This window comes from Stegostoma tigrinum, chromosome X (assembly GCF_030684315.1).
Source record: "Stegostoma tigrinum isolate sSteTig4 chromosome X, sSteTig4.hap1, whole genome shotgun sequence".
NCBI lineage: Eukaryota > Metazoa > Chordata > Chondrichthyes > Orectolobiformes > Stegostomatidae > Stegostoma > Stegostoma tigrinum.
In genome coordinates, this window is record NC_081404.1 from 10737809 (window position 1) to 10859704 (window position 121896).

Here is a 121896-nt window from a genome sequence, read left to right on the forward strand (position 1 = left end):
CGTTTTTCAAGGGCTGCAACTTCCCCCCCACCTCAGTGTTTGAGAACGCCCTCGACCATGTCTCCTGCATTTCCCACAACTCTTCCCTCGCACCCCCTCCCCGGGATAACAACCAAAACACAATCCCCCTCGTCCTCACGTACCACCCCACTAACCTCCAGATCCAACACATCATCCTCCGACACTTTCGCCATCTGCAATCCGACCCCACTACCGAAAACATTTTTCCCTCTGCACCCTTGTCTGCTTTCCGGACGGACCACTCTCTCTGTGACTCCCTTATCCGTTCCACACTCCCCTCCAGCCCCACCACAACTGGCACCTTTCCCTGCAACTGCAGGAAGTGCTTCACCTGCCCCTACATCTCTCCCCTCACCCCAACCCAGGCCCCAAGAAGGCTTTCCAAATCAAGCAGATTTTCACTTGCACATCTGTTAATGTGGTATGCTGCATCCATTGTACCCGTTGTGGCCTCCTCTACATCAGGGAAACCAAGAGGAGGCTTGGGGACTGCTTTGCAGAACACCTACCTCGGTTCGCAATAAACAACTGCACCTCCCAGTCGCGAACCATTTCAACTCCGCCTCCCATTCTCAGACGACATGTCCATCCTGGGCCTCCTGCAGTACCACAACGATGCTACCCAAAGGTTGCAGGAACAGCAACTCATATTTTGCTTGTGAACCCTGCAGCCCAATGGTATCAATGTGGACTTCACAAGCTTCAAAATCTCCCCTCCCCCTACCGCATCCCAAAGCCAGCCCAGCTCATCCCTGCCTCCCTAACCTGTCCTTCCTCCCACCTATCCCCTCCTCCTACCTCAAGCCCCACCCCCAACTCCTACCTACTAACCTCATCCTGCCCCCTTGACCTGTCTGTCCTCCCTGGACTGACCTATCTCCTCTCTAGCTCCCCACCTACACTCACCTTTACTGGCTCCATCCCCACCTCTTTGACTTGTCTGTCTCCTCTCCACCTATCTTCTATCTGCCTCTACCTCTCTCCCTATTTATTTCAGAACTCCCTTCCTCTCACCATTGCTGAAGAAGGGTCTAGGCCTGAAATGTCAGCTTTCCTGCTCCTCTGGTACTGCTTGGCCTGCTGTGTTCATCCAGCTCTATACCTTGTTATCTCAGATTCTCCAGCATTTGCAGTTCCTACTATCTCTATATCCTTTTATAGGCTCCTTGTGTCCTCTTCACAACTCACCTTCCTACCTATCTTTGTGTCATCAACAGACTTAGCTTGCCATACCTTCAATCCCCTAGTCCAAATCATTTGCATAAATTGTAAAGAGTTGAGGCCTCAGCACAAACCTGTGGTACACCATATGGTACATCCAGCCAGCCTGAAAAAGACCCACTTATTCCCACTCTCTACTTTCTGATGGCCAGCCAATCTTCTGTCCAAGCCAATATGTTACCCCCATATCATGAACTTTTATTTTCCACAATAACTGTAGCACTTTATCAAATGCCTTCAGAAAATCTAAACACATCTATTTGTTCCCCTCTATCTATAACACAAGTTACTTCTTCAAAGAACACTGATAAATTAATTAAACATGATTTTCTTTTGACAAAGCTATGTTGGCTCTGCCCGATTACTTTGAAATTATCCAAGTATCCATTATAATATCTTTAATAGTAGCTTCTAACATTTTCCCAATGGCAGATGTTAAGCTAACTGTCCTGTAGTCTCCTGCTTTCTGCTTCTCACCCTTTTTGAATAATATAAAGGAACCTTCCCTAAATCGAATGAGGTTAGGAAAATTAAAATTCCTCTAGCTACTTCTTTTAACATCCTGGAATGAAATCGATCAGAACCCGGGGACTTGTCAACTCACAGTTTCAACAATTTACTCAGTGCTATTTCCCTGGAATTGTCATTTTCTTGCGTTCCTTCCACCCTTTCAATTCATGTTTTACAGCTATTTCTGGGATGCTACTTATATTCTGTCTAATGAAGGCAGGTGCAAAATATCTGTTGAATTCATCTGCCATCTCTTCATCTTCCATTACTAATTCCCCAGATACATTTTCTATAGGACTGGAGACCTGTGATCAGTGGTGTGCTGCATGGTTCACTGCTGGGTCCACTGTTTTTTGTCACTTATATAAATGATTTGGATGTAAATATAGGAGGAATGCTTACTAAGTTTGCAGATGACAACAAAATTGTTGGTGTAGTGGACAGTGAAGAAAGTTATCTCAAAGTACAAAGGGACAATGCTCAGATGGGCAGTTGGGCCAAAGAGTGGCAGATGAAGTTTAATTTAGGTAAATGTGAGGTGTTGCATTTCATAAGGCAAATCAGGGCAGGACTTATACACTAATGGTAGGGTCCTGGCAAGTGTTGCTGAACAGAAGCGCAGGTTCATAATTCCTTGAAGGTGGAGTCACAGGTAGACAGGATAGTGAAGGCATTTGGTATATTTGCCTTTATTGGTCAGTGCATTGAGTAGAGTTGGGAGGTCATGTTGCAACTGTACAGGATGTTGGTTAGACCACTTTTGGAATACCGCGTTCAATTCTGGTCTTCCTGTTATAGCAAAAATGTTGTGAAACTTGAAAGGGTTCAGAAAAGTTTTACAAAGATGCTGCCAGATTTGGAGGGCTTGAGCTATAGGGAGAGCCTGAATAGGCTGGGGCTATTTCCCCTGGAGTGACGGAAGTTGAAGGGTGACCTTACACAGGTTTATAAAATCAAGAGTGGCATGGATAAGGTGAATTGCTAAAGTCTTTTTCCCAGGGTAGTGGAGTCCAAAACTAGAGGGCATAGGTTTAGGGTTAGGGCGGAAGATTTAAAAAAAACCCAAGGGGCAACTTTTTCACACAGAAGGTGGTGTCTGTATGGAACGAGCTGCCAGAGGATATGGTAGAGGCTGGTACAATTACAGCATTTAAAAGCATCTGGACGGGTACATGAATAGGAAGGGTTTAGAGGGATATGGGCCAAAAACTGGCAAATGGGACTAGATTAATTGAGGAAATGTGGTCGGCACAGATGTGTTGGACTGAAGGGTCTGTTTCCGTGCTGTACAATTGTATGACTCTAAGACCAACACTTACTCAGCTAACTCTTCTTTATCAATATTTTAAGAAATTTTTCTTGTCTGTTCTTATGTATTAGCTAACATTCTCGCATACACTAACTTTACCCTCATTAATCTTGTAGTAATTCTTTGTTTTTTAAAATATTCTGTCTAATTTTCTGACCTGCCACATATCTCTGCAGTATTGTAAGTCTTTTCTTTGAAGGGATGTGCTTCATGAAAGGGAATTCATGCCTGACAAATTTATAAACATTCTTTATGAAGATAACAAACAGGATAGATAAAGGAAAACTAGTAGACGTAACACATTTGAAAACCAAAATGTATTGGATAAGGTACTGCACATAAGGCAACTTATAAGTGTCTATGGTGTTGGGGGTAGTATATTAGCATAGATACAGGATTGGCTAACTAATAAAAGACAGAGAGGTGGGATAAGGGGGGAATTTTCAGGATGGCAACCTGTAACTAAGGAAGCGCCACAATGTTAAGTGCTGGGGCCACGATTATTTACAATATATATTTATTACTTAAATGGTGAAAGTAACTATACTATCACCAAGTTTGTGGATGATGCAAAAATAGGTGGGGAACCAGTCATGAGATTGACACAGAGTCTACGAAGGGTTAGAGACAGGTTGAGTAGGCAAAAGCTCGACAGATGGAATATAACATGAGAAAATGTGAGGTTATACACTTTGGCACAAAGAATAGAAGAATTGTATATTATTTAAATAAATACTGCAGAAAGATGCAGCACAGATAGATTTGGAGCACTTCATGCATTAATCTAAAAAGCTAGTATCTAAGTTCAGTGGGCTGCTGCCAAGCCACGCTTGGTGGTGAACATTGAAACCCCATACTCAGAGCATGTTTTGTGTCGTTTCCATCCTCAGCGCTTCTTCTAAGTATTGTTCAACATGAAGGCTGCCGCGGTTGGGTCACTTGGGAAGCTTTTCGAGGCTGAGATAGACAGATTTTTCATCAATAAGGGTATCGAAGATTATGAGAATAGTGTAGGAACGTGGAATTGAAGATTATCATATCAGCCATATTTTATAGCCTTTTCATCTTCTTGAAGATAATTAGGGATTGGCAATAAATGCTGGCCTGGCCAGACTGCGATTAAAAAAAAATTGCAACCATCAGAGTAGTGATTAGTTAGAGAATGCAACAATTATATATTGCGTTGAGATCACGCACACACATTTCTCATTGAATCTATATAGCCAATGAATAAGGAGACTTTAATTTCATGGTCTGAGATAGATTTGAAATAAGGTCCTAGAGATGAAAGAGCATTATCAAATCTACTGCACAACTCCAGTAATAAGATCAAACGATTTTGGTTATGTCATAAACTTTGACAAACTGCCCCGGTGAACTTTCAGGTAAGTTGATTCATTAGAAACACAGGTAATTTATTGGTGCTGGATAGTGTTGAAAAGTAGCATGAATGATGGTAGTGGAAAAAGAAATAGTCAGTAACACATGAAAACACTTCTGGATATAAAAACAAATTTAAATAAGGAAACACTTTGACACAAATGCTCGAGTGGTTCACGAATATCAGCAGAACCTTGGGACCAAATCACTGCCTTTAATGCATAAACAGATGTTGAATAATTTATTAATTTTCAAATTATATAGCTTGAAGACCCTGTTGATGTTTTTGTGTGCTTGTATAGCGAAATATTGAACAGTGCGGATACGGGCAGAGTGACTATGGTGTGAGGACAATAAACAGCACTGTGACATGAGACTTGAATGTCTCTAGCACCACATCCGAACAGTAGTACTGTAAATTAGAATTCTTACAGGCATCGGATAACTGACAAATTAACTAAACGCTACATCATATAAAAACAAAAAACTTAACAAATGTTATATATGATACACGTACCGTTTTTTTTGCTCAGTAAGGGTTAAATGTACAAGATCACTTAGTGAGACTGTTAACAGAGACCATAATACAGCAGAACCACTATTCACGGAAAATCTACAAAATGTTTAATTCATTGAAAAGCAAATAACTAAACCCCATTTCTAAAAATCAGAGTTGCTGAACTAAGACTGCTTAGGTTTTTTTAAAAATTGAGATAGATCAAGGGACATGTCAGCAGAGTGGAGCTGATGTCCAGGATCAGCCATGAACATACTGAATGACGGGCCAGGCTCAACGGGCCATATGGTCCACTCCTGCTCCTATATCTTACAATATCATGTTGTTTACAAGTCAGTCAAACTGGATATGACACTGTGCTATATGCATACTTGACTCAGTCATTTGGATTCTGTCCCATGTATACTTTTCAGAGGACTTCCCTCTTTCAAGGATGTTGCCCCCTTGATGAGGTACAGTTCATCAGGAATAAAAACGGACATGCCACAAACAGAAAAGGCCAGTCAGTATTTTATGCTGTTAAAAATATGCTTATGATGTTAAAGATATGTACTTCCAGCAAAATGACGAGTATCAAGGTAAAGGTGAGGGCTTTATTTTGTTATGCAGAGTGTAACAGAGTTGTGCAATAAGTTAACAAGGAAGTCAATCAAAGCAATGCCTTGTATAGGCTCAATCTGTAGCTTTGGCATCAAAAATAGAGCAGTGGGTGTTCATTTCATCTAGCAAGCTCAAGGGAAAAATTTATCTGACAGCAAAAGGGGAGACATTCAGAAAGGAAAAACATAATTTGCATTTACATAATGCTCTCTTAATAAGAATTGGTATGATGAGAGACATTCTCCCTGGGTCCTGTGAGAAATAACAAGGTATCTTATTATCATATTGGAAGAACACAATGAGAAAGCAATTAAGCTAATTTTTGGAGCTCTACAGAAATAAGATTGTTAATAACAGGAGGTTACTCTGTGTAATATCGAAAGATAGAATGGAATAATGCAAAAATTTGAAGAAGACGTCCAACCTGAGTCATAGAATAGAATCCCTACCGTGTGGAAACAGGCCCTTCGGCCCAACAAGTCCACACCGACCCTTGGAGGATCCCACTCAGACCCATCCCTAAGCTACACAACCTTGAACACTACAGGCAATTTAGCATGGCCAATCTGCCTAGTCTGCACATCTTTTCTCTGTGGGAGGAAATCGGGTACCCAGAGAAAACCCACACAGATACAGGGAGAATGTGCAAACTCCACACAGACAGTCACCTGAGGGTGGAATCAAACCCAGGTCTCTGGCTCTGTGAAGCAGCAGTGCTAACCACTGAGCCACTGTGCCAAGTCTTGAACAGTCAATTCACCTAACGTTCAAAGTCTTATAGGGAAGTGAGGTCCAGATTTCTATCTGCTTGAAGAGTGCTTCCTGATATCATTCCTGTATGAACTGGCTCTAATTTTAAGATTATGGTCTCCTGAGGAAACCTTTTCAAACCTAAGGAAACAGATTTTCTTTATCTACCCATCTGAATCCTTTTATCAATCTTGCATGCTCAAGGAGAAAACAAAGCAAGGTTTTACAATCCATCTTCAAACTTAAACCTTGGTATCATTCTGGAGAATCTGTGCTGCAAGCCTACGAAGTCCAATCAATGGAATTCCCAATGAATTGAGGTGCCCAGAACTGATTCAATACTCCAGATGAGGATCTACTCATTTACAAACACTGCTGATGGGAACCCTTTTATCTATGGAAGGGAGTGTAAATTGACCAATACTCAGTGCAGGGGAAATGCGTTTTAATAACCGGTGGCGGTTCAGCATTTATGGCCCATACTGACTTTGCCAATTTGGAAAATGCAGCTTAGTCTGTGCTTAACCGCAGCAGATGGCGCTGCACCTCAGCACTACATAGCGATCTTTAATAATCAGGGCATATCTTCAATAAGTGCGTTTATTTAAAACAAAACCTCAAAAAAAGCATTAAAAACGTCATCTTTAACGTTTATCTGATCCTTACTACAGATTTTTGCAAAACAATTAAGTGAACATTCTGGAACTTTCCAAATCCTTTGGGCGACTCGTGGCGTTAGTTGGCTCTGTACTGAAGACTCTCCATGTTACTGATTAATATCTTACAAATGTTAATACAAACTAAAGAAACTAGTCAGTGAAATCATTCAAGGTTGAGTTACATTCAGTTCACTCCGGCTCCACTAATTTTTGTTTCGGCATCTTTTAATCCACTCGGTCCCGCTCAGTTGCCGAATTTGCTTCCGGAGGCACTCGTGTTTTTCCGTCGGTTTGCCGTCTACCCAGCCGGAAGTGACGTGTTGGGAGTGAGCGGCGGAGCCGAGTAGTTGAGAGTTTTGTTGCGAGTCTCAGCCTGAGAAGTGTTTCTGTGGTCGTTTTTCTTGAAGGAGGTTCACCTCTTTAGAGTCCTTATTAAAATAACTCTTTAATACTGCTTATTTAGCCTAAAGTATTCGAAAATCACCAGGTGGGGAAGACGTGGGAGGGAGAATTGCGAGGCGAGTTTCACAGGAAAGATCGGGTTGATTAGCTTCTCTGAGATTGCAAGACCCGTCCTATTGAGATCAGACTGACCACCTGGCTGTCTTAGTTCAGCAGAGTCGGGGGGTGGGGTGTGGAAGGAATTGAGAGAAAGAAAGGACAGAGGATCTATTAATGTTTGTTATTTGATCGCTCCGGTTTGAAAAATAGAAACAAGCAACTGCAGACAAAGGAGGGAAGCCTGGTCACTGACTGTAAGCTTTATTTGTTGCGTTGGGAGGGAATTCTGAGACAAAAAAACCCAAAGTGCTGACTGATCACTGGGCCCCTCTGTAGAATCATCCCCACAAAGAAAGGCTTGCGACCCCGCCCCCCCAATCTCCAGTCAAATACGACGTTTTCTGTAATTAGATTAATAAATCCAGATTTTTCTTTAAAAGGTTGTTGCGTCTCTGACTTCGTGAAATTTGAAGTCTTAGCAAAGAAACGGAAGACGGGGGAGCGATCACTTATTCTGTTAGATTTCTGATAGTCTGCAATATGCAGAACAAAAATAATCTGATTTATTGTTATTAATTTGTACAGATTGCAGGACATCCCAAGAACACTGCTGAGAGGTGAGGATCTTTAACGCGAACTACATCTACTTGGAGGAGTGACGACGTTGATTACCGAGTCCCGTTTATCAAGTCGAACTCAGTAGCTACCCACCCAAAACTTTTTTTTACAAAAAGAAAACGGGCATGGCTAAAAAGCAAAATCAAAAGGGTGAGTAAAGATCAATAACATACGTGCATTTATTGCGTATTATTTTGTTCTTCTGCGACCTGAGTGCCCCAATCTGAACGTATCTTCAATTTGCAATAGGTTTGTCTCTTGATTTTGAAGATTATTTTGTAATTTTTTTTCAAACAGCCTATTTACCGTCACGGGGTTTAGTATGATGCAAAGGGCTTCTTTGCAATAGGATTAAGGGGTGAATTCTATAAACTGATCCTGCAATTTTCTAAGCTTGGAAGGGAAAGAAGAGTACAATGACAATGCATTATGAACAGTGGATAGTGAGTGTGAAATTTGAAATCACTTGGGAGCTGGAACATTGAGTTAGAATTCATTATAATTCTAATAATCCAAAAATAAGCTACAATAATGTTTGTGGTGAAAATAGACTTTTCTGTCCTGTTGTTCAGTGTGTAGCACTCCAGGCGTCTGGATTCAATTCCCACTCCAGTGTTTATGCGTAAAATGCTTTCATGCCAGTGCAGGGTGAGGGAGTGCTATAACATCAGAGATTACTTTTTTTGCTTGCAAAGGTGTCCTGGCTCTCATGTCTGTACCAAAGCTTAGGTCTTTCCTTGGTAAATTATTACGGAGTTGACACATGACCTGGCTTCCATCTTGTACCTTTGCATCGACTTCCAAACAAATTGTCTGCCTTGGAAATGGTCGTAGCACCGCTGCTTCACAGCACCAGGGATCTGGGTACAATTCCCGCCTCGGGCGACTGTGTGGAGTTTGCACATTCTCCCTGTGTCTGTGTGGGTTTCTCCCGGGTGCACCGATTTCCTCCCACAGGCCAAAGATGCGCAGGTTAGGTGGACTCGCCATGCTAAATTGCCCATAGTGTGCAGGGATGTGTAGGTTAGGTGGATTAGCCGTGAGAAATGCAGGGTTACAGGGATAGGATGGGGGGTTGGTGAGTCTGGCTAGGATGCTTTCTGGAGAGTTGGTGTGGACATCTTGGGCCAAATGGCCTGTTTCCACACTTGTAGGGATTCTATAAATTGTATAAAACCAAGCCATCTCTTTCAAGGAAGTGAAGAACAGCTATTGTCCTCTAAGGTGTAGGCACACTGTGATCCCAAGTGAGATCTGGTATTGACATGCAATGCCCCCCCACCTGTATAGTATCAAGGTAGTATTCGCTCATAGACAGCCCAATGGAGAGGAATGCCCAATAACATAAGCATCCAGGACTTTGGCTAATGCAGAGCGTCAATATGCCCAGATAGAGAAGGAAAGAATGGAGTCAGGAAGTTCCACTGAAACCTTTAAAGGATGTAAATTTGTAATAATGGATCACAAACCCTTACTAGGTCTACTTAAAGAGGACAAGGCAATGCTGCCAGTAGCTTCAGGCTGAATTCAGCAGTGGGCTCATATTAAATTTGTATAGTTACAAGCCAGAACTCCATCCAGGCAGCCAAGTAGCAAATGCGGGTGCATCGAGCCACCTCCTGCTGGCAGGTACACCACTGGCAGTACCATCACTGGAAGAGTCCATAATGGTTTCAAATTTTTTTGAGCACCTGTCCAGTCACATCTGGAGTCGGTCACATGTCGACAATGCCGGTCCTTTCATGGGCTCAATATTCTTAGTCATTGTGCATGCCCATGCAAAGCAGTCGGACAAAGCAGTGCGTAGAGTTCATTCATCAAGCACTGGAATAACATTAGAAAAATTCTGTGCATAATTTGCAATACATGGACACCCAGCAGTGTTGGCCACAGATAACTGGCCAGAGTCTCGGTCGATGTAAGGTCAGGACCAGTGATGTGTAAAGTTCGAGTAGGAGTGTCACTCCTGAACCAGTGTGTGTACTGTATGAAAGCTGCGAGCTTGCGAACTGTGCAGGAGCAAAATGTGCCCTGCTACTCCGAACAGTCAGAAAGGCTGTCAGAACCTGTTGGATCTCCCTCAGTCAAGCATTGGAGACACCTCTGAATCTGAGATGGACAGGACGGGTCTTGTTGCACCAATGCGTTTGCCACCTAAAGAAGAGTGAATTTCTCCCGCAACACACTGGACACGAGATGAGCTCCTGTCCGTTACACACCGTCTGTATCTCACATAAGGTTGGAGAAACCTGATATGGTGCTAAAACGCCACAGGACACTCTCCAAGGGAAAGGACCAGCCTACGTCCTTGGACTCAGTGGGACAGATGTTGTGGTTGTAACGAAGTCAGCCAGGTAGACCTTGTGGATTGAGTTCACTGGGGCTGATAATCTGATCCAATCAGGGAACCCTAGATTAAAAAAAGAGAACACTGTGATAGATGGAGACACTCTGAGGTGGACCAGTGTCAGTGACTTGGTGATGGGATACCGGTCTGTGGAGTTATTTCAGTTTGAACCAAAGCTGTAATGAGGTCAGGAATTGAATGGCCCTGGTGGAACCTAAACTGAATGTCGCTGAGCAAGTGCTGCTCGATAGCACTGTTGATGACATTTACCGTCACTTTACTGATGATTGAGAGTAGACTGATGGGGCGGTAATTGGCCAGGTTGGTTTGTCCTGCTTTTGTATATCTGGGCGATTTTCCACTTTGTCAGTTAGATGCCAGTGTTATAATTGTATTGGAAGAGCTTGGCTAGGGGAGCAGCAAGTTCTATAACTCAAACCTTCAGTACCATTGCCAGAATGTTGTCAGGACCCATAGCCTTTGTGGTATCCAGTACCTCCAACTATTTCTTGATATCATGTGGAGTGAATCGAATTAACTGAAGACTGGTATCCGTATTGCTGGGGACAACTGGAGGAGGTTGCAATGGATCATCCAAGCAACTCTTGTCGCTGAAGATTGTGCAAATACTTCAACTTCATCTTTTCCTCCGATATGTTGGGTTCTTTGGCAAGTATTAATCAGAAATAGTCAGCATGGATTTGTCAGGGGGAGATTGTGCCTGGTAAAACAAAGAATTGTGTTTGCTGGACATTTGAAACAAACAAACAACAGAAATTTCTGGGGAGATTCACCAGGTTTGGCAGCAACTGTGGAGAGAAAACAGAGTTTAGTTTCCTTTCCATGGGTGTTACTGGATCTGCTCAGTTTCTCCAGCAATTTGTTTTTTTTTTGTTTGTTTGAGTTTTTCAAGGTGGGGGTGACCAGATGTGTGGCTGAGGGTATTGCAGTGGATGTGGTCTAAATTGATTCCAAAGTTGGCTGATGATTGAAGGTTATTTTTAATGACGGGAATGCATGCCCAGTAGTGTACTGCAGGGTTCAGTCCTGGGTCCCTTGCTGTTTGTTGTATGCTCATGATCTAGATGTGAATGCAGAAGGCTTGTTGAGAAAGTTTGCATTTGGTGTTAAATAGCGAAAAGGAAAGCCTTAGACTACAACACAATTTGTAGTACTGCAAGGATCTGTCCTAAGGTCTCTATTGTGATATAACTAATGACTTTAAGGAGAGAGCAGAGTGTAATGTATCCAAATTTGCTGCTGATGTAAAAATAGGTGGGAGGGCACGTTATGGTGGCAACTTAAGGAATCTGCAAGGCGATATAGATGGGTTGGGTGAGTGGGCAAAACTTGACAGATGGAGTTTGATGTTAGAAAGTCAGAGATCGTGCACTTCGATAGAAAGAATCAAAAGATAATCTGTTACTTAGATGGAGAGCGACTCCAAATAATGTGCAATGCAGAGGGATCTGGGTGTTCTTGTCCATGAAGCACAAGGTAGCATGTAGATGCAGTATGTTATTAGGATTTTGGCATTTATTGCTGGGAAGTTGGAGATTAAAATCTGGGAAATCATGTTACAACTCTACTGGGTTTTGGTGAGGCAGCCCTTGTACTGTGTGCAGTATTGATCCGCATATTTAAGAAGGGATATGTTGACATTGGAGATTATTCAAAAGACATTGGCTAGGCTGATTCCGGGGATGAGCAGGTGACGTATTAACAGCTAAGCGGATTAGGCTTTTTTCATGAGAGTTTAGAAGAATGAGGGATGATTTTGTGGACGTTTACAAGTTTGAGGGGTTTGACAGGATAGAAGTTAACAAGATGTTTCCACAAGTGGGGGAAAATCTTGAACTGGGAACATAGTTACAGAATAAGACAGCGCTCAGTTTTAAATGAGATGCAGTGGAATTTCTTCTCCCTGAGGGTAGTGAATGTCTCGAATTCTCTACCCCAGAGTGTTGTGGAGGCGAGATCACTGAAAGAATTCGAAGAGGAGGTAGGTAGATTTTTTTTATATCAAGTTGACAGAAATGCTGAACTGGCATAAAAGAGAAGTTGAGGCCTAAGGCAGACCAATCATGACCTTGTTGAATGGTGGGGCAGGCTTGAGGAGTTAAATGGCCTATTCTTTCTATTTCCTGTCTTTTATAGATGGACAGAACAATGGTAAATGGAGTTGAATTATTGTAAAGCATGAGTTGATGCATTTTGGCAAGACTGAATGGTAGGACCCTAAGAAGTACAGAGGATCAGAGATACCTAACTATGCATGTCTACAGATACCGAAGGCAATAGGACAGGTGGATAGTGTTGTTAAGAAGGCATATAGGATACTTGCCTATGTTAGTCGAAGTGCTGAATACAATGACAGAGAGGTTATGATCGAGATTTATAAAATGTTAGGCCGCAGCTGGAAAACTGTGCATTCTGGTTGCCGCATCGTAGAAGGAAGTGATTGCACTGGAGAAGGTGCAGAAGAGATTCACTTGGATGTTGATTTGACAAGAGCATTTCAACTATGAAGAGAGACTAGATGCCTTTAAAATTATAAAGGGCATGAATATGGTAGATAAGGTGTAACGTTTCCTCTTTGTAGAGATATCACTAACCCAAGGCATAGATTTAAGATAAAGGGCAGGAGATTCGAGAATTTTTTTGTCGTTGTCTGAATGGGTGGCAGAGGCAGGAGCCATCACAGCATTTGAGAAGTGTTTAGATAAACACTTGAAGTACCATGGTGTACAAAGCTTAGGGACCAAATGATAGAACATGGGACAAGAGTAGATAGGTGCTTGATGATTAGTGTGTATGATGAGCCAAAAGGTGTCTTTCCATGTTGTAACAATTTATGACTATGTATTTTGTCTATAAGTCACTTTGACGTGTCTGGTGACCACAAACAGTGCTGTCAAAATGCAAATCTTTAGTCTGTTTCTTTGCATCATTTCTGTTGTGAAAATGAAGGAAATACCAGTTCTAATTCTGAATAAAGAAAGTAGTTTATCCAAAAATGAAATGTATGGAAAAGAATAATCAATGTGATTAGAGTCAAAATAATAGAAGAAGATTAAACTCAACACCGTGAAGTCAATGAATTTAGGTGGCAACTCAAAATGAGCTAGAAAGGAACCTTCGCTCCAAAAAAGTGGCAAACAGTAATGACTAGCAAAATATTTAAACAGGCGATCGTAAGTGTGCAAATCATGTACGTTTGAAGTAGAGGGAATAATATATCCTGAAGGATTATTTGACCAGATTTAAAAAGAGTGATTTAGAGTTCACGGGGTAATAAAAATGAAAAAACAATTAGACTATGTCAGGAAATTGCAAACAGAGATTAGAAAAGGTAATGAATTAAAGAAAGTTAGCAAGTAAAAGGCTTTTATAAAACAATGGCCAATATAAGCAGTCGGACTGCTAACTGTTAAATGAGGCAATGACAGAGACACTATAGAGTGATGTTGTTAACACCTCTGGAGCAGGTAGATTAAGGTTCTTGTGAAGGTAGAATTTGAACTGAGGCCGGCATGCTACCACTGCACTGTTAGAGCCCCTCCACTATGGACTTTTTACATCAGTTAGCTTTTGAAGTCAGAGGTCATCAACTTAGCATTCAGCAAAAAATGGCATGATATCAATGTGTGAAACCTACATTCCAAGTGAGTTTTTTTTAATCTTATCTCAAAATGGTAGGTAAGTTAATCTTAAATTATTGGTAAACCAGAAGCCATCCTGATTGCCATTGAAGGAACCATTGTAGTGCAACACTTTTTTCAAAATAAAAAGCTGTCCTTCCTCTCAAGATTCCTGGAACCCTAGTTCACTATTTCACCACGTAAGCATGTGCCACCAGTATCCTTCTCCACAGAGTGAGGCCCATTACAATGGGAGTTGTTGAATTAACTTACAGCAAAAAAGGTGAGTTGGTGGATGTGTGACATGTACAGATTGTTGATTATTATGATGAGGGACTGAGGTATCAGAAAAGTGCTTCCTCCAATCCTTGCGAGGTGGGCAGGAGGCAGTTGAGTATATTCAGCAAAACCCAGACGTTCCTGAAGAAGGAAAGGCTTGAATCGAAAATGAAGTGCTGCTGCAGTTGCTGTGTTGTATCATTCATACCAGTAATTTCATAGATACTTGGAGCTGTATCCAGGTGAAGTTGAAGACCCTGTTCTCTAATAGTTTAGTGGCCCTTCAAAACTAGCATCCACACTATTGAAACTGTGATATAAACCTATGTTAGCCACAATCACCCTGTCGTCAGCAGGTGATTTCAGTGACTTCTGGTTGATGTCAGCGAAGCACGTGACACTGACCTAAAATGTATGTTCCTGAGAGAATTATAGATATTTTAAAAACTATTTTTTAGTTTTTCTCCTCCACTCCAAATAGAAATGGAGATGAAGAGATTGTACTGTTCCATCACTTGTTCCTCTTCCATTTTCATTTTAATAGTTAATTTTCTTAACAAAATTTTAAAAATGAATGTATCTCTTGCGGCATAGCTCATGGAGGATCAGCGATAATGTTGCAGCGTACAGGGAATAATCCACATTGCCACTGAAAAGATGCAAAAAAATCTTTAACATAAGACACTGAAAGTAATACTTTGATTTCTAATTTGCTTGCGTAACTGATATTTCACACATGGCAAAAACATGAACCAAATGCATGATATTTGTGATCATACTTACGGTATTTTTTACTGATTTATTTACCTGTTCGCTATTCATGTATTGTTTTGTATTGTGCGTGTGTATTGCTGTGAATTGTTTTGTACCCTGGGCCACTCTCGTGGACATTATTCTGTCTTCCAAAGTCAGGTTATTTGGTGACAACGTGATGTATTCCAATAGATAGGCGAGCATTCTATTAAACATCTGGGTCTTTATCTTGTTATTGGACAAGTAAAAGAATACTCCCAAGGAAATGCTGTCCATTTACAGCAATGTTTGGTGATGCCGTCCCAGAGGACCATAATTTGCTCTCTCATCAGAGAGATGAGTGGTGATGAATTTAATTTGAGGCTTACCTTGCTTCAGGCAAGGGGTGGGGTTGAGACGGCAGGGCCTTTATGATGACAAATGCAGGAATTAAACCTTTGTCAGTGGTGTCACTCTGCATTGCAAACCAGTCATCCAGCCAATTGAGCCAAACAATACTCTGTACTCTAGAATTTTAGTGTAAAATGTTCCAGAAATGTAGAAAATAGGACAAGTTGACCATTCAGTCCATCAAGTCTGTTCTGCCACTGAACATGGCTGATCCTCTGCCTCAGCGCCATATTCCTGCTTTCTCCTTGCACCCCTTGACACATTTGGATTCTAGAAATCCATCTATCTCTTTCTTAAATGTATTCAGTGACTTGCCCTCAACAAATTCTGTGTAGAAAATTCCACAGATGCACTGTCCTCTGAGTTAAGACATTTCTCCTCATCTGAGTCTAAAGTAGCCTGTCAAGTATCCTGACATCGTGACCCCTTGTTCTGAATCCCTCCCACCCCCGCAACCAGGGGTAACCTTATCTCTGTACCCAGCCTGTCCAGCCCTGCCAGAATTTTATGCATTTCAGTGAAATCCCCCTTCAACCCCAGTTAATATCTGCCCAGTCAACTCAATCTCTCCTCATACTACAAACCTGCCATCTGAGAAATTAATCTGGTGAACCTTTGCTGTTCTGTGTGGAAAGTGTATCTTTCCTTCGGTGAGGAGACCGTACTGCACACAGTACACTTGCTGTGGTCTCACTAAGGTCCTCTACAGCGGCACAAAGACTTGCTTGCTCCTGTATTCAAAACCTTCTTGCAATGAAGGCCAACATATAATTTGCATTCCTAATTTCTTGCTGCACCTGCATGCTTGCTTTCAGTGACTATTCAAGGGCATCCAGGTTCCTTGTACATCAAGTCTTCCCCAATCTATCATCATTTAAATAACACTACTATTGTTTTTCTTTCCCACTAAAGTGGACAACCTCACAATTATCCACATTTACCATGTATTTCCCTACTCTCTCTTAAATTGTCTGAATCACCCTGAAGCCTCTTTACATCCGTCTTACAACTCTCACTCCCACCTTGTTTTGTGTTGTCTGAAGAAGGGTCCCGACTCCAAACGTCAGCTTTCCTGCTCATTTGTTGCTACCTGGCCTGCTGACTTCCTCCAGCTCCACACTATGTTGTGTCTAATGCCAATACATTGCCCATTAGATAAGGGGACCAAAACTCTTCACAGTATTCTAGGTTTAGTCTAACCAAAGCTTTGTATAGTTTTAGTGAGACCTCCCGATTTCTGTGTTCCACTTGTTTCAATATTTGCATGGCAAGCATTTTGCAATTAAATATCACAGCAAATCTATATGAAGCTGACTGTCCACTGATAAACACAAGTTTAAAAACTACTTCATAACTTTATTTGTCAAAAGCTGCAGCCTGTTAGAATAGCAATTTTGCTGTGTAATAATTTTAAAAATGCCCATAAATTGTATAAAACAAAAGAAATGCAATTTTGGTGATTTTTCCAAGGAGTAAATTGTATCCATTTCAATTGTTTCTTGAACTGTGCACTTGATCAACGTATTTTAACTTCTAGATTTTCTGAAAAAATTCTTGCCTTCTATCTTTAGGCAGTATGATTCAAGTCTTGTAAAACATATGGTAAGTTATTATGGTTAATAACCCTAAATTAGACTGTATTTAACGTGAATTGTAAATTATTGTTGCTGTTGATGATAGTTTGGAACAGAATTGCTCTGTGCTAATCGCCTTCTTGTTTTAAAAAAAAAGTTGCAACATGGTGATAATGGGAACTGCAGATGCTGGAGAATCCAAGATAATAAAACGTGAGGCTGGATGAACACAGCCGGCCCAGCACCATCTCAGGAGCACAAAAGCTGATGCTTTGGGCCTAGACCCTTCATCAGAGAGGGGGATGGGGTGAGGGTTCTGGAATAAATAGGGAGAGAGGGGGAGGCGGACCGAAGATGGAGAGAAAAGAAAATAGGTGGAGAGGAGAGTATAGGTGGGGAGGGGATAGGTCAGTCCAGGGAAGACGGACAGGTCAAGGAGGTGGGATGAGGTTAGTAGGTAGGAGATGGAGGTGTGGCTTGGGGTGGGAGGAAGAACAGGTTAGGGAGGCAGAGAAGGTTGCAGGAACAGCAACTCATATTCCGCCTGGGAACCCTGCAGCCTAATGGTATCAATGTGGACTTCACCAGTTTCAAAATCTCCCCTTCCCCCACCGCATCCCAAAACCAGCCTAGTTTGTCCCCTCCCCCCACTGCACCACGCAACCAGCCCAGCTCTTCCCCTCTACCCACTGCATCCCAAAACCAGTCCAACCTGTCTCTGCCTCCCTAACCTGTTCTTCCTCTCACCCATCCCTTCCTCCCACCCCAAGCCGCACCTCCATCTCCTACCTACTAACCTCATCCCACCTCCTTGACCTGTCCGTCTTCCCCGGACTGACCTATCCCCTCCCTACCTCCCCACCTATACTCTCCTCTCCACCTACCTTCTTTTCTCTCCATCTTCGGTCCGCCTCCCCCTCTCTCCCTATTTATTCCAGAACCCTCACCCCATCCCCCTCTCTGATGAAGGGTCTAGGCCCGAAACGTCAGCTTTTGTGCTCCTGAGATGCTGCTGGGCCTGCTGTATTCATCCAGCCTCACATTTTATTACCTTAGTTGCAACATGGTGTTGGGGCAAGTTAGTTTAAATATTCGAGCTCCTGAAAATATCAAATGTCAGCTGTTGTGGCATTTATTTTAAAAGCACCAATTTTTAGGGATTGTGCAGCCTCTCATAGTAAAACCTTTTGAAACGTTTAGTAAACTTTTTGCAGAAAATGGCTACTGCTGCTTTTCAATTGATTGTTGGTTTCACAGATTTAATAAGTCTGTTCTGTTGGTCACGATTACGAAACAGATCCTGGACCATTCGAATTTAGAAATATTGCCAACAGTCTATTCAAGTTCAACTAACCTGTGTACCTGGTTTGAGTTTGGAAGGCAGTCAGTATATCATTTAGTGACTTAGTAAATCATTAATCAGTTTCATTTTTAAGATATTTGATTTTACTTGCCGATTAATAGAATATTGTTGTTAAAAAAAAGGGCTACTTGCGTAGATTATGAGCCAGACATACAAGAAATTATTGGCTTCGTTCACGATAGGAATTTTTTTGGATGTTCAATGTGATTTCTTTAAAAATGTAGCAAATAATTTTGGAATGCACTGCCTGAAAAGTTGATGGGAGGAGGTTTGTTAATAATATATATATCTATATATAAACAAAGGAATGCAGCTAATTTAATAGATTGTTCAAAGAGCTGGCACAGTTGCAGTTGGATGAATACCTTCTGTGCTGCATTAAAGTGCTATCTTAGATTATTTTCTCCAGTCTCTGAACTTGGGTCCATAACTATGATTTTCTCAAACAGACAAGTGTGGTGCCGTTGAGCTAAAGCTATTCAGGCTCATTTAGTGGAATTTGTTAGTGGCATATTTGGAATATTGCAACTGTTGCGACAAGTTTTACCATGACTTATGAGTATATAATCATATAGTGAGGACGAGTGCTTCATACTGCGGCCCTGTTTCTAGTTCTCAGCAGAGAAATTAAGTGAATCTACTTTTAAGGATGTCGATATGTCCTGACTTGTCAAATAAGTACTGTTTTGCCTTTTAAAGAGAAAAGGTACTTCCAGTAATACAATACCTCGTCAGAATCTTGATGTTCCAAGGTGCCGGACAGTCAATTAAGTACTTTTGAGGTGTGTCACTTGTATCATGAGGAAAACCAATTATGTTTAAGTTAGATTGAACCTAAATGGTGTGTTCTGGGTTTTTTCTTTTGTGAATTAGCTTTTTAAAATATGCTAAATGTAAACAGCTAGTTTTGTGATTACGTTGAAGATTTGCTATTTTGTCATTTGATCCCTGCCTTTCAAAGTAAAATTAGGAATCAAGAATCTTGTTGATCATGTCTGATGTTAATTTATTTTCTATTTAACAATGAATGGGCCTTATGGAAGTAACTAAATGAAAGGCTCCAGGCTCGTGGATTTTGCTTTTCATTAGAATTCCCTGAAGTCATGTTCATAAACCTATGTTTCAGTATTTTGAGAAGGTGTCATCTCATAGTTTCTGTTACAATTCTCTGTCAAAGCAGATAGCATTAAAAGAAACTTGTATGCAGTTGATCATACTCTGACCATGTAGTCAGGAAGTACTCTTCTGCTCTTGTGGCATCCGTCAGTCTCGAGAGACCATGGCTCTGCGCCTGGAGAGTTGTGATTCAGCTGCTGATGATAGCGTAGTCTCTGTTGTGGCTGTACAAGCCCACACAGGAATGACAGTCTCGGTTGCAGCGACTGCATTTGAAGACACTCTCCTCCAGTGTTGCCGTGTTGCTTTCTTTCCATCGAGCGCGCTTTTCCTCAGTGGCAACCCTCAGTTTCTTCTCTCCTCGCTCCAGCCCTCTGCATAGTTCCTGTCTCCAGCGTGAACGATCGTTTGCCGCGTCTTCCCATCTCTTGACGTCCAGGTCCATTGACTTCATGTCCCTTTTGCGGACGTCTTTGAAACAAAGGTGAGATCGTCCTCGTGCTCTCTTGCCAATAGCCAATTCCCCGTCCAGCACATTTTTTGGGATCTTCCCGTCCGGCATACGATGTACATGACCCAACCAGCGGAGGCGGCGTTGTTGAAGTACGGTGAAGAGGCTGGGTACCTGGGCACGGGTGGTGACTCGGTCGGCCCACTTGATGTCCAGAATGCGTCTCGGGGTGCGAAGGTGGAAAGCGTTGAGACGCCGCACTTGTCTGGAGTAGAGGCTCCAGGTCTTGCTGCTGTAAAGCAGTGTGCTGAGGACGCACACCCTGTAGACTGCAATCTTGGTGTTCATAGTCAGCTTTTTGTTCTCCCAGACTCTTTCGGTCAGCCTGGCAAATGTGGAGGCTGCTTGTCTGATCCTCCTGTTGACCTCAGGGCCCAGCGAGAGGCTGTCTGTGATGGTGGAGCCGAGGTATGTGAATTCGAGGACTACCTCCAGCTCGTAGTTGTTGATGGTGATGACAAGGGGGTGCTCAAAGCCTTGACCCAGCACGCTGGTCTTCTTCAGGCTGCTAGTCAGGCTGAATTCCTGGCAGGCTCTTGAGAGGTTGTCCATAAGGCACTGCAGTTGCTCTTCAGAGTGTGCAGCCAACACTGCGTCATCTGCAAACAACATGTCTCTAATGAGTACTTCACGAACCTTGGATTTTGCCCTCAGCCGGGACAGACTCAACAGCCTTCCATCTGATCTGGTGTGGAGATTGACACCATCAGTTGATGTCGTAAACGCGTGTTTCAGCATGACTGCGAAGAAGATGCCAAACAGGGTGGGGGCAAGCACACAGCCCTGCTTAACACCGCTGCAGATGTTGAAAGCCTCCAAAGAAGAGCCGTCAAATTGAACGACGCCTTTCATGTTCTGAGGAGTCTCAGAGGACGACCAATCCTGGCGAGGATTTTGAACAAGCCGTTTGAACAAGGTCGAATGCCTTCGTGAGGTCAATGAAAGTGACACAGAGTGATTGTCTTTGCGCTCGGCATTTCTCTTGTAGCTGTCGGAGGAAGAAGGTCGTGTCGACTGTGGAGCATTCTGACCTGAAACTGCACTGGGATTCGGTGTATACCCTTTCGGCAATTTTCTGTAGTCTGTTCAGGACCACGCGGACGAAGTCCTTCCCAACAATGCTCAGCAGCGAGATTCCTCTGTAGTTGTTACAGTCGCTTCTGTCCCCTTTGTTCTTCTAGAGGGTGACAGTGTGCAATCTGCCATGTCTTGCGGCACCGTTCCCCCCTCCAAGCACTGGCACAGTAGTTCCAGCAGGTGGCTAAGCAGAACTCCCTTTGCACACTTCATGACCTCTGGTGGGATGCCATCCAACCCTGGTGCCTTCCCAGTGGGTAAGCTGTTGATGGCTCTGCTCAGCTCGTTAGCAGTCGGCAATGCGTCCAGCTCCTCCATGACTGGTAGGCATTCCACAGTGTCTAATGCTTTGTCCAAGATGCTGTTTTCCCCGGAGTAGAGTGCGGAGTAATGCTCCACCCATCTCTCCATTTGCTTGCTTTTGCCTTTGATGATCTCGCCTGTCTTGCTCTGGGTTGGGCCAATGACTTTCTGGATCCCCTCATACATTCCACGTATGTTGCTGTGTCAAATGATAACTGGATGCTTTCGTATAGTTGTGACCAGTAGTCATTTGCACAGCGTCTGGCTGTCTTCTGTGCATTGTTTCTAGCTGTCCTCAGTGTTTGCAATGTTACCTGGGGAGGTTGGTGTTTGTGTTTCAACAGTGCAGCGCGCTTCGCCTCAACGGCCGTGTTGAGCTCATTCGTGTTTGCTTCGAGCCTGTCCTGTGTCTTGCTCCGCTTCTTCCCGAAGGTCTTCAACGCAGTGCTGTGGATAGTTTCCCATCTCTGCTGAGCAGCTCCTTCTGGCGGGTCTGCAAGGAGTGCGTCCTCCAGTGACTTGATGAATACTACCGCTTTGTCTGAATGTTGGGTTGTAGTAGCATTGGTACGCTGCTTGCCTGCAGGCTTGGCGTAGGGCATCTTCTTTGGTTGGAGTCTGAATTTGCAGCAAACCAGGGAGTGATCCATGTCATAGTCGACACTGTGAAAGGATTGAGTCATGAGCACGTTTTTCAGGTGGCTGCGTCCTGTGAGGATCAGTTCTAGCTGATTGGAGCGGGGATGTCACCATGAAACTTTGTGCTGAGCTTTGGCCTGGAAGTAGGTGTTGGTGACACATAGTTCATGGAGCATGCAAAGCTCCAGCAGTCGTTGCCCATTGTCATTCGTGTTGCCGATCCCAGACAGCCTGGCCAGGAGCCGTGGTCGGCACCGGCTCTGGCGTTGAAATCGCCAAGTAGCAGCAACTGTTCCTGATTCGGGATCGCCTGTATTTTCCTTGTAAAACTCATCCTTTGCATCTTGTGTGGAATAGAGGGTTGGGGCATAAGCGCTGATAAGGTTGACAGGCCCATTGAAGGTGTGCAGTCGAAGTGAGAGGATCCGGTCCGATCCATCCTTGCTGGGTTTCCGATCCATCCTTGCTGGGTTTCACTATCTTCAACAGATCGTTCTTCACAGCAAAGCCAACACCAGCTCTCTGGTCTCGTCTATGCCTTTCCCCTGCCAGAAGAAGGTGTAGTCTCTCTCACATAAGGTCCCCGATTCTGGGAGCCTTGTCTCTTGAAGCGCTGCAATGTCCACTTGAAGTCGGAGCAGTTCATTGTTAATCACTGTCTTACGGGTGTCACTGATCTCTCGAAGGCCAAACTGTGTCTAAACAATGTTGCATACTATCCTAGAAAGGAACTTTTGAAATTTTTTCAGTTAAAAATCAAATTTGATGCAAGTAAATTATCCTATTGTTTCTCGGTCTTCTATATTACTACTTTCATAATATTTATAGTAAAATTAGGCATGGGTTAAGTTGTTTTACCTTGCACTAAAATGCTCCAGAACCTGGTATTTTCTGCTTCATTGACTGGAAAAGGTGTGAGAATGCTGCGCTAATTCGGTTGTGTGTTACTCTGATGTGGAATAATTGTCCTCTACGAAGTAACTGAATACCTAATACACCTGATTACAGCATGACTTATTCATGCCTAGTCTGGTACCATCATTAGAACAGGAATGCTATTTATGAAGCCTGAATGTGGCATCTATGGTACATGTGCCATTTAAACTATAACATCAGAGGCTTTTTCTTGTTTCTGTGAGTAATCTCTTTGTCTTCATTTGACAAAATCTGCTGTGTGTGTGTGCGCGCACGATATATTTAGGGATGCACACAACATCATTGTCTATTACAGTGTTTTGAGAGAGTTCTTTTGCTGAGTTTTGGCCCTTGACAACTATGAGCAACACTGAATTCCAGTAACCTGTCCTAGATTTGATCCAGCCTAACAGTCTGATATAAGAAATTACCTTGTGCCTTAAAGTAACTCCTCTTAGTTGTGACTTGAAGCTGGGAAATTGCTTTTTGATTCTCTGTATCTTGTATCATTTATATTGAATGTCGGACATGTAGCATTAGTTTTTACAAGATAAAACCAAGTACTTACAAACTTTTTGCCACTGAGACCCCAATTCAAGGTTTGAAAATTATCATGACCCTTTCAGTGAGAAATGAGTGAGTTGGGGGTTGCTGCGAGAGCAGGAGTCTGTTAGAGTTGGGGCACAGCTGTTATGGTGGCTGTTGCTGCCTGAAATCACAGGGTCCCCAAGTTTCAGTTCGTAACGTCATGTGGGGTCCCAACCACCACTTTGGCAAACTCAGATCTAACGCTTTGAGGGGAAGGAAAAATTGAGAGGAAAAAATGATGCATTGTATACAATTTTTTTTTCTTGAAGTTACCTACACTTAATACTTGGTCCTGGCTTAAAAAAACTGAACAAAGTACCTGGCATTCCACAAACGTTCTAGGAGATGGTTTCATCCAGAGTGTTTGTTCCATTGGGTCATTGCAGTTACGATTTGAAATATAATGGTGCTTCACCTGTTGGCTTTCATGTTCATAGTTTATCGTGGAACCTTTTAGGTATGTCTCCCAAGAAAATCATTGCCTTGTTGTGCCCTCAAACTGAAGCTGCTCTGCACTTTGCCTAATAGTCAATTTGCTCATAGGTGGGTTTTAAGCTCTTGAACTTGGTTGTGTATTATTAACTAATTATAATATATAGATGTAAGCCAGTGGTTTTCAAATTAGTACCTGTTGAGAAATTTGTAAGAGTTTGCATTATTTTTGTACCTTAATATATTTTGGGTGGCTTGAAATGCAATAGTAGAAATGAGCTTCTCTTTGATCTTGATTACGCCCAATGTGCCTTAAAGTCTGCCTGTATTTTTCAGTGATGTCACCTTGCTATTTTGTTTTGAAAAGAGGGAAGGGGCTTTGGTGGTGATGTCACTGCACACATGTTGATAACTCTGTATATCTGTTATGCTCAATTCATCACCACTGTCCTGCTTGATGGTGTTGTCCTTTATTCATCCATGAGATGAGGGCATCACTGACCAGGCAGTATTTATTGCCCATCCCCAATTGCCCAGAGGGCAGTTAAGAGTCAACCACATTGCTGTGTGTCGGGAGTTGCATGAAGGCCAGGCCAGGTAAGAACTGCAGTTTCCTTCCCTAAAGGACATTAGTGAGCCAGATGGGTTTTTCCCAACAATCACCAATCGCAGTCATTGTTAGATTCTTAATTCCAGAAATTTTATTGAATTCAAATTCCACCATTTGCTGTGGTGGGATTTGACTCCAGGTCCCCAGAACATTAACTGAGTCTCTGTGATTAATAGTCCAGTGATAATACCACTAGGCCATTGCCTCCCCCTTGTGTTATATATGAACTAAAAGGATCTCAATGTACTTACTCTAAGACAGAAGGCATGCTATTTGGCTTCCAGCAAAAAAAAACCTGCTTCTCAATCCTGAAGAAGGGTCTAGACCCAAAACATCAGCCTTCCTGCTCCTCTGACGCTGCTTGGGCTGTTGTGTTCATCCAGCTCTACACCTTGTTATCTCTAACTCTCAATCCGCTGCCTTGCTCACCTGCTACAGGTTTTGATCAAAGTCAGAAATCACACAACAGCAGGTTATAGTCTAACAGGTTCATTTGAAAACATGAGCTTTCGGAGCATCACTCCTTCTTGAGGTGTTAGTGAGAGAGGTCGTATCAGACTCAGGTTTTGATAGCATTGAAATCTCATAGTTAAGCCTGTCACTACAAGATAGTTAAATTACTTGACAGACTTGCTATTCCACAATGTATTTCAGCTAGGTTGTTCACAACACTATTTCCGTGTTTGTTCTGGTGTTGATATTTCTCCAGAACTGACACGTAAGAACTAGGAGCAGGAGTGGGCCATCCGGCCCCTTGAGCCTGCCCCACCATTCAGTAAGATCATGGCTGATCTTTTTGAGACTCAACTTCACTTACCCGCCCACACACCATAACCTTTAATTCCTTTACTGTTCAAAAATTTATCTAGCCTTGCCTTCAACACCTTCAGTGAGGTAGCTTCAACCACGCCACTGAGCAGGGAATTCCACAGATTCACAACCCTTTGGGTGAAGAAGTTCTTCCTCTCCTCAGTCCTACAGCTGCTTCCCTTTATTTTGAGGCTATGCCCCCTAGTCCTAGTTTCACCTGCTAGTGGAACTCCACCTTATCTATTCCCTTCATAATATGTTTCTATAAGATCTCCCCTGATTCTTTTGAATTCCAGTGAGTACAATCCCAGCCTACTCAGTGTCTCCTCATAATCCAACCCTCTCAACTCTGGAATCAACCGAGTGTATCTCCTCTGCACCCCCTCCAGTACTAGTATATCCCTTCTCAAGTAAGGAGACCAAAACTGCACGCAGTACTCCAGGTGTGGCCTCACCAGGACCCTATACAGCTGCAGCTCCCTGTTTTTAAACTCCATCCCTCCAGCAATGGCAGACAAAATTCCATTTGCCTTTTTAATTACCTGCTGCTCCTGCAATCCTACTTTTAGCGATTCACGCACAAGGACACCTCTGCACAGCAGCGTGCTGCAATTTTTTTTTACCATTTGAAACATAGTCCATTTTGCCGTTATTCCTACCAAAATGGATGACTTCACAGTTATCAACATTGTACTCTATCTGCCAGACCTTTGCCCACTCACTTAGACTATCTGTGTCCCTCTGTAGACTTTCATTGTCTTCTGCACACTTTGCTCTACCATTGACCTTCGTGTCATCTGCAAATTTTGACACCATACTTAGTCCCCAACTCCAAATCATCTGTTATGTCAGAAAATGAATGTCAGAAAAACTGTTCTCCGTACAGAACACACACACAACCATGTAAGTAAATGTAACAAAGTATTCTGAATCGGATTAAAACAAACTGGGACTGCAATCTTATTGGATAATATTCAGTGAGGGATGGCATTGGATATTAGTCACTCATTTGCACTAAATGAATGTTTATTTTGTATCATGCACTGTTCAAAAAGCATTTTTTGAAAAAGTGATTGCAGATTGTAAAGCTTGCTAAGTACTGTTTCATTTTTCAAGATGAGATTCAACATCAGCTTCATTCATCACATTGATGTTTCCTGTCTGTGATTACTTGCTAATTAGAATTTACAAAACCACCGCATCATTTCCGACACTTCAAATGCAAACTGGCTGTGATCAAAGTCCCTAGAATTATTTTTAGCGCGGTGCCTCCCCTTCTAATCTAGGTGGATTGGTGAATTCTTTGAAATTGCATAGTCTTGAATTTGCTAAATATGACATTATGTAAATGCAGTAATGTGTTGTGACCATATCGTTGCTCCACACTTTACACTTTAAAATAACAAAGGTTGTTGAAACAAGACCCCACCCAATGCCCTCCAGCTGCAATAAGCATTACATCCTCCTGATTGAATGCAATCCCCTCTTTTGAGAAAAGAGATAAACAAATATAAGGCAAATGAATGTTATTAGATTTTCTAACAGATCAAGAATAGCAGTGACAGGATTAAAAGTTGCTAAATAAAGTTTCCAGGTGTGAATCTCAGCCCAGTGGTAGCATGCTCTGTAGATTCAAGCGCAGTACTTGCCAGAGGGAGGAAGGGGCACTGACCAGAGATGATGTGTCATGGGTGACATGTTTAACCAATGCCTTGTCTGTCCTCGCAGATGTACATGAGGCCCCATAGCACCTTTGGAACAGGTGAGTTCACTGTAGTGTCAGCGGTGTTATTTGTCCCTTAATCAGCATCACTAAAACAGATTACTTAGTCATTATCTCACTGCTGTTTACTGGACCTTGCTTTGTGCAGTTTGGTTGCCAGTATTTCATTGGTTGTAAAGTGCTTTGGGACATTGTGAGACTGTAAAATGCAGTGTATAAATACAAATTATTTTATTGTAGAGGTAGACAGTGGTTAGGGTCGAAAGCATAGCATATGGACTGGGCTAGTTTGACAATAAAGTTGTTATAGAGTCTAGCACTATTAATTTGTTTTCATTGAAAATGGTCTTTTGTAAAAAGATAAAAGAAGGTAAACAATTTTCCACTTCAGTCCAGTTCAGTGTGAATTGAGTTAGATGTGGGAGATTACCTCATTGCAGGCTAACATTGTTTATTTGAAGTATGTGCTACTAGGACTGGAAACTGTAATAAGCCCTAAACTGGGAGATGGTTACAACAGAATGGGTATTGGTGTATTATATGCTGAAACAACATTTTGCCAAACGTGTTGAAGGTCTTGGCTAAATTATAGGTGCCTGCTTCAGTTGTACATGAAACTGAAGGTTTTGAATGATCTGTGCAGTATTTTTTTTGTTGTCAGTTTTATTTGATCTTTGATATTCAAAACTCAGGAATTGCCTGTTTAATTATTCCTTCAATATTGTTTTCTTTTAAATTGTTTTGATAGAACTTGCATTTAATATTTTTGCCCATCATTTTCCACGCAGCAAAATCTGGACCACATCCAGGGATGGGCGAATAAGTGGCAAGTAAAATTCATGCTACAGGCAGTGATCATCACCAACCAGAGAGAGAGTCCAATCATTTCATTCCAGACGTTAAGCGGAACTACTTCTGCACACACATCCCAACACTGTCAACCCCCTCCCCACCCCAAAAAAAAGGCCAGGAAGGTGATAACACACTTGAGGTGCAACATATTCAGGACAAAGCACCTGGATTAGCACCTTGTCTACCATCTTAAACATTACTGTCTTACATCGCTGCTGTACAATATCTGCGCAGAGTACCATACCCAAGATGCTGTGTAGTAACTGTGAAAACTCATTTGACAGCAATTTCTAGACCTTAGACCTTTGACCTCTGTGACTTAATGAGCAGCAAACAAATGGGATCATCATCTGCAAGCTCTGCCAAGTGCCTCACCACCTTAATTTGGAACTATAAATGCAGGGTCAGATTAAAACAAGTCAGCATGGTTTTAGTAAGGGGAGGTCGTGCCTGACAAACCTGTTAGAATTCTTTGAAGATGTAACAAGTATGGGAAACCCAGTAGATGTTATCTATCTAGACTTCTAAAAGACCTTTGATACAGTGCCTCACGGGAGGCTGCTGAGCAAGGTGAGGACCCATGGTGTTCGAGGTGAGCTGCTGGCCTGGATTGAGGATTGGCTGTCTGACAGAAGGCCGAGAGTTGGGATAAAAGGCTCTTTCTCGCAATGGCAACCAGTGACGAGTGGTGTCCCGCAGGGTTCAGTGTTGGGGCCACAGCTGTTCACCTTATATATTAATGATCTGGATGAAGGGACCGGGGGCATTCTGGCAAAGTTTGCCGATGATACAAAGATAGGTGGACAGGCAGGTAGTACTGAGGAGGTGGGGAAGCTGCAGAAAGATTTAGACAGTTTAGGACAGTGGTCCGGGAAATGGCTGATGAAATTCAATGTGAGTAAATGTGAGGTTTTGCACTTTGGAAAAAATAATACAGGCATGGACTATTTTCTAAACGGTGAGAAAATTCTCAAATCAGAAGTGCAAAGGGATCTGGGAGTGTTGGTCCAGGATTCTCTAAAAGTTAACTTGCAGGTAGAGTCCGTGATTAAGAAAGCGAATGTAATGTTGTTGTTTATTTCAAGAGGGTTGGAATATAAAAGCAGTGATGCGCTTCTGAGGCTTTATAAGGTTCTAGTTAGGCCCCATTTAGAATACTGTGTCCAATTTTGGGCCCCACACCTCAGGAAGGACATACTAGCCCTGGAGCGTGTCCAGCGGAGATTCACACGGATGATCCCTGGAATGGTGGGTTTAACGTATGATGAACGGCTAAGGGTCCTGGGATTGTACTCATTAGAGTTTAGAAGGTTGAGGAGAGATCTAATAGAAACGTGCAAGATAATGTATGGTTTAGAAGGGGTGGACACTAGGAAGTTGTTTACGTTAAGTGGGGAGACTAGGACCCGTGGGCACAGCCTTAGAATTAGAGGGAGTAAATTTAAAACTGAAATGAGATGACATTTCTTCAGCCAGAGATGGTGGGCTTGTGGAATTCATTGCCGCAGAGTGCACTGGAGGCTGGGACGTTGGATGCCTTCAAGGCAGAGATCGACAAATTCTTGATCTCAAAAGGAATCAAGGGGGCTACGGGGGGAGTGCAGGGAAGTGGTGTTGAAATGCCCATCAACCATGATTTAAATGGCGGAGTGGACTTGATGGGCCGAATGGCCTTACTTCCACTCCTATGTCTTATGGTCTTCTATCAGTGTTTTCTTACCGTTCCTTGGTCAAAACTCTAGAGCTCCTATCCTTTTGCTGTAGCTCAACTAGCATCAAATGGACTGCCAGAGGGACTTTCAGTTGGAGACGAGTGATAAATGCTGGCCTAGCTAGTAACAGCACTTTGAATTAGAATTAACTGGATTAAGTAGAATATTTTTTGCAGCTTTTTCATAACACATTGTTTATGGCTTGCAGTCTATCATCTGTGGATGTCTGGCAACAGTTTCAAAATGTATGAAGTAAAAGTGTTTTTATAGATTATGTTGCGGCAGTGGGCTTTGAGTAGCTTTGGATGGTTGGAATAGAAGTGAAATATTGGTTGAATGTGCAGAGGACAAAATTGAAATTGAAGTTACTTTAAGGATGCTAGGAAGTTACTTGGATGACCTTATTTGCTACTGGTGAAGTTCTTCCTAAGTGTTTTTGTGGCGGGACTGTGTCACATGATTGTAGCACTGAAACAGAAAGGCAGATTTTTGTGTTTGATGGGCAGATATAGCACAGAACAGATAATAATAGGTGATGTAACATATTGAATTAACGTGGCTAATAGGGTTGGCCTAAAATTATTACGTATATCATTAATAACATACCATATTATACAAGTATTATAATATTATTATGATAATATAATATAAAATTATTTTGTATATCATTAATAATATAAATTTTAAATGAATGTGTTATGTGGCCCTTGTATTTTTGCAGTTGCCATTTGTAGAATTTGTGGGAAATGTTGTCGATGTTTCCAGGGATGAACATAAGTGTGCTACTGCTTGTGGTTCCCTTCAATTAACCCAGTCACTTGTTACCACAAATTAGCCTGTGTTATTTAGCATGACTGCTATGTGTTTTTATATAACAAAACCACATCTGTGTGACTGATTTATCTCTCATCTCTCATCTGTCATCAGCAGCCTGTTTTTTTTTTGAAAAGTTGATGCTTACTGTTTTGGCTTCTGTATCAAAACCAATTGAATGCGAAACCAGAGTGCATTTGTGCCAATGAAATTAGACTCTTTTTTTTAAAACCGCATCTTTGAAAGAAAAGGATCAGAAATAAATTCAGAAATTTTATCATTTGTTGGGATTTGGGGAACATGCTTTCAATCTTGAAAATTTCTCTCAGCCTTTTGTCTCCTGACAACTAAAGAGAAAACTAGTAGTTGATAAATATATTGCTGTTAGGACTCTGCCAGGAAAGATTAAATAGATGTCCAGATATACAAACCTATCTCCATCTGGCTATCGTTGAATTTAGTAAGGAGCATCATCTAGATATTCTAATCAAGCTGTTCAGAAATGTTATGACACCTGCCTGGGGCAGATGGGGCACTACCTCAAGAACCCATCAAAGATCAGCATCTATTCTTTGACACTTTGGTCTCCTTGTGGAGTTTAGTGACAATTGCTACGAATGGTATCACAAGTTTAATTATCCAAATAGGACTTTTGCAGTGAGGAATTTTTGATGTGATTAGTCCCTGACCTGAGTCGTCATCTGTAACAAAGTAGTATGTATTTTTTAGAACATTCTTTTCTTCCTGCTTTTTCTCGGTAAACACTTTAGATTGAAAGTTTTATATTTCTCCTCCCTTAGGTATTCTTTCTTGGGAATGTACAGTTCAAAACCCAACTGAGCATCTGTATCGGCAGACAGTGGGTTTGTTACTGCAGTTGCACCTACTGTCACACCATGGTGACTGTTTTTTATTGTTCTTGCTTTCAAGCGTCTATACTAGATGCATGTTAGCTTTGTGTGTAGGCCTTAAATTGCTCCAATGCTTAGCAATTGCCGTAAATATTCTGGGTTTTTGAGAGATAGTAAGTACTTCATTTTCTGAATACTGCTCAGTTGCATACTGTAACCCAAATTTTATTTCCCTTAAATCTGAGGCTGAAACTACCTAAACTTGAGGCTAAATTTGTACCTTAAGGTAACTAGTGTTTCGAGAATATTGATGATGACACCTGTTGGTGGCTTGAATTTCTGGCAAGTCTTTCTGCAGGGAAACCTTTTAAAATTCACCTTTTTTGGGGTTGTACTATTCCCAAAAAATTGTGAATATCCCATCTTAATAATGAATCAAAATGTGATATGTGTCTACATGCTCATTTTTAGCTCCTATAAATTGAAACTTTTTGCTGTGTAATTAAATATCATTGATTTTAACTCCATTAAAATAAGAATTTGTGTATTTTGGCATTTCAGTGGAACAGCAGTAAACAGGATGTTTATCCATGATTTTGTCCCACAAGAATCCGTGATTTCAGTGCTGTCATATCCAGCTTCCCATCTTGTACCCAACATAAACTTGAGTCTGAGTCAAAATTCTACTGTACCCTAACATGAAACAAGCCCTGTTTGTACATCACTTCTGCACTTACTGACCTATGTCAGTTCCCAGTTCATAATTGCCTTGATTTCAAAATTATGTCCCTTTTGTGTTCATTTAATATGGTTTTGGCTGATTAACATTACAGTGCCATTTACCCACATTATCTCCATTTATACCGTTTTATAATCAAAAAATTATCAACCTCTACTTTAAGTATGTTCAAACTGAGTTTCCACAGCCCTACGAGGTAGATAATTCCAATGGTTCATCACCCTCTGAATAAGTAAATTTTGCCTTATCTTGATTCTAAATGGCTGGGATTCCCCTCATTTTTAAATTGTGCAGACTGCTTCTCGTGTTTCCAACCAGGGGAAAAGTAGTACCTGGCATCTACACTGCCTATTCCCTTTCTAAGTATTTTGTAGATTTCAGTGAGATCACCTCTCCTTCAAGCTCCAAAGAATACATTGAATTGAATTAGTTTTATTGTCACTTGTACTCAAACGAGTACAGTGAAAAATTTACAGTCGTTGCATTACAGTGCCATCATAGGTACAAAGGTACCCAGGTTCAGATATTTAAGATGAAAATCATAGGAAACAAAAAAAATGAATAGTTCAGCATCATAGGCCATAGAAATAAATGAGAAAAATAAAGAAGTTAAAATGTTCAGAACATCAGTCTTTCTGACCCAGTCCATGCTGGCACCAAGCCCCAAGGGAGATTTTCACCACCTCGCCGCCTGTACTAGAACCAGCAACGTCGGACTCGCCCCAATTTAGGCGCCAACTCTTTGCCTCTGAACCCACACACTCCCCACAACTAAGAGTCCCTGGCTTTGCTGACCGACCAGGCTGCCACAAGTCCCACTTTGGCTGCAGATGTTGCCATCATGAAGAATCCACTGCCACCGCCATGCCGCTTTGCCCCATACAGACCCCATTTACCCAGTCTCTTTCCATGGGGCAGTGCCACCAGCCCCAGAACAGGTTTAGTAAACCTTTATTGCACTCACTCTTTAATATCCTTCCTGAGATGAGACTAAAAGTGCACACAGTACTCTAGGTGCAGTCAAACCAACTTCCTACATAATTAAAGCAAAACTTCACTATTGCTGCACTCACATCCTCTTGCAATAAAGGATAAGATTTCATTCGCTTTCCTTCTTACTGCTTCTGCACGTTAGTCTTCAGTGACTTATTGACGAGGTCACCCGAGTCCCTTCGCACAACTACACTTTCCAACGCCCCTCTCCATTTAAGAAATACTGTACACGTCATTCTTCTTACCAAGGTGGTTAGTCCCTCATTTTTATATGCAAAATATGTGATTTTTTTTGTTAAATGATATGGACGTATTGTTTTTAATGCACTGGTTTTACATTCTTAACCTATTGAGTCTTACGATCATCCCTGAAGCATAAACCATATCACTCTGTTATCTGAGCTCTCTCTGCTGTAATTAGTTTCAATTTCCATACTCCCTTACAATTTGATATCTTTGGATAAACATGCTTATCTCAACTTGTTAGCAGTGGAATGTTCAACACTAGCTTTTGAAAAAAATTGTCATCAAATCTCACGTAAAGATTGTGATCCACTTTGTTTTCCCATACAACGTTCTAGTGCAGTTGGCTGCATCAAACTGCTCAAGGACTTTCGTTATTTGTACTTTAGCAGTTTGATTATTACCCTTTGAACAGAGCTCTAAGTCCAGTATTCTCCTAATCATTGAAACAACTCCAGACACTTTCATTGATATTTCCTTTCAGCATTTAATGAAATTTTAGTAAAGCATAACATTGAAGATTTAGCTTTTCATAATATCTAGAGACAAAATGAAGCTTTTATTGAAAAGACTTGTTTATATCAAATAAACTTTTAGATGGATAATATGAGGCTCCATTTGTGGAAGATATGTTGCAAGTTATTTATGAATTGGTAAATGTTGTCTTTGGGACTATTAGTGAGCAATATGTAAACATATGCAGTATTCAGCAAATGAATACAATTTCCAGTCATTGTCATGTTTTGAAATATGAAATGAATAGGGCTTTTGGAGTTATAAATTCAGAATAATCAAATGCTCCAACCAAAAAAACTTGTAAATGGAGATTATTGTCATCTGTTGTTTTGCAATGGCCCAAATATGCAAGCAATATAATTTACACTTACATGTAGATGTCTGAATTTATCTGAGTAAGTGTGTGTCTCCAGAGTTCTCGCAGCTATGGTTTTGACAAATGCCTTAATAAAAAGAACTTGTTCCACAACCGTGGCCAGTTTTGTCTTTCAGATTAAATATTGTTGATCTGTGTACATTTCAGCGAGATACCAATACCGCTTGGAAACAAAATTAACATTTGAACATAGAATGGTGCTCAGTATAACCACAGAGTAGGGGGGAACATGTAGGAAAATGTTGGCCTTCTGATGGCTTGTCATTCAGGATAACCTTTACACTTGTTGCAACTTGTATGACATAGAGGTATGATAGCAGCTGTTAAAAAGTATCACAGTGCACTCTGAAAGAGGGAAATGGCAAACCACGGTTATAGTCCAGACACAATATGGCTTCTTATTTCTGGATATACAATAGGTAGGGGTTGGGAGAAGGGAAAGGTGGAGGCATGTTAAACCACAGAAATCTCCAGAAATGTCAGTGCTGATGAGGCAAGTAAAATATTGTCGGGGAAAAAAAATCAACTTTTTGCATGTCCCTGGCCATATTCACATGGGGTAAGGTTTATGTTTGATGACGTTCTGTATCGCAACAACCTGCGTAGTTAACTTGTCTCTATGTTATTGTATGATATGAAGAGTGGAATCATTAACAGTCGCATCAGTGATCCTCAAGTAGGGAATTACTTCAAGCATATAGCAAAAGCAGTTTGAATGAGATTAAAATAAAAATAGAAATTGCTGGAGAAACTCAACAGGTCTGACAGCATCTGTGGAAAGAAAGCAGAATTAATGTTTCAAGTCCAGTGATCCTTCTTCAAAACAATGAGATTAAACATTGTTTAGGAGAGTGTCTAGATAATTTTACTATTAAAGCTTCTTAATATTACCTGAGCTAAATTTTTAAAATACTTAGATAATTTTGTCTCTTCTTGTAAAGAGTGGGGGTTTGATCATGTTTCAAACTTGATAGATAGGGTCAGGAATGTTCTTGTATGTAGGCAAGACAAAATTGAAACCCATATGCCAGTTAGAGACATCTGCAGTAATGATGTAATACATATATTTGTAGTATACATAGATTGTGGGTTCAAGCCCTACTTCTTGAGACTTGAACATCTAATTTTGGGCATGTTGTGCTATCAGTGCAAATGGCACCTTATTATCAAGGCCCTTATCTCCTTTCAGTTCAATGCAAAATATCCTACTGCTATTTATTGAAGAGCAGAGCAATTCTCCCAGTGTCCTGGACAACAATTTAATTTTTTTCAAAGCAAATGATCACTATTTTCAACACAATAAGCATAATATTAACAATGAAAACATGAGTTCTAGTTTTCACTGTCCCCCACCCCTTTGCCTCTTTTTCATTACTACTTTTGCTGCCCTTTTTTTTTAGGGGCCCTTTTGAGATGCTCACTTGTGAGCTACCCATCAGCAAGCACAGGAGAGAAGCAATCTGTGACTAGAAGCAGTCCTTCACTCTTCCCTTCTTTACAACTTTAAGTGGTGAATCATACAATGCTCCATTTCTATGTCTTCCAGTTACCCAAACCCAAAACTAATCAGTTGCTTAATTTTCATGTTTATACTTGGATCATCTGCTACCACTGACCCCAGGTATTTGTAACCACGCCCTTTCTCCAGGTTTTTTATTTACATCTTCACTCTCATCCTCTTCTGTATTCTCCGACTGAGTCTTTGGTCCACTGATCTTAATGCTGCTGTCTTCTAGTGCTTTGCTTCAGTGTTCCAGATACTTATCATGTTCTCATTACCATGGATTTCACTATTTAGTAATAAAGCTAGCAACACACTATTCAGGGTATTTCATATCATTCAGGATAATTGACTATCAAAATTGTTGAATGTATTCTTTGGAGTGATCCCTCCTTGTATAAATTGTGTATTTATCTTTTTACTCTCTAGATAATTAGTCAATTTGTTGCCCAAAAGTTAGAAGCTTAAGGTAAGGTGGTAAAAGATTAGGATACTTCTGACTTAAGATTGGCTTCCTCAGTTAAAGATTAACAGGTTCCAGATAGTGCAAAATACTGGGCTACATTGGAAAATTTGGAAATACAGTGACTTAACAAAAGACTGTCAGTAGGTTGCTTCCATTCTGAATTATCTGGAAGTACTGTCCAATCCACATTGTTCTTTTTGAGTGACCATTGTTACTGATGATGATCAATGAAACATTGATCCTAAATATCAGGTTTCTGGCCAAAAGCAGGAGCTGACTCATTCTCACCAGCGTGAAAAACGTTTTCTGACTTTTGGCCTGCATGCGATCTTATACAAATAGGTCCAGAGTCATTTTTTCAACTGATACAGTTTTGATCTTGACCATATCATTGGAAGCAAATGCTGAGTAAAATGCCGATATATTTCACTCCATATATAGGAGGGCATTAGATATTTGCTGCAGAGTATTTTTGAAGCCTTAGTGATGCAAATGAATTGTTTCTAAACCACATGGTTTAAAATGCTTTGTTTTTTCAAAAATTTGGTAGTTTTTCAGAAGATGTAAAACAAAATCTCCTATTAATTTTCAGCTTCTCTGATTCAAGTTTTGATATAAGTCTGCAATTGAACAGAGACAAGATTGTTCTAAGAATAATAATTTGCAATCACCTAGCATTTTGACATATTCTGATGCCGAAAATCTGTGCACTCATTTCAAACTGAAATGTTGCCTATGAGGATAGTTTTGAAAAAGCAAGGCCTATATAGGAGAATTGTATAGAAGGAAACATTGCTAAGACTAGTTTATACTCTGGATTTGTTGATTAAATTCTGCCATGTGCCATGTTATAAACTGTGTTAGTCAGGGCTTCTAGATCACAATCCATTGTCATTGCCACTATGCCGCCATTTGCTTAGCATTTGTAGGTGGTATGTATGCCCTGATATTTCATAGAGCATACATACTTAGAAAGAAAATACTTAGAACAATGTGGAGTTGTAAAATGGCACTTAAAAATGCAAACAGTTTATAAGGAGGGAGTGGAGGTAGTGGCATTGTGGTAATGTAATCCAGAACCTCAAACTAATGTTCTGGGAACAAGAGTACAAATCTGGCCATGACAGATTGTAAAATTTGAATTCAATTAAAAAAATCTGGAACTTGGAAAAAAAATCTACATACAATTGTGGTTTACCAGTTTTTTGAGGGGAAGGAAATCTGCCATTTTTATCTAGTCTGCCTGCATGTGACTCCAGACTCTCAGCAATGCAGATGCTTGTCTGACTTCTGAAATGGCCTAGCAAGCCACTCGTGTACTAAACTACTATGAAATTTAAACAAAGCAATGATAGAAGATGGACCAACTGGTATCAACATAAGCACCAGAAATGATGACAACAGACGTAGTCCTGTTGACCCTGCAAAGTTCTCCTTACTAACATCTGGAGGCTAGTGTCAAAATTAAGAGCTGTTCCACAGACAAGTCAAGAAACAGCCAAAGATGGTCATACTCATGGAATCGTACCCTATGGAAACTGTCCCAGACACCACCATTTCTAGGTGTGTCCTGCCCCACTGGTACCTATGACAGAATCAATAGAAGTGCACAGTCCTTGTGGAGAAAAGCTCCCATCTTTATAATGAGGGTGCCTTCTCTGTTATGTGGCATGGCCACTCTGCTAAATGAGATGGACTTTTAATTGATCTGGAAACTCAAAATTGGGCATCCATGAGGTGCTCTTGGCCAGCAGCAGCTGAATTGTATCAGCCACCATCCTGGGATATCTACCATTAAACCAGGAGATCAGCCCTGGTTCACTGGAGAATGCAGGAGGGCTTGCCAAGAACAGCACCAAGCATATGTAAAAATGAGGTGCAAACCTAGTGAAACTACAGAACTTCTCCACCAAATAGCGGGAGCTGCGTACAAAAGGCAGGGCTAAGTGATTCCACCCCAACTGATCAGATCTCAGCTCTGCAGTCCTACCATGTCCAATTGTGAATGGTGATGGCCACTTAAAGAACTCACTGGAAAAGGTTGCTCCATAAATATCCCCATCCTCAATGATGAGGGAGTCCAGCACCTCAGTTTGGGTTATGCCAGGGCCCCACAACTCTTGACCTCATTGCAGCCTTGGTTCAGACATGGTCAGAGTCAAAGCGAGTAACTGTCCTTGACAACATGGCAGCATTTGACTGAGTGTGGTATCAAGGAGCCAATTGGAAAACTACAATGGTTAGAGTCATACCTGGCACAAAGGGAGATGGTTGCGTTTGTTGGAAGTCAGTCATCTCAGTTCCAGGACATCTTTGCAGTAGTTCCTCAGGGTAGTGCCCTAGACCCAACCATCTTCAGCTGTCTCGTCATGACCTTCCCTCCACCATAACATCAGAATTGGAGTTATTTGTTGATTGTACAGTGTTCAGCAACATTCACAGCTCTGCAGATACTGAAGCTGTTTATTTGCAGTGTCAGGCCTCGCTGGAGTAGTGTTCTGGAAACCAAGCCCTGCTATTCCCAGAGGTAGTACAAAAGTTGAAGATTTTAAGATGTATGCAGATTCCCCATTTTTGCCTGACTATTTTTAGATGCAGGTTGACAAAGTATAGACCAGGTTTCTGTACTTAAGAAATTACTACTTACTTCAAGTAGATAGACTATAGCTGTAGAGAAACAATAATGAACTGTTGACATATAAGCCTACCTTTCATGTTCCCCCCCCACCCCGTGCACCCAACACCCCCCATGTACAAATAGACACAGACCTGTAAAGAAGCCGTGGTCACTCAAAAAAAGCATTGTGAATAGGATAGTAATTCAACTGATGCATACTGGTGAGTGTTTTGGGTGGAGAGAAAGACTAAAAATACAGTTCAGTGGTCTGTGTTTCCAAACGATATGCAGTTGACTTGAAGTACTTGATATTCAAACTGCTAATGGTTGCCTGGAAAACTTCAGACAGAAAGTTAGAGCATTTATCAGGTAGAATCTCAATTGGTGATCAAAAATTAGGAAAATGCAGAGTTAACTTTCTACAATTGCCCTAGCTGTAAGCGCCCTTTAAAGGAAAAGCTTCTTGGAATCAAGTTGTCATATTCATCATTGCAAGGATATACTGATGTCCAGCTTTCGTTTTTGTTAATGGTCCTACACAGTCTGCCAACAGTGAACTGAATGGTTCTTCAAAATTGGCATCAAAACTTCTGGCTGTTATCAGACTTGTGAACGGATCTCTTGTATACTGGCGTTGATCTTTCTCTGCACCTTCTCTGTAGCTGTAAAGTTATATTCTGTTCTATTACCCTCATGTACTTTGTGTAAAGTATTATTTGTTTGGATAGTACACAAAATAATACTTTTCACTGTATCTCAGCACATGTGACAATATCAAATCAAATAAAAAAATTGAGGTTTTCCTAAACACCTGACGTGTGATGTGTTTTTACAGAACTGTGCTACATATTTATGAAGTCTTGGCCATGTAAAATCAAGTCCAGGCATGGACTAATAAGTGGCAAGTAACATTCACACCATTCAAGTGCCAGGCAGTGACCATTTCCAACAAGAGAGAATCTAACCATAGCCCATTGTACTTAATGGCATTACTATTGTTAAATTCCCTGCCATCAAAGTCCTGGTTGTTATCATTGGCCAGAATCTGAACTGGATTCGCCATAAACATACTGTGATTACAAAAGGCAGGTTAAAAGCTAGGAATTCTGTGGTAGGTAACTCTCACCCCTGACTCCCAAAGCCTGTTCACCATCTCCAATGCACAAATCAGGAGCATGATGGAACATACTTGATTTGCCTGGATGAGTGCAGCTCCAACAACACTTACTCAAGCTTGACACCACCCAGGACAAAGCCCACTTGATTGGCATTCAATCTATTAACCTCAGCATTCACCCTCTTCCTTTCACTAACGCACAGTAGTAGCAGTGTATACTGTCTCCAAGATGCAATGCAGTAATTTACCAAAGCTCCTTTGTCAGCATCTTCTAGACCTTTGAAGGACAAGGGCAGCAAACACATTGGAACGCTGTTGGCAGGATTTACTCCAAGCCCCCCACCATCCTGATTTGGAACTGTCACCATTCCTTCACTTCCAATGGATCAAAATCCTCACCATCCCTTCCTTGCAGTTGTGTAGATATCTCTATGTACCACGGACTGCAGCAATTCAAGAAAACATTTCGCCATCACCTCCAAAGTAATTGGGATCAGCAGTGAATGCTGGCCTAGCCAATGGCACCTACATCCCATTGAATGATTTTGAATTGGAAGCTTTGCATGGACTGGGATCCAATGTAGGTTAGAAAGGATAGGAATGATGTGATAGTAGGACTTAATGTAGATTATGATGTAGGCAGAATTTTGCATAAGCTAAAATTTATGAAACATACGGAATAGGAGACTTTGAAGGAGTATTTTAATATTCCGTACTCTCCCTGACACTTGTTGAATTATTCAGCTATTAGATTCTATTGGTCTCTTTAGAGTTGCCTTTATTAATCTATAATATATCTGGTCAGTAAAAACAACTGCTGTCACTTGAGATAGAGATTGGAAGCGACCTACAAATGCTGTGGGTTGTTCCTAAATTGGGGAGCACGGGATTGGATACAAAATAAAAATGCTGCAACTCTGATTTTGTTCAGTTTCTTTCTGAATCCCAGTTCCCAATTCCCTTGAAGCAATTGATTTATGTGCATACTGTCATGGGTTCCTGTCTGCCATCTTCTCCATACTACTTAAGAATGAAAGAACCTCTGAACAGGTCACTTGCTTGTTGTTTTGCCAGAGGACAGTTATAGAATGGGAATGTCATAAAATTGATATCAGTGAAATGTGCTCATGTAACTGACACCTGGAGTAATCTTATTTTTGGAAACTAAATGCCACATGCACATTTCCTTCTGCGACAAAGCCATTGACATTTCTTTTGCAACAAAGACAATTTTTATTTTCAGGTGGCATATTTGTTCTACTTTGTTCTAGTTTTCTACAGGTGTCAGTGAATTTGGCACAATCTGTCTAGATCATTTATCATTTCATTCATAGATCGCTCACCTGAAGTCATTTGCAGATTTCAAAGTCCACACTTTCGTTTGGCCAGTGTCAAACCCCAGCTGTGTTTAAACATTCAGTTCGATTTGACAGAAACAATTTCAGGCACACCAATGATTTTTATGGATGCTGTACTTCAGGTGAAAAATCACCTATTAAATAAATGATTGAAGCACTGAAACTCAATAGAGACAAGCAAAATCTTGTTGATGCATGTGCCAATTCACAATTTTTTTGAAAGAAAAGCAGTAATTGTTTCATTAACGGTTAGATGATTGTCTGCTGAGCAAGCAAATAATGGGTACACAATATACTAGCTTCTTGTAAATTTCAACTCAGCCATTTGGCAGATGTATGTGAAATTATTTCAACCATTTTCTGCTCATCTCAAAGCAAGCAATTAATTTGTCTTCTGCACAAGTCTTAACTTTTATGCTTAAACAGAGGTACCAAGGATCAAATAAAATCAAGTTGAAGCTTCGCAAGGCTATGAGGATATTATTTGTTTTTTTAAAAAGCAGAGGATTTAGGTTTGTTCTCAAACATACCGGAATAAGAGCAGGAAGTAGCTCTGGTTAAGAGTCATGCCTGGCACGTAGGAAGATGGTTGTAGTTGTTTTGAGGTAAGTCATCACACCTCCAGAACATCACTACAGGAGTTCCTCGGGCTACTGTCCTGGGCCCAACTATCTTCAGCTGTGTCTTCAATGACTTTCCCTCTGTCATAAGGTCGCATCCTTGTTGATGACTGCATAAAGTTAAGCACCATTTGTGACTCATCAGATACTGAAGCAGCCCATGTTCAAATGCATCAAAATCTGGACAGGTTCCAGACTTGGAATGATAAATGGCAAGTAGCATTCATGCCAGACAAATGCCAGACTAAAACCATCTCCAATCTGATGATTTGACCACCATCCCTTAGTGTTCAAAGGTGTTACCATCACTGAATCCCCTACTAACAACATCCTGCAGGTTACCATTGGCCAGAAACTGAACTTGATTTGCCATGTAAACATAGTGGCTACAAGAGCAGGGCAGAGGTGAGGAATACTGTGGCGAGTAACTCACCTCGTGACTCCCTAAAGCCTGTCCATGTACAAGGCACAAGTCAGGAGTTTGATGGAATACTCCCCACTTGCCTGGATGGCTGCAGCTCAAATAATACTCAAGAAGCTTAACACCATTCAGGACAAAGCAACCCACTTGATTGATACCGCATCCACTCCCTCCGCTACTGATGTTCCGTAGCAGCAGTGTGTATTATCTACAAAATGCACTGCAGAAATTCACCAAAGATCCTCAGACAGCACCTTGCAAGCCCAGGGCCACTTGCATCTGGAAGGACAAGGGCAGCAGTTACATGTGAACACGACACCCTGCAAGTTCCCCGTCCAAGTTGCACACCATCCTGACTTGGAAATGTATCAACGTTCTTTTGCTACCACTGGTTCAAAATCCTGGAATTATATCCATAAGGGCATTGTGGGCCAGCCCACACCAGATGGACTGCAGCATTTAAGAAGGCAGCTCACCACCACCGCTTCAATGGCAGCTAGGGTAGGGCAATAAATGGTGGCCACCCAGCAACACCTGTGTCCCCCAGGTGAATTAAACAAAAGTCTACTCAGATATTCACTTGTGCTAGTCACGCACCCTTGGAAGTAAAATTCCAGGTTATCTCTATTTGAAAAACAATTTGAACCTTGATACAAAGGGGGTTACCACTACATTCCAAGATATACCATAAGCTCATTTGATATCTATTCAGGAAATTGGGGGTGTGTTTTGCATAGGAAACTTAAAAGAGTTTTTAAAAATTTTAAGTGAAAGGAATTTATTAAAAAAATTAAAGGAAAATGCATTCTTGTGAGAAAGCACTGAAGTGAGGACAAGGCTCATAATGATCACAGGAAAGAAATCCAAGATACTATCAAATTTGAGGCAGTATTCAACAGAAAGACCCTGGAAATTCACAGTTTAAACTAAAGATCACAAAGCATTTTTTCCTTCAATCAATAGCACTTTTCTTTCTAGTGTGTTTCTTCCATCCTGGCCCCCAAAAATATTGTCTCTTTGTTGTGAAGGAAGGAGACTCTCTAACCCTGCAGTGCAGCTACCAGCAAAATAATGTGATTGAATTAAATTCACTGAAGTAAATTGAAATGTCAGACATACACATTCCTGTATAAAATGACCACTCCCTTGTCCGTACCATCTGCTAGATGAAAGGATGGATATATATCAACATTTAAGCCCCTGCCACATTAACTATCACATCATGTGGAAAACTGTAGATAGCAACATGAAGTTGGATTGTCTTAGAATTGTAGAGTAGAATCCCTGCAGTGTGTGTAGGGGACGTTGGGCCCATTGAGTCTGTGCAGACCCTGAAGAGCATCCCACCCCTGCCCTATCGCCATAACCCCACATCTACCAAAGCTAACCCACCTAACCTGCACAACTCTGGACGCTAAAGGGAAATTTAGCATGGTCAATCTACCTAACCTGCCCATCATTGGACTGTGGGAGTAGAAATCCACACAGACACAGGGAGAATGTGCAAATCCACACAGTCACCCAAAGCTGGAATCGAACCTGAGTCCCTGATGCTGTGTGGCAACAGTGCTAACCACTGAGTCACTGTGCTGGCCTTAACCTCCACCAACTCATTGGTAAGATTGCACCCTCCTTTGGAAGCTTGTATCTACTAAGAAAATCTTACCAAAATGGAAAAACCAGTTTCTTGAAAAGTTTGAAAACATTGCAAGTTCCTTTCACAGTAATTGCTCCTTACTCTTCTGAACTTGTGACATTGGGAAAGGTTTTATGTGTGTGTGTATTTATATATGTATTTTATACATGTAAATATGGGAGATATTAAAAATGAGTTTAAATCATTGAACCACCTTTGATTCTCAAGTGTGGAAGTCGTTAAAGTAGAATTACAAGCAAATTCAAAAAGCAGCCTTTCGCAAGTAATCTAATTCTGCAAAAATGCAAAAGACATGCAAATACCTTTTGCAGTACTCTTCCCTGAAAGTACTTCACTGTTATACACACAAAGTGTTTACTTAGCTGCAAGCAGTAATAGGTAATCCAAGCTCTCTCCACCAATGCTACCAAACCAGCTGCCAGTATTTCCAATGTTTGTTCTTAGAAGGACTTAATGCCCACGTGCTCAACATTTAGCGGGTTCCCATTCCTGTGAGCAGCAACTGCTTTTCTAGATTATAGATTGCAAACTTTGGTAAATTGATTGTTACTTCTGCATGACGTGTTAAAGAATTCTAGTTGTGACTTACTTTGCTACCAATGTGTGGTTTGCACAAAATTGTGGGTGAATTAAGGAAGTAGAACTTGGTAACTTAAAAGTTCTGAAGAAGGGTCACTGGACTTGAAATGTTAACTCTCACTTCATTCCATAGATTCTGCTTAGTTTTTGCAGCAATTTCTGTTTGTGTGTATTGCACATCTCCAGCATCTGCAGTTCTTTGTTTAACTTACGAATACCTGATGTATCCATTTTATATTTATGCAATGGGAAAACATTGGTTTTTGATGTGAGAGACAAAAGGAAATAAGTATACATTCTTGATCACAACACCTTGTAGGATTTTGCAAATAGGAACAGGGATAGACCATTCAGCCTTTTGATCCTGTTCCGCATCAATGAGATTATGGCTAACCTGTGGCCCAACTCCATAAATATTCCCTCATGTTGTATGAGATCATTAAAAGCTAGGGCACGGCTACAAAAAGAAATCAAAAAGCCAAATGAAATGTTAGTTTTTATTTCAACAATGCTGGAACACAAAAGGGTGTGAGTTGTGCTTCAGTTGTACAGCCTTGGTCAGAGCCCACCTGGAGTACTGGTGGCACATCTCAGGAGAGATGTATGGGCCTTGGAGAGGATACAGTGTGGATTTGCCAAAATGATACTGCAACATGGTGGATGACACAAAAATAAGTGGAAAGGCAAGTAATGAGGATCCCAAGAAGAGCCTATAGAGGGGTATAGGCCGGTTAAGTGATACGCTTTGGCAGGAAGAATCTAAAATCTGAATTTTATTTAAAAGTAAAAAGCTGTAGCGTTCAGAGATTTTGGGGTCCTTATGTTTGAATCACAGAAACCTGGTATCCAAGTTCAGCAGGTAATAGAGAAGGCAAATATACTGTTGACTATATTTTTCCCTTAAGGGAACAGAGTATAAAAGGAGGGAGGTTTTGCTCAAACTATACAAGGCACTAGTCAGACTACATCTGCAATACTGTGAATTTTTTGGTTCCTTTATCTAAGGAGAGATATGCTGGCATAGGAGACAGTCCAGAGAAGGTTTATTAGGCTGATACCAATGTGGAGGGAAAGGTTGAGTAGGTGGCTAGTATTCTTGGAGTGTAAAAGAATGAGAGGCAACCTGATTGAAGCATATAAGGTTCTTTAAAGGGCTTGACAGGGTGGATGTGAAGAAATTGCATCCCACTGTGGGAAAGTCTAGGACCAGAAGCATAATCTCAGAGTACAGGGTCACTCAGTTAGGACAGAAATGAGGAATGTAATTCAGTGAGAGTAATGAATTTGTAGAAATTTTAACAACCCAGCCACCACCGCCCTCTACAGTAAAGTATATTTGAGGCTCAGATAAACAGATTTAAATCAGTTAGGGAATCGAGGGTTATGGAGAAAAATCAGGAAATTGGAATTGAGGATGATTAGATCAGCCATGATCTAATTGAATAGCAGAGCCAACTCTCAGGGTCAAATGGCCCCCGTCTACTTCAGCGTCCTATGGTAACTTAAAGTTAATTTTTTGAGAGTAGGTTGCATAAAACTGGCTCTATTCCAATGGAAAATAATAGCTTAAGATACAGACAAACTATATCCTCTGATGTGCAAATCAGAACAAGAGGGCACAATATTGAAATTGGGCCTACTTCATTTAAGAGTGAAAGCAGGAAGCTCTTTTTCTGAAAAGATTGCAGAAATCAGGAACTGACCCCCCTACCCCCCGGCAAAAGACCAAGAACTGGATCAATTTAAGTTTTCAAGACTGGAAAATGCACTTTTTTTCATAATCAGAGGATATAGCTAAACCATGACCTAATTGAAAGGTAAAGCAGGTTTATGGTGCTAAATGGCCGGCTCCTTTTTCAATGTTTATGCAACACCACAGAACAGATAATGTTGGTTGCCCTGGTTGCTAGGTGGATACTTCTAATTCTAATGTATGAATGTGTTATTTAGCCTTGCCTCTAAACAGCTGGGGAATTTGATAAGAGCATAAAGGCCTCTGACAAAAGTTCAGTGTTGTTTGCTGTATTTGAAAAGGGAGGTGACTGTTGACAGTGTGCATCAGAACACTCTTTGTAGACGTCACAGCAATTTTTGAGAGCCACCCATCTTTCACAAAATTGTGATTATCAGTCATTCAATGGAATATGCCAAGCTCTTTCACAAACACTGCTTTTATTCTTTTGTATTGTAACTAACGTTCATGTTTGGAAAAGTGATCAAAATTGCTTTCCATACCACAACATAGTGTTGTATTTTGAAATTAAATGGTTGGTCATAGGTTCCCTCTTTACTCCACTATCCAATTTTAATTTCTCCCCTTCCCTCCCTATGGAATTCTGTGTTATTAGGATTTCATGATGTGGAGGTGCTGGTGTTGGACTGGGGTGGACAAGGTTAAAAATCACACGACACCAAATTATAGTCCAACAGGTTTATTTGAAGACATGAGCTTTCGGAGTCTGATGCCTGAAGAAGGAGTAAGACCCTGAAAGCTTGTGTCTTCGAATAAACCTTTTGGACTACAGCGTGGTGTCATGTGATTTTTGACATGAAGATTTCAAGCTAGGAAACTCTGTAGGAAAATATTTGTTGCAGTGGTAGGTGGAATTGCCTCAAGCTAAAATTTCCATTTGAAGTGGACTTTAATCTTTATGTTACGTCCACTACATGGCTAGTAGAAATTACTTAGAAAATAATTAGGCTGTCTGTTCTTGACACTGCCAGAGTATGCTAGGAAGAGACCAGTTAAATGAAAGTGAGTAAGCCTATGACAACGCTAGTAATTTGCAAGCATAACTTTAGTGTTAACACTAATTTTGGAATGTTTAGTTGTTAGGTGATTTTATTGTGTAACAGTCACCAGCAATGTCATTTGGATATTCACCTTTGGATCAGGTTGAGTTTGTTTGTCTTTACACAACCTGTATTTTAAGAGCTTTCAAAGCCATGGAGTTTGTGAAAAATGTGCAGTAACGTGTATTACAAATGCCTTGCTTGTAGTTCAAAGGGAAGATTGAAATTCTCAAGCACAAAGCAATGAATAATCAAGCATTTATGACCAGAACGATGAGCCCATACAATGCTTTTCCTTGGGCACAAAGGGATGCTACATCCTTGTTGGTAATGTGCCAGTAGTCTTAAGTGCAAGTATTTGAGGCAGGCCAAACAGGAACTAAAGTGTGTGGCTATAATGTGAAAATTGGAATACATCCAGAATTTGCTCTGAAGTATTTACAGCATGCAGAGTTGCCATACATAACATCCATAGAATTGCTCAGAATGACTTTTTCTAGAGCTACCAGAAATACATAGACAACTGTGTCCTAAGAAAACTAAGTTTGGCTGTGCAGTTTTTGACAATAAATTAGAGCTTTGTTCGCTGACTGCAGTCTTATTTCAAAGCTGCATTCTGTTCAAATGAGGTGTTGCTACAGACCTGAAACTGCGGTGATTTTGTACATGTCCTTGGGGGTTAAACAGCTTTTGTTGAATAAGTCTACATCTGCAGCAGGGATTAATATTTCATACAGTGAATTGCCTGAGTATCAGGTAGGTGTTGAATAATTTGTGCATTTGAAGAGTGGCTGCATTTATTGTGAATGCCACCACAAGGTGGAGCAACAAGGATGTACGCACAGGAACACTGCGTTGCAGTACAACGTCACTACTGAGTGACGGAACTGCATGCTGCTAATGTTTTGTGTTAGTCAAGCATGAGTGTGATGCAACCTGTATACATTTTCTTTTCAGCAATGTGGTAGGACTCATCCTGTTCATAATTAAATTGGGCTTGAATCAATCATTGACTGTACTTTGGTCATCGCTTTTAAAAAAAAAACGCTAATTTCTGAACTAAAGGTGGGGTAGCCTGCACGTACCCTGGCACTGATGTCACTGTGCATGGAACATGATGAGATTAGTGCATTCACAGATCAATCCTAAAGTTTGTTGCAACGACTGCATGTGTGTCGTGACAGTTTTATCCGCCTTTTTGCCATTTTGATTAATTATTCTCTTTTACAGTTTTTACATGCGAGACCTTCTTAGTTGAGTTCTTGGGGATCTTTCCATTCCACGCAGAATAACAGCGAACATGCTAGAAAGGAGTGACAGTGTGAGGTTTTGCGAAGTTAGGCCAGAGGAAAGTTTCACAGTAAAGTTGTTACACAGTGTAAGAGATGGATATGCATGGTATGCCTTTCTTGTAAAATTTTCTACTCTTACTACTCTACATTTTTGCATTCCCATCATTTACCTTCTGATCTATATCCAGAGAACAATTGAGTGTTTTTCATCTTGGTAAAAGTTTGCCGCCTCTTGTTTAGCTATACAGCAGCGCATCTTGGTTAACACTAAAGACTGTAGGTTTCAGCACATAATATGTTACTTTGCAACAGAGCATAGAATTTAAAAATTATTTCAAGGAAGTTATCTTTCCACTGGACCATGTTCAGATTACATTTAGTAGGTAACTCATCCAAAGTAATTTCCTGAAGACTTAAAATAACCAGATAATACTTTCCAGAAGAGAAATGTACCTTCATGGTCATCTATATTTGACAAATGGAGTGGGAAAAAATTTGCATACGGGCCTCGTTATGCAACCATGAACATGTGCATTCACATTTATACCCTGCAGAGGACATGATTCTGATCTCAATAAAATCATGTTATCGAGTTTCAGAATTTGGATTCTCTGTGTGTGTACATAATCCAGTATTTCTCAATCTGTGTTATCAAATAGTTGTTCAGTGCCTTTTTAAAGGAAGAAATTAATATCGCTTTCACTGAATGGCAATACCTTGCACACATTGATTACTCTTAAACAGAAATACATAAAATTGTTCAGGGGCTTGACAAAATAAAACAAATCTTCATAACTGAGTCCTGAGTCCTGAATACAAACCTCTGCAAAACAACCCTCCACCTCCGCCCCCTGACATGTAGTCAATTAAATTATGCACGTTACTCCAACTGTGATTAATAATGTTGAGTTTTATGGGGTTAAAGTAAATTTTTTTCATTCTGAAATCAAAATACCTTTGAGGTGCATCCAGAAGATGTTTACACTTGAATGGCCTCATGGTGTCTGGATACTTTGTGGATCATCAGAACCAAACCTTCTTGATTTTCCACATTTAACACGCTCTTCACCTGATTTCCACGCTTTCACCAACTCAAAGGCATATGCCTCTACTGGCATGGTTTTTTTTATTTCTTTCTATTTTGAAATCTATTTGATGTTAATCATTTTATTATCAATTCCTTTCAGCGATGTCATTCTTCCTTTTCTAGTTGTCTGACCACATTACATGCTAAGAGTAAATAAAGAGATGAGCAATTCCTTGGAGATTCAAAACATTTGAATTTTTAGGAAATATTTCATACATTTCTGCCTCCAATATCCTGAAGATGAGCAACTGTTTTCTGTCCTTCATTTGTTTGCTATTGATAAAGCGAGTTTTGAATACAGCTATTTAGTTATTCATTCTAAGTAGACTTGTATTTAAGATCAACGCAAATATTTTCTGAAAATCTAAATGCCCATCCCCTCGGAGAATGCTGTGCCTCCTAATTTAAATTGCATTCTCAAATTATTTTAATAGCTCAATAAAATATGGCCCATTTCTGAAACCATACTTTGTGTTACAGTGCACATCAAATGAAAATTAATAGTATCTTGTAAAACATTGAGTATTTTTTGCTTTACCGGTCTGTGACTCCTTGATTTATGGCTTTATTTTTCTTAGTTCTGAATGTCTGAATTACATGGATCACTGATTTGGTACATGGCGCATATTTATGGAGTGACTAAAAACATAAAACACGCCCTCATCAACTTATTTTCATATCCTTGAGAAAGATGTCCCATATAGTTTAGCTGCTTCATAGTTAATGCTTCAGATTTATGTTCATGTATAAAAATTTACAAAAATATGTTCTTGTATAAAACCACTATTCTGTTGTTGGATAAAGTCTTAGTCCACCCAAGTTGAAGCCAAAACATGATACAGGAAGGTGCACATATTATGGACATAACATAATTTGAGCCAACTTTTCACTTTCCTTGCCTCATTGTTTCCTTTCCTCTTCGAGATTGTGTGCATTTTCACACTTAGCTAGTCGTTGGAAAAATTCCATTTTTATTATTGATATATTTGATCGCCAGATGAATTTGAATGTAACAAGTAATAATGGGGGAGGGCAGTGGCCTAGTGGTATTTTCACTGGACTGTTAATCCAGAGAGACCAACAAGTCTGGAAGAACACAGTAAGCCAGGCAGCATCTGAAGAAAGGAACAGTCAATGTTTCGGGTATTATTCTTCTTAAGGACTGGATGTGGAAGTAGGGAGAGCTGCAGATACACGGAGCGGAGGAGGAGTGGAGGCGGAGGGAGAGGCAGAGGCAGAGGCAGAGGTAGAATGGTGGTGATAGGTGGACACTGATAGTAGGTACAACCTGGTTTGTCGACTGGAGTGATGAATCCGGTTGGCTGGAAGGGAGGGTCAGAAGGTGAAATGGAAAGGAGGTGGTGGGGCTTCAAGGGGAGCCAGAGGATGGGTGGTATGGTTATTTGAAATTGGAGAACCCAGTGTTGAGTCCTCCAGGCTGTAGGGTGCCCAGACGCAAGATAAGGTCTTCTTCAAAATTGTGTTCTGAGTCACTGCAACACAGGAGGACACCAAGGATGGACATGTCAGAGGAATGGGTGACCCAGGTAATATTCTGGGGACCTGGGTTCAAATCCCGTCGTGGCAGGTGGATTTTAGATTCAAAAAATCTGGGATAAAGAGGCTAATTATGACCATGCATCCACTTGTTGATTGTTGGAAAAAACCCACCTGGTTCACTCATAACCTTTGGGGAAGGCAACTGCTGCCCTTACCTGGTCTGGCCTATATGTGACTCCAGACCCAGAATAATTTTGTTGATTCTTAACTGCCGTTTGGGTAATTAGGGATGGGCAATAAATGCTGGCCCAGCCAGCGATGCCCTCATTTCATGAATGAATTTTTTAAAAATTCCATCTTTGAGATAAATTTACTCTTTTATTTTCAGTAGGAATAGGTGATTTTTTTTTGGATGACATTGATACATACCATTCCGAAACTGTACACATTGGTCCATCCGTTTGTCCGTCCAGAAGTAGATAAGCAAGCAAAATAAGAAATAGAAGCACAGGTTGGCTGTTCAACTCCTTCAGCATGCTCTGTCATTCAACAAGATCATGGCTGCCCTGATTGTTGTATCAGCTCCAGTTTCCTGCTACACCCCCATATCTCAACTGTTTTGTCATCAGCCATATGTCTATCTAGATCTTGAATATGTGCAATGACCCAGCTTTCCAGCTTGCTGAGGAAGAGAACTCCAAACACTAAATGACCCTGAAGAAGAAATTCCTTCCCATTTCAGTCCCAAATGAGAGCCCTGCTATGTCTAAATTCTCTCACGCTGTCCCCCCGCATCACCCTTCAAAAATGCTAGCCCCCTTCTGTGATAAATAATGTGAATATTAAAAATGTCTTTAAAAGTTGTGAAAGGGACTATGCATTTTTTTTTAATTTTTAAAATGGCCTTTTAATTCACAACAGCCCAGCGTAGTGGCATTTGCTTTGCTGAAACCTATCTGACACATCTTGAGTAAGGCCTTGCACCTTTTATTTAATGAATGCCTGCCATTATTCATTTTCTACTTTGGAATTTTTCTGTTCCCTTCATGTGTCTGAAGACTTCGAAACACAGTCAGAAATAGGTGAACCATTTTGTTGTCTGTATTCATTCTAGTTCATGTGATGGAACTATGTTTCTCCTCAACCGTATGATGCTGCATGATGCCATTAAAATTCCTCTATTTTCACCTTGCTTAGGTATTGTAGATGGAAGCAGCTTGTGATTGAAGGCCTGTAGTCTGTTCTTGCTATTTGGAAGCTTGGGTGTAGAGGTAAATCGTTTTTGGTTTTTGGTTTTTGGTTCTGCGAAGGTGACTTTTATTATATGAAGTTTCCCACGCTTATTGGGGCAATGGTCAGAACAGCATTTCTGAGAAACTGTCTGATTTCAATGACTGGATAAGCTACCTGGTGAGATAATTGCAGAAATATTTACTGAAGTCCATGGAGGCGTTGATCAGTCAGGAGGGGATCTTGGGGGATTCAGAGTGAGTTTGTCAGTTGGATACGAAACTGGCTTTATGATAGGAGACAGAGGTTGGTGGTGAAGGGTGGTTTTTCAGACTGGAGGCATGTGACCAGTGGTGTTCCACAGGGATTGGCACTGGGTTCACCTTTGTTTGTCATTTATATAAATGATTTGGATAGAGCATTGGAGGCATGGTTAATAAGTCTATAGATGACACCAAAATGGTGGCGTAGTGGACATTGAAGAACGTTATCTAAGATTACAAAGGGATCTTGATCACTTGGGTTAATGGGCTGAGAGGCAGATGGAATTTAATTTGGGTAAATGCAAGTTATCGCATTTTGGTATAACACTCAAGGGCAGGACTTGTGCAATTAATGGTAGGGCCCTGCATATTGCTGTAGATCAGAAACTTCAGCCTTCAGGTGCATAATTCTTTCCAAGTTTACATCGTAGGTAAACAGGGGGATTAAAAAGGCATTTATCACACTTACCTTCATTGCTCAGATCTGAGAGTAGAAGAGTTGGGATGCATGTTGAGGTTGTACAGGATGTTGGTGAACCCTGTTCTGTATCACTGTGTCCCGTTCTGGTTGATCTATTATAGAAAGGATATGATTAACCTGGAGAGGGTTCAGAAAAGATTTACTAGAATATTGCTGAGAATGGAGGGTTTGAGTTATATAAATAGGCTGGATAGGCTGGGACTTCTTTCACTGAAGCTTTGGAGGTTGAGGGATGATGTTCATAGAGGATTATAAAATCATGAGGGTCATAGAGAAGATGAATAGCAAAGGTCTTTTCTGTAGGGTGGGGGAGTTCAAAACTAGGGGGCATATTTTCAAGGTGAAAGAGAAAAGATTTAAAAAGGGACATGAGGGGCAACTGTTTTACTCGGTTGTTAATACGTGGAATGAACTGCCTGAAGAAGTGATGGATGCCGGTAGTTACAACATTTAAAAGACATTTGGATAAGTGCATGAATTGGAAAGGTTTGGAGGGACATGGGCCAAATGCAAACAGATGGGACTAGCATAGTTTGAGAGCATGATCTAATGGACTACTTGGACCAAAAGGCCTGTTTCCACACTTTATGATTCTCATTTAATATCTATGATCGACCATGACAGATGGAGAGAGACCACAAACAAATCCAGTTAAGAGAGAAAGAGCTATACCATCACCAACCCAAGGAAACCTAACCAGATAAATAGAAAGCGGGACATAACACCAGCGCTTCGTCGGAGGCTCACTGATGATGTTACCTAGAATGGTGACGAAACGTCTGAAAACTAACCTTCCAGCTCAGCGAGCAAACTCACATCCAGAGCTATACCAGTCGAAGACAGTATCCAGCCCACCAGAGCTGGAAAGAAGTCTAATGCTTTGCTGTTTTTAGCTGTCCAAGTAGATGAGACTGAGAAAAGCCCTGGAGTTCAGTGAGTTAGCTTGTGTCTGTATGTCTCAAGAGACAGAGTAACAGGGTAAATTACATCTGGTGAGTATACTGAAATTCACCAAAAAGGAATCATAGCAAACTCATCAGTTGAATAAGAAATTAAAGGATGAAGATAGATATGATACTTCACCAAGGTTGAGTGTCTGTCAGGAAAGGATATTGCTGGGAAAAATAATTGAATGCTTCTTTCTGATGTTTACGACAAGATTTCTCCCAGTTGTCAGAATGTCTTTTTTTGGTGTGAAATGTGGTTTGTTTTCTTTTGTTAAAAATACATTGGCAGCCTCTTGTGAATTTGTTCAATCACTGACCACTATGGTAACCAAATTGCAGACAAAAAATTTATTTATCAAGCTAGTTTCACTCTGGGATTACCATCAATTGGGACCATAACCAACTATAATCTGTTGGTGAGGGTGGGGGGAAATGGAATTGTACCTGCAAATTGCATTCCATATAGCCTTGGAAGACGTAGCTTCTGGTAGATGGTTGTTCTTGGCACGCAGTCTATTTAGTTCCATACCTACCCTCCTAGCCTACAGCACATGTCAAAACTTGGTATGGTAGTGTCTAGCTGCAGGTTACTTCCCCTCAGCACAGCCCTATAAGAAATTTCAATGCTTAAAGAGGGAGATAGCTGTACGAGGGAAAATAAATTGGCAGCTCCAAGCTAAGCTATACACCCAACAATCCCATGATCTTGCATAATGATTAGTAATGTTTAAAAAAAAAGTCTTTTTCAAAATGTTCACATTAACTAGCATTCTCTGTACCTTGCATTGCTGTAAAGTAACTTTTCTATGTATTTGTCCAATGCCTATAACTTGATTTTCTAGTGCTGTCTACAGGATTATTATTTCAAAGATCACGACCTTAATCTTAAGGGCCAGTGTGTTCCCTCATTATCCTGACGACGACTATACAACATGTTCTATTCAGATTTAAAGCTGTAGATTTAGATTTTACATTAAGATATGCACATTTAATATTTCTATTAGAAACTGTATTCTGCTCTTCTGTGATGCAGAAGGTGTGTCATAGGCCACATGAACAAAACAAATCACCCATCAAAAATCTGAGTCACACGAACAGTACTTTTTTTTTAATCAATAAAATAGAAAACATTTTCCTCAAGGCAATTTGCTTCTTGGAAGTTATAAGGTTATAAAAACAAAAGAAAGCAGCTCACTTATTTTCAGTATTGGCCCATTTTAAAAGCTTAATTTAATTTTTAACATAAGGCTTTCCTGTAAGTTGTTAAACCAAAAAATGGAGCTATTATTGGACATTTGCTGTGGTGAGTTGCATTCTCCACTTTAATGGAGCTTCACTCACCACTCAGAATAATTTGCTGAATATCTTTACTGAGGCAAATATATGTACAAAACAGCTTAACTAGATGTCAAAGATTCTGAGAAGTACCAGCAGTATCTGAAAGCTATCCAGGCATGACTGCTAATGTGGTCAATAGTAACCGGTGATCTGGCCAGCAAGGAAAGGCCTTCACACCAAAGTTTGAAGCTCAAAACTGTTCACCAGAGGGACTTAAAAAGGAGCTGCCGCCTTTAGCCAAACTCAGCATTTAATTCACATGCTCCTCCAATATTGACAAATCTGCACTAATATTTCACAAACATTGGCGTTCTCATTGCATTGAAATCATTTGTAAAGAAACATACTTCAAAATAGTTTTATTTCTGGAAGCTTTCAGTGATTAATATGATATTTTTCTTAAACTTTGTTTACTTATTTTGATTCTCCTTACAAGATCTGTAAGCAAAGAAAAAGTTCTTTTACAACATGCGTGAAATAATGATTAGATTTGAAAGAAAGCAATTAAGTTTAAAGTTGATAGAATTCAGTGCAGTCTATTTAAATATGTTTTACTGATTGTCAAAGCTTCTCTCTCTGTTTTAATTGTGCCCATTGAAATGTTAGAATTTCGTTGAGAATATATATAAATGAAATAGATAATAAACTTTTAATTCTGTAAATTTTCTGCAACAGATTCCACTGGAGTCATGTTTGACACTCGATTCAAAGCAGTGATGGCCCAGGGAGGATCTAATGACAACATAAAGGAAAAGGTAGCAATATTTCCTTTGTATATCCTATTGTATTTAGTGACCAAGTCAAAGACAAGAAATTATGCTCTTTGGTTCAGTAATTTTAGAATTTCCAATTATAACTTTAAAGTTTAAGAACATATTCATTACTTCAACATGTTATATTGGATTTCTTTGGCTAGAAATTTGTGCAATATTTTAAACTATGCAGTAGTCTTTCACAGTGAATATTTGTTGCTTTCAACTTGCCAGGGTAATATGAACCTGAAGCTAGTCCGTTAATAATTTGGCTCATCACATCGTCTGAGCCAATGTTACATTGAAAGAGATGTCAGTTATTTGGTGATTGAATGCAATGCTTATTTCAAAAGGTCATAATAGTTTACATCTGGCTATCTTAAAGAAACTAATGTGGATGAGCACTTGTTCTTTTCTCCCAAAGATGGGGGGAGAAACTGGTACATCAGTTAGGAATTAATAGCAGTAGGTTTTGTGAAACATTTGCTGTGTGCAAACCTCGCAGTGCATCCTGATACAACAACATGAAGATCTATGAATGTCTGTCTAACTTTAAATCCTTGAGCAGGAGTTGTATGATACCCTGTCACATTTTCCTTTAGTCGCTAATGTTGCAAGATTCAAGGGAAAAAGTTTTTTGTGTATAAAGTATCCTACATATCCTCAAGATAATCAAAAGTATTTGCCATATTATTATGGTAGTCATTTGCGCTTTAAAGCAGCAGCTTCCTGAAGAAGTGACTCTTTTTCTCAACCCTGTCTTTTCTTGGGTACTTAAGCATTGTATGTAGCAACTGACAGTGGTTCTTCTCCTTTTGCCATTCCTTAACAATATCAGCTATCCTCAGCATGAAAATAAGCATGTGAAATTTGTTGAAACCCTTTGTTTAACTCTTAATGTTGGTGTAAAGACCTCCTGAATTCTCTAATAGATTTAAAAGCCAATTTACTGTTTCAGAAAAAAAGCTAAGGTTCTTTTGAATGGAACTAAAAGGTGATTCTCTGTTGGTTTTACTGCGTCCTTCTTACAGAGATTAGGGATTTAGTACCATTTTCTCATTATTTCTTAAAATTAATTGGAAAGAAGGGAATGGGGAGAGGCAAGAAAAACTAAATGCTTGTTTTAAGAGGGATTCATGAACAGACTCCTCCCCTCCTTTTTTACCTATGTAAGTCATTTAAGGTAGTAGAACAAGATGATTATGCTGTTAAACGTGCGGGATCCTTGACTTTGCATATGAATAAGACTTGTAGGGAGATCTTGCATAAAGGGGCATAATGAACTGTGCATGTACATAAATTGAACTGGATTGATGAGTCCAGTAGTTTAGCCTTTTGAATTAAACAGGTTCCTTTCATAAATCGTTATTAACAACTTTCAAAAAGGATTGTTTTATTTCACTGCTTTTAAGCTCTGCTGATTTCCTTCTACTTTTCACTCTGAAATTAATTTCAAAACTAACTTTTACATAGATCTCAGTAAAGCGTGAATGCATTCTTGCACCTATTCACATAATCCCCATCTGTATTTTCTTTTGTTCTAAGTGCTCATGACAGCAAAGATCCTTCATTGTTCAAAGTACAACCTTCTCACCATGACTGTGATTTTTTGGCAGATTACCATAACACGTTATAAAAATTCTGTAAGCACTCGCTGCATGCCTGTGGAACAAAACCACTTTTTATGCCAGAAAATGTAATACAGTTTCTATACAGATACTAAGGACATCAAATTACTGCAAATTAACTTTATATTTCAGTGGTGAAATGCATTATTTCACATCCTCTCTCTCACCCTCCCAAAAAAATAGTTTTGTTCAAAGATTTCCAGACAGCCCAGTGAGTTTATAATTCTGCATTAACTCTGCTATTAGATTTTTAAATTGATAACTTGGGAGCAAATTTTCATTACTTGTTGTCCTTTACCTGAAAATGTGACTGGGGGTCCCTTTTACTAATTATTAGAACTTTGTAATTAACCTGACTTTGTAAATTGAGCAAAGCAGTGGAAGCAAGAAGATTGTTTTTATTGCCAGGTTTATAGTACGGAACTCAGAATATCTGGGGATGAAATTCATCTTGGTCAGCAACACAGAACTGAATGTAAAAGAAAATCAGACGCAGTTTTACGAAACCGTAGTGCAGAGGGAAAATTTGTCCAAATGTCTTGTCAATTTTTTTCTTGTATTCACTTGTGGCATGTGGGCATCACAGGCTAGCCAGCATTTATTGCCTTCCCTTCGTTGCCTTTTAAGGTGGTGGTGGTCACCAATTTTGAACTGCTGCACTCCATGTGCTGTAGGTCAAATAATGCTATTAGGGAGGGAATTCCAGGATTTTTACTCAGCAGCAGTAAAAGAATGTCAATATATTTCCAAGTCAGGATGGTTAATGGCTTGGAAGGGAGCTTGCATGTGGTAGTATTCCCATGCAGCTGCTCTCTTTGTCCTTCCTTGATGGAAGTGACCATAGGTTTGAAAGTTGCTGTCTAAGGAACTTTGATGAATTTCAGCAGTGCCCACTGCTGCTACTGAGCATCGGTGATGCAGGGAGTAGATGTTTATGGATGTGCTGCCAGTCAAGCTGTCTGCTTTGTCCTGGATGGTGTTCAGCTGCTTGAGTGTTGTTGGAGCTGCGCTCATCCAGGCAAGTGGGAAATATTCCATCACACTCCTGACTTGTGCTTTGCAGATGGTGGCCAGGCTTTGGGGAGTCAGGAGGTGAGTTACCCGCTGCAATATTCCTAGCTTCTGACCTGCTCTTGTAATTACTGTTTATGTGGTGAGTCCACTTGAGTTTCTGGTTAATGGTAACCCCCAGAATGTTGATAGTGGGGATTCAGTGACGATAACACCATTGAATGTCAAAGGATATTGTCATAGCCTGGCATTTGTGTGGCGTAAATGTTACTTGTCACCCCAAGTCTGGATGTTCTCCAGATCTTGTTGCATTTGAACATGGACTGCTTCAGTATCTGTGGGGTAAGTGCATTCTTGGTGGGCTGAAGGGCCTGTTCTTGTGCTGTACTGCTGTTTTCTCTTCGATCGCACAATGTTCAGCACCATTGATCATCACCACTTCTGACCTTATGATGGAGGGAAGGTCGTTGATGAAGCAGCTGGAGATAGTTGGGTCTAGGACACAACCCTGAAGATCTCCTGCCGAATTGACCTGGTGCTGAATGACTGACCTTCAGCAACCACAAGCATCTTTCTGTGTGCCAGTTATGACTCCAAGCAGTAGAATGTTTGTCCAGTTTTGCTAGGGCTCCTTGATGCCACACTTGGTAGAATGTGGGCTTGATGTCAAGGGCTGTCACTGTCGCTCTCACCTCACCTCTGGAATACAGCTGTTTTGTCCATGTTTGGACCGAGGCTGCAGTGAGATCAGGAGCTGAGTGCCCCTGGCAGAACCCAAACTAGGCGTCACTGAGCAGTCTATTAATGAGGCGATGCTGCTTCCTCGCACTGTTGATGACACCTTCCATCACTTTACTGATGATCAAGAGTAGACTGATGGGGCAGGAATTGGCCTGCTTGGATTTGTCCTGCTTTTTATGTACAGGACATGAGTGGGAAATTTTCCACATTGTTGGGTAGAAGCTAGCGTTGTAACTGCGCAAGAAGAGTTTGGCTTGAGGAGCAGCAAATTCCGGAGAGTAAGTCTTCAGCAATATTGCCAGAATGTTGTCAGGGCCCTTAGCCCTTGTGTATCACATGGTGTCAATCGAGTTGGCTGAAGACAGGTATCTGTGATGCTGGGGACCGCTGGAGAAGGCCAAGATGGAACATCCACTTGGCATTTCTGGCTGAAGATTGCTGAGAATGAGTCAGCCTTGTCTTTTGCACTGATGCGCTGGATTCTTCCATCATTGAGGATGGGAATATTTGTGGAGCCTCCTCCTCCATTGAGTTGTTTAATCTGGAGGATCAGGACTGCAAAGCGTAGATCTGATGCATTGGTTGTGGAATTGCTTAGCTCTGTCTATCACTTGCTGCTTATGCTGTTTGACATCAAGTCATCCTGTTTGGTGGCTTCACTAGGTTGACATTTCATTTTCAGGTATGCCTGTTGCTGCTCCTGGCATGCCTCCCTAAACTCTCCACTGAACCAGGGTTGATTCCCAGGCTTGATGGTAATCGTTGAGCAGGGGATAGGCCAGGCCATGAGTTTGCAAATTGTGCTGGAGTACAATTCTGCTGCTATTGATGGCTCACAGCCCAGACTTGAGTTGCTGGATCGCTTCAAAGTCTATCCCATTTAACACAGAGATCATGCCACACAACACAATGAAGGATATTCTCAACGTGAATACAGGACTTCATCTCCACAAGGACTGTGCAGTACTCACTCTTACTGATACTGTAATGGGCAGATGCATCTGCATCTGGCAGATTGATAAGGATGAGATCAAGTATGTTTTTCCCTCTTAATATCTTAGAACCGTAGAATCCCTACAGTGTGGATGCAGGCAATTCAGCCCATTGAATCCACACCGACTCCCAAAGAGCGTCCCACCCAGACCTATGTCCCACCCTGTCCCTGTAACCCTACATTTCCCATGTTTGATCCACCTAGTTTGCACATCTTTGGACACTGTGGGCAATTTAGCATGGCCAGTCCACCTAACCTGTACTTCTTTGGACTGTGGGAGAAAGCTAGAGCACCCAGAGAAAATCCACACAGACGCAGGGAGAACAGACTCCATATAGACAGTCACAGGAGGCTGGGATCGAACCCGGGTCCCTGGTGCAGTGAGGCAACAGTGCTAGCCACTGAGCCACCGTGCTGCCCGTTGTTGGTTCCCTCACCCACCTGCTGCAGGTCCTGTCGAGCGGTTATTTCCTTTAGGATCTGACCAGCTTGATTTAGTAGTGCTATTGTCAAGCCACTCTTAGTTGTGGACATTGAAATCCCCCACCCAGAGTACCTTTCATATACTTGCCACCCTCAGTGCTTCCTCCAAGTGTTGCTCATCATGGAGTACGGATTCATCAGCTGAGGGAGGATGGTACGTCAAAATTAGATGGAGGTTTCCTTACCTACGTTTAACTTGAAGCCATGAGACTTCATTGTATCTGGAGTCAATGTCAAGGACCCCCAGGATAACTCTCTCCTGACAGTGTACTCTGTGCTGCCACCTCTGCTGAGCCGGTCCTGTCAGTGGGGCAGAACATAGATGGTAATTGCGGTGCCTGCGATATTGTCTGCAAAGTACATATGACTTTTGTATGACTATGTCAGTCTGTTGCTTGACTAGCCTGTGGGAGGAAGCCCCCAGATATTAGTCAGGAGGACTTTAATGTATGAACAGGGCTGTTTCTGCTATTGTCTTTCTAGTGCCTGGGTCAATGCCCAGTGGTCCATCCAGTTTCATTTCTTCATGGAGACTATGTCGCCTTTGATACAACTGAGTGGCTTGCTAGGCCATTTTGGAGGGCAGTTGAGAGTCAGATCCCAGATCCCATTGCTGTGTATCTGGAGTCACATGTAAGCCTGACCAGGCAAGGATGGTAGATTTCTTTCCAAGAAAGAGATTAATGAACTAGATCAGTTTTTCTGACAATTGACAATGGTTTCATGACCATCATTAGATTCTTAGTTCCAAATTTTTGTTTTAACTGAATTCAAATTCCACCATTTGCCATGGTGGATTTTGAAACCAGGTCAGAATGTGAGTTCTGGATCAGTTACTTTGTGACAATTCCACTCGGCCATTGCCTCCCTTGTTTCCAATTTCCATACTAGAATTAGATTTTATATGCTTCATGTAATGTAAATTGCGAATTGCAAAGTTCAGGGATATCATTGCAATTCAATAGAATTTACAGCATATGATAGCCTTTTTATTCTTCTTAGCTCTTCTATTTAGACTGCTGAAAGTATAATTGTGTCTTAGATCGTCTTTTAATATTACCTTTGAGATTTACACTTTTTTTTTGCAGATTAGTGCTGTCCGTGCAATAGTTCCTAACAGAAGTAATAATGAGATAATTCTAGTGTTGCAACACTATGACAACTGTGTCGACAAAGCAGTACAGGCTTTTATGGAAGGTAAGACTTTTTGCTTTGTTCTATGACTTTTTATCCCCCTCATTCTTGACACTGCACATCCAGCTAAATTCAAATAATTTGCAAACACATGTAGCAGCAATTTTCAAATAATGGCCTTTGAAATTAAGGGCACAGAGATCAGGACCCTTTAGACCCATGGTCGAGAAGACCAACAATGCCAGCTAATGTGATGAGCAGTATGATTAACCTTTTCCATAAGAAACATGTTTACAACGATTCAGTAAGTCTGGCTAGAAAATGCTACACAGTTTGCAGTTTCTTTCTTAATTAAACTCTTGGTGTAACTTTCATATTTGTGTTCTACACAAAATGTACCCCATAAACCAACTTCTTGGACTGCATTACAAGTTTTAGTTGCTGAAGTGCAATTTTATAATTCTGTCTCTCTTTTCTGGTAGAAAACAACATTCTGAAATAGGAACCAGACCATGATTCAAGCAAATAAAGACCCACATTTTGTCAAAGCATTGCCAGTTGCTTTTTGGACAGTCGCCTGTCTTTTATGACGGGGCATATGCAAAATTAAAATGGACTTTGTCCCACAGTATGCTATTCTTAAATTTTGACTACACCCAAAATGAAGGGTACTTGATTGGTGTGTTTTCCATCAGACAATTCCTGGCCTCTTCTGAATTCAGCTATCTACTTGTTGCAACATTCCCTTGTAAACTGCACAAAAATGTCAATGTTCACATTCCAGTTGTTTTAAAAATGAAGCTTCCCATTGGATTTTCTCAATATATACTGAGTTCAGTGTTTCACAGCCACCAGTTATTGCAAGAATTTAGCTGATCCTCTGCACAAATCTTCACAGTAAAAGATTAACCACTGTTGCGCTATTTCAGGATTCACCCACCAGAATATTTGCTGGTGGACTCCCAGACTGCTTTCTGAAGAGGAATTCCTGTATACTGTGTGTAGCTTTTCATTTCTTTAGACATTTCCAAAAAAGAAACCTTGCCTTAGGCTCAAAATAGACCCAAGAAGAGAGATGAAAACATTGAATGTGGATCATAGTAATATGCAAAGTTTTATCTGAGCAATGTGGGCTATGGCGAGTTTTATGGTAGAATCAAATAAAAAGTCCACTGAGGCCTATCTCAGTGTCAAGAACGTCTTGCTCCATCTTTTAGTTATTTTAACTTGTTCAGATGTTCAGGTACACCTCTGGATCAGGTGGGCCTTGAACTTGGACCTTGCGCTCAGAAACAGGGGCACTAGTACTGCACCACAAGACCCTCTCAGTCCACCTTTTATGCTTCTGCCCAGCAGGCAAGTTTCTCGTTAGGCAGTGGCAAGTTGCTGATTAAGAGAGATTATTGCCTTGTTAATGGCCTAGTTCACCTCATTACTATTCAGTTTTCTATCTTGCCAAATGCAGGAAACAAGCTAAATGTCAAGAAAAATTGATGAAGTTGGAGCAGGTACGTGGCAAATTTTGCTTACTGCTTGCTGCAAAGGTCTTAGTGTTGCATCGAACCAAGCAGCAACTTAAGGCACCTTCCATGGGCACCAGCCACCTGTACCGTAAGCGTTGGCATCCAGCATTTGCCAACCCCTCAAGACCATTGTGACACCTCTCATATACTTGCAAGCCGCTCAGGAAACACAGACTGGCAATCAGGCACATCAGCGACTAGGATTGAAAGGCTGCAGCAAGGACACAGCATATGCACAGACAGGAATTGGACCAGGCTGCTTCTCAGAGCTGCTCACTTGCTGTCTTAGCACTCACTCATTCAATGCCTGCCTGCATATTCTCAGCATCCGTACCTTACCTGTTAACACGTTTGTGCTGTGGCCAGAGCCCAGTAATGCTCAGTACTGCCATACTGATGTACTCTTTAATGTGCTCACACATGCTTCTTGTCAGCAGGGATCTATCCAGGACAGGGAGAACACCATGGTAAATGACACACCAAGACATTAATCTGACACATACAGCATGTGTGTGCAGACCACATTTATGAAACAAATGGCCATATTAGAAACTGGTGGGAGCTGGTCCTCAGTCCATCCAAGGAGGAGCTCCTGTTTGTTAGGGGTCCTGATACCGTCAGTGACGGGCATAGTCCAGGGGCTTGGCCACAGTAGGCTATGGGAAGGGGATCTTAATGGTGGGTGAATTTAGCAGGAATGACTTAAAAAAAGGCCAATTATGGCAAAAGGCAAACAATTATTTGTGTAGATTACAAGGATACTGTGGGAGGCACGCACCATTGCTTCATCTGCCATGTAAGTTTAATGATGGTGTGTTCTAAGCACAGTAAAAGTTGAATTATGGATGTAAGTCTGGGATCACAAGTGCATCAGAGTACAGTCAGGACAGCATGTGCCGTGGCATCCTGTTGTGTTGTGCTCTGCAGGAATGGGGCAGGCAACAAGGTAATGTGATGGATGCTAAGAAATTGGGGGAATGAATACATTCTTCCAAGGACGAGGATGAGGCCGTTAAGGAGGGGAAAGCTTTCCTTGTCCATGACATAGCTCAGCTGCATCAGGCATGACAAGCCAGGTTGCAGTAGATGAGAGCTGGATAGAGCAGACCGTTATAGATTTGGACTTGTCATTAGTCACAGTGACAACATTTGACTTGCATTGCGTGGTGAGCATCAGCCTGAATTGGTTTTGTCTGTGCTCTCTTTTGCTGCTGTGAATAAAATAAAATCATGTTTGGAATTGTCCAATGGCTTGCCTGTATGCAATGTTCCCTTGCTGGACAATGAGAATGCAGGTCTATACTGAGATCTGGGGACAGAGCACTAGTCATTTAGAGACGGTGTTCAAATGGGAGATGGCATTTTAAATTGTAAAATGAGTGGCCTGGTGGTTAAAATGTGACTAGGATGAGAGAATGGGAGATGTATTTGAGCCAGTTTTGACATTGCTGGCTATATGTCATGAGTAACATGGCTTTGTGGGTGCTATGCCAACTCGTTGCTAGTGAGGGGCAAAGCTGGTAAAGACACCTGGGGTGCCAACCTTTTGGCAACTATCCAGTGAGTGGTGGCACAGTGTCTCAGTGGTTAGAGCTGCTGCCTCACAGCACCAGGGACCCATGTTTGATTCCACCCTCGATTAACTGTCTTTGTAGAGTTTGCATGTTCTCCCCGTATTTCCTCCTACAGTCCAGAGATGTGCAGGCTAGATGGATTGGCTATGCTAAATTGCCCATAGTGTGTGTGCAAGCTAGGTGGGTTAGCCATGGGAAATGCAAGGTTGGGGTGATCTGGGTGAGATGCTCTTTGAAGCCTTGTATGGATTTGATGCACCAAACAGCCTGCTTCCACACTGTAGGGATTTGATGAGTGGTGAGTTCCGTGGTAAAATGGACTAGAATTGGACATGTGTAGGTGGTTTACAAAGTGAATTTGGTAAGATACAGTGAGAGAACTCACTAGACTTTGTGGCAAAAAGCCATGCCAAGAAAACACAATTAAACTTGCACTTAGCCAAAATATGTAAAATTTAACCTTTAATTTTCAAATTGAGTTTCATACAGTTTCTTTGAAATTAATCTTTCCTGTCCTAAAGAAGTCAATAAAGACCAGCGCTGACAGTCTGACTTCACGATTCCAAGTTGGTATCATCATTAAACTTTTTTAAAGTCTTCAGTGATAAGGTGACATATCAAAGATTATTGAGGGAGAAAAACAAAACTTACAGAACTATGTTGTAGGAGATAGCACGTTGATGTGGATAGATGATTGACTAGCGAACAGGAAATAGTAGGCATAAATGGGTAATTTTCAGGTTGGTAAGGTTGAGTAAAAACAAAAAACAAAGTTGCTGGAAAAGCTCAGCAGGTCCGGCAGCATCTGTAATGGAGAAAACAGAGTTAACGTTTCAGGTCCGGTGACCCTTCGCGGTAAAATGGAGTGATTGATATGCTAATGCACTCATTGAAGCCTGAATATTTTACAATATGTATAAATGAATTGGATGAAGGGGCAGAGGTATGGTTTTTAAATTTGCTGAAGACAGGTAAGAATGAAAGGTAAGTTGTGACAAGGAAATAAAAATTAATCAGAGGGATATAAATAGGTGAAGTGAGTGGACAAAGATGTGGCAAATGGAGTATAGTGCAGAAAAATGTGAAATTATCCATTGGGATCTGGGTGTCCTAGTGTGTGAATTCTTTCTTTCCTTGGACTTTAGAATGGGTGGCCCAGTGCCTCAGTGGTTAGCTAGCTCCAGGGACCCGGGTTTGATTCCACTTTCAGGTGACTGTCTGTGTGGAGTTTGCGCATTCTCCCAGTGTCTGCATGGATTTCCTCCAGGTGCTCCGGTTTCCTACCACAGTCCAAAAATGTGCAGGCTAGGTGGATTGGCCGTTCTAAATTGCCCGCACTGTTCAGGGACGTGTAGATTAGGTGGGTGAAAGGGGGATGGTCAGGATGGGAAGCTCTGAGGGTCAGTGTGGACTTGTTGGACCTGTTTCCACACTATAGGAATTCTGTGATGTATGATAAAAGTTTAGTATGCAGGTACAGCAAGTAATTAGGAAAGCTAACAGACTCTTAACTTTCATTACAAGAGAATTGGATACAAAACTAGGGAGGTTATGGTTTGAGTTGTTCAAGGCATTGAAGTGACCACATCTGGAATACTGTGTACAGCATTAATCATCTTTTTTAAACGAGTTGGAAACTGTACAGAGAACGTTTGCGAAACTCCTATTTGGAGTTAATGAGTTGTCTTATGAGGAAAAGTTGGGCAAGTTAGGCTTGTATCTGTTGAACTTTGAAGAGTAAGAGGCGACTTGATTGAAACGCAAGATCATGGGGTTTCTTGATAAGAATGGATGTCGAAAGGAAGTTTCCGTTGTGGGAGAATCTAGAACTAAGGATCACTGTTTGAAAATGAAGGGTGACCTGTTTAAGACCAGTGATATGGAGATTGTTTTTCTAAGGGGAGTCATGAGTCTTTCTACATCTCTTCTTCAATAGATTCTTGAACAATGGAGTGAAAGGTTATCAGGGAGAGGCAGGAATGTGGACTATTGAATCAGCCATATTCTTTATGAATGGCAGAGCAGGCTTGAGGCTCTGAGTGGCCTGCACCTATTCATAATTTGTGCATTCATATACATGTTCATGTTAAGTGGTAATAGTTGATTAAAGGTGTTATGAGTTCTAAATATTGTACAAATAATTTTTTTAATGTTTTCTCATACCTTTACAGGAGCAGTATCAGTTTTTAGCTCAATATTGTACTATTATGGCATTATCTCCATTTCCTATACTCATCATCTTTGGTCCAATCACTGCTATTGAGGATAGTTTTGTGTTGTAGATCTATACCTAATAGAAATTGGATCAAGGCTGTCCAAATGCAGATAAGATCCCTGTAGCCAACAGTGGAGACTTTTTACTGGATTTGAATCTAGGTACCCACAGTGAAAGATCTAACTCACCCTTTGTCTGTTCCCCAACCTTCTCTAAAGGTTATTATTTCAGCAAATTGGAGATTTTAGTTACAGATTTAGCTAATTTAAAGAAATAGCAATAACGTTTCAGCTTTCAAAAGAAAATAAACGTCACTATCTTTCTGGTACTGGCTGTGAGCATTGCATTGTTCTATTTGGGTAAAATGCATTATGTAGCGCTGCATTGTTTACGAATGCATGCTTATGAAGAATGTAAATCCTACTCGTTTATCTTTAATTTATCAATCTTGTAAATGCTAATTTGTTGCAAAAAGCTGCTATCTGTCACAAGTGGAATGTTGACTCAACTTTAAAATTCCTGTCTGGTTTTTATTGATGTTTGGCAAGCATTGTGTGTCAATCTCCGCAACATTTTGTATGTGTTTTCAATAATCTTTGCAATCTTTCTTCATCACCATTTTTTTTTTAATGAAGGTTATGCAACTGAGGTTCTCAAGGAATGGAGTGTAACAGGAAAGAAGAAGGTAAGGGTGCCACACTCAACACAGAGGAGGCCACTCAGCTCTCAAGCTTACTCTACCATTAAGTTAGATCATGAGAGCTCTAACTCAAGCCTCTTGTTGTGAAACTTGAATCAGAGTCCATTCATTTATTGCCACACTCAGTTTCCTACCTACCTCCCAACAAATTTCCAATCATCTTTAGTCTCCCTAATTTGAAAACTTGTGAGCACTGGTTGAAACATTTCGATGGGCATTCAAGTAAAATGTTTACAAAGACCTTTTATCTATTAGCAGAAGAAGATAAATTCAGCTAAAGTCATACCATCCCTCAAAAGGATTGCGTGGGTCAGTGATGCAACCAACATTTCAAGATTGCGGACAACTTTGAAGAGAGTAACCAGTAACTTATGCAAAATCCCTGCAGAAACAAAATGCTGTCTTCGTTCTGAAGGCATCCTCCACTGGGTTGTTACATAGCTGCTGTGCTAAAAGGATGGATTCAAAACAGGTTTAGTGACTCAAACCTGAGTATCCATGAGCCACAGGACCAGCAGATCAGATCAAACTCCTGCAGTCCTCCCACATTCCATCTTGCTGATGGAGGAGGCCAGCCTGAGAGTGCAAAAGACAAAAATGGCTTGTAGCCATTTTTAGCCAGATTTATGGAGATGAGGCACTTCTTTTGAGGGTTGAGAGTCTTTGAAGCTGTCTCCCTGAAAAGGTGGTTGAAATGATTGCTCAGAATCCGGTATCTCATCAGTAAGTTCCCCTTTATTTACTTGTGCATTGTACACTAGCTGTGGCCAGCCAGTTTGGAGTCAGTCCATTCCATGAAGGAGATTCTAGGCTCCTGTTTATAGTGGTCACCCAGGGCTTTCCTGATTGGGATTGTTAATCGGTACCAATCAAGAACCTTATTGTCAACAAGGTCAACCTGTTTCCAATCACTACAGTGGCAGAAGTAGCATCCTTAAATATTTTAAGGCAGAGGTATATAGATTCTTGCTAGGCAGAGCAATAAAAGGTTATCACGGGTAAGTGAGAATACAGCTTTGAGATTACATGGATTCACCATGATCTTATTGAATGGCCGAGCAGACTTGAAAGGCCAAAATGTCTACTCTTAAGCAACAAATTGTATTTTCATATGTATCTGCATTGTCCTGCGCGTTCCACCATCATGAATGCCAGACTTCAGTCAGTTCAGTTTGTTCTACGTGATATCAAGAAACAACTGAAGGCATAGGATAAGATAAAGGCAATCGGTCCTGACAACATTCCAGCAAATGTTCCAATGACTTGTGCTCCTGAACTAACCATGCCTCTAATCAAGATGTTTTCAGTTGAGTTGCAACATCATCTACCCAAAAAAGTGGAAAATTGCCCAGGTCTGTCCAGTTCATAAAAAGCAGGACACAGCCAATCCAGCCAATTACTGCACTATCAGTGTTCTCTTGATCATCAGCAAAGTGATGGAGGGTACCTTCAGGTGGCAGTTCCTCAGCAATATTACGCTCACCAGTGCACAGGTTGGATTCGACTGGTTTTTCTTTTGAAATCATTATAACCTTGGTCCAAATTTGGATAAAAGCACTAAATCTAGAGGTAGGTTGAGAGTGACTGCCCTTTATACCAAAGGAGCATTTAACTGAGTTTGGCTTCGAGGGGCCCTAATTAACCAGCATGGCACGGTGGCTCAGTGGTTAGCACTGCAGCCTCACAGCGTCAGGGACCCAGGTTCGAGTCCAGCTTCGGGCGACTGTGTGGAGTTTACACATTCTCCCTGTGTCTGCGTGCGTTTCCAGATGCTCCGGTTTCCTCCCACAGTCCAAAGATGTGCCGGCTAGGTGGATTGGCCATGCTAAGTTGCCTGTATTACTCAGGGGGTGTGGGTTATAGAGGGATGGGTCTGGGTGGGATGCTCCAAGGGGCGTTATGGACTTGTTGGGCGAAAGGGCCTGTTTCCACGCTGTAGGCAATCTAATCTAATAAAGTGGGAATCACGGGAGCTCCCCACTGGTTGGAGCCAGACCTAGTACAAATGAAGATGCTTGTTGGAAACTATATATCTTGGCTCTGTGACACCTCTGCAGGAATTCTTCAGGTAGATGTTTTCTAATCAACTGTTCAGAAATGTTATTGCACACCTTTGGAGCAGGTGGGACTTGAATCTGGGCCTTCAAGTGCAGAAACAGGGACGTTGCCGCTGTGCCACAAATGCTGTCTGGTTTCATGGGAGATATTTTCCTAATCAACCTGTCAAGAGATGCTGTAACACACCGCTAGAGTGGTCTCCTAGCTCAGCGGTGGGGGACACTACCACTGTGCCATGTGAGCCTGGGTAGTTCCTTTCAATTTTTTTTTAAACCTATTTTTATAATTAACTTGTTCAGAGGTGTTATTACACACACCTCTGGAGCAGGTGGGACTTGAGTCCCGGCATAGGGACACTGGCACTATATCTCAAGAGTCCTGGGTAGTTCCTTTGGATAATGTTCTAGGCCTAGCTATGTTCAGCTGATTCATCAATGACCTTTTCTCCATTATAAAGTCAATAGTAGGGATGATTGCAGAGTGTTCAGTTCCCTTTACAATTTCTTAGATACTGAAGCACTCTGTCCAAGTGCAGCAAGACCCTGCACAGTGTCCAGCCTTGGAGTGATACGTGGCATGTAACATTTTGGCCTTACAAGTGCCAGGCAATAACCGTCTCCAGCCAGAATGGCAAATTATCTCACAATGCTATTCTGTAGTACTACCGATGTCATGCCTCTCCTCCCTTCTCCCTTTTCCCTTTCTCCCTTCTCACTCTCCCTCTCTCGCGTGCATGTTCTCTCTGCCTTTGCACTCTTTCTCACTGGAAGGTGAACTGGGCCAGCCATATATATGCTACCATCCACAAGGCCCAAATGAGGAGTGTGACAAATACATTTTCCAAGATGAGTGCTGCTCCAACAGCATTCAACAAACTCAACACTATCCAGGTCAAAGTATCCCACTTCATCAACTCCTCATCCACCATCTTAAGCATTTCTATTTCAGAAATGAGGAAGAGAGAAAATTAGGACTACAGACCTGTTAATATCAATCACAAAAAATGATAGAATATAAAACATTGGATATGATAACAGGACACTTAGGAAATAATGATAGGATTGGATAGTATCAATGTGAGTTTATAAAATGGAAATCATGTTTAACAAACCTGGAGTGTTTGAGGATGTAACTAACTGAATGGATAGCAGGAAGCTAGTAGATATGACATTCTTGAATTTTCAGAAAACTCTTGATAATATTCCACACAGGAAGTTAATTAACAAAATCACATGGGATTGGAGTAATACACTGGCATGGATTGAGGATTTGTTAATGGAAAGAAAGCAGTAGGAATATACGAGTCATTTTTAGGTTGGCAGAATGTGGCTGGTAGACTCCCTCAAAGAAGTAGTCTGGGAACCCAGCTGTCCACAATTTATATTAATGATTTGAATATGGGGCCAAATGCAGTATTTGTTGATGAGACAAAACTGGGTGGAAGTGAGATTTTCGACAAGAATGCAAAGCTATGTCAGAGGGATTTGGAGAGGTGAAGCGAGTGAGTCGGCTCACTTGGCTGGATGTTTGGTGTGTGGTGCAGAGTGACACCAACAGTGTAGGTTCAATTCCTGCCCCAGCTGTGGTTTCCATGAAGGTCTTGCCTCCTCAACCTTGCCTCTTGCCTAAGGCATGGCAACCCTCTGGTTAAACCACCATCAGCTATCTCTATAATGAGAGAGCAGCTTCATGGTTCCCTGGAGCTATGGTGACTTTTACTGGAATATTGTGTCCAATTTTTCATCACCTTGTCTAAGGAAGCATTCACATAGAGGAAGTGTGAAGGTTCACCAAAGTGATTCTTGCTCTCAGAGAATCTTCCTATGATGAAAGATTAAATATATTGAGCCTGCACACTCTGCTGTTTAGAGCAATGTGAGGTAACCTTGTTCAAATATAGAAAATTCTTAGAGATTGATAGGATAGGTGCAGGAAGGGAAACAGTCTCTGAAAAAAGGATAGGCCACTTCTGACAGATGGTGAGGAATTTCCTTACTCAGACAGTGTTGAATCTTTAGAATTCTCTGCTCCAAAGGGCTGTGGAAGCTCAGGTGTCGAGTGTGTTCAAGACTGAAATTGGTAGATTCCTGCATATTCAAATCAACAGATAGTGGCATGGTATAGGAGAGTAGTATTGAAGTAAAAGACGAACAACAATCTCATTGACTGACAGAATGGGTTTGAAAGATTAAAAGACTCCTGCTCCTGGTTTTTTTTTATGTTCACCCACTCCAGTGCCAGCTTTACATTCCACTTCAAGTTTTACGTCTTCATATGTATGACACACTGTTCCAAGGACTCTTGTGACACACTGGTAGAGCCCTATCTCTGAGAGAGGGGGCCTGGGTTCAGGTCCCACCTTCTCCAGAGGTGTATTATAACATTTCTTAGGTAGTTAGGAAATATCTATATCACTCTTCTTTATGGTTGCTGGATCAAAATCCTGGAGCTCCTTCCCAGGCAGCACTGTGGATATGCTTTCACCATTCAGACTTAAGCAATTCAAGAGCTTACTATCACTTGCTTGTGGGTGGAAAGGGATGGGCAATTAATTTTGTAAAGAATGCTAATTATACTGACAGAAGTGGCTTGGTAAACAATTTTAATCCTTGCATTGTTAGGAATGCTAGGAATTACCATTCCATTAATGGGCTGTGCCTGTTTGATGTTAAACTCCTTTGAGAAGAGACTGGTTATGACAAGTGGTGCATCAAGGCCTCCACAATTTTAAATAAAAACAGATGTTGCTGGAAAAGTACTGTAGGTCTGGCAGCAGCTGCGAAGAGAAACCAGAGTTACTGTTTTGAGTCTGGTGATCCCTCCCCTTGTGATTCTAAAGCAAATCAGTTTAATTGATACCAATATTACCCAGGCTTACACAATCTGATCAGTATGGGTAAATTAAAGTACATGTAAATTTCATTTACCTGCACAAATATATTTTTGTACATATGCTAATTCTCTTTAAAAATAATAGATCCCAGTTTAATTTGGGAGGAGGCTTTGTGCTGTGGACTTTGAGAAACTAGACACTGGATTGAGTCCATCCATGTTTGTTTGTTTAAGTAGGACCTTCGAGCTAGCTAGAGCAAAGAGTCTTTATTTCCGTTCTTGTGGACTAGATTCAAGAATGGGCCTTGAAAGGTGAAAGGATAGTATGCTAATCCACCATAGCACTTTGTTTCATCACCCTCACCTGGCACCCTAGGGATTACTTTTCATCTTTTACCACTAACCCCGTGTTTGTTCATGTCATCCACCTGGTATTGTTCACAAATAAGTGTGACTTCCCTTTGTTTTTTTTTCTAAAAATGTACTTTATTCATAAAATGTGCCAAGATACATAACTGTATAAAGTTGACATTACATAAAATGCAAAGTAAATCAGTTTCTTTAAGGATACTATGTGCCACCTTGAGGTGCATTTCATCTACTGGTAAATTGTTAATGGATAGTCAAGTCCCTTGCTCCAAAGCTTTCTCCAGCCAGCTTCTCCATGGCAGTCTGTTAATGTGTTGACCTGATGTGTCTTTTCTGCAACAGCCCAGTTGGAATTGAATGCTTGTCCCTTGAGAAGCAGTAGCTAGAAACCCATATCTCTCAAATTTCCATCAGAAGACAGTTGCTGAAAAGTCCACACACACCTGCTTTCAGTTGCTTTGCACACTGTAGGAAAATTGTTTTCAGTTGAATCTGGCCCTTAGCTACTGTAAATCTACATTGTACATCTTGCACTGCTGAGTGAGGTGTGAATGTTAGTGCTCTACTGTGTATTAAATTCCAGCACTGATTTGAGCATTGAAATCTAATGGAATTAGTAAAGAGCTGTCACCTTTTGAAGTTGAGGTTCATATCCAGCAAAGACAACTTTTTTTGTCCATCTGAAGGAACTTAATTGGTGTTCCGATGTCCGATTAAAGGGGTGTGTTCTGCAAAGTCATCAGTTCGCATCACACAGACATCTGTAGCACACTTCCTCTAAGCTGAACCGTCATTTAACAACAGCATGGAATGGTAATGTTGCAAATGAGATTAACCTTTTCAAGATAATAAAATGTGAGGCTGGATGAACACAGCAGGCCATGCATGCATATCAGGAGCACAAAAGCTGACGTTTCAGGCCTAGACCCTTCATCAGAGAGGGGGATGGGGTGAGGGTTCTGGAATAAATAGGGAGAGAGGGGGAGGCGGACCGAAGATGGAGAGAAAAGAAGATAGGTGGAGAGAGTATAGGTGGGGAGGTAGGGAGGGGATAGGTCAGTCCAGGGAAGACGGACAGGTCAAGGAGGTGGGATGAGGTTAGTAGGTAGGAGATGGAGGTGCGGCTTGGGGTGGGAGGAAGGGATGGGTGAGAGGAAGAACAGGTTAGGGAGGCAGAGACAGGTTGGACTGGTTTTGGGATGCAGTGGGTGGAGGCGAAGAGCTGGGCTGGTTGTGTGGTGCAGTGGGGGGAGGGGACGAACTGGGCTGGTTTTGGGATGCGGTGGGGGAAGGGGAGATTTTGAAACTGGTGAAGTCCACATTGATACCATTAGGTTGCAGGGTTCCCATTCGGAATATGAGTTGCTGTTCCTGCAACCTTCGGGTGGCATCATTGTGGCACTGCAGGAGGCCCATGATGGACATGTCATCTAAAGAATGGGAGGGGGAGTGGAAATGGTTTGCGACTGGGAGGTGCAGTAGTTTGTTGCGAACTGAGCGGAGGTGTTCTGCAAAGCGGTCCCCAAGCCTCCGCTTGGTTTCCCCAATGTAGAGGAAGCCGCACCGGGTACAGTGGATGCAGTATACCACATTGGCAGATGTGCAGGTGAACCTCTGCTTAATATGGAATGTCATCTTGGGGCCTGGGATAGGGGTGAGGGAGGAGGTGTGGGGGCAAGTGTAGTCCTTAACCTTTTCAAGACTGTTTTGAAATTAGTGTGTTGGTATACGTAGAGGTGTAGGTTAAAGCTGTGTAATTGATCTTGTCTTGCATCTGTCCCCTATACAACCAAGAAACATTTGAAGTAACTCAGCAGGTCTGAGTTTCTCCAGCAAGTTCTGCTTTTGTTTCAGATTTCCAGCTCCGCAGTTGTTTGTTTTTCTTTAAACATTTGAAGTATCTCAATAAAGAAGAATTCGTGAAACATACAACAAAATAAGCTTTCACGAAAGCTGGTGTCTACCTGCTTGCTGCAGATAGTGAAGACTTTGGAAGAAAATTAAAAATCATTATTTGAAATATTTAAAGCAAACATTTATGCATCTGTTTGTTTAAAAACACATAGAACAAAAAGAAGAAGATTAAGCAAAAGCCAGAAGTAAAAGCAGAACCAGAGCAACTGCAGTCTAGCAAATGTGCTGCCAATTCTGGTGAACTGTCAACAACTTCTTGGGAGAAGGATGAAGTAAACAGTTATCACATCAATGGATCTGTAAATGATGAATCAGTGGATTCTCTTAGTGAACAGTTAGATGTCCTTTCCGTGGATGCCCAAGAGCTGGAAGATTCTGAATTAATGACTCCTGATATCGATAGTATAACGGGTAAGTGTATCTAAATTTAGTTCCAACTGATTTAACAAATTTTTGAATACTTTTTTTTATCATGTGCACATACTCTCCCAAATAATTGTAAAAATCTGGATTTGCGTTTAGGAATGGGATGACTTGGTCCTGTAATCCAATCCAAAGTGGAAGATCTGTTCTATATTTTGTAAACTTGGCTTCATATGACACTTAAACTTGGCTTCATATGACACTTAAATTTGTTAATCATAACACACATTACATTGTCTTCTGTACTTCAGTCTGAGCATCACAACTCAGAAAACAGCAATTTTATTAGTTCTCTGTGTTACATAGTAATAGTATAGTAACAGTTGATTTGATTTCCATGGAGTTAATGCAGTGAAAAAACTTGGATAATAACAAATTACATCATAGGACCTCAAAGTAACTTGTGTATTTAATCTCGGTCTTTACATTTAATGTATGCTATTATAGTTTAATTCCAAATGATCTGCTGTCAAAACATAATATTCTGGTACAGGCTTTGTGATTATTATTGATTTTCAAGTCCTCTATTATTAATCTTTCTTGAATATTATACTAACTGAAAGCTCCTAATAGTCTCATGACAGAACAATATATAAATCAAAAATGGACATTTTTTGAATGCTTATAAATGTTGTCAGTGAATTTAAAGTATTCAAAAAATCTTGAGGTCTTGCCAGTGTTTATAACTACTTGAATTTTGCTTGTTTTTTTTCATAGCCCCTTGGATGAATTATCATCATATAACATTGCCAGCCATCTATTATCCAATTTGTTGCAGTATATTGTATGTTACAGCTAAATATTTTGCCAATACTGTATATAAATGTAAGACGCCTGAATATGTTGTCTGCTTAGACTTCAGATTGTTGCCACATCAGAATTTTCTCCTTTTTCTATATAGAACAAATGCTTATTAGTGAACACAATTGTAAAGATTTGAGTTACTTTTGGGATAAAATTCTTTTTAGCTACTTATTTTAAAAGAAGTTTTCTGTGAATTGTTGATGGGCTACTTCAAGTCCTGATATTTGCTTAACCAGTAGCTGAAGTCATGAAGTCTTCCTTTTTGAATTTTCTGAGCTTGAGACCCAAATAAAATGCTGGAGACGATATTGGACATCTGAACGCCTCATGTTATCCTGAAACTAAAATTATTTGACTTGGGAAAATGTTGTGAGCGTTTACCGACAATATTCATTCTGACACTTAACCAATACTTTTTCAGAATCTGTAACAGAAGATGAAAAGTGTAAAGCAGAGTCAAAATTCCAACCCCGCCACTTCCATAGCTCTCATTCTACTAAAACATATCAACAAAAGAATACTGCAAAATCTAGGTCACGAGCTCCTCCAGGATCACAAACCTCTACCTCCCTTTCCCTAGTCATGCCAGATGATGGTGGATTTATTTCATCTAAGAATAAAAAAATAGGTAAGGGGAATTTACAAAATGATTTCTGTATTTTAAAATACATTTTATCCATGTTCAAGCATATAGACTGATTTAGGGGAAAGATATTTTACCCACTTCCAGGCTCCAGTTTGATGTTGGGTGTGATATTACTTACATTGACTGTTGCCTGAGCAAAGTAGTGAAACAATACTAGGTAGTGAGGTCATTTATCTAGAAATGCATACTATGTGGCATATTTGCCCCAACCAGTACGTGTTGGTGTTTATGCTCCATTTGAGTTTCCTTCCATCTTTTCTCATTTAATTCAATCATCATAGCTTTCAGTTCCTTTCTTGCTCATATGCTTAACTGACTTTCCCTTAAGCTTACCTGTGATATTTGCCTCAGCTACCTGCTGTGGTATTGAGTTTTTTTTATTCCTGGGATTTGAACCGGGGTCCCCCAGAACATTACCTGGGTCTCTGGATTAATAGTGCATGAAAAATACCACCACGTCATTGCCTCCCCTTCTTCCCACTTTCCAAGTGAAGAGGTTGCTTCTGAATTCCCTGTTAGATTTCTTGGTGATTACTTTACATTGATGGTCACTAGTTTTCCTCTTCCCCACAAGGAAACACTCTCTGTATCCATGTTTTAATCATTTAAAAAAAAGCTCTTAATAGATCTCCCATCAGCATTCCCTCTTCACGTTTTCATGAAAGCAGAAACCTTGCAGTTGTAGTATCATCCTCCTAAATCTTAGTGCACCTGCTCCAGTTTAAAGTATAATTTCCTGCTCCTTTGCTCATCATCCATATTTTTCTCCATATCGTAGAGGGTATTACTATCAACCTGGGAAACTGTGTATCATGTCTCATTGTCCAACTGTAATTGGTCTGGAGAGGGCGGTGATGAGCTGCCACATTGAGCCATGCAATCCTGGAGGGTATAGGTATCCCACAGTGTTACCAAGAAGGGAGTTCCAGAGTTTTGGTCCAGCAACGGTGAAGGAATGGTATTGTAGTTGTAAGTCAGGATGGTCTGTGGCTTAGAGGGGAACCTGCAGGTGGTGGTGTCCCCATTTATCTGCAGTCTGTGTCCTTCGTGGTATTGATCACATGTTGGAAGGTGCAATCAGAGGATCCTTGATGAGTTAATGGTCTTCAGTTAAATTGGTATGTATTAAAACTACTCAGGATGTGCAGCTCACAAACATAAAAATCATACCTGCTTAAGGGAAGGTATTTTATCGTTTAGTTTAATTTCAGATACACTCCCATGTCTCTGCACATGGATTGAATAGGTTAAATATGGCCAAGAGAAGTTTGTATTTAATCAAGAGACTGTCTTAGTATATTTGAACTTCAAGTATCTGATTGGGAGTCTACAAGTCAGAATCTAAATTCATATAAGTCAAGCATGCTGCAAGTTATGATTCCCCAGTTAAAGTTGTGTGCTGTGGCTAACTGTCTAGTCATGTGTTAAATGCAAAACTGTTAAGCTTTCAGAGACAATGTGAAAAAGTTAAATGTCTCACATGTTTGGCGGTTTCAACTGTGACATTACCTTGTGAAAACCTTGCCTCAGTTGAGAGTACTGTTTACAATTTTAGTCTCACTATTTAATAAGTAATGCAATTGCATTGGAAGAAGTGCAAAGAAGGCTCCTTTGACTGATTTATGAGACCTGAGATTTCCTCATGCGGCATGGTTCCACATTAGAATTTGGAAGATTGAGTGTTGATTTTATTAAAATATATAAGATCCTGAAGGGACTTGACAAGGTGGATATAGAGAGACTGTTTCTTCTTGAGGAGAGACTAAAACTAGCAAACATCGTTTAAGAATGAGAGGTCTCCCTTCTAAGAGGTGAGAATTTTATTTTTCATTTTAGATGTTTCTCCTTGAGGGGCAGACTAGATCTGAGGAACACAGCTTTAAAAATCTGGGGTAATGTCTTTTAGGTAGTGATGAGAATTTTCTTTCTCTGAGGGTTGTTGGCCTGTGGAATTCTTCCCCAGAGAGCAGTGGAGGCTGGGCTCATTGAATATTTTTAAGGCTGAGGTAGATAGATTCTGACTCACCAGAAAGTTGAAAGCTATCAGGATAGACAGGAGAGTGGAGTTGAGACCACAGTCAGATCAGCTACGATGCTATCAAATTCAAAAGGAAGAGGAGGCTCAAAGGGTCAAGTGCTCTTAATTTGTACACAGGTATGTTTGTGATGTGCAAGAAATGGGTTAATCAACAAACTAAAAGTCTGCCACGATCAGGTGTCTTACTGACATGCACATGACCTATTGCATCAAAATGTGTAACTAATTGCTCAAGAAATTTAAGCTGCCTTCTAGCTTCATAATCTTTATAATGCCTGAAAAAAAAATTGTAACCGAGATCCCCTATGGATACTAGCCTGATCACAATGGTACCTGGGTGTATTTTGATACCATGCACTTTTCAGTTTTCAAAACACGATTTATTTGTAAATTGAATAGTTGTAAAGATTTGTCATCTCACAACAGCACAACATTTTTTGAGAATCCTACCCACAGAGTTTACATAGTTTTAGTTTTATTTGTTCAAATTCTTAGAAAATGATTTTGCTGTAAATAACTGAGGTTTTCTTTAACTTGACTAGGACCTGTTCCGTGTTTAGTCTCCTTAAATGTTGGCAAATAGATCCGACCTGAAGTTGACGTTTGGTTGACATTGTGTAGCGTTCCTAACTCTGAAGAACTGTGCATGCTGTACAGGTTTTGTAGGGTGTGAAATTGCAGGACTTGCTTTTTAAAATCACTGGACCAGTAAGCTGTCAAGTAAAATTATTCAACTACTGTTATTACTGTTATGTGAGATTGTGGCTTAAGTGATGTGCTGACAAAACATTCCTGTATGGATCCAATTTCTGTCGTATGCCCTAATTATACCTGAGGGTTTTCATCATAGCCTAACTGCCACCTCCAGAGTTTTCCTGTCATAGAGACCTAAACAGTTCTATAAAAAGACAAGAAAAAAAACTTCAATATAATAGGAAATAAAACAGTGAAGTTGTAATGAGTCAAATCTGGATAACCCAAAACTCTGGTTGTGTCAAAGTTGTCAGCCATTCCTGACAGCAGAATAGGAAATCCAACAGAAAGATGCCCCGAGGAGAAGTTCAAATTGGTAACTTTGGATAAGCCCAACTCTCTCAAGCCTGTCATGTGAATATGTGAAGCACATGGTGTGGGAGTTGGACCTTGCTGCAGCACAAAATCATGGGCAAACCATCAGTCAACATCGAGATTTCTCTGTGAAACAATGATAAGGTTGAAGAAAATGTGCATTCAATACCATAAATAGGGAATTGTGAAGCAAAAAGTGGACAAGAGTCGAAGGTTCCACCATTGAATTTGTTAACCATTCTGAAGCACAAGGTGGACAGTGGGTTACAGGGGGATGGGTCTGGGTGGGATGCTCCAAAGGGCGGTGTGGACTTGTTGGGCTGAAGGGCCTGTTTCCACACTGTAGGGAATCTAATCTAATCTCAACAGTTTGACAAGTGGGCATCGTCTCCTGCAGGGACGCTGATGGAAAATGTCTGCCTATCCCAATGTTGAAAAAGCTCTGCTCTTGTCATTTAAACCAGTTTGAGTAGTGAATGCTCTCATAGAGTCATACAGCACGGAAGCAGGCTCTTTGGTCCACCCAGTCCGTGCGGAACATAATTGCAAACTAAACTAGTCCCACCTGCCAGCTCCTGGCCCATACCCCTAAAATCTTTCCTATTCAAGTACCTGTCCAAATGTATTTTTAAACGTTGTAATTGCACCCACATCCACCACTTCTTCAGGAAGTTCATTCCACATGTGAACCACCTTCTGTGTAAAAAAGAAATGTTGCCCCTCATGCCTTTTTTTAAATCTCTCTCCCCTCACTTTAAGGACTTGCTCCCAGTCTTGAAATTCCCCTAGGGTTAATTGCAGGCATCTTTTTCCTATCTGTACCCCTCATTATTGTATAAACCTCTACATTATCTACATCCTGCCCTACAACCTCCTACACTCCAGTGAAAAATGTCCCAGCTTATCCAGACTTTCTTTATAACTCAAACCTTCCATACCCAGCAACACCCTGGTAAAACTCTTCTGAAACCTCTCCAGCTTATTAAATCTGTCCTATAACTGGACGACTAGAACTGGACACAGTATTCCAGAAGGGGCCTCACCAATGTCCTGTACAACCTTAACGTGACAGCCGAACTCTTGTACTCAAAGGACTGAGCAATGAAGAGAAGCATGCCAAATACATTTTTAACCATCCTATCTCTATGTGATGCAAACTTCAAGGAATTATGTACTTTCACCCCTCCGTCCCTCTGTTCTGCAACACTACCCAGGCTCATTCCATTAATTGTGTAAGCCCTGCCCTTGTTTCTTGTACCAAAATGTAATACCTGTCATATATCCAGACTGATGTCCTGTCCAGCTCAATCCTGGAAAGAGGCTGGGATACAAGGAGGTCCACTGCAACAATGGATTGCTGGACTGATTTGAAGACAAGACACAAGAGGAACAAGGAGGGTGCTGGAATTCTCCTTGAGGTAGCCCCTTGAGTATGAAAATGACTTTCTTCCACTCCAGAGTTATGTTTCCTGAGGTGACTTGACCTTGGGATCTTTGTTGGATCTGTATGCACCCCCAAAGATGGAGCAGAAGGTGTTTGAAGAGGCAGGTGTTGTGTTTGCACTTGGCCTATATTTGGGCCTGGCAGAGATGCATGAAATGATTGTCATCTTTGCAGCTGCTTCTCCAGTTTGGGAAATCCAGGCAAGAGATTCCTTCAAGTCAGTGGGGATGTTACTTTTTTTTTTCAGGAAGTCTTTGGGGATTGCCATGAAATGTTTCTCTGCTCTTTGGTAACTACTTGCTGTGACTAGGCTCGGAGTAGAGAATTTGTTTTAGGAATAATGTCTCAGGCGTGTGAACAATGTGGCCTGCTCATCAAAGCTGATTGACGGTGCCTCAAAGCTGATGTTGGTTTGTGAGAAAATATTTTTGGAGTGCCTTTCCTGCCAATAGATTGCAGGATTTTATGGTTGCTTCGCTGGTGATAGTTCCCTGGGGATTTGCGATGTCATATATTCGCGCCAAAAGTTCTTCTCAGCCACATTGTAGTATTTCAGTAGGGATTCCACTTCCACTGGAGGGCCTGTTCATTCTCAGTTGTGAAACCATTTTCAACCTCATTGTGCTGCGCTGGTGGCAGACAGCATGATGGATGTGTGTGATACCCGTAAATGTCCGTGTTGACAAATTCTCAGACTTTTTCACAGGGTTGCTCAAAGATCATATATAGCGTGAGGATGCTATTCCTTGCACTTCTTGAATTTATTGCACCAATGAAGATCATATCTGTGGTGTTTCTTGACAGGTGAAAATTGTTTTGCAACCCTAAAAGCAGTTCTTTGATCACTGGGAGACTGTGGCTTAGGTTTAGGAGGTTCCATGCAACTATCTTACTTGGGGTGGACACCAGGAAGACTTCTCTTTAGTTCTCTACAGTTTGACTTAATACCGTATTCAAGAAGGGAGACAATCGCTGTGTCCGCGAGGTCCTCTGGTATGTACTCTTCCTCTCAGCTGCATCACTGAAGAGATCAAATATCCCCGCTAATTCATGGGGGGATGATAAAATTCACCTAGCTTGTGACTGACCAAAATAGGGAAGGCTTGTTTAGGAAAGCAGTAAACCCACCAAAAGACTTCAGGAACGTTTTGGATGTGAAGTCGAGGGTCAGAGAGAGCTCACTAGCATTCAAACAACCCAACTTCAAGAACTATTGACCTACCATGTGGCAGTAACATTCGCACCACACAAATGCCAGACTATGACCATCGCCAGCAAGAGATGAACTAACCACTGCCCCTTGACATTCAATGGATGTCATCACTGAATCCCCTACTATCAACCTCCTAGGGTTAACCCCTGACCAGAAACTCAATTCAACTTGCCACAAAAATACAGTGACTACAAGAGCAGATCAGAGGCTAGGAATACTGCAGCATATAATTCAACACCTGACTCCTCAGATCCTGTCTATCAGCTACAAGGCACAAGTCAGGTCTGTGGATACTCCCCACCTGCCTGGATGGGGGCAGCTCCGACAACACTCAAGCTTGACACCATCCAGGACAAAGCAACTTGCTTAATTGCCACTACATCAACAAGGATGCACTTCCTCCACTACCAATACGCTGTAGCAGCAGTGTGTACTATCTCCATGAAATTCACCAAAGATCCTCAGACAGCACCTTCCAAACCAATGACCACTTCCATCTAGAAGGACAAGGGCAGCAGATACATGGGCACACCACCCCCTGCAAGTTTCCCTCCAAGCCACTCAGCATCCTGACTTGGAAATATATTGACATTCCTTCACCTTCGCTGGGTCAAAATCCTGGAATTTCCTCCCTAATGGTCTACCTAAGGCAGGTGGATTGTAGCAGTTCAAAACAGCAGCTCACCACCACCTTCTCAAGGGCAGCTAGGGATGGACAATAAATGCTGGCCCGGCCAGTGATGCCCATATCCCACTAATGAATTTTTTTAAAAAACACAACGATGTGTTGGAGATGTCAGCCATTTTTGAACCCATTGAATTAGAAAGGAAGCAAGATACTCTTGATCCCGAGCACCTCAGAAGGACGTGGTTGGTCCTCACCCACCTGCTGGGTTACAGCAGCAAGAATAAAATGAAACAAAATAAGTATGTTGAACCTCTGTGTAGTTGTGCAATTGCTTGAGTGTTGCTTTCCTGCATCTATTCAGCAGGATGACAAAACACCGCTAATCCATTTAATCCGAAATACTTCATGTGAAATTAGACCCCCCATAAATTTTGTAGTTGAACATTTGATTGATTATTTTATTGAAAACCACATTTTTGTCGGTTTTCAGGTTTGTTTTCTCTGAATACCTTGTCCACAAAATGTTAACTAGGTGACACAATAAAGCTTTGCAAACACTGTGGTAAATCCATGTGTCAAGCCCTGTTTTTGTGTCCAGATGTTGGTGTTCCTGTGCAGACAGTTGAACACCATTAGGTATAAGAGCAAATGTGGATGTCTTTTCCTGCCTGTCCTTTGCAGTAAACTGCTGAGAAGTCATTGATAACATAAATTTGCCTGTTTAGTCAATACACCAGTTAATTCTTCAGCAAATAACTGAAAAATAATAATATTTGTGCTTTAATGTTTAAACAGTACTGTTTCATTGACCTTCGGTGTTGTAGAAATTGTAGAAACACAACAGCACTTACTGAGTTAATTTGTTAATGCTGTTGGATTCAATACAATTTAATGTCATGCAGACTAATTGGTTTTCTGGGAGATGGCTTACTGCACAGCAGAGACTACCTCTACTGCGTTGGAGAAATGTGACCAGGTAGTTGGTCCTGTATGTGACTACAGCTGGTCAGATGACAGGGCTTTTACTGATTCATAGAATCCCTACAATGTGGAAACAGGCCCTTTGGCCCAACAAGTCCACACCGACTCTCAGAGCATCCCACTCAGACTCATCCCCCAACAACCTACACATCCCTGAACACTGTGGGCACTTTAACTTGGCCAATCTGCCGAACCTGTGCATCTTTGGACTGAGGAAGGAACAACAACCCACTCCCCACTACAGTCACAAGGAGAATGTGCAAACTCCAGAGACAGTCACCCAAGGATGGAATCAAACCCAGCTCCCTGGCGCTGTGAGGCAGCAGTGCTAACCACTATGCCATCATGCCACCTTTTTAAGGCTACTGCATCTTGTATTCCCAGGTGGTCTCCCATCTAAATACTAATCAGGCCTCAGTCTGCTTAGCTTCCAAGATGGGGCTTTTTCCCCACACTAATATGGCCATAGGCTCCTCAATAGTGCTTAGAACAAAACATCCATAATGACTGTCCAGAGTGAAGATTTACACACTTGCTGTTGTACATGGGTCCAACAGAATCCTCTCCCACATGTCACTTCATTGAAGAGAATCTGCAGAATCAGTCATCACCAGCTGTATCGGCTGAAATTTTCCCTAAACTAGTCAGCCATACATCACAGTAGCCATTGAGATCAAACTTTAGACAGCATTGTTTTCATCTGGAGAATCTATGACCTATGAAATTGGAGAATTGCTCAATTATGTAGAACTGCAATGCAGCCTGAAGGCAAGGCTGCTTGACATCAAAACGGAGTTGACTGCATATGTGCAACTGTTTTTCAGTCACAATTTGGAGCTTTGTTTGTGCTTGTTGTACCTTCCTCATACAAGCCAACAAAAAATGTACCACTGACCTCTTCAGGCAGTTTGGCCAGTTTTTATTTGTAAAAGCATCTTGTGTCTCTACCACTGGTAAATATTTAGCAAGCACAGGTAATCCCTTTTAATTGAAGAGGTGGTACACTGTTGGAGGTGATTATCCTTCAGATGACACAGCCAGATCCCTAGCTGCCCTCAGTTGGGCATAAAATATCCTAAAACATGTTTAGAAGAACAGCAGAGGAATTCTCAATACTGTCTTCTGATCTGTATTTGTCCCTCAGCCAGCATCATTAAAACAGACCATCTGCTCTGTTGCCTCATTCATATTTGTGGGTGCTCTCTGGACTCAGTTGGCTGCAGAGTTTCCTACATTACAAGTGTAATTACACTTCAAAAGTACTTCGCAGCTGTAACACACTTGCCACATCCTGAAAGATAGATAAATACAAATTTCTATACTCTTTCCTTTTTTTCTTTGCCCTGTTACCTTTGGGATTGGCGCAAAAGCTAGTTGTAATGTTCTCTATTAGTGTTGTAGCCAATAGTGTGGTATACTGAAGAACATGAGGAAAAGCCTTCAGTACCTCTCGAGCCAATCTGTTGGTGGGGACGCATAGTTTCATTGTGGTATCAATCATCTTTGTGATGAATCGGAAAGTTTTTTCTTCCACATCTTAGCACATTATGATTATGCTGCAAGAACACTGATTCTCATGCAAAACGTTGCAGGCCATTTAGTTATGTTGGTGGAATTGCTTTATTTAAAGCTCAACTCGCTCCAATATTCCTGTATATTTAGTAGCAATTTACTTTCACCTTTTTGTTTCTCTAGGTGCTAATATAGAGAAGTCCGCAAAAGACTTGCAGAGATGTACTGTGTCCTTAGCTAGGTACCGGGCAGTTATTAAAGAGGAAATGGACATTTCTATTAGGAAGATGAAGCTGGCATTTGCTGAACTACAGAACTGGTAGGTAATTCACCAAAAATAAATGTTGTCCTATAATTGTTAACCTGAAAATTAGCAAATTGTTTATATGTATTGTGAAGCTAAATTAGTAGCAAATAATGCACCTTAAATACTGGCCTCCTTTTTAAGATGCTTCATTCCACTTTTGACATAATTAGAAAGTAGTTGGAGTTGTGTTTATGTTTCATCTGTCAGCACATTCTCGGCTAAATTCTCATGCATTCTCCTGCAATAATTGTAGAATGTTTGAGGAACGGAGGAGTACACTTTGGGAAATATGTTTAAATGATTGAGCAGACTTCACAGCATTCAGTAAGGCTTATTGCTCTGTTAGGGCATAATTTAAACCTTCATGTTCCCAACAGTTATTTGGCTGAGATTGCTGGAATTGTTCCTGTTCTGAATTATGACTAGCATTTCAATTGTACTTGTTGATGGCAACAACAAATGTTCTTAAATAGTTATCTCAGTGGAGTTTCAGCATTTTGGATTTGTTATGCAACAAAGATCTGCTGATGTCGGTTTTGCGTGTATTTATGACTCCATTGAATCATTTGGAAAGTATATCTAAGAACTACCTAAATGCAGATTGAGATGGTCAAGGCAAGATAAGTCACTGCTGAGCAGGATGTAGCAGTTTAAGGAAAGTGTAATCGCTATGCAATTGATATAGTTCCAGGCAACATGACTGTAAATGGAACTTGATTTTGTCACCAAGCCCTTGCATCCCTACTGTGTATCTTTAGTCATATCCTGTTGCCTGACCGCACCCACAACAAATAATAATCTTTCAAGTGTAAACAAATTTCAACAAGTGCAATTAAGTCAAAATCTATCTGTATAATTATCTTGTGGAACACTTCCACCAACTACCTTCTATATCCTTGCAATATTTGTAACCCTATACAGTTCTCGAATTCTGCTCTTTACCTTCAAACTATCAGAATTCACTACACCTGCAAAGTGGATAATCTTGCCCCACCCTTGCACAAAGTTTTTTTTGTAATGATACCAAACATTTAATTTTGCGCCAGTCAGGAGGGTAGTGACTTGTTCACAGGAATCAACAGGTTGAACTTTAAATTCACCTGCTTATGCTGTGGAAAATTGCCAGGAGAGTCCACATTTGAAAAATTACGTGGAAATATGTCACAAATCTCTATTTCAGTGGTGTTTCGTGTGTTTCCATCATTCTGAAACTATAATGGCTGGTCAAGTATTTGTGTAAAAGTGTCCTGTTGTTATTTCTTGCATTTTGTAATGAATGCCTTTTGAGACTTACTGTATATAATGTCTGTCACTTACACTACTGCATAGTCAATTATTCAATGGTGAATAGCCAAATGCAGATCTCCTGGTGAATCTGCCAGCAACATAATATAATCTGGAAAAATGCCAGCGCCAATAGTGCAAGTGATTGGAGCAGGCACTCATAGGCTATTTCTTTACAACACCCTTCAACCTATGACGATGCGAAATAGGATGAACTATAGTGAACATCCTTCGTGTTTCTTCCAAGACTGCCAGACTCCGTGAATCTCCCATCAAAACAAACACAGATCTTGTACTCAGTGCATATACTGGAAGCTACTTGGCACAAAAGAAGATGGTTGTGGTTGTTGGAAGCGAGTCACTTTACCTCCAGGACATTACTGCATGAGTTTCTCAGGGTACTGTCCTGGGCACAACCATCTTCAGCTGCTTCACAATAAGCTTTGAATTGAATTGAATTGAAGCATTTATTGTCACGCGGTTCAATGTAAAAATACAGTGAAAAGTGTGTGCCTTTGCCATACAAACATGGCGCCATTCACATTAAGTTAGAAAAGGATAGGGGGGGGAAAGATAAGATAACAAAGTGTGGGCTGGATGAACACAGCAGGCCAAGCAGCATCTCAGGAGCACAAAAGCTGACATTTTGGGCTTAGACTCTTCATCAGAAAAGGGCGATGGGGAGAGGGCTCTGAAATAAATAGGGAGAGAGGGGAAGGCAGATCGAAGGTGGATAGAGGAGCAGATAGATGGGGAGGAGACAGACAAGTTAAAGGGGCAGGGATGGAGCCTGTAGAGGTGGGTGTAGTGGGGGAGGTAGGGAGGGGATAGATCAGTCCGGGGAGGATGGACAGGTCAAGGGGGTGGGATGAGGTTAGTAGGTACGAAATGGAGGTGTGGCTTGAGGTGGGAGGAGGGGATAAGTGAGAGGAAGAACAGGTTAGGGAGGCGGGGATGAGCTGGGCTGGTTTTGGGATGCAGTGGGCGGAGGGGAGATTTTGAAGCTGGTGAAATCCACATTGGATACCGTTGGGCTGCTGGGTTTCCAAGCAGAATATGAGTTGCTGTTTCTGCAACCTTTGGGTGGCATCATTATGGCACTGCAGGAGGCCCAGGATGGACATGTCATCTAAGGAATGGGAGGGGGAGTTGAAATGGTTCGCAACAGGGAGGAGCAGTTGTTTATTGCGAACCGAGCATAGGTGTTCTGCAAAGCGGTCCCCAAGCCTCCGCTTGGTTTCCCCACTGTAGAGGAAGCCACACCATGTACAGCGGATGCAGTATATCACATTAGCAGATGTGCAGGTGAACATCTGCTTGATGTGGAAGGTCTTCTTGGGGCCTGGGATGGGGGTGAGGGAGGAGGTGTAGAACTTGAGTGTCCAATTTTCCTTCCACTGTCGCAGTCCCACTCCGGGCATCCCACCCCGCACCATCCCACCGCCCGCAATCCTGCTCCGGGCTTCCTACCCCACACCATCCCTCTGCCCGCAGTCCCACTCCGGGCTTTCCACCCCACACCATCCGTCCCTCGCCGGCAGTACTGCTCCGGGCTTTCCACCCGCAGTCTCGCTCCGAGCTTTCCGCCCCACACCATCCCTCCGCCCGTCATTCCATTCTGGGCTTTCCACCCCACACCATCCCTCTACCCGTAGTCCCGTTCCAGGCTTTCCACCCCACACCATTACTCCACCATCTCACCAGTCTGCAGTACTCACTGAATAAGTGTTTATCTCTTGGCTTTCTACTGTGTTATTTCACATGTTTCAAGTCACTATGCAGCTTTTTGACCTTTGAGAGTTTTGATGATGTAGATCTACAGAGCAAAGGCACAAATCATATTATTTTGGCGGTAGCCTCAGATTATCTTCCTAGGACAAGGAGAAGCAGAAACTATATTCCACAGTATTGTAATTAATAAAATTGAAAGCTAAAATTCAGTCATAAAAATTCCACAAAGGTTGAAGTCTACATCTTTTCAAAGCTTCATGTGCTGGAGCACAGATTTGTATCTGCCTTACTGAGAACATTTTTCTGCAACTTAAAGGTCATTGAACCCAACTGGAAGGAGGAGTTACATTTACTCCCCTGTATCTCTCTTCAACATTCCTGTAATTTGTGGTTATCTGCACCTGTTGATTGCTAAGCAACAGGATTTTGAAAGCCCATTCCTCAAATGTCATATGATGTACATGAAAACTGAACTTGAAACTAATTGGAAAGGTAGGGCCACCCTGGAGGTACTACATAGTACTTTGTGACTGAATTTAACAAAGAAAAAATTGTAAGGTGCATTAGAACAACATTGTACACTTCTGCATAGTAGTAGGATTCAAGTTTGGTTCTCTTCAGGATAAGGGTGAGGTCGTATGAAGTTAAATACGGTAAATGTCTACAGAGGTTTCAGGTGCCTAGATCTTCAAAATTTCGTGAACAAGTGCAGAACGTTGTCAAGAAAGCTAATGGAATGCTGGCTGTTCTGTTTAGAGGACTGGAGTATAACGATGCTGATGTCATGCTGCAGTTATACAAAGCACTGGTTCGACCCCACTTGGTGCACTATGAGCAGATCTGGGCACCACACTTCAGGAAGGATGAATTGGTCCAGGAGGGAGTACAATGTAGGTCTACAAGAATGATATCTGAAATTCAGTGCTTAAGTTACGATGAGAGATTACACAAATATTAAGCCTGTTTTCTGTAGAATTTAGAATGTTAAGGGGTGATCTGGTCAAAGTCTTCAAGATATTAACAGGAAGAGACTGGGTAAATAAAGATAAACTATTTTGATTGGTTAGGGATTCCAGACTTAAGAGGCAAAAATAAAAGTTAAGGCTAAAACAGTCAGCAGCAAAGTTAGGAAGCACTTCTGCACACCAAAGGCTGATAGATGTTTGAAACACAGCAGTGGATGCTGGATCACTTGTTAATTTTAAATCTGAGAATTTTTTGTTTAGTGAAGGTATTAAAGAATGTAGGCCAAAGGGAGGTGAAAGGAGTTAGGCCACAGATCAGCCATGATCTCATTGATTGGTATAACAGTCTCAAGGGGCTGAATGGCCTGCTTCTGTTCCATTGTTCCTATCTACCTTTGTTGCATAAGGTGCCAGGCCCGGAGAAACCAGCCGTACAGAAAAGATGCATTAAGAAAATGTTCCATTGATGTAGAAAAAATATTATTTGGTTTCTATTACGCAGAATAATTTCCTTTTAATATAACTTGACAGAATTTTTTAGTTGGAAGTGAGTAGAGAAATAAATAGAAGCCTACACACACTTCCAGTGATGTAGGAGAAATGTCAGTGACATTGAATTGAGTGTTTTTTTAATATGGTCAGATAATCAATCAATTTCAAAAATATCAGCTTGTTTTGATTTAGACTCCCTGTTCTCTTAGAAACATAAAGTTTGATTTAATCAAATAAGTGCTTTAACTGTACATTAGTTGTGTGTCTATCTGAGGAAATATAACTCATTCGTACTTCCTTTTGAAGAAGGAGGAGAAGAAAGAAAGCATTTATTTGAAAGTAAAACAGGATCAAGACAAGGAGAGCAAATGTACATAAAAATTAATTTGTGTTCTTGCACTAATTTTAATCATACACAAGTATAATTAGATCCAGGAGAGGAAGGAAAACTATTGGGATGAAATAACTTTTTTCTTTATATTTCATTCCCGGGTGTGAACATTACTAGTAAGATCAGCAATTATTGCTGAACCCGGTTACTGTGGGAAGGTGGTGGGTCTATACAGGTGGCATACTGATATACCTTAACAGCTGCTACTCAAATTTAAATGGTAGCTAAGGGTACGCTATGTTGGTATGCAACTAAAGTCACACCTAAGACAGACTGGGTAAGGACTGGCAGCATTTCTTCCCTAAAGGGCGTTGGTGAACAGTTGCCATTTACAACCATCTAGATCCCAAATTTATGTAACCTGACTTTGTAATTTAACTGTTTGTCATCCTATATCATTCTGTGAATCTGCACTGTTCTCCCTCCAAGGCCAAGATGTCCATGAGATTGAGTACACAAAACTGAATGTAGTAGCCTAGGTAGGGGTCTGGCCAAGACTGTGTATAATAAACTGTAACTTCCTTGCTTTGTATTCCAGCTCCATTACGATTAACATTTTGATTACCTTTTGTACCTGTACATGCTTTTTTTTGGCGATTCATGTACCGGTACGTAAAAACATACAAGTTAGGAGCTGGAACGGGTCATTTGGCCCCTCAAATCTTCTGCTATTTGACAAGATCTCTATGGATCAGATTGTGGCCTCAACTCTACTTTCCTACCTGTCCTATTCCTTTGACTCACCTATCAATCAAGAATCTATCTAACTCAGCCTTAAAAATATCCTATGATGTTGTCTCCCCTGCAGTCTGGGGAAGAGCACACTGCAGACTAATAGCTGTCAACGAAAGAAATTAATTCTCTGATTTAAAACCCTTTTTAATTGGCATAACCCATCTTTTACAATTGCACTCAATTTACCTCACAATAAATAACACAATAAATATGTTTTGCTGTACCTGCGTATGAATCTTTTGCGATTCACACACCAGGACACGCAGATCCCTCTGCATCTCTGAGCTCTGCAAACCCTCACCATTTAGATTTCTTTTGTTCCCCATGCCAAAAAGGACAATTTCACATTTTTCCACATTAAACCTCATTTGTCAGTTCTTTGCCCAGTCATTTAATCTATCTATATTCCTTTGAAGCCTCTTTACGTCTTCATAACTTACTTTCTTACCTATTTTTGCATCATCAGCAAATATAGCAACCATGACTTTGGTCTCTTTTATCCAAGTATATCAACTGTAAGTAGTTGAGGTCTCGTGCTAATTTTTTTGTAACATTAGAGTTGCAGATTACAAAGTTGCACTTGCCAACCAACTCTGTTTTCTGTTAGCTAGCCAGTATCTTCACGCCTACACTGTGAGCTTTTATTTTCAGCAATTACCTTTGATGCAGCACTAAATCAATTATCGTCTTGAAAGCCATCAGTTCCACCATTTTTCCCCAAAGCACATTATTAGAAGACCATAAGATTTAGGAGCAGAATTAGTTCACTTGGCCTACCAAGTCTGCTGAGCCATTCAATCATAGCTGATACTTTAATCCAATAAATTTGTTGAAATGTGATTTTCCATCACAAAGCCATTTCTAACATCTTCCCTATGACAGAAGCTAAGCTAACTGGCCTCTAGTTTCCTGTGTTCTCTTTGACATCCTTCTCAAATATAGAAGTTATATTCATGGTTTTCCTCATCTGAATCCAGGGAATTTTGGAAAATTAAAACTATTGCATCAACTATCCAACTAGCCACCTTTAAAACCTTAGGATGAAGCCCATCAAGGCCCAGGGACTTGTCAGCCTGCAGCTCCAACAATTTGTTCATTTCTGCTTCCCTGGTGATTAGAATTTTCCCAAGTGCCTCGCTCCTTTCCCTTTCCTGATTTACAGCAATTTTTGAGACGTTACTCATACCATTTCTAGTTAGCTTTCTCCTGCACTTTAATTTTTCCCTTTTTTGTAATCTTATAGTCATTCTTTGCTGATAAGACCATAGGACGTAGGGGCAGAAATAGGCCATTTGGCCTATCGAATCCACTCCACCACTCACTGAGATTGTGGCTGATCTAATAATCCTCGATCCCAATTTTCTGCCTTTTCTCCATAACCCTTGATTTCCTTAATTGTTAGAAATCTGTTCATCTCAGACTTGAATGTACTCCATGGCCCTCTCCTGACCGCCATCTGTGGTAAAGAAGTTCACAGATTCACTTTCTTCCGAGAGAAGAAATTTCTCCTCATCTGTCTGAAATGTGTGACTCCTTACTCTGAAATTATGCCCTGTGGTCCTAGACCCACTTTAAAGGGGAAACAACCTCTCTACATGTACATTGTCAAGCCCCTGAAGAATCTTGTGTATCAGTAAGGCCTCCTTTCGTCCCCCTAAACTCCAATGAGTACAAGCCCAACCTATTCAATCTCTCCTCACAAGAAAACCCCTCCATATCCAGAATAAGCCTCGTCAATCTTCTGTGGACTTTCCTTGACATCAGGATATCTTTCCTTCGATAAGAGGCCCAGAACTAATCGCAGCATTCCAGCTGTGGCCTGACCAGTGCTTTGTATAATTTTAGCAAGAAATTCCTATTTTTATATGCCTTTCCCTTTTAATTAAAGGCCAATACTCTGTTTGCCTTACTGATAACCCACCGAACTTGGTTGTGACTTCTGTGATTCATGCATTAGGACCCTCCAAACCTTTCTGCTCCAGCTTTCTGCAATCTTTCCCCAACTAAATAACATACACTGTTCTTTTTCTTGCAGTCCCCAAAGTGCATCACCTCAGGTTTTCCAATAATTGCCAAGTTTTTGTCCATTTTGCCTAATCTGTCCATATCCGTCTGCAGCCTCATGTTATCCTCACCACTAGCCTTCTATTTTTGTGCCATCCACAAACTTGGTAATGGCACATTTACTTCCCTCATTCAAATCATAAATTCTTATTTGTAAATAATTGTGGTCCCAGAACTGATGCATGTGGCACACGAAGAATTATAGACTGCCATCCTGAAAAATGGCCCCTTTATTCCAACTGTTTTCTATTAGTTAGCCAGTTCTCCCTCCACGCAAACATACTACCCACAACACCATAGGCTCTTACCTTTACTAAGTAGCCTTATGTCTGGCACTTTGTTGAATTCCTTCTGGAAATCCGAATGCACTTTATCTCTCCTAATTCTGCCCTGCATGTTACCTCAAAAGGAATGTAATAAATTTGTCAGGCATAATTTATCCTGCATGAAGCCATGCTCTGATTATATTACATATTTCCAAATGTTCTGTAATGACATCTTTTATGATTTACCCAATGACAGATGTTAAGCCAACTGGCCAATGGTTACCAATATTTTGTCTTGCCTCCCTTTTTGAATGAGGGTGTTATATTGGCAGTTTTCCAATCATCTGGGACTGTTACAGAACCTAAGGATTCTTGGACGATTACTACCAGTACATCCACTATCTCTGTAGATACTTGCTTTGTTAAAATCCGAGGATATAACCCATTAGGTCCAGGAGCATACCTGCCGTTAGCCCCATTAGATTCCCTAGTACTTTTATCTAGTGATAGTTTTGTTTATTTCTCCCCACCTCCCTTTTACCTCTTAATTATTTCGTAATTTTGGAATGCTATCATTATCCTGTGTAGTAGGGACAGTTGCAAAGTACTTGTAAAACTCCTCTGCCATTTCCTGGCTCCCCATTACTACCTCCCCAGCATCATTCTCAAAGAGGCTTATGTTTACTGTTGCTGCTGTCTTCCTCTAAATGTAAAAACTCACTTGTTTTGATGTTACTTGCTAGTTTGCTTTCTTTCTTTTATTTTCTTGGTCATCATTCTTCCCCTCCCTCCCTCCCTCCTTCCCCCCCACCCCGTGCACTTGCTGTGTGCATGGATTTATTTAGGTGTTGTTCTATCAGCCCTTTTCCAATGTATTGATAGACCAATGTATTGAAATCACCAAATAAAACTTTAAGAACATTTAGCAGTAAAACATAATTGGAATCTGCTTTGCATATGTGATCTTAACAAACCTGTGCACATTCCCAAAGGAAAAAGAAAATTGAGGAAAATAATACTGCCTTTTGATTAGAATATTATTTTGTGCTCCAGCCCACTTTTATTTTACTATGGAGGTGTGGCTGAGAATTGTTGGGAGCGTACAAAATAAGAAGGTCCTTAAACTTAATGACTCCACAGATCTCCAGTAGACACCTTTAGATTTGGTTCTTGTGTGAACTATGACACTTTACAACACAATTAAAAAAAGACAGTGACTAAAATACACAGGGTAATAAAACTAGGAAACATGTATCATGCATTCCATTCAACAATTTTTAAGAATTTTTTATAGCAGATATATAACAGCGTTTAATCCCATTTACATTCTCTTTGCTTGTCAGCCCATTATTTTCTTCTCTCCCACCTTAAGTCTCTTGAGCACAATTGCATAATATAGTAGCTGCTGGATGTCTTCTCATATTTTCTTCTGCAACCCAATATATGTTACTTGAAATTTAAAAATAGATAAAAGATACAAATTGGATAAATCAGTTAAGTAATGCACTAAAAGCGTGCAGACAGACAAGATCATGCATTCTATTTCTGTGGCATCTTTTATACTGTTTCCTGGTTCCTCAGAGAGAATGCGTATCCTTTCACATGCCAGAAATGTTTATCTAATGGTTTGTATTTTTAGAGCAAGGAAGAGTCTCTTAAGAGCACCGATGGAAAGGTTTACTATGCCCGAACAGGTGCAGAAAATAATCACGAAGGTTGGTCTTGCCACCTAGAGGACTGGCGCACAAGGATGCAGTTGTACAAAATCCTGGTTACACCCTACTTGTGAGCAGATGTAAGCACCACACCTTAGGAAGGATATATTGACCTTGGAGGGAATACAACATAGGCTTACAAGACTGGACGAGAATAGAATTGAAAGGATTAAGGTTAGTAAGGAGGAGGTGTTATCAATTCTAGAAGGTGTGAAGGTAGATAAATCCCCTGGGCCGGGTGGGATTTTTCCGAGGATTGTCTGGGAAGCTAGGGAGGAGGTGGCAGAGCCTTTGGCCTCGATCTTTGAGTCCTCATTGTCTACAGGTTTAGTACCAGAGGACTGGAGGATTGCAAATGTTGTGCCTTTGTTCAAGAAGGGCAGTAGGGATGACGCAGGTAATTATAGACCTGTGAGCCTTACGTCTGTTGTAGGAAAAAATTTGGAAAGGATTATAAGAGATAGGGTTTATAATCATCTAGCAAGCAACAATTTGATTGGAGATAGCATGGATTCGTCAAGGGCAGGTTGTGTCTCACAAACCTCATTGAGTTTTTGAGAAGGTGACCAAGCATGTGGATGAGGGTAGGGCAGTTGACATGGTGTACATGGACTTCAATAAAGCCTTTGATAAGGTTCCACATGGTAGGCTATTGGAGAAGATACAGAGGCACGGGATTGAGGGAGATTTAGCATTTTGGATTAGAAACTGGCTTTCTGTAAGAAGGCAACGAGTGGCGGTTGATGGAAAATATTCAGCCTGGAGTCCAGTTACTAACGGTGTGCCTCAAGGAGCTGTTTTGGGACCACTGCTATTTGTCATTTTTATAAATGACTTGGACGCAGGCATATGTGGATGGGTTAGTAAGTTTTCGGATGATTCTGAAGTTGGTGGAGTGGTGGACAGTGTGGAAGAATGTTGCAGGTTGCAGGGAGACTTGGATAAACTGCAGAATTGGGCCGAAAGGTGGCAAATGGAGTTTAATACGGATAAATGTGAGGTGATTCACTTTGGGAGGAATAATAGGAAGGCTGTCTACTGGGTCAATGGAAAGATTCTTGGTAGTGTTGGTGTACAGAGGGATCTTGGTGTCCATGTACATAGATCCCTGAAAGTTGCCACTCAGGCTGATAGTGCTGTTAAGAAGGCTTACGGTGTGTTAGGTTTTATTGGTAGAGGGATTGAGTTCCGGAGCCGTGATGTCATGCTGCAACTGTACAAAACGCTAGTGTGGCCTCATTTGGAATATTGCATACAGTTCTGGTCGCCCCATTAAAGGAAGGATGTGGAAGCATTGGAAAAGGTGCAGGGGAGATTTACCAGGATGTTGCCTGGTCTGGAGCGCAGGCCCTATGAAGAAAGGCTGAGGGACTTGGGTCTGTTCTCATTGGAGAGAAGGAGGCTAAGAGGGGCTTTAATAGAGACATACAAGATGATCAGAGGATTAGATAGGGTGGACAGTGAGAGTCTTTTTCCGAGGATGGTGACTTCAGCTTGTACAAGGGGGCATAGCTACAAATTGAGGGGGGGTGATAGATTTAAGACAGATGTCAGAGGTAGGTTCTTCACTCAGAGAGTGGTAAGGGTGTGGAATGCCCTGCCTGCCAATGGAGTTAACTCAGCCACATTAGGGGCATTTAAACAGCCCTTGGATAAGCATATGGATAATGATGGGATAGTGTAGGGGGAGGGGCTTAGATTAGTTCACAGGTTGGTGCAACATCGAGGGCAGAAGGGCCTGTTCTGTGCTGTATTTTTCTATGTTCTATGGACTTGTACGCCTATGGCACCTGGAGTTCAGGGGTTAAGTCATGAGGAAAGCTTATAGAAAATAGGCCTTTTTTTTCTAGACTTTAGAAGGTTAAGGGTGATCTAATCACAGTTTTGAGGATATTAATAGGAAAAAACCGGGTAGATAAACTATTTACACTGGTTGGGGATTCTAAAACTAGGGGGCATAGCCTAAGACTTAGGGCCACACCATTCAGGAATGATGTTAGGAAGCACTTACACACGCACAGGGTGGTAGATATTTGGAGCTTTCTTCGAGAAACAGCAATTGGTGTTCGAGCAGTTGTTAGCTTTAAACCTGGCATAAAGTTTCATTGAGCAAAGGCATTGAGGGATATGAACCAAAGGTAGGTAAATGGAGTTAAGCCACAGATCAGCCATGATGTTAAATGGTGGAACACACTCAAGGGGCTGAATGATATACTCCTGTTCCTGTGCCATCTCAAAATTTGGATCTTTGTGCGGCCACTTTTTTTTTCTTTCACCATGCATTGAACACGAACTAAATCATTGTAGTTTTTTTATAGCGTTGCTGTCATTTGAATATTCTGGCATTCTAATGCCATATTATTTTTTGTGATAATATTAGCATTATACTAGATTTTATTTTCCCATGTGGATGACATTATATCTTGTTTGCAAAATCTGCTAAATGTGGTGAAAACGCATTGCTGATAGTAAGTGAATAGAGTATTGTGGTAGAGTGTCATTCCCTCATTAAGAATAGTACAAAAACAACTTCTATCATTTTTACTCCAGTTGGTTCTGTAATGGATGTCCACAGCGTGTTTCACCACATTCAGCAGATTTTGTCATTGTTGATATGAAGCAACCTAATAAGAATCTAAAAGATGTTGTCACTTTGGTCTGATGGCAATTTGTTCTTGAAAAAATGCCAGGCATGAAAAGTCTTTGGGAATGATTCCATTACACTTTATAGCCATTGGGTCAGTTAAAAAGTAAATCTGTTTGTATAAACTCTTTTCATGTGTGGGAACTGAACCCTTGCAAAAGCACTGTGTCTGTACAAAAAATTATTGTACATAGGATTTGAAGGCATAGTAGCTAACGAGTTTGGGTGTTAGACTAACAACTTACAGGTTGTGTTCAAATCCCAACGTCTATGAAATTGAATTCAATAAAGTAGCCAGCAAAGGCTAAAACCAGACTGCCTTAACAATTGTTCCAGGGAGGGAACCTGTTACTACATTATAAACACTGGTTTCTCAGTACATGATTGATGCTGATAGATGGGTAAAAGTTCAGCTTGTTCTCCCATTTCCCCACCCCAAGAAGAAAAATTATTTCCTAACCCTAACCCTGTCACCGCCCATTTCAACTCCTCACCTTACTCGCCCTCTGACATGTCTAAGTCTCCTCCAGTGTCGCAGTGACTTGGAACACAGATTTAAAGAACAACACTTTATCTTCTGCCTGGGCACCCTACAGCCCAGCGGACTCAACATTGAGTTCTCCAATTTCAAACAGCCTTCCCACCCATCCCCTGGCTCCCGTTCCAGCCCCACCTCCTCCCATTCCACCTCTGACCCTCCCTTCCAACCATCAACTGGATACATCCCTCCCATCGACCAAACAGGTCGTACCTACTACCCGTATTTAAAGTTTTAGTAAAGATCTGTAGCTCAGGTTATTGACGAGGTTGTTGACTTGCTCACTGAGCTGGCTTGTTTTCGTTCAGATGTTTTGTCACCATGCCAGGTGACCCCATCAGTGAGGCCTCTGATAAAGTGATGTTGTACTCCACTTGGATCAGACAGTAAAAATCCCAAGTGGAGTAGAATAACCTCGCTTTACTGATGATGTCACCTAGCATGGCAACAAAACATCTGAATGAAAACAAGCCAGCTCAGTGATCAGCATCCACCTATCACCATCATAATGCTCCTCCCCATCTGTAGCTGTCCCTACCCTGATATCCAGCCCTGAATAAGGGTAATACCCAAACTGTTGACTGTTCCTTTCCTCCAGATGCTGCCTGACCTGTTGAGTTCTTCCAGCCTCCTGTTTGTCTATCCTCCCGTATCTGCAGGTTTTTTTTGTCTCTAATCAAGCATTACTGTAGTAGTTTTGGTCTTTGATCAACACCAGTTTGCTCATTGGCAAAGCAAATTGCAAGTGACATTGGCAATGCTCAGACTTCATGGTGTATCCTGCTACATAACTACCGTCTGACACAGATATAGCACGATTCAAGGATTGAGAAATATTTTTTGCCATTTGTCAAGTAAATTCAAATAGTAAATCTAGTTCACTAAAATGTCCATAATTTGAAACCAGCAATCTTAATCAGAGAGGCCACAGGCAGGCTGGTTTGAGAAATGGAAAAAGTCATGATGTTGCATTGGAAGATGTTTGAGACATGAAGTAGAGGTGAGGATATTTAACTTTGTTGTAGTGTACCTGGGCTGAACATGCTTCATATTGACATGTTGGCTGGAATGGAATCAGCATGTTTTGTTCCCCAATGCTAAACTTGATGCTTACAAAAGTTACTTTCTTAAAGAAAATAAAACAGAATTAGGTTCTTTTGTCACATGTACTCAAGTACAAAAGTACAGTGAAAAGTGTACAAAGTTGCCACTCATGGTGCTACTTTAAGTACAAAATACCTTGGTACAAATCTGAAGTACAAAGAAATGAAGGAAAAAGTTACATTACTTTACAGCGATTCATAGTATAAGTTAGAAAATAAGATAGTTAAATGATAAACTTTACAGTCAGAGAAACATGTTACAGATAAAAATTACATTGCAGTAGGTCAGTACAGGTTCTTCCACACTTGGTCTGACAGTCCTCACCAGCAGCCGACCCCCTGTGCTGGTACCCAGTCCAACAATTGTCCCCGCTCCGCTCCGTGTCCCTAACTCACTTCCAAACCACAGTAGAAAATTTTAAATCGTTATCTGCTTTTTAACATTGAGTTTGTTTGGTTCTTTTATTTGAAACAAATTTATTTCATTATCCTGCAAGTTTTCCCCTCCACTCAGCTGTGATGATCACAATGTTGGATGTATAATATTTATCACTGTGCTTAGCTTAAGTTGCTTGAGGAGTGGGATTTGGCAGCATGCGAGTGGAAATAAAAAAAGTTCTAGTCTGTTCATCCATATTGTGAATAGTAATACTGCTGCTTCCCTTGAAATATTGTAACCTTTGAAGTAAAATGAAGGTTTTTGGCATAATTACAGTATTATCAATTAATGGTCTAACATTCTGTTAATGTTTTTAGCTCTGGGAAAACAGATGTCCGTTGTATGCATGCGATGATTTCAGCTGATAGTAATACTGAATAAATCAGACCCTGGAAGGAAATCTGGCTTGATAAATCAAATGTTTAATTTTTGCAGTTGGGTTGACTTAGTGATTAGTCACCAAAACATATTCACACAAGGCTGTAGATGTACATTAGCAAACAAATGCAGATTCATTGCTCAGAAGAAATAAAACAAAGCCACTATAGACAGTTAAATCTTAACACAAACAGCAAAACAAATGATTGTATGAGAGTTTAAACCCAACTTTTTTTTAACTGATACTCAATTCTTGTGATATATCACTCCTATCGTAACTCTTTAAATTTATATTTAACTGATTCTTCCCAGTTTCTTTTCCCTGAAATATTGAGACAGTTTGAGAATTCCCCTGCAGGTCTGCTGGATTGAACCTTTTGCAATTCTGATGGTCCAATTCTAAATTAGAAACTCGGATATAAATATTCCATCCATTGATACCACAGGTATCTTGTCAGGTACTTGACTGAAGTCACGTGCCTTTTGGAAATAATGTATTTAGGTCATTGTTCCAAATAACTTTCTGACCTTTCTTTAAAAGGAAAGCGCCGTCACAAAATTGACCAAACTCAAGATCACAAATTATGATCTATATTATACACCTTGTCTTGCATGTCATGATTTAAAACTTTGCCTGTCTGAAACTCATTAACTTCAATGTCAAAAGCTACACAGATGAAAGTTCAGTTTTCCTTTTCACAACAAAGTTAGAACTTCTTTTAAAAAGCAACTTTTTCATTCCTAATTATCTGTGCAACCACTTTAAGCATAGTGAAACATGTAATATCGGGTTACTTACAAAGGAGAAAAGGAATTTAATAACTTAATTGGTATCCCAAGTCTTATAACATCTTATAAAAGGTTATTGTTTAAAAATATGATCTTAGTCCTTTCATAATATTCAGAAACTGATTTAAATCAATCATGGTTCAGCATTACATCCTCGTGGGGCCTCACTCTTAAAAGAGTGGAAACCAACAAATAAAACTCTCTCGCTTTCATTGCAGTTTTATGGACAGAGAAGTGGCACTGCTGGGAGAAATGGATAAAGTCAAAGCAGCAGCATGTAAGTGTTCAACTATTTTACAATTAATAATAAGATTTTTTTGGGAATTATTGTTCCATAATCTACTACAGCATGTTTCTGTTCTATTAAACTCTAGGCCTTTAATGTGGTGACAAATGATGGGATGGAAACGTGCTTCACCATATTTGCTGATGACACAAAGATAGACAGTATTGCAAGCAGTGTAGATGGAATTGTAAAGTTACAAAAAGGTATTGACAGATTATGGGTCCAAAAACAGGGCACTTTATAAGTGATGATAAACTAGAAACAGTAAAGGTCATAAGAGACTTTAAAGCTTCAGATAGGTATATCATTGTGAAGAACAAGTCCTGAAAATAATCCAAAAGTCTAGTAGATTACAGACTTCTGCATCCAGTGGACTATAATACAATAAATTACAAATCATGTCTCAGCTATACAGAGCTGTCATTAAACTGCACCTAGTGTACCGAGAGTAGTTCTAGACACCATACCTTAGAAGGAAATATTGACTTTCAAGGAAGCACAGCTTAGATTTATTGGAAGCTGGACTCTCCAGGATTAAATGGCAAGCAAAAACTACACAAACCAGGCTCCAATTCCTCAAACTTTTGAAGGTAAAGAAGTGATTAGATTAAAGCTTCCAAGGCATTAAGAGGAACAGATAGGTTAGATAGAGAGAAACATCTTCTGCTGGTTGGGGACCCTTAGAGTAGGGTATGTAGTCTAAATATTAAAGCCACACGTTTCGGGAGTGGAATTAGTAAACACTTATACACACAAATGCGCACAAGCACACTTGTTTGGAACTCTTCCACAAACAATGATTGCTGGATAAATTATTTGATTCAAATTTGAGAGTGATAGATTTCTGTTAATCACAGTTATTAAGGGATTTGGAGCAAAAGTATGTAAAGGAAGTTAGACCACGAATCAGTTGTGATGTTATTGAATGACAGAACAGTCAAGGAACTAAATAATTTACTTCTGTTCATATGAGACACAAATAAAATAGCAACTTTTTCAAGTGGATCTGAACTGGTTTCTGAAAAAAAATGCTGGATGATGCACGCTGAAGTGTGCCAAAAACAGCCCTATCTCCAGTTTTAATCTCTTGTTATGCCTAAATCTAAGTACAATTGCAAAAGTACAATTGCTTATTCCAGTGTTGACAGACTTATCCATTTTTAATAACTAAACATTATTTTCAATTAGGTGCAGATCCTCATCAGTTTAGAATGTAAAAACTAGATGCATTTTGCTGTCTTGAAGTTTAATGAGAGACTGACAAGTGATTAACAGGTTCAGTCTCTTTACTTATGCTTGGGGGGGCAGGAGAGAAGACTGAGGGGTGGACTTACAGAAGTTTTAAAATTCTGAAAGGTTTTGAGTGGATACAGAGAGGATATTTCCTCTGTGGGGAATAGCATAACTGGAGGCCATCAATATAAGATGATCCCCAGAACTCCAATGGATACCTCATAAGAAACTTCTTCACCCAACAAGTGCTTCCCTTTTTAAAAAAAATTCATTTGTAGGATGTGGGTGTCACTGGCTGGGCCAGCATTTCTTGCCCATCCCTAGTTGCCCTTGAGAAGGTGGTGGTGAGCTGCCGCCTTGAACTGCTGCAGTCCTCCTGCTGTGTATTGACCCATAATGCTATTAGGGAGGGAATTCCAGGGTTTTGACCCAGTGACAGTGAAGGAACAGTGATATATTTCCAAGTCACAATGATGAGTGGCTTGGAGGGAAACTTGCAGGAGGTGGTGTTCCCATGTATCTGCTGCCCTTGTCCTTCTAGATGGAAGTGGTCATGTGTTTGGAAGGTGCTGTCTGAGGATCTTTGGTGAATTCCTGAAGTGCATCTTGGAGGTAGTACACATTGCTGCTACTGAGTGTTGGTGGTGGATGGGATGGGATGTTTGTGGATGTGGTGCCAATCAAGTGGGTTGCTTTGTCCAGGATGGTGTCAAGCTTCTTGAGTGTTGTTGGAGCTGCATCCATCCAGGCAAGTGGGGAGTATTCCATCACACTCCTGACTTGTGCTGAGAACATGGAATACACTACCACAGGGAATGGTTGAAGCGAATGGTTTCCCCCAAAATGTATCCAACACTGTTCACCCACACTGTGAAAAAGGGCCTTTGCACGATATGATAGATTTAAATGAAGAAAAATGGAAGGAGGCTGGAGTGGACCACAAACATTGGCATGGATCAGATTGGCAGAATGACCTGTCTCTGCACCACATATCCTATATAACACACACCCCACACCAGATTAAATCCCAGACTCTGAGTTATTTGAATTTATTTCCCCTTAATGATACGCTCTAGGCTCTTGGCTAGGCCACCAGATGATGCACTTTTCTCAGGGAAAATGTCATGCATCTAGATGAAATTGCTAAATTAGTTTACAAGTAAATTAGTTTCCAGTTTCTAAAGAAAGTTTCAATTCAGCTTTGATAGAAGCTAAAGCTGCTTTTAAACTTATTGAAAAACCATTGATGTGCTAAAAATTTTGGAGACTTCTGAGATTATGTACAACACTGGCTGCTTCCTAGAGATTAGCATAAGTGTTATTGTGCATTTATAACTTACTTCAAAAACATGTTGGTGCCATGAGTTGGTATTTCAACGCCAGGTTAAAATGTGTTCAATCTAGGGATTTTTAATCACTTTCTTTGAATTTAAAGGATCAGTTATAACAGCTGTACTGTTCTGTCCTAAGTTGTCAAACCACTGCAAATTGTAATAGCATGTTGTGGTTAATTGTATTGAATATAGATCCAGATAGTTGATGTAAATGTTGGGCCTCTAGCACAGACCTTTTAAAAGAAATAGTCCAACTTTGTGTCTGGCATGGATTGCAATCAAAAGGGTTTGCACGTGCTCTCAAACAAAAAGTCATGATTGGCTCAAATACTGCTGTCTATGACGTTAACGGTGTTGATTGTTGCTATCTGAACACTGAGGCAGAATATAACTAAAGTGACCTGTAAACCTATCCATAGAGTATAAAGAATATTATCCATAATTATTTCTTTATGGGTAACATCCTCCTAATTATTGGCCTAGGTTGACTGCCTGTCTGAACCTTGGTTCATACTGGATCTTGGCAGTTTTTGGTTGCTGATTTCACATGCACAGCCTTGCTATTCTAACTAATCTCCCATGGTCAGTTCTGGGTTTTAAGGTCATAAATTGTGCAATTAAAAAAACAAATAATTGTAAAGATATATAGGTGCTCATTATTAGTACTACAGTTGATGCAGCTGTTACCATGAGGTTAAGGAATTGTGACATTTCAGCTGCAATTTAAATTCTTTCTCACAATGATGTTTTGAGAACATCATTGTCAGCAGTTGCAGTTCTAAACAATTTATTTTCAATCACTGAAAAGTTAAAAGGAAAAGGGGTGCTAATAATGGTTTTCATCGAAAGTAGCAAACCAACACATTGGCCTCACCTGGAAATGAATTTATTTTGTGATTATAAACAGTTCTATTAGATGAAACACTAGCTGTAGAATTTGTGTTAAAGGGAAAAGAAACTTTTCAACTGAAGTACAATTATTTGTTTCAGTGGGGGAGTTATGAATCTCTCACTCCCACCAAAGCCTTCCACCTTAAAACTTACTCATTTCTCACTTCAGCAGCCTTTCAGTCTGCTGCTACCATACCATGACTGTCAGAACAGCTGGTTCTTGTTAGTGGTTAATGAAACACAATGCTGTAATCTGTGTTTTATTGATTCGTGAGTGAAATTGCCTTTGCTTTTCTTCTGACTAAGACAACAGGTAACCAGTTCTCCAGCACCAGCCAGTGCACCAACGAACCACCTCCTAAGGGTTGCTATTGTTATAAAGTCTCATTTTAACTGATACACATGAAGGATTCAATTGAATGCGTGTGAAATAGATTGAACGTGTGTTTTGGGGTTGATATACAACCTTCGCCAGCTTATGAAACGTCCCCTCAAAAGGGTCACTTAATTTATTTAAAAATCGACTTGTGAACTGTTTTAAGTAGTGTTTTATAAATGCAAGTGAACAGGTATAGTAAATTGGAATTCTAGTTTAAACTGCATTGTGCGTAGAATAGATATTTTTTGGGTTTACTATACATGATTGTAAGGCTGTACTGAATGGTATCCTATTACTTACGCACACTTTTCAGTGGATATCTTGGACAGTCGTCAGAAGAGAGCTGAAGCATTAAAAAAAATGACGGACAATGCAGTCCGCATGTCTGAGGAACAGCTCATGGAGCTCAGAGCAGATATTAAGGTAAATTTGTTGCTGTCGAAATATTATGAAAGCCTGAAGCACTTTTAAAAGCATAGCTTGGTTGTTCTTTGCCTTGATCATATTTAGCCCTTTAAATTTATCCTTTAACGAGTGACCACCTGTAACATTTTTACAGCTTGGTTTGAAACCCTAAAAGTCAACCTGTTGTAGATACAACAAAAGGAGTGCCTAAATTTGTTACTATTTTAACATTGAAGCTCCATCAGTAACACAATTTCTGTTTAGAACAAGGAAAACTTTGGTTTAAGCTGCACTAACATCAGTAACTTGCTGAATATCCTGCATTAAGCTATCTTCAATGCTTCTTTTTATTCTAGAGCAGCCTGTTGAAGAATATTAAGATAATAAAATGTGAGGCTGGATGAACACAGCAGGCCAAGCAGCATCTCAGGAGCACAAAAGCTGACGTTTCGGGCCTAGACCCTTCATCAGAGAGGGGGATGGGGGGAGGGAACTGGAATAAATAGGGAGAGAGGGGGAGGCGGACCGAAGATGGAGAGTGAAGAAGATAGGTGGAGAGGGTGTAGGTGGGGAGGTAGGGAGGGGATAGGTCAGTCCAGGGAAGACGGACAGGTCAAGGAGGTGGGATGAGGTTAGTAGGTAGCTGGGGGTGCGGCTTGGGGTGGGAGGAAGGGATGGGTGAGAGGAAGAACCGGTTAGGGAGGCAGAGACAGGTTGGACTGGTTTTGGGATGCAGTGGGTGGGGGGGAAGAGCTGGGCTGGTTGTGTCCACACAACCAGCCCAGCTCTTCCCCCCCCACCCACTGCATCCCAAAACCAGTCCAACCTGTCTCTGCCTCCCTAACCGGTTCTTCCTCTCACCCATCCCTTCCTCCCACCCCAAGCCGCACCCCCAGCTACCTACTAACCTCATCCCACCTCCTTGACCTGTCCGTCTTCCCTGGACTGACCTATCCCCTCCCTACCTCCCCACCTACACCCTCTCCACCTATCTTCTTCACTCTCCATCTTCGGTCCGCCTCCCCCTCTCTCCCTATTTATTCCAGTTCCCTCCCCCCATCCCCCTCTCTGATGAAGGGTCTAGGCCCGAAACGTCAGCTTTTGTGCTCCTGAGATGCTGCTTGGCCTGCTGTGTTCATCCAGCCTCACATTTTATTATCTTGGAATCTCCAGCATCTGCAGTTCCCATTATCTCTGTTGAAGAATATTGAATGTTTGTACTAAATAAAGCTAATAATTCAGTGCCATTCGTGCAATTTCCTTTCTGAACAATTTCCCTCACAACAACTAAAATACATATAGTTAAGATTTCATTAGGAGATGGAGGTTAATTTAATTTTGCTGACTGATTCATCTCTAGTCCATATAAATAAAAGGTAATTTCACCTAGCTCCATCAGAATAGACAGACAAACTTGCACTTTTGGTTTTGTAATGGTAATCATTTCCTGTATTTTCGTTCCATCCTTCTGATCTTCCTACATATTTCCTTGCCACTGTCCAGTGTTGTATCCTCATGCAGCATTCCTTAGTTAAACGGGCATTGTCAAATATTGTTTAGTTTGAGTTAGCCAGTGGAAAAGATGAGTATCCTAAGACAACTGTTATATTGAAAATAAAACCTTTATCATTCTTCTGGTGAATTGCTCCCCATATGAGGGATTGCAAATATAATTCCTAGTCTTGCTGCTTCATGTTATTCTTAAACCATATTTATTTAATAATGTATCAACCAACCAATAGTGGCTTGTTTTTGATGAACTAGAAAGTTAGACATAAGATATAGGAGCAGAATTCGGCTGTACTGCCCATCAAGTCTGTTTCACCATTCAAGTCATGGGTGATATGTTTCTCAATGCCATTCTCCTGCCTTCTCCCTATACCCGTAGATCCCCTTACTAATCAGGAACCTGTCTGTCTCTGAATAAATATGCTGAATGATTTGACCTCCACAGCCTTCTGTGTCAATGAGTTCCACCGATTCACCAGCCTCTGGCTGAAGAAATTCCTCCTCCTCTTATCTAAAGGGTTGTCCTTTCATTTAAGGCTGTGTCCTTGGGTCCTTTTCTATCTTCCCAGTGGAAACATCTCCATGTACACTATCAAGGCCTTGCAGCATTCTGCAGTTGAAGCTTGATTCAAAATATGGATGACCCACACGTTATCATTGATATTGGTTTGGTTGCTTTATTTTTGGTTCAGGCTGTGTGGTACTTTGGATAATGCGATTTTTTTTCATCAAATGGGGACAACTAGATACCCATTATCATGCAATAGGGTTGTAGAGAGCATGGAATTGTTTGTCCAAAATTGCATTTTCTTAGCATTTCATATTTGATCTGAACTATTAAAATGTCCCTTCTACATGCTTCTATATGCTTAATGCACCCTTACTTTAGTGGTCACACTCTTGCTTCCAAGAAAAGGTTATAAATTTTGTGCGCATTCTCGCATTTGAACATATAATCTAGATAAGTATTTAAATCCAGTGCAAAAGTGCTATACCATCTGAGGTGCTCTACTTCAGACAATGACCCATCTGTCCATTCACACGAATGATAAAAGATCCTGTGATGCTTTTTGAAGAGTAGCAAATGCTTTGTCAACAACCAGGACCATCAAGAACAGTTTAATTATGCCCTTTTTCATTGCTATTTGCGGGACTATGCTGTGCGCAAACTAGCTGCTGCATTTGTCTACAAAGCAACAATGACTTCTTAAAATAACTTACCTGCAAAGTGTTTTGTGAAAGACGTGGTCAGGGTCTGTATAAATGCAAGTTTTCTAAATGAATTTTCTATCAATACACAACTGAATTGCTTAAACTATGTAATTCTTGATACTAAATTGAGTTTATTCATTTGTGGGGCTTGGGTATTGTTGGCATGGCCAGCATTTATTGCCCATCCCTTATTTACCTATGAGAAGATGATAATGAGCAGCCCTGTTAAGCCACTGTAGTCTGTGTGGTGGAAGTGCTGCCCAGTGCTGATGGAGAGTTCCCGAATTGTGTACCGGTAAAGATGGAAGTAATAGCAACACATTTCCAAGTCAGATGTATGATGGTCTTCAATTATGCCTGTTGCCCTTGTTCCTCTTTTTAGGTAGTAGAGGTTGCAGGTTTGAAAATTGCTGTCAAAGGAAGCCTGGCCAGTTGCTGCGCTGTATCTTGCCTATGATACATATTGCAAACATAATGGACCAGTGGACAGGGAGTGCACGTTTTAAAGGGATGCCAGCCAGGTAAACTGCGTTGTCCTGGATCAAGCTTTTTGAGTGTAGTTGGAGCTTTTTTTCACATTGGCAATTTGAGAGCATTAATTCACAATCTTCATTTGTGCCTTTGGATGGCAAGCAGATTTTAGGGAGTCAGGAGGTGAGTTGCTCACTGCAGAATTCTTAGTCTCAGACTTGCTGTTGTAACCATAGCACTTGTGTAGCTGATCCAGTTGATGGTCACCGGAGCCCCCTGATTTTGATGGTGGGGATTTGATGTGAGTAATGTCAGAGCGAGATGGTTAAACTTGCTCGTTAGAGGTAGTAATAGCCTGGCATCTGTTTACTGCAAATGGCACCTGATGCTTGTTGACCCAAGTCTAAATATCATCTAGGACTTGTTGCATATGGACATCAATTACTTCAATATCCAAGAAGTTGTAAATTGAATAGAATATTGTGCATTCGTTAGTGAATATCCCCCACTTCCAAACTTCAAATGGAAGAGAGGCCATTAATGAGTTAGTTGAAGCTGGTCTAAGACATCACCATGAGGGCTTCCTGTTGCAATAGTCTGGGGCTGAAATTATTGGCCTCCCAAGAATCACAACAGGACTGATTCTAGGGATGATGGACTTCAGTTACATTAATAGATTAGTGAAGCTGAATCTGAAGCTGAGAAAATTGAAGAAATTTGATTGAGATGTTTAAACTCATGAGGGATCTGAGCAGGGAGAAACTGGATAGTGAACCAAAGGACACAAATTTAAGGTCATTGACAAAACCAAATAACATGAAAATCTTCCTTTCTTTTATACATTAACGGGATGAGGGTGTCACTGGCCAGGCAGCATTTATGGCCCACCCCTAATTGCCCAGAGTCAACCCCATTACTGTGGGTCCGGAGTCACAGGTAGGTCAGACCAGGTAAGGATGGCAGTTACCCTCCCTAAAGCATATTAGTGAGCCAGATGGGTCTTTCCTGACAATTGATTCATGGCCATCATTAGGTTCTGAATTCCAGATTTTTATTGAATTCAAATTCTGCTATCTGCCATGGCAGGAGTCGAAACTGGGTCCTCAGAACGTTATCTGGGTCTCTGGATTAACAGCCCAGCGATAATACTACTAGGCCGTCACCACCTCCTTATAATGAGATCTGCCTGAGGATGTGATGGAGCCAGAATGAATCGTTGCTTTTGAATTGGAATTGGATAATTATCTGATGAAAAAAGATTTGCGGGGCTTCAGCAAGGTTTTTTTATAATGTCCAGCATTGGAAACCGACAACAAAAGTAAGAACCGGTGAGATCCAGGGAAGTGTGGCAAATTTGGACACACAGCTGGCTGAGTGGTAGGAAGCAGAGGGTGATGGTTGAGGGGTGCTTTTGTGACTGGAAGCCTGTGTTTAGTAGGGTCCCACAGTGGAACATTTGCTGTTTATGGTTAATGTCAATGATTATGACTGAAGAGTAGAAGGGTTTATCAGTAAGTTTGCAGATGATACAAAAATTGATAGGGTAGTAAATAGGAAGGAGGATAGCCTTAGATTTCACGAGAGATATAGATGAACTGGTCAGATGGGCTGAAGAGTTACAAATGGAATTCAATCAAATAAGTGTGGGATGATGCACTTGGGCAGAACAGACAAGGCGAGGGAATACACAATGAGTGTTAAGACCCTGGGAAGCCCCGAGGATCAGAGAGACTTTTGTATGCATGTCCACTGGTCCCTTAAGATAGTGGGAGAGGTAAATAAAGTGGTGAAGAAGGCAAATGATAGACTTGCCTTGATTAGTCAAGTCATGGAGGTTAAGAGCAGGAAAATGATACCGGAACTGCATAAAACATTGATTAAGACACAGCTAGAGTATTGTGTGCAGTTCTGGAATCCACATTATAGGAGGGATGTGATAGCACTGGATAAGAATGCAGAGGAGATTGACCAGGATGTTGCCTGGGCTGGAGAGCTTCAGTGATGAAGAGAGATTGAACAGACTGGGGTTGCTTTCCTTAAAGCAGAGGAGACTGAGCGGGGACATGATAGAGATGTACAAAATTTAAGAAGGGCAGGAGGTTTGTAGGGGATGCAAAGAATTGTTTTTCACCCAGAGGGTGGTGGGAATCTGGAACTCACTGCCTGTGTAAGGTTTGTAGTGGCAGAAACCGTAATAATATATGAGCAGTGTTTGGATGTGTACTTGTGATGCCAAAGCAGACAAGGTTATGAGCCAAGTGCTAGAAAATAGAACTTGAATAGTTAGGTAGTTAATTTTGACTCATCTGGTTGCAAAGGCCTCGAGCTTTTGTTGTGCTGAGGCTATAGAGAAACAGATGAAGAGTGGGACTTGCTGAGTTGTTCTCACAAGGGCCACCATAGACACAATGGGCTGAATGGCTTTCTTTGATGTTGTAACCATTTTATGATCTTTCTTTGTACTAAGTATGGCTTCAATCATTGGAAAGTTTTCTCCTTGGCTCCCATTGACTTCAGTTTTGTTAGGGCTGCTTGACACCACTGTCAGTCAAATGCTGCTTTGATGTCAAGGGCAATCTCTTCCACCTGATCTCTGGAACTTAGCTGTTTTGTCTGGTGCTTAGCTGTCCTATTGGAATTCAAGTTGAGCATTTGTAGATATTTTCTAATCACCCTGTTCAGAGAAGTTACGACACCCCTCTGGAGCAGGTGGACTTGAACTAAGCAATTCTGGTTCAGAGTTGGGGAGACAGTCACTGCACCACAAGAACCCTGAGCATTCAAGCCACCGCACAGCACGGTCCGTAACTGAGCCGATGACCAAAGTTAATCTGATGAGGTGTCCGTTACCTCAGTTAGATTCTGTCTACTTTGTGTGCAATTTTCTACATTGTCTGGTAGATACCAGTATTGTAGCTGTACTGGAACTGTTTGGATAGGGCCTTAGAGGCAGAGCTAGCTCAAGAGCACAGGCCTTCAGTTCTACCACTGGTATGTTGTCAGGACCAATGGCCTTTGCTTTATTTAGCATTTTAATCTGTTTCTTTTGGTGTCATGAAGAATGAATCGAATGCCAGAAGACTGGCGTCTGTGGTGCTGGAATCCTCAGATGGGACCAAGATAGATCATGCACTCAGCACTTCTGACTGAAGTTGGTCTCAGCTTCATCTTGTGCACCGTGCAGGCTCCTCTGTATCCGAGGCAACTCCCCTATCATGTTATAAACTTCAGTTCTGCTAGTCTTAACACGTTGTTCATCTTTAATGCTATCACTATTTCCAGTCTCTGCTCCCAAGATGAAACTTTTTGGAAAATCATTAAAAAGAACTTTGAATTATGCCTTCGTGTTGTTTACAGTTTGCTTATATCATATACATTAATTTTAAAGTTGTTCACAACTTTTTAAATTTTCTGCAAAGCCAGACCAGGTAAAGAAAGCAGATTTCCTTCCCTAAAGGACAGTCATGATTTTTTGTTTTCATGACAATCTAATAGTTTTGTGATTACCATTTACTCAGGCAAGTTTTCTTATCCCAGATTTATTTGATTCAGTGAGTTTAAATTTCCTGTTTGCAATGGTGGGATTTGAACTCCTATCTCTGGGTCATTATACAAGCCAAGTATTGAAAATACTTCAAATGTGAAGTTAAAAATAGAAAAAAAACTATATACTGTGGAGAGAAACAAAGTCAATATTTTTGGTTCAGGTAACCCTAACCTTAACCCTTCAATGAGGGCTTCTGATTAAAGGCCTAAAACATTGACTCCTTTTCGCTCCTCAAATGCTGCTTGGTCTAAGTGTTTCTAATACTTTGTCATAATCTCTGGATCGTTAGGCTCGGCCTTTGGATTGCTAGTTCAGTAACATGGTGCAAGGTATGAACGTTGTGGAACTAAATATCTTGCCACTTTTTTTCTGAATCAGGAACTCCGTTAAAGTGTAATACAGATATGATCTTGTTTACAAAGCCCTTCTCTCTCTGCTTCAGCAATTTCCCTCTGTTCCAATGTTAGTTGACTGGTTCCACTCTTATGTGTAGTGTGAGCTGTTTCCCATCTAGGAACTGTGCCAAGACTACCCAAATTAATTTCACATAGAATCCTTGTAGGAGAAAAAGACCCCCTGAAGAGATGTGTGTTCTTTTCTTGAATTCCTTTTACTTCCTAACAGCTGGTTACAAAAAATTGAGTTTCTATTTTGTGCTCATTAGCCAGGATATTTTCTGCTACATAACATTGTAGTGTTGTATGTTTTCATGCTTAGAAGAGAGTGTTGTGCATTTTGTGGAGTAAGGTTTAAAAGTTTTTGTTGAATTTGATTTTGATGCCACAATAGTAACCTTTTAGTCTTAATACATCACCTTGAAGTTATGCTTTGGGATGCTCCATATTAACCCATTTATTGAAAACAAATCAGTGCACTAAAATAGCAAACAGTGGAATTCTGGGTGAGTGATCAGAATTTGAGAACCATTATCCCATGGCCACATTTCGGGTATGTTTTACAGGAAGTGACTGTCATGTAGACAAGATAAACTTGCGTTCACTTGATTTAAACAATGACTGAGAATTAACAACGTATATAAATTAATTTTAGATTTACGTGTTCTGTTGTCTTAATCAGAGCAGTCCCAGTTATATTTGATAGATACACGATGCACAAAAGTGACTGTATTTTAATAATTGTCACAAATTGTACAGCAGTCTGAATCCAAATTGCCAGTTGCATAACTAGGAATCATGATTATTGTATGATTTAAAAATCTAAACTACCATATACCTGGACTTCATCTGCTAGAGTTATTTTTTTAAATGTATTTTAGCACTTTGTTAGTGAACGGAAATATGATGAAGACCTGGGGCGATGTGCACAGTTCACCTGTGATGTGGAAGAACTCAAAGCGAGTATCCAAGCCTTTGGACAAGGTAAGATGAGGCTTGGCATCTGACATTTAATAGAAAAATGACTTGTAAATCATCCTTGGAGGTGGGGCACTGAGCATTTCTAAATAGAGGCTGCAGCACAACCTGAACTGTGTTACCTGGATTGTATGCATTGATTTATGTAGCATCAGAATGTGAGTGTAGGCCAGCTATTTTGATTAAAGAACAATGTGTAGTTAAGGTCATGTTTTCAGTGTGAACCGCTAAGTTGTTTGTTAAGTCTAAAAGAGGCTGTTTAGTCAATGTGAAGTAACAAGTCAGCATACAGTAACCAACTGTTTCAGCTAAACTTGTGTGTGCTGAAAATAATTTTTTAGCTAGATTCTTTTGGCAACTGTCAGCCTTCATCCTTCAGCTTCAACTTGCTCATGGCCTGTTCCAAATTAACACTCTGCATCAATTGCCACCAATTTGCTGCCCAGTGCTGCCACCTGCCAAGTCCAGTCATAATTGGTAACGCAGCAGTATACTGCCAAGGTAGCATTTTAATTCTGTCTCGGATGCTTTAATATGTACAGCAACCTGTGACTTACAAAATCTGATAAGCCATCACACAGGGAATGTAGCAGGCTTTGAGTTTATCATAACCAGCAGCTGGATCCAATAGTTATATTGCAAGGGAAATCTGATGGAGACAAAAGTGCATTGATTGGAATGGGAGTTTTGAATGTTTGTTTCTGAAGGAGCACATGAGCGCCGAAGGTATATTATTATTTCCTGGAACACTTCAGCTTCGATGCTAATACCCAATGTGAATCAGTGGTTCTTGGTATTGCACTCCAGGACCCAGGACAATTTCCTCTTTTGACCCCTAATTCTGCGTTCATTCTTTGCATCACGTACTCTGACTAATACAAGAACTTGAAATACATCTCCCACTAAAGGTTTATAGCTGTTATAAGTCACTGGGTGTAATCTCATTGCAAGCCAGCATAGTAAGGTACTTGATTGCATCGCGGCGCAGAAATTCCGCTTGTGCGCTGAAAAGACTTGCGCAACATCCTGGAGCAAATGAGAAGAGCAGGATGCTCAATTCCTATAGCGATTTCCGTGGGCACCAGGTACTTCAACAATGTGAGTTTCCTGCTTAGAAAGGAAGGGTCCCTATAAATTTTACCACACTGCAAGAAGACTTGCATAGTCAGCTACTTTGTGAGCTGACTTAATTAACTCTATTATAGAAAGCTGGAAAAGAAAGATAAAAAGCAGAACGACAGTTTTAATGACTCTCACTTTATTGTATCAGTGTCAGTACTTTCACATGAAGCCTTCATACACTTCTGCTCTTAATTAAATTTGGTCCAGTATCCAAACATTTTGAGGTTCCCACTCTGAAAATGTGACACAAATCAGTTGTTGTATAATAGAAGAAAAGCCTTGCAATACCACTGTCTTGCATCAGGAAAAATGAATCTGTACTGATATCAAGAATTCCAAAGATTCTTGATTCCTTACGACAAGCTTAAGTTATCTCAGTAGGCATCTTTAAGTTTGAGTTTCATTCCAGTTTACTGGTATCTCCCTAAACTCTAATGTAAACTGATAGGTCAATGCCTCACCAGGATCGTGTTTTGACTGTTGGATGCCCACAAAAACGCAATCAGAAAATAAACTGATGGCCCACCTGCCTGCTCTGAAAAATGTAAAAAATGCTATGATGCTAGTTAAAGAAAAGTAGTGAGTTCTGGTGTCCTGAGAAACGTTCCAACCTCAGATACCAAGAAAAATAATTAGTCGGTCATCAGTCTCACGCTGCGCATCAAACAGTCGCCTTACCACTGCAATGCACAGCAATCAACTGGATGGCAAGTGCTTTGGAACATCCTGGGATCGCAATATAAAAGCAAATTTTTTTTCTGACTTAACTGCCTCAGTGTACACAGTGAATACTTTCAGAGCATTCTCAGGTGACTGGAAGAGCTGACCAGGCAGAAGCATCAATTTCACATTTTCTTTAATACACCCATCAAAATATGCACAGACTCTACAAAAACTGATACTCCTTACTGACTGAACAATGTAACATATTTTCTCTCTAAACATTTCTTCCTTAGTATGCAATGCTGCTTGCCTGTCTGACATTCTAATTCCCTTTACCTCTGCCCCAGTCTATTTTGCTCTGGTTTTTCAATTGCATCTCTCTTAAAGGCTATTCCAAAGCAATCTTGTCTTAATTGGCATTATCTTAAGTGGGTATTTTTTCTCTGTTTTATGTAGTGTCTCATCCCAAGAACAATTACTCTGCCAGATCAAGGTGTAGTTCTGTTTCATCTGTATCTGTGACGAGCCGGAGTGATGTTTCAGCTCCTGACTATACATCAGACCTCAGCCGTACTAAGTCAATGAAGAACAGTCCGTGTTCTGCAGACATTTCCACTGCTTCAGCCAATTCTGCAAACCAAACTTGCTCATCAAATCGACCGGTATGAACTTCTAATATTCTTTTTGTTGATATTTCCCTCAACAAAGAAAATAGTTTATAACCCAAGTAATTGTATTCTTGTTTTGATTACTACATTGTGATTAAATTCATTCAGAATTGTGTTGGTGCAAAGTTATCAAGTCTTAATTGGATGATATCACTTTTGAATTGTCATGGGAGACAATCAGAAGGGGAAAGCTTTTCACAGGTAGAGTCAATTATAAACTGCTTGTGAGCTTTCAGTGGTGGATTTAAGATTCCAAGGAATACACTTGTTGGCCTTGGCAGGATGTGTGATAGTGGAGGAGTCTGTTTCTTTTAAAAAAAGTGAACATTGGGAACAGATGTTAACTTCAAGGTATGAACTCCTTTCTTTAAAAAAAATTGTAAATATTGCAATTGAGATGCAGTAAAACTTCATGCAGCCCACCTATCCTCCCCATTCCTCTGCCATTTGCTGTTTCAACAGCCTCTTAACATGCTATATCATACCTGCACTAAATGCCAGTCATCCTTTGTAAATGTTTTTCTACCTTGCTTTATCTCCCCAAGTCTATCTCAACACCACCTATTTCCTATTGCTAAATTGTTTATCCAACATGCAGTACTGGAAAAGCAGAAATTTCCTTCAACTGAATGTTGTATTGCATAGATTAAAGGCATCTCCAGACTACAATCAGATTAAGCTAGTCTGTTTGCAACCTTAGAGATAGCAAAAATTGCAGATGCTAGAGTCAGAGTCAATACAGTGTGGAGCTGGAGGATCGCAGCAGGTCAGGCAGCAGAAGATTAGGAGAGTTGACGTTTCAGGTCAGGACCCTTCATCAGAATTGTTTGCAACCTTAGTGTCACATTTGACACCAAGATGCGCTTCCAATCTTATGCCAACATTAATACAGCCAATTCCTGCCTCCATGTCACCTGACTGCTGGCCCATCTTAACTTGCACTAATTTCTGTTTCTGTATCATCCCTACGTTCTGTGACCTACAGTGGCTCTCAGTCAAGCATTGTCCAGGTTTTAAAATTCATATCCTTGCTTTCAAATGCCTCCATTGCCTCAATGTGCCCTATCGCTAATCTCATCCGGTGTCTCAATTTTCCAAGATATATACCGTCTAATTCAGACCTCTTGTGAATTCCCTGTCTTAGTAGGCCACCAAGTGTAGAGCACGAATGCAAACTCGGGAATCTCCTCATATCTTTCTGCCTTTCTTTACCATGCTCCTTATAACCTGTCCCTGACCAATAAAGTAGTAACAATAAAAGGATTCTGTTTAAATTTTTGAGATATACGAAACATCACCTCAGGAAACTACTTCAACCTTTGTTTTCACAATAGCTTTAGGCATGCACATAACAATCTGCAATGAGCAATCATCAGTGTAAGATATATAGATCACTATTCTGAGGAACGGTTGCTGGACCCAAAACGTTAATACTGATTTATCTTCACAGATGCTGCCAGACCTGAGCTTTTCCAGCAATTTCTGATTTGCAGCATCCACAGTTCTTGAAGTTTTTAAACTTGAGTAGTACCACAGTTTCAGGAATAGCCAGAGCTAAACCTTTTAGCTCACTGTCAATGCTTGTCATTCTTGTTTCTCCACCACTCCTCAACCACAGACAAGCAATTGTTGGCATATTCTTGAGTTCAATGACCAGAAATACCTTTCTTGCTGAATCACTCACCTCACACTATCTGGCATTATTAGCATCCATGGGAAAATTAACAGAATTGCACATGATGTAATAAGCAAAAAGAGGTTGGAATTAAAAAGCCATGTTTAAAACAAAAAACAACAATAATCCATTAATTGTATTGTTCTGTCCTTTAAAAGGTTCCCCATGGAAATAGGAGAGCAGGTTATCGCCCTGGAGAGAATAGGATAAACGGCCCAAGCCACTTTGGAAGAAATGAATATAGGAATCGGTACCGCAATGGACCCAAAAATTACTCTGACGTTCGATACAACCCACAATCTTCACCCCGTGGTTTTACCATGGATAAGAGCCAAATCTCCAACACTCGATACAAGCCACAACCTGCACCCTGTGATTCTACCACTGATAAGAGTCAAACGTGTTCTACACCTTCTAATGACACAGCTGCACCTTCTGATCCCAGGCAGTCATCTTTACCTCCTGTTCCTGCCAGTGCCCTGTCTCAGCGTAGGCCAAGATCAAGTGAAAATGAAACCTCTGTGAACTGCTGAAAGCTTCTGACGTCCAGCAACATGCCAGCGTCACAGCTAGATATGATAAAACACAATGAGTTTACATTTACCTTATCTATGCCACCAGTGATTTGCCTTGCAATTTTTTCCTCCTCCTTGTTTTCAATTCAGCTCATTTCATATTTTCACAAGTTTTTGAATTGATAGTGTCTATCTGTTGTTAATCTCTTCTGGAAGAGGGACCAGCACGCGGCTGTACTTTAGAATGTTATTTAACCATTGTTGCCTGGTTTGTCATGATTAAATCAGTTAATTTTACTTTGAACCACCGACCTTTTCAAGAAATCACTATGCATCTCAAAGAAAGAAAGTGCCTTGTACTTGTAATGTTCATTACAACCACTTAAATATTCCAGACACACTTAAAACTCCAAAGGACCAAAGACCTTCAAACTTTGCTGTGATCGTTGTGCTGGAGATCACCATCTAAATGTAAAAGGGCACAACTGTGACCCTTTGTTTCGTTCTAATAGGTTATGTATTTGGATGAAACTGTTTTTAGCAGTGAACTGCCTGTAAACTTGCATTTTGTGGAGCTGAGTTGCTGACAAGATGCCAGATAACATTTCCTCTTCATTCGGCCTGTATTCACAAAATGATAGACAGGTGTGAAGTGGCTTTCTTTTACACTGACACTGTAATTATAGTTCAAATTCAGAGACAGGGCCTAGCTGATAGGAAACAGAGATTTGCTGGAGGAGTTTGTCTCTGCCTCCTTTTGACGTCAACCAGCAAATTTAATATCAGTGGGAACCCGAAATCACTTTGCACTGATGTTAGAATTTGTAGTGTGAATACAAAAGAATTGATCCAAAGTTTTAGTGGTATCTTTGCTGCTGAACTAACTTGTACTAGCTTCAGTCTGTTACTCCAAAAGTTCTTTCTAGATTTGTCTCAATATAAATTCATCTAGCTCTGAAGGGTGAATCTACTTTCAGTGCTGCAAGTCTGAGGTGATCCGGTATTCCCTTCTAAAATAGGTTTTAGATGTCAAGGTGGAAGGAACGTAGAGAAGGTGCCACTAAATATAGATACTGCACCCTTTAGAAAATCATTTGCAAGTCTCAGTACGCTCTTGATCTCAAACCACAAGACTTCATACACGTTCCAACCAATATTACTACCAGTAAACTAATAAAAGCATGAAGTGGAAAATATCTACAGAAGACTTTGTAACTCTCCCTTTGGTGCGCTGGTCCAATTTTGATCTGTAGATCTTATTTGCTGTCTTAACTTGATTACTTTAACTGCATTGTAATAATGAATGATTAGAACCATGCCCATTGAATGCCTGTAATGACACTAATTGAGTGAGAAGTGAAGCACGCAGAACAGCAAAGTGTGCTTTTAAACAAAAATAACACCTATGTTAAAATACATTGTCTTTCAAAATGAAGTCAGAAGTGTTCTTTTGTTCCCTCATGCTGGTAAACACTGACTTTTAAGAACTGCCAGGGCAAACCAAATTAGTAAGTTTTGAAACATTCATTTGTACCATATGCTGTTTTACTTCCACCCCTGCTAATATTTTGCAATTTTTGTAATAATCTGAATGCTAGCACAAAAAAGGCCATGCAGTGTTTTGGATCCACATAAAATGGCCCACTCAAATCATTGGTGCTAAGCCCCATATCCCTTTTATTCTCTGCTGAATCAAGAATCAAATGAAATAAATTAAGTTCCAACTGTTCACATTCTGCACAATAGGTTGAAATCCACTAAAAGTGTGAAGTAGGTACAGTAAATGGTTATTGTTATTAATCCCTACACACTTGATGTTGAGAATAAGGGATCATGTCACAGATTCACTGAGCATATTTCTGGTAGTTCAGCAGTGAAGTGCTGGATACCAAAATCAATTATTGAAAGTTAGGTTACCATGCAGACAGCAAGCACTTTCTCAATATAGTTGATTAATTATTATTTACATGACTGAGTCTGAATCTTCCAGTCTTTGGTACGTTGATACATTATGGCTGCATCTCAGGCAGTAGAATTACTGTTCCCTCTTAGTGCAAAATCTTTTCCTGACGTATGTCATGTGTTTAAAACTTAGTTGATGAATAAAGCAGTGTTCTAAACTAATCCTTGTTGTACAGCTGTGACTTTTCCCTCTCTCTATAAAGCAAAATGCTATCATAATGGAGAGAGCTATCATATCTAATGACAGTCTATACTACTTCCCATGGTGCATGAAATTACAAACTACGTAGGGTAATTAATTTCATGAGCAAAATAGTGACTTCAAAACTCAGTTCTGGTTTAAACTTCTGAGAGATAACCGACCTTAGTGAGCTGTTTTGGAAAAATTGAGCAAACTGGGCCTCTATGCTCAAGCTTCAAAGAATGAGAGGTGATCTCATTGAAACCTACTATATACTTGAGGATTAAACGAGTTAGGAGCAGGGAAGATGTTTCCCTGGTTGGTGATTCTCGAACAGGGTTTGTGGGGCGGAGGGGGGTTGTTAAAATTTAATAATAATGGGAATACCTCTTACGTCTGAGATGAGAGTTATTTTTAAAATTTGT

At 40.8% G+C, this 121896-nt stretch overlaps 1 protein-coding gene across 5 annotated transcripts; it reads left to right on the plus strand.

The window, feature by feature from the left end:
• Window positions 1–7263: 7263 nt before the first annotated feature.
• Window positions 7264–121452, plus strand: LOC125448285 (spermatogenesis-associated serine-rich protein 2). Of its 5 annotated transcripts, XM_059643351.1 has the most exons (14): window positions 7493–7722; window positions 8054–8236; window positions 17068–17098; window positions 56195–56274; window positions 62217–62325; window positions 68210–68259; window positions 75600–75858; window positions 77096–77302; window positions 86388–86523; window positions 102264–102322; window positions 106482–106591; window positions 114589–114691; window positions 116927–117132; window positions 118972–121452. In XM_059643351.1, exons 4-14 carry the CDS (start codon window positions 56209–56211, stop codon window positions 119344–119346), a joined length of 1680 nt encoding a protein of 559 aa, XP_059499334.1. In that variant the 5' UTR covers window positions 7493–7722; window positions 8054–8236; window positions 17068–17098; window positions 56195–56208; the 3' UTR covers window positions 119347–121452. The 5 variants fall into 5 exon arrangements, with proteins under 5 accessions (XP_048379440.1, XP_059499334.1, XP_048379441.1 ...); XM_048523483.2 differs by lacking the exons at window positions 7493–7722; window positions 17068–17098 and adding an exon at window positions 7264–7377; XM_048523484.2 differs by lacking the exon at window positions 17068–17098.
• The last annotated feature ends 444 nt before the right edge of the window (window positions 121453–121896 follow it).

What these genes read in the sequence shown, in the direction of transcription:
- LOC125448285 (XM_048523483.2), top strand. Translation starts at nt 8,212, where the DNA reads ATGGCTAAAAAGCAAAATCAAAAGG. An exon ending in GTGTAACAGGAAAGAAGAAG is followed by an intron (nt 68,260 to 75,599) that starts GTAAGGGTGCCA and finishes AAAAACACATAG; the next exon opens with AACAAAAAGAAGAAGATTAA. An exon ending in TTTGCTGAACTACAGAACTG is followed by an intron (nt 86,524 to 102,263) that starts GTAGGTAATTCA and finishes CTTTCATTGCAG; the next exon opens with TTTTATGGACAGAGAAGTGG.